General features: G+C 43.8%; 5 protein-coding genes across 8 annotated transcripts; 1 reads left to right on the top strand and 4 right to left on the bottom strand.

The window, feature by feature from the left end:
* Positions 1 to 10,696: 10,696 nt before the first annotated feature.
* adam9 (ADAM metallopeptidase domain 9) lies at positions 10,697 to 72,817 on the bottom strand. Of its 4 annotated transcripts, XM_061729645.1 has the most exons (26): positions 72,504 to 72,817; positions 72,392 to 72,473; positions 62,456 to 62,556; positions 46,361 to 46,419; positions 44,143 to 44,221; positions 42,169 to 42,245; positions 40,966 to 41,167; positions 38,406 to 38,471; positions 38,206 to 38,277; positions 34,840 to 35,009; positions 34,149 to 34,230; positions 32,727 to 32,860; positions 32,479 to 32,647; positions 30,108 to 30,200; positions 29,909 to 30,013; positions 28,648 to 28,738; positions 28,429 to 28,534; positions 25,606 to 25,789; positions 25,434 to 25,511; positions 23,546 to 23,651; positions 22,243 to 22,390; positions 20,734 to 20,836; positions 18,165 to 18,203; positions 16,905 to 16,934; positions 13,856 to 13,914; positions 10,698 to 13,757 (listed from the first exon to the last, which is right to left on the bottom strand). In XM_061729645.1, the coding sequence occupies exons 2-26, from the start codon at positions 72,471 to 72,473 to the stop codon at positions 13,688 to 13,690; spliced, it is 2,505 nt and encodes an 834-aa protein (XP_061585629.1). In that variant the 5' UTR covers positions 72,504 to 72,817; the 3' UTR covers positions 10,698 to 13,687. The 4 variants fall into 4 exon arrangements, with proteins under 4 accessions (XP_061585632.1, XP_061585629.1, XP_061585630.1 ...); XM_061729648.1 differs by having other exon boundaries at positions 10,697 to 13,757; positions 72,392 to 72,587; XM_061729646.1 differs by lacking the exon at positions 18,165 to 18,203 and having other exon boundaries at positions 72,392 to 72,817.
* A 6,351-nt stretch (positions 72,818 to 79,168) lies between these two features.
* Positions 79,169 to 87,691, bottom strand: ercc6l (excision repair cross-complementation group 6-like). The gene is made up of 5 exons (XM_061729649.1): positions 87,511 to 87,691; positions 85,289 to 85,333; positions 82,210 to 84,355; positions 81,455 to 81,646; positions 79,169 to 80,920 (listed from the first exon to the last, which is right to left on the bottom strand). The coding sequence occupies exons 1-5, from the start codon at positions 87,561 to 87,563 to the stop codon at positions 79,295 to 79,297; spliced, it is 4,062 nt and encodes a 1,353-aa protein (XP_061585633.1). The 5' UTR covers positions 87,564 to 87,691; the 3' UTR covers positions 79,169 to 79,294.
* A 25,221-nt stretch (positions 87,692 to 112,912) lies between these two features.
* On the bottom strand, positions 112,913 to 118,178 carry sdhaf1 (succinate dehydrogenase complex assembly factor 1). Its single transcript, XM_061730163.1, has 2 exons — positions 118,031 to 118,178; positions 112,913 to 113,691 (listed from the first exon to the last, which is right to left on the bottom strand). The coding sequence occupies exon 2, from the start codon at positions 113,488 to 113,490 to the stop codon at positions 113,194 to 113,196; it is 297 nt and encodes a 98-aa protein (XP_061586147.1). The 5' UTR covers positions 113,491 to 113,691; positions 118,031 to 118,178; the 3' UTR covers positions 112,913 to 113,193.
* A 1,005-nt stretch (positions 118,179 to 119,183) lies between these two features.
* Positions 119,184 to 125,358, top strand: nudt18 (nudix (nucleoside diphosphate linked moiety X)-type motif 18). The gene is made up of 6 exons (XM_061730164.1): positions 119,184 to 119,361; positions 120,131 to 120,241; positions 120,342 to 120,444; positions 121,974 to 122,097; positions 123,619 to 123,740; positions 124,690 to 125,358. The coding sequence occupies exons 1-6, from the start codon at positions 119,188 to 119,190 to the stop codon at positions 125,070 to 125,072; spliced, it is 1,017 nt and encodes a 338-aa protein (XP_061586148.1). The 5' UTR covers positions 119,184 to 119,187; the 3' UTR covers positions 125,073 to 125,358.
* Positions 125,359 to 128,521: 3,163 nt separating this feature from the next.
* Positions 128,522 to 138,114, bottom strand: LOC133451199 (protein FAM240B). The gene is made up of 3 exons (XM_061730165.1): positions 137,963 to 138,114; positions 136,197 to 136,318; positions 128,522 to 128,712 (listed from the first exon to the last, which is right to left on the bottom strand). Exons 2-3 carry the CDS (start codon positions 136,316 to 136,318, stop codon positions 128,613 to 128,615), a joined length of 222 nt encoding a protein of 73 aa, XP_061586149.1. The 5' UTR covers positions 137,963 to 138,114; the 3' UTR covers positions 128,522 to 128,612.
* Positions 138,115 to 144,179: the final 6,065 nt, after the last annotated feature.

Genomic DNA, 144,179 nt, shown 5'->3' on the forward strand with positions numbered 1-144,179 from the left:
TTCTTTGATTGGAAATGTTTTCTTTGATAGAAGTGAAGTTTTTTCTTGTTTGAAGCAACTTTTTCGATTGAAGTAGTGTTTTTTTGTGTTTGGGCCATATAATGGGTAGGACATTTGTGTCTTCATCATTTAATCAAAAAAGAAGTTGCTTAAAAAAATATATATATATTTTCAATAAAAAAAATCACTTCAATAAAAAAAACTTTTTCAGTCAAAGAAAAAAGTTTTTGAATGCAAAAAAATATTTGAGACCCTAAAAATTGCATTTGAACACTTTTTTTATATTGAAAATATTTTTTTGATTGAAGTAATTTTTTTTTTGATTGAATAATTAAGAAACAAATCTACCTCCATATATAGTCATCTGTGGATAAAAGCGTCTGCTAAATGTAATTTAATTATTAATGTTATTGTTATTATTACATTTTTTTCTATTGCCAACAATCATTTTATCTTAAAAAAAATACTAATAGAAATTTGATTTGGACCTACAATAGCAAATATTTTGTTACACACTAAGTAAGTTCTTCATTATACAGGACCACAGCTTGTACATGAAAAATGAATCCCACTCCGTGTGCATACCAGAAGCACAGAGGAGTGGAAGATGATTTTGTTGATTTCCTATTACTTTTTAAGTGCACTCTTCTTGTGTTGCCTTTCTGTTGTGATTTTTTGTGTTCACAGATCGTTTTTGACCCGTGTCTGAAATCTGCCAAGAAAATAAAAAACCTCACAATGATGATTTGTCATCAAATTTTTTCTTTACCATTTGTGGCTTACTTTTCCAAGAAAACATTGGTGCTGTAGTATCTATTGTTGTCAAATGTATTTGATGTCATTCAAAAGGTCTGAACAGTGCAGCTCAGAAACCAACAGCGGCGTGGCTGCCAGATCCATACACCCTAACAAGGACAGCCCCGCTATCAGCATCCTGGTGTCATTCCATATTTTTCAGTGAAATTTGCAGAAGCTATGGCCCTTGTACCCCCGGAGCCTGTCGCTCTTTATTGTGTGTCTTCCACCCTCTGTCTACGCAAGTTTTTGTCTTTCCACTTTCAAAATAAAGGCCTCTAACGCCACAAAATAATTTAAAAAAATGTGACCCAGAATTTATCGTAAATCTCATCATTTTCACATGCTGCCAACACTTTGGACACACTCAGATCACCTGAGATGTCCCGTTGCCACATTACATGTCGGTACTTGTCCGTCTTCAATAGGATGTGAGTGGCTGTCTATAAATGAATGGTTGTTTTGGGGAACCTTTGTGTGTCAGATTGAAGTAATAAATCATATTGCCTAATGAATAAAACTTAAATCTGCAGTTTTTAACCACCACATGAGGATAAGTCTCTCCCAGAAGGCCACTGGGAAACATTTTTCCCAGGAGTAACTGATCAGCCCTTCCAGGGACATGGAGACTGTGCATCCCTGTGGACTGTTTGCTTTTCTGATCATGTAGATGATGATTACTGTGCTGATAACATTCACTACTGGCATCCTGGATGGTGTGAAAAACTACCATGATGCAATGAGTTTACAATTTCAATTCACAATTTGTTTGGAGCTCAGCCAGATTGCCCATCAGATTGTTGGTCCCCTCTGGCCAACAGACTCTTTGATTTGGAGGTCACATGTTGGGGTCTCTATGTGTGTGTCCCAGTCCAGCACTGAATCACTGATAATCTACAAAAACCTCCTCCTCACAATTCATTAACTGGATTAAGGAAATGTCTACAACTTTACCTATGGAAAAGATTACTTACATTATAAAGGGCAAACTATCATTATTTCAAAAACATTTGGGGTCCTTTTATTGAATATATGGAGAGGATAGTGATCCTCTGCAGTGTTCTAAAATAATTTCCTTTCTTTTGATACTTGATTTCTTTATTCTGTGTGAATTGTACATTGGAGTTTGTATTTCTGAACTATGCACAACGGTGAAATAATTTGGGCTAACCCTTGAAAAATAGAGAAACCTTTGTTGTTTTGATTGTTGTTACTTTCTTGTTTTGTTTAGGGTTTTATTTATTTATTCTTTCTTTTTTTTCTCTTTCCTCATCTCATATAAAACTAAACTGAGTGTTGCTTTATGATATCTCATAAATACGGAAATGTGATCCGAATGCTGGACAATAATTCAGCTGCCCTTGATGTTTCCTTTTATGTAAGAGCACTCTTATTCTTGTGTATCATTGGAAGGATTTTGAAAACCAAATAAAAATAATGTTGGAAAAAACCTCCTCCTCACCTACAAAGCCCTTCACCACCAGCTCCCACTGACCTCTGTGACCTCCTACATGAATACACTCCCTCCCGCACCCTCCGCTCAACCTCGGCTGGACTTTCAACATTCCCACGTCACTCAAAACTCAAAACCCACCTGTTCAAACTCGCTCACTCTAACTGGACACTGTGCACTACACCAGGGGTTCTTAACCTTTCTGACCTTGAGGCCCAATTTTTTCAGTACAGAGTGGCCCGGGGCCCATTAAATATTAACACTGTATAGCAGGGGTCTTCAACTAAAACTTTAAGAGGTCCATTTAGAGAAAATTTACTCAAGCGAAGGTCCAGAACATCATAATATAGATCAGGCCGCCCTTGTAAACTGAGTGACCGTGCAAGTAGGAGACTAGTGAGAGAAGCAACCAAGACCCCTATGACTACTCTGAAGGAGTTACAAGCTTCAGCTGCAGAGACGGGTGAGACTGTGCATATAGCAACTGCTGCCCGGGTTCTTCACCGGTCAAAGCTTTATGGGAGAGTGGCAATGAGAAAGCCACTGTTGAAGAAAACTCATATTAGATCTCGACTAGAGTTTGCCAAAAAGCACGTGGATGACTCCATGGTCAAGTGGAAGAAGATTCTTTGGTCTGATGAGACCAAAATTGAGCTTTTTGGCCATCAGACAAGACGTTATGTTTGGCGAAAACCAAACACTGCACATCACCAAAAACACACCATCCCCACTGTGAAGCATGGTGGTGGTAGCATTATGCTGTGGGGATGTTTCTCAGCAGCCGGACCTGGAAGGCTTGTAAAGATTGAGGGCAGAATGAATGCTGCAAAATACACCGAAATCCTGGGGGACAATCTTATTCAGTCTGCAAGAGAACTACGGCTTGGGAGAAGATTTATTTTCCAGCAAGACAATGATCCAAAGCATACTGCAAAAGCTACACAGGAATGGTTAAAAAAGAACCAGGTTAATGTTCTGGAGTGGCCAAGTCAAAGCCCAGACCTCAATCCTATAGAGAATTTGTGGCTGGACTTGAAAAGGGCTGTTCATGCCCGATACCCGCGCAACCTGACAGAGGTTGAGCAGTTTTGCAAGGAAGAATGGAGCAAAGTTGCTGTGGGCAGATATACAAGACTGATTGAGACTTATCCACACAGACTCACTGCTGTGATTGCAGCCAAAGGTGCATCTACAAAATACTGACTTGAAGGGGGTGAATAATTATGCAAACAATTATATTTCTTTATATATTTTTATTTCATTGACTAACTTTGTAGAAATCTGTTTTCACTTTGACATTGAAGAGTTTTTTCCAATACATTTTTGTGTTAAAAAAGCCACATTTTATTGACCAGGATTGATTTATGAAAGCACTAAAAGGGTAAAACATCCAAGGGGGTGAATACTTATGATAGGCACTGTAAATATATATATATATATATATATATATATACACACACATACACATATATATGTGTGTGTGTGTGTGTGTGTGTGTGTGTGTGTGTGTATATATTCAAGTAGCCTCACAGTTGTATCAACATCTGCATCTGACTGTTTAAACAAAGTACATTTGAAAAATATTTGCCACTTAACATGTGTAACTTGAATTACACATGTTTTTTTTTCTCTTATTAGGTTAAAGAAGGACTGCAATTAAAAAAAATACATTTTATTTTATTTTTCAAAAGCTCAAAAGCTTATTTTATTTCTCTACCAGCAGTTTGAATTTCCCCTTTTCTTTTTTAATTGTCTCAACACATTTTTATACTAAATGAATATAAACACATCTTAACAATTTAACAGTTTTGCAGTTTTTCTTTCTTCCCCTCTTATAATCTTATGCCCCCACTTTCTGTCGTTCAGTGAGAGAACTGAGCTCTAACTTCTCCTGTCAGGACTTTAAATCTGGGCTGGATGGTGTCAGGTTCTCATATGCATGTGGAGGTGCTCATTGATGAGCCTGGAACGATATTTAGTTTTAATTATGTTCATTGTGGAGAGAGCTGCCTCACAGCTGTATGTGGACCCAAACATGTTTTAAGATGGTCAGCTTATTTTCTGTGACTTCAGTTCAGACTTGAGTGGATATGTTTGATAAAAAACTTTGTTTTGTTTCAGTGGCGTTTCACTTTCGCACTTTGAACGCCACGGTCTCTGAACGTATGAGACACTGGTTTTGTCCCAGTGGGAAGACTGAACCAGGATGAATCTGTCCATTCAGGGTTGAACTTCCCTTTCCACCTGTTACGCTTCTCATTACAGAGAGCCTACGCAGTAGGATCCCTGATCCTGGCGGATCTAAACCTACTCTGTGCAAAATAAATGATTTTTTCTGTAAATACACACCATTTCTCTTACTATTACACGTACAGCTAGCTGAGTGTATTCTTCTCCTCATTTGGTTGGGAGTTGTTATGCAGTCCCGCGGCCCACACGTACAAAACTGAAATGTTTTTGCGGCCCTCTAGGTGGCGCCCGCGGCCCAACGTTGGGCCGCGGCCCTATGGTTAAGAATCACTGCACTACACTACACCAGTTTGTTTGATTTATTGGTCTATGTACTTTTTTATGCTGTCTGCTGCTGCTTTTTTGTATTCATTGTATTTTAACTTATAAAATGTGTGTTTCCTACTGTATCTCCTGTAAGGTGACATTGGGTGACCTGAAAGGCGCCTCTAAATAAAATGAATTATTATTAAAAAGCTGTAGAAATCTTTCTAGACCTTTCCCCAGACTGGTGCCCGGATGGTGAGAACAATGGACAATATACTTACAAACAAATGAAGACAAGACCAACAGGACACTGAGGGCAAAGTATATTCTACCCACTCCCTCCCTCCCACTCACTCTGTCATATCAGATGGTTACCAAGGAAACCAGCCTTTAGGTGCTGCATCATCTGATTGTAATCATTTTCGTTATGACATCAATAACTTGATGGGACTGTGGAAAACTCTAGAAGGCCATCTCAGGCCAATTTGTCTAGTCACCATCAAGTATGGCACATACCAAGAAGATGCTTCGTCCCTACTGGTGTTCCTCATAGGCCCCAACCCTCTCAGCCAGATCACCACATAGTATGTTTCCATGGTGATTAACCAAAAACAAGGGTTTACTGCTTATTTTGAGTTTACTTCGTCAGGTAAGGGATAAAACCTGCTTTCTGAAATACCCAACTGAACTTGCAGCTCAAGTATATCCAGTACTGGAGTTGAGGGGGGATGAGGGGGGATGAGGGGGGATGGCATCCCCCCCCTGAAATAAAAATCAAAATCATCCCCCCTGTAAAACTGCCATCCCCCCTTTCCATCCCTTATGTCATTTCATCAATGAATATGGTTTTACTGCTATTTCAACATTTAGAGTCATCACCAGAAAAATTTGACAATTTTCACCTGTTTCAAGTAAATTTTCACTTGAAATAAGTAGAAAAATTGCCATTGGGACAAGATTTATCTTCTCATTACAAGCAAAAAAATCCTCTGAATGTCCGTTCAGACTTCAATCAGGTTCTCTCCCCCTCCCAAACGGGGAAGGCTGCACCGGTGAGTCTTGTCACAGTTTTGCCAATTTATCAGTCCATTGACTTGTACCATTTATCTGGTTAGTGCAGCAGTAGCGGCGCCCACACGTTTACGGTAGGTATTGTGAAAAAGATGTCTCGTTCTTCCTGTCTTCTCTCGTTCTACAGAGGGTATGCACGTGACTCAAGTTGCTGCGGTTACGCCCACTGAGTGGCAAGATGAGTGGCAGCTTTATTGAATTGAATTGACTACAAAGACACAGGGCAGCTGCCTCTGACCGTCTCTGTACTTCTGCATCAACATCCTCAAAGCAGATATTGCTTTTATGGGATGGAGCCACACTCCTGCTCAGCAAAGCTCATTTCTGTCCCTAGTCCAGCTTCAGGTCTTTCCTATAACCTAATCGTATGGCTCATCCACTTTATTCCTCTGTAACGGCTACAACCCTGGACGTCTCCCTCCTTCTTATAGATCAGAGTCCTCTCCTCCGTTCCTCAGGCAAAGATCTCTTTGAATGTTCTAGTCAGAGGTCTTCTGCCACCTCTCCTGAGTTTGAGTTTATTTTATTTATAACAGGGACAATACATATTAATGAACATATACATGTAAATATGCAAGATTATAGCCAACGGCTAATTTTCATCTTTAGTCCCTTCGGCAGGTTAATGTCAACAACATAAAATAATAAAATCAATAAAACAACAGTAACGACAAGTAGAATAGTTAGCTTCCTAGACACCTCATACCTCCACAGGGCAGTCATCAGGACCTTTCCACTCTCCACCCTGTTCTCTGCCGTCCTCACACCATCTTTGCTCATTTCTGCTGCCTCCTGGTCCACAACGGTGACCTCTTCTACTCTATGTTTTCTTTCATTTTCCTCATTCTGCAACTCTTCAAACAATTCTTTCTGACTTTTCATCAGATTTCTGGCACGTGTCAACATATTTCCATCTCTGTCCTTAATTAGCCAAGGCGGCTGCATGTCTTCCCATCTCCATCTCTCTAGCTCTCCTTCCTGTCCAACCAACGGTACAACCATCGTACACCCGTTATCTGGCTTCTACCTTCGCCTGACGCTGCATCTGCCTGTCCTGCCGTCTACTGTCTCCAGTCCTCTCACTTCTTCCTAGCCAACCTTTTTCTCTGCACACACTGGACGTCCTCACTCCACCAGCAAGTCTCTTTGGGACCTTCTCCGACCCGTCTCCCCGATCACATCAGCTGTAGTTGTCCAGTCATCTGGAACCACCTCCACCAGCATGTCTCAACTCCTCTCTGAAAAACCCACAACACTCCATCTTTTTCAGCTTCCACCACTTCATCCTCTGCTCTACCTTTGTCCTCTTCATCTTCCTCTCCACCAGTCATCTTACACACCACCATCCTTCCATATCAGACTACTCTCAGGTTGCATCAGCTACACAATATGTACTCCACCTTCACTTTCTATACTTGCAAACTGCAAATTCTTCAGTGTGTCTACCCTGGACACCAAACCTGGCTATCAATTCCTCATTACCTCTGTTTTTTTTCCAAACTTTATTCAACAGAATTCTGTAGGGTATACAAAGGGCATATGAAACAAAACAATAAATTATCTACAGTTATTCAACATTTGGGGGGTGGTTTGAGAGAAAAATAAAGATACATTTACTGACAAGCTATGGGAAGTGTATTAATAAAAATTAACAAAGACATCGTTTCATATAAGCTTTTGACAATATCATTTTTTTCCCACACATCAGTTTAAGAGACGCAAAGTACAGTTTATATTCATTTTTCAAATGTACAATGGAGGGTTTGGTGTTATTCCATTTGCATTTATGTATGTGATATTTACCTAGTAAAATGACTATGTTAATCATGTTTAATATATTTCTTGGGAGATTATCCATATAAATTAGGATTTGATAGGAGTCAAAAGGGTTGTCAATCCCAATGTTTAACCAGCTGTAGGTTCCTGCCAGAATTGGAACGAGATTGGGCAAGAGTAGAACAAATGCTCTACCGTTTCCGGCTCTTCTAGGCAAAACCCACCGGTTTCTACAACAAAGTTAAATCTTTTGCGCAGAAATTCAGCAGCTGGGTATACATTGTTCAAAATCTTAAATTGCATCTCTTTTATTTTTGGGGCTATTGGCCATTCGATAAATTTACAAAATGTATTAGTTATTTTTTCAGTTCCAATTTTTAATTTGGCTGGCGAGTTAAAAATCAAAAAATAGTTTGCATTTTAGAACTTTTCCAATAATCTTATCACATTTCTGGTCACTAATGTCATATTGTATAGCTATAGCACATAACGCTGCCAGAGGTCATTTTTCACTGCCAAAAACAAAGACTAACTATAGTAAGAGAACGGTGATGTACAGAGCTATGTATGAATGGAACTTAGTTCCCAAACACTTTGAGCAAACTACTAGCATAAAATAATTCAAATTATTAGCAAAGAAACATCTCTTAAATAAATACATATAAAACTTATTTAATTATTATTAAATGGTTATTGGTTTATTAAAAATGGTCATGGGTTCAAGTGACGATAGGTGATGATAACTTAAACGCATTGTCGATGACTATACATTGTTTGAATTGGTTGATGCTATTTAAAGAAGGTATGATTTTGTAATGTAATGCATTATATCTAAATGTCTAACAGAATGACTGTAACCTTAATGTGAGTGTCAAAAGGAGCACTGGTCTTATCTGACAGAAATCTACAATATATTTTGTAGTAGAATTTCCTTTTTTTTTTTACTGTTTTCTTTTCTTTTTCTCTACTACCTCTTTAGGTTTGCTTTTGATTTTTGTCATGTACTGTATATTATGTATCGGACCCCAGAAAGAATAGCTGCAGTTTTGCTGCAGCTAATGGGGATCCAAATAAAACTATAAACTAATGTGTATTTCATCAAGTTTTAGTTTCCTCATCACCTCTGTAGCCCTCCCCCAGATGCCCATGGATGTCTGCACTAGTCCCCACCCCTCCATCTCTGGGAGTGGCGCCATCAGTTCATCCACCTCGCTGGGACCGGCTCAAACAGACGCTGGCCTGTGACTCTGATCCTGCACTGAAGCTGGTCACGGCTCACAAAATAAAAATAAAGTGATGTTCAGGTTTTTAAACTCAGAATAACTTGACACACATGGGACGGTTATATTTCGGTGCATCTTTATTAATTCTGCAAACCAACACAATCACAATCAGTTCCAATAACTTTATTAAATTATTGTGTGAAGCCAGACCACGTCCAGGTTTGGTTTTTGTAGCAAGCAGCACCTGAACGCAGCATCATTTGGGGCTCTGCATCTTTACTGTTGCTATGGTAACCTGAAAATGTCTAGTGGAGCACAACAGAAGCCTCACACGTCCTTGTTTTCAGCTCCAAAGGGCCAGAGATCAGGACCGAAGGGTTTCTTCCGTTTCCTGGATTCTCTCAAGAGACATCATTAAATGTTTGAAACGATTAACCTCAGTCCGGAGGAACACATGTCCACGTGACACACAATGAGTACACAAGAAAACAAAACCACGTATATAATACCACAGACACAATTACATCTGAAAAAACAAAACCAAACCATCCTATGTAATATTGTTTAATGAAATATAAAAGGTGATGAGATTCTGTCATGGGGATGCCACCAGTCCCTCATCCAGCCCACACTTTGACACAGTTTCCTTCTTTCTTGTTTGGCCTGAGTCGAGTCTCTCAGGTTGCAAAGAAATTTCTAAATATCTTTTGAGTCTATTTGTAAAACATCTGTTCTTAGTGCTGAAAAAAGCTCATGTGCGGTCTGGATTACTGCAATACAAGAGTGAAAGTATTTGTCCTGCTGATTACACGACAACTTGTTTAAATTACAATTCTGATTGGTTTTAAATGCATATTATGGGATTGGGCAAAGTATAGGGACTTGAAGTTACTTTTCCCCTGAGAAGCCAAACTCTGGGCTAAATCATCTAACCGTGTGGTAAATCCATCTGTAGTTTTCCACAGTGTTCCTAAAGTACAATCTCATTCCATCAGGGCCACAATCATCACCTGAGACCTGCCTGATGTTGCTTTTTAATCTCATACTTGGACTCAAACCAACATTTATTCTTAATTGTGGAAGCAGGTAGGAGTAACAGAACACAGATGAACCAGTTAAAAGAGGTTGACCAGTTTATCTTGTGAAGAAGCCCTAAATAGCACATACGTTTCTCTGAGGACCTGAAGCGAAAAAACAAAACAAAAATACAGGCACGTAAGAGATTTCTGCAGTTATGATCACAGAGAAAAACAAACGTACAGAGTATGTCATTTAACAATCAATAAAGCACCATAAAGCCCAAAACATTTAAAATTTGATGGGAAAACCACCCGATACCAGGTATCAACGCTGAATTAAATAAAAAAAAAAAAAATGGATTATCGGGTTAAAATCTCAGACCAAAAGAAAATTATGGAGCAAATTCATTGTGATTGTTTTAGCCAGTATTTCTAGACGTTTTTAATGTGTTTGGAACACCATTGTTGGTGCTCGCAGCCCCCCAAATGCTTCAGTAGAATGTGGAGTTCATCATGGCTCAACACTAAGACCTCTACTTTTTCATGGACTGCTCAATCTCCGTCTGAAATAAAAACAAACCAACCACAAGATGAGGTTGGACCCATGGAGCTTTGGATTAACCTATGAAAGGTTGTAATCGCAGGACCATCTTTTGTAAAACCACATTGTGATTAAGGAGCATCGTTGAGGTTGATGGGAGGGGGTGTGTTGATCTATTAAAGATCTAAGATCTAAGATCTAAGATCTAAAAAAAACAACTAGTATTGATGTGATTGTAACATTTGCATTGATTTGAAAAAAAATAATTAAATTTGAACCTCAAAAATCATACGTTTGTGACCCCCCCGAAAAAAAAGCAAAGAAGGAAAAAAAGGGTAACTCAATAAACTTGCTGAAAAAGCCAAAAAAACAAACATGCAGAATGGTAAGACATTCTAAACACAGATTTGTGCCGGATCACACTCGTACAGTAAGTGTTGGTTTGAGTGTCAGCATGAGGCTCGTTACCGGTCCTGGTTTTATCAGATATCAGCGTGAGAGGACACGACCTGATGCCTCAGCCGCTCCCAGATCCAAGTTCTTCTCTGAAGCGTCCTCGGGACCAAACACCGGTTATGGTTTTGGCATGAAAACCATCCAAATGGCACAAAGTTAGCCCTAAAAGTGGAGTGCCCGTGTTGACGCCGACTGTGTGCAAAAACATCCAAAAGAGCAGATTTAAAACAGCATTAACACAACACAGTGCAGATCCAGGTTCGTTGGTTGCAGTGCAGGTCACCGGGGAAACGCGGGGTTTCCCGGGCGGGTACGTGATCCCTGGTGGGACTACGGGTTCTTGCTGGGAGGTTGATCAGTGAAATCGTTTGCAGAGAGATGCAGCAGTGCTGACGTGTGCAGGAGACACTTCCCCCGAAGGAGAACCTGGACGACACGTCCACATCCTACGATGCTGTTGCATACTTCAGTTTTACAATTCCTGGAAGAAGACAACGCGGTCCGGGCCGGCCGGGCGCTGCAGACCAGACGCCCGGCCCACGGCGCTGCGTTACATTCCTATGACAGTGCTTGTGTGGAGATGTGGGGAGTGCAACAGGCAGCACCGGTGCTTCTGATACAAGAGCTGGGCATGTGCAAGCCCCGCCCCTCACTGCTCACCAGCCAATCACAGCCATTATTAAACTGTATTAAACTGTATATTTAACTCCCGTCTCTTCAACACCCTGTAATTATGTCAGACTGACAAAGGCTGACGACTACAAGGAGGGACACGTCTGGAAAAATAGCCAAGAATCGGCGTCTTAGTGGCGTCCATGGGTTAGTGGGCGGGTTTTCAAGCATCCTCTGATTGGTGGAAACCCCTGCAGGAACATGCACTGCCTGGAGATCATGAGCTAAGAACGGAACTGCCCTGTTTTACATAATAAAGGTCCTGGAGTCTCGCTAAGTGTCCACAAGCTATGCACGTTGAGGCATCGCAACCTTGTCTCTTTTTAACTCTATAAATGGGCTCTGATAAAACTTTGTTTAGTCTACGGTTAAATGCAAGATGGAAGTCACTTGTAACGCTGGAGATAGATCAGAACAAACAGGAAAGTGGAACGTTTCGGAGCGTTGCTGTGCTCCAGAGAATATTCCCACGTCTACCTGGAGAATCCTGATTTTGTGTCTTAATTAAAATGTGGTGTTTGGCTGGTGGTGGAGGACGACGGGTCCTGCTGAAAAGAGCCAAGAGTCGAGTGGGTTTCACCCCGAGACAAATCTCAGGGCTTCTGAGTTCTGTACAGTAGATGCTCACAGAATGCAATATTACTTGGGATTCCTACAATCTCCAGAACCTTCACATTTCAGTTCCCGAACCTCTGGAATAATCTTCCAGTCTTGGTCCGAGAGGCGGACACACTCTCTGCCTTTAAGAGTCGGCTTAAAACCTTCCTTTATGAAAAATCCTATGCTTAGAGTCAGCTAGCCTGATGTTACTGTGTTTTTGGATGTTTAGCTGTTCTTCTGTTTCTCCGATGCTGATGTTTTTATACATTATTTCATGATGTGTTACATCTGATCACTTTTATCTCTGTTAAGTCATGAGATGACCTTTGTTGTGATTTGACGCTATACAAATAAATTGAATTGTATTGACCGGCTGCTCTTAGTCCACTAGCGTCACGGCTATCAGCTGCTGATGCAGCAGATGCTGATGGTGTGTGTGTAGTTACACTCGTTTGCCAGGGCTTTGCGTGTGCGTGTGTTTAGTTTCCGTTACTTTAAGACCAAAAGGTTGCGTGAGTGCTTGTGTGTACTGTATTTGTGGAGATGCAGTTACAGCGAACCACATTATCATACTGCAAAGCCTTTGCGTTTAAACTAAAGTGCTTGCTCCGTGGTGCTCTCTCTCTCGGCTGTGCACGCTTTGCTTTCTTTGCACGTTATACTGGCCGTCGGCTGGTGAATAAAGTCACATGCACTGCTATCTGACGGTCTGAACCCACCACGTATTAACTACAGTGTTGGACCACACTGGAACTGCCACCAAGAGTGGAAATAAAGCAGGACGTACAGTCGTACGACAGCACTACCTGCTGACCACACACCACCTTTGGCACTTTTCCACTAGTACCGACTCAGCCCGACTCGCCTCCACTCGGTCTAGTGGAAAAGTGCCGCTTGATTACTTCACACCGGCTGATGGAGATGATTGTCTTCTGCTCAGAAACGTCTGTTCTCCTTGAGTTGCACGTTTCCTGCCACAGAGGAGCTCTGACCCACGGGGCAATGGCTACAGAAGAGGCTTCCAGAAACCGACCAACCAGAAGAAAGTGGCTTTTTTGTGGGCGGATCTTAAAGAGACGGGAGCTAAAACGGACTTAAGGCTGCAACAAGGGCCAGCATGAGATTTATAACACGTTAATCACATAATGTTAGTTTCAAACTAAAAGTACACAGTAGAGCAAGAAAGGGACGGACTAGTCCCTTCTCTGTATCTGTAGTTTATCTAGCTCTTGTTTCATGAATCAGCCCTCCTTGTACGGTTAAGAGCAGCGTTACCGAGGAAACGGTCCATTAAAGTTCATCTGCAGGTGAATTGTGGAGGATAATTGGGTAAAAGGGCGGCGGTTCTGAGACCTGACGGGCTGGCTGGGTAACAGAACCTGACAGAGCTGACTTTAGTCTCCGGAGCGGCGGCTTCAGTTGAGTCCAGTCTGACCAGAGTCAGATGTGCCGGTCCGGTCCACGGCCTCCAAATCCATCGCGGCTGTTGCTAGGTAACCAGCTGTCATGGGGCAGCCTCCCAGGTGGAGGAGGAAGATGATGGGGGTGTGATCCAGGTGCAGTCTGAACCCCCTCCCCCGGGTGTTTAAAGTGGTGGCGGGGGGGCGGGTCGTAGAGGCACCAGAGGCTGCGACGCAGGAGACGGTTTGGGTTTTCTGAGGAAGACAGAAACAGGTTAGCAGCGGTTCACTCCTCCTCCGGGCCGGAGCAGCAGGCGTCATGTGACCTGTGGTGTACAGGCGGGTGTTCTCACAGAGGAGGGGGAGGCGGCCGCGGGGCGTAGGAGGACGCTGTCCTGTTGGTCTCCACCACCTGAACACAGAGGCACAAGGAATTGTTGGCTGTAAAAAACTTATTTTTCTAAACCAGGGGTCGGCAACCTGCGGCTCCGGAGCCGCTTGCGGCTCTTCATCCTCATCGTAGCGGCTCCCTTTGGCCTTGAAAAAACCCCCAAACCTAAATAAATGATATTTCTGAATTCATTTTTAGTCATATTATTAGTTTATTTTGTTGGGCTGTTATCTTGGAGTTGGAGTTGATGCCATCGAATTTTAAAATAACTATTTTTAATTTCTATATTTATTTTTAAAGCTGCTAAGCTGCAGCAAAATGTTTTATTTATATTAAAATGGGGTATTTTTTGTTTTACTTTTACACAAATACAGGACTGTCTCAGAAAATTAGAATATTGTGATAAAGTTCTTTATTTTCTGTAATGCAATTAAAAAAACAAAAATGTCATACATTCTGGATTCATTACAAATCAACTGAAATATTGCAAGCCTTTTATTATTTTAATATTGCTGATTATGGTTTACAGTTTAAGATTAAGATTCCCAGAATATTCTAATTTTTTGAGATAGGATATTTGAGTTTCCTTAAGCTGTAAACCATGATCAGCAATATTTAAATAATAAAAGGCTTGCAATATTTCAGTTGATTTCTAATGAATCCAGAATGTATGACATTCTTGTTTTTGTAATTGCATTACAGAAAATCACAATATTCAAATTTTCTGAGACAGTCCTGTATAGGCCTACAGTTCAGTTTAATTTATTTCAAAGTACGCCTACAAATGCACACTCCACTTTTGTTATATTTAGGGGTTGTAACAGCTAAAATAAATAAAGATGAAAACTTTTCAAATCTCTGTTATTTCTTGCGGCTCCCACAAAAAATATTTTTTGTAGACGTGGATGCAAAATGGCTTTTTTGATAATAAAGGTTGCAGACCCCTGTTCTAAACAATCATATCAATTAGAAGAGAAATATTTTATCTTAGTTCATTTTTAGTTGCAAGTAGCCAAGTCCAAGTAGCAACGTTGCTGGAACCCGAACCCTGACACGGGGGCACCACGAGAAAAACAATACACTGAAAAAAAAACTCAAAATCTTACCAGGAATATTTGTCTTATTTCTAGTTAAAATGTCTAATTTTTAGTCCAAAAAAATCTCATTATACTTAAAACAAGAGTCATTACCAGTAAAATAACTTATTTGACAATTTTCACCTGTTTCAAGTAAATTTTCACTTGAAATAAGTAGAAAATCTACCGGTGGGACAAGATTTATCTTCTCGTTACAAGCAAATAAATCTTGTTCCACTGGCAGATTTTTCTACTTATTTCAAGTGAAAATCTACTTGAAACAGGTGAAAATTGTTGTTTTTTCCAATGATGAGTCTTGTTTTAACTAAACATTTTTGACTAAAAATGAGATATTTTAACTAGAAATAAGACAAATATTCTTGTTAAGATTTTGAGTTTTTGCAGTGTACTCAATTAAGGCATTTTTCCTACAAGCCAAGGGTGGTGTTATCAATCAGGGCTCCAGCTTCTGCTCCAGTCCTGCTCATCCCGGTTTGGGCCGTTGGGAGAGCAGTGGAAGCAGAGAGGCCCCAGAGGTCCTCACGTTACCCGGAGTCTGCATGCCTGAAGGATCTCAGGAACCTTGTTGTCGGGGGCAACAACCCTGGCAGGGCGTGCCGAGGCAGATTGGTCCTGTAGGACGGGAAAGTGTGGAGCTCGACCGGCCAAGGGACCCGGGGGCCCAACCTGGGGCCCCACCCGGGAGCAAAAAGTAAGTGGAATATGGTGCAGTGATGCAAATGAAAATCTACATCACTTACACTGCAAAAACTCAATATCTTAAGAATATTTGTCTTATTTCTAATTAAAATGTCTCATTTTTAGTAAAAAAAGAAATCTCATTACACTTAAAACAAGACTCATCACTGGAAAAAACAACAATTTTCACCTGTTTCAAGTAGATTTTCACTTAAAATAAGTAGAAAAATCTGCCAGTGGAACAAGATATTTTTGCTTGTAATAAGAAGATAAATCTTGTTCCACTGGCAGATTTTTCTACTTATTTCAAGTGAAAATGTACCTGAAACAGGTGAAAATTGTCAAATAACAAGTTATTTTTCTGGCAATGACTCTTGTTTTAAGTGTAATGACATTTTTTGACTAAAAATGAGACATTTTAACTAGAAATAAGACAAATATTCCTGGTAAGATTTTGAGTTTTTGCAGTGTATAAATTAGTTAGCCTAATTTACAGCTGTACTGTATTTAATGGCCTGGCGATCACATAAAAATAGAGTAGAAGCTTATCTAGTAAAGTTCTCTTTCTTGTTTTTCAACTAAAAGACCTGCTGGTTAAAGGGGATATGCATGCTCGCATAAACTCGCCAGTAACTCAACAAACCTGTCTGTTTGGAGCCTGAAAATGTCCCATCAGACGAGCCGGTCAGACCTGCAGGACTGTGTGACATCACAGATCCATCAGACTGTAAACACCGGATTTAAAAGGAACTGTCGTACTTCATCTTTATTCATTTAGTTATTTATGTTTTTGCTTTTTTTTAATGAATGCTTCTCAAGAAAATGAAATGACTTTTGTGGAAAAAATAAAAAAAATAAGATGAATAATTTTTTTTAACTGAGCACTTTTTCCACCTAGTTTTTGGTGGTTTGGTCTTGCTTTAGTTCTTTTTAAGTCTTCTACGTTTGACGCGTGTCTGTGTCTCATGTCTGGTGTCATACTGTGGTCATTGTGCATCACTCGTCCTGTTTCTTTCCCATTTACACGTCTCTTTGGAGATGTTTCATTATACTTTGGATTCAGAGCCCCAAACATAATTCAGATTTGCTCAAGCAGAGTTTAGTCCGAACACGTCTGCGGTCCAATCAGAGCTCGGTACATTGGGAGGTGGAGGATTCACCGAGCGTACAGCCTTAGGTCGGCAGCATCGGAGCAGGATCAGAACACTAGAGTTTGAGTAGTACGTAGTATTTTACCTTGGGTGGAGGCAGCAGCTGAGCGTGATGCTTCACATGCAGAGAGAACACATGCTGTTAGTTCATTTTAATGAGTTGAAATGAGACTTTACAGGGTCAGCAACAGCAGGAGACACAAATGCAGGAACAGAACTGTGAACATCCGGACTTCAAGTAGCATTTCCTCAAATGAAGTCTGGGATGTGATTAAATGTCAGGTGTACAGATGTGATCAATCAGGTGACCAGACGTGGGTGTTACAGGCAGTACTCGAGTTGTAAAAAAATAAATCAGGGGGGGATGGTGGATTTTATCATATGGGGACAGATAATTTGTGCTGATTACAAATATAATATATTAGAAATAATAGCACTGACCAAAACAGCTGCAGAAATACTGCAGGAATGACATAGCAGCAGTTAAATGCAGCCTTCTGTAAGCTTTAAATATCCACTGGGCTTACATCAAATACATCAAAACACAACAATAAAAAACACTTTTCTGAACTTATCAATATGACTCTGTCCTTCACAGGATAAGTCAAATGGATCACTGCAAAAACTCAAAATATTAACTACAAAATAACTAAACTAAAACTAAAACTACAAAATATTATTTCTAGTTAAAATGTCTCATTTTAGTAAAAAAATCTCATTACACTTAAAACAAGACATCACTGGAAAAAAACAACAATTTTCACCTGTTTTAAGTAGATTTTCACTTGAAATAAGTAGAAAAATCTGCCAGTGGAACAAGATTTTTTTGCTTGTAATAAGAAGATAAATCTTGTCCCACTGGCAGATTTTTCTACTTATTTCAAGTGAAAATTTACTTGAAACAGGTGAAAATGGTCAAATAAGTTATTTTTCTGGTGTTATTTTTCTGGTGATGACTCTAAATGTTGAAATAGCAGTAAAACCACATTCATTGATGAAATGACATAAGGGATGGAAAGGAGGGATGGCAGTTTTACAGGGGGATGATTTGGACCGTTTTTATTTCAGGGGGGGATGCCGTCCCCCCTCATCCCCCTCATCCCCCTCAACTCCAGTACTGGTTACAGGTAAATGAAGACATCTCCCTTCATCTGAGGAAATGCAGCACCGGTGCAGCTGCTTGATTCCCCGGTGAGACCCGTGGTTGGTGATCTAGCAGCTAATGAACTATTCTGGGATGGTAGAATCACGTACTGATCAGCCGACTGCTTCAGACTTGGAGATAAACTACAGGGTGCAGCAGGATGAGCAGGGGGAAGCTAACCTACTGCAGAGCCACTCTCACCGGGAGAACGTCGTCGTCAGCGGTGTCGTCGTCGGCCTCCTGCTGCAGCATCACAGGCAGGTTTCACATGTTAACAGCGGTTCCTGTTTACGGGCTCGTCTCAGAGCCTTCAGAACCGCGAGGACTGAAACCGTGTTTCAGCCAGAGTCTGCTCTGCTCCACGGCCGGATAAAACGCTGGTCTGTGACGCGAGCGTACGTGACTAACACGGGAGCAGCCACTGCCGCAGGACCTGACCGCACTAACCGGGACCTGACTGGGGCACATTTCTGCAGAAAGGAAGCGATTAGCCCCCTTAAAAAAGGGCTATACAGTAATGCCTCGTTCTTCGCGGTGGTTACATTCCAAAAAGAACCCGTGATAGGTGAAATCCGCCAAGTAGCAACCATTTTTTTTTCTTTTTTACAATTATTATACAAGGCTTCACATTGGGGAGATCAGCCCCACCACAACCCGAGATTTGATTTGAACGGGAGAAAATAAAAAATGATTATGTAAAGAAATACAATAAGTACAGTAGGACAAATAGTGACTGGCGCGTATTTCACTGCTCTTCATTCACTGCTGCTGCATCCTGACTTGTCTGTACACTGCAAAAACTCAAAATCTTACCAGGAATATTTGTCCTATTTCTAGTTAGAATGTCTAAAAAAATCTTATTATACTTAAAACAAGAGTCATTACCAGAAAAATAACTTGTTATTTGACAATTTTCACATGTTTCAAGTAAATTCTCACTTGTCCCCCAGTGGGACAAGATTTATCTTCTCATTACAAGCATAAAATCTTGTTCCACTGGCAGATTTTTCTACTTATTTTAAGTGAAAATCTACTTGAAACAGGTGAAAACTGTTGTTTTTTCCAGTGATGAGTCTTGTTTTAAGTGTAATGAGATTTTTTTGACTAAAAATGAGACATTTCAACTAGAAATAAGACAAATATTCTTGTTAAAGGGAACCCTGCATATTAAGACATGTAGTCCCTAATTAGCCACAATTGTTCTCTTATACTAAAATATGTTGTTAGAAACACATAAAATAATCTAATTGCTTTAAAAATCTACAATGTTTATTACATATTTTGACCTGCGGGAGGCGCCATGTTTTACCTGCGCAATGTATTCTGGGGGCGATGACGTACGACGGTGGCTCTGGGAAGATAAGCCCCATTAGTTTAACTGGGACAGGTATCTAAAACATAGATGAGCAGCATCTCCCGGCCGTGGAGGCTGACGAGGGAGCCCATAAGACGTCTCGGTTCAGGCAAACTGGATCAAAGTTCTGTGATGCACGGGAGATCTGCAAAAATGATCAATGTTGTGCGCATCTTACCAGTGCATTAGGCTCCTGCGTAGACGGCGTAGCCTACGGCGTAGACGGCGTAGGCTACGCCGTGGCCTGCGTAGGCTACGCCGTAGCCTGCGTAGCCGGGGCTCTACAGCCCGCAGCGCTCCGCCACCCGCTCGCCGCTCTCCGCTCTCGCTGCCGCCGCCGGGATGGAGACGCCGGTGGGCAATATGCACGTTTGAGTGGGCATAGCCCCCCCCTCTCCCTCCTAAAACCGGCCTCGGTGCTGGGTGATGACAGACCCGACGCTGAGGGGCCTGGCCCGGGACTTTGACGAAACGGGAGGCGCAGACTTCGCTTCAAATAGGCAAGAACATCTTTATTTAATTAAATGACGCCAGATCTGGCTGGGGTTTTTATTGTAGCATCGGTTATCTGCTAGTTGAAACGTGTGGTCTGTTAGTCTATCTGAGTTTTATGGTGTTTTTATAGTTCATGCTGTATGGGGCTGCACTTTTTTTTAATTTTATTTTACTTTTTTGTAGGTGCGCCGTCACCTTAATGTTCAGCTGTGTTTTCATCTGTGTTTCTGATGCGCCGTCACCTGTTTAGTTGTGTTTTCATCTGTTTCTGGGTGTCAGAACAGTGGACGGGGGCCAGCAGGAGCCACCGTGTGACGTACTACCCAGAACGTAAAAAACAATGGCGACCTACATGTTAAATTATATTTTCAAATTTTATAAAAACGAAGACATCAACAAGGTTTTTTATATCACATTGTTATAATTGATACCAACATTTATCTTTTAAGACCTACATGTCTTAATATGCAGGGTTCCCTTTAAGATTTTGCAGTGTAGCGTCTTTTTCTCCTAAAGCCGCGGTGCAGGTGTGTTTTTTCCAGAGAAGAACATAGTCATGGGTCGTTGTTGTCGCTCTTTTTTCTTCTGGGCAAAAAGATTGTTTTAAACCGACACCATGGATTATATCTGAGACTGTAATGAACGATTCATCAAAGGTTCCGTTCTTCAGCTGCTGCTGAAGCTCATTGGCCGTTCTCAGCTTGTTGCTAAGAGACCAACGTTATTGACACAGGAAGTGAAGAAGTGGGGAGACTGTTTAGCCAATCAGAATGCAGAACACGATGCACAATGTAAATCTGTGAAGCAGCGAGACGTGAAAGGTGAACCGCATTATAGCCAGGGATTACTGTATTCCTAAACCGTACGGGAAGACGGAACACAGGAGAGTTGTAAACTCCTGACAGAAACACACAAACTCACCCCGTCTCTAACGATGCCATTGGCGTTGTCCCGGGTAACGGCCGGCGGCTGCGCTCGGGGGGGCGGTCCGCGGCTGGGATTGGATGAAGCCGCCCCATCCGCCCTGAAAACATTCAGGAGACACCGAGCAAGTGAGTGGAGAGAAGAACAAATGTGTGAGAAACGTCCCTGAAATAAAAGATTGAGATGTTCTGCATGGGCTGATCAGAAGATCCTGCAATATGGAGCATCATCAGACAACAGAACCGGTCTAATCTGGACACCTGGACCACTGATCCCTCCGACCACGCTGAATCAAGAACCTTGTTCCGTCAACAGCTGATAGGACCACATGGGTTACCATGGAAACCTCTATCAACAATGCAGAGACACAGTCGCTAACGACACTGAAAAGGTGGGCCGAGTCGGGCCGGGTCGGACCGCCATACGGTGGAGGTTCCAGATCGGGGGTCGGCAACCCGTGGCTCTTTAGCGCCGCCCTAGTGGCTCCTGGAGCTTTTTCAAAAATGTTTGACTTTTTTTCCTTTTTTTCTTCTTTTTTTTCCCTCTTTTTTTCTCTTTTTTTCTTCTTTTTCCTTTTTTTTCTCTTTTTCCTTTCCTTTTTAATCTCGACATTTCAACTTTATTCTTGAAATTTTGACTTTTTTCTTGAGATTGTACCTCAACATTAATCTCAACATTTCAACTTTTTTCTCGAAATTTAGACTTTTTTCTCAACATTTCTTTTTACTTTTTTTTTTCTCGAAGTGCAGAATGAAAAAAAAAATCTTCCCCCAGTTATACCTACCGTATTTTCCGCACTATAAGGCGCAGCTAAAAGCCTTTAATTTTCTCAAAAACCGGCAGTGCGCCTTATAATGCAGTGCACCTTATATATGATCATTACGGTCATTTCTGTTACTGTAGTCAGGGGGATTGTGGGTAATGTAGTCAGGGGGATTGTGGGCAACGTAGTTGGTGTCGCCGAAGTAACGGCGCTAAAAACGTCAGGAATCGTCACAGACGTTCAAGACAACAGCAGTGACGCTGACTCGCATAATGGAGACTTTGACGAGACGGAGCAAAGCTGGTTTTTATTTTGTTAATAAAGTTTGACATACAGTACTTTTCTTCTTGTTCTTTTTTTTGCATTTGCTGTAGGATTTTGTAGCATTTCCTGTAGCGCAGCTCCATCGGGTAGATACGTAACTCAACCCCAGCCACTATAGTACGGTATTTTACCATATATTTAGTGCGCCTTATAGTGCGGAATATACAGTAATATAGATACATGCAGCATGTGTTGCCTTCATTCTAAGGCTGATACAAGACCTTTCTTTTTTTGCGGCTCCAGACATATTTGTTTTTTGTGTTTTTGGTCCAATATGGCTCTTTCAACATTTTTGGTTGCCGACCCCTGTTCCAGATGAATCAGTGTTACAGGTCTGTTGTCATGGATACCAGGTTTGTACTCCAGACCAACGCGTTAAAGGATGACCGATGCCCATGTCTTGGGCGGCGTTTACTCACTGGTATCCCTGCGACCTCTTCCTGCGGCTCAGCCCGAGCCGCCGCAGCAGCTCGTTCCTGCGCAGGAACACGAACGTGCCCAGAGCCAGCAGAGGAAGAATGAAGAAGAAGAAGACGAGCAGGCCGTCCCGGAGAGACGTGTCCTTATCTGGGGAGGACAGAGAGGCTGAGTCAGTACCCGTCACACTGCTGGGAGGTCTCAGGGGCGACCGGCCGTGGCTACCGGCCACCAGCCGTGGCTACTAGGGCTGTAACGATACACTAATCTCACAATACGGTACGATACACGATATTGAGGTCACGATAACGATACGATATTATAGCAGTATTTTTTTAACAACCTTGAATGAGGAACATATGACTGGAAAAAATTGTCTTTTATTTGAAAGACACAAAATACAAATTGTTACAGTTTGTAATGTTTTATAACTGTTTAAGTTTTAAAGAGAAAGCCAGGCCAACCATTTTCCACAAACTGAACTAAAAGTAAATGTCAGGTTTGCATTATGCATCTTCAGTTTCATACAAGTACAAATATTTTGCCACAAACTGAATAGTTTCTCTCATGTATGATTTGACTTTTTTCTTTTCCAGAAATTTAACAACTAAAATTAAATAAATAAAGTAAATAAATACATACAATTTTACATCATAAAAAGATTGATTCATGCTCACCTTATAAGTGTAAGAGGAGATTTATTTTTGTTAAGGAGGTTATTTTGGTAATTCAGGGTTGATTATTTTATAAATATATTCTTTATATTCTGATGTAAATCAGGGACTATAATGACACTAGTCAGTTTATCTGTAGTGATTAGTCTGTTTTAGATTGGGCGGAGTGATACGCCACAGTACGGCACTAGGTGCTGTGTTGATGTTCTAAAATCCTACACTGTTGAGGGACATTAAAGTACACTGGAACTCAGCAGAAGTTGTCCCCGTGTTTATCCTACTCACGACCCGACAAAGGTTTAATTTAATAAGGTAAGGCTTAACTCTACACCAGCCTTACATAAGTAAAAGTTCAGAGCTCAAAACCCCCCAAGAGTCCCGTGATCGGGACCAAAACGGTACTAGTTTCTTCTGAGCGGAGGAAGATTTTGGTCCGCGGGTCGAGGTCGTCACGTGATCCCTCTGCACCAATAGGATGTTACTAGTCAACACAATAGATTAATATTAATAATCCAATATCGCGCTACAGTTTGTCACCTCCACGACACGTATCGTGACGTTTTTGTATCACAAAATTTCGTGGCACGATATATTGTTACACCCCTAGTGGCGACCAGCCGTGGCTACCTACCATTCCAGGTGGGCCCGCTGTCCGTGCTGCCTCCGTAACCCGACAGCTCGCAGAAAGGCGGGGCCCATCCGTAGTCACAGTGACAGTTCCTGTTGTTGTTGCAGACCTGGGAGACAGGGACGGCAGACGTGTGGACAGGAGACACAGCTGACAGACTTAAACTTAAACTTTATTTATTTGTATAGCACCAAATCATACAATATAAAATGCAACACATGGTGCTTTACATGCAGAATAAAATAACAATAAAAAAAACACAATTTAAAACATTCCATACGACCCCGCCCCCCACCCCCCACGCGTACACACACACTCACTCACACTCATATACATGTGCACACACTCACACGCCCACACGCCCACACGCCACACACACACACACACACACACACACACACACACACACACACACACACACACACACACACACACACACACACACACACACACACACACACACACACACACACACACACACACACACACACACACACACAGTAAGTGGACTGGTGACATGGCTTAGCTTAACGATCCAGGTGAGGAAAACACTACCTATGGGTGGCCGTCCACACCGAGAGGCTCCACCGACCACGACCACAAGGAGCATCGCCACAGAGACCCCCCCAACCCGGACAGACCGGGGCAGACCCCACACAGAAGGTGGAGTCCCACCCCCAGCTACCCAGGCCTGAGGGACCCCCATGACGAAACCCCCATGGGCGGAGCAGACACACCTCCCAGTGTGGACGACCCCCCTGAGGAAACACTGGAGCTAAAAACTAAAAGATTAAAAGAAAGTAATAAATGCCTAAAAGTGTAAAATTTTAGAGAAATCTATATAAAACTTAAGATGAATAATAAATAACATAAAGTAAAAAGTCACTAAAATGTATTAAAGTTTTAAAGATAATAAAAGAGCTAAAGAAGTAGACACAATACATAGCTAAAAAGACTATGTAAATGAGATCAGATAAAAGCCAAGCTAAAAAGGTGTGTCTTGAGCCTCCTTTTAAAAATATCAACGTTCTCTGCGGCCCTGAGGTTCTCTGGCAGGCTGTTCCATAAATAAAGGCCATAATGGCTGAATGCAGCCTCACCGTGGGTTTTGGTCGCGGTTCGGGGAATGGTTAGAAGGCCGGTGCCAGAGGACCTCAGGGTCCGTGAGGGTTGATACGGTAAAAGCAGATCAGATAAATAAGATGGCCCAAGACCGTTAAGACACTTAAAAACCAGTAAAAGAACCTTAAAATCAATCCTGAAACGGACGGGGAGCCAATGCAGCGATTTTAAAACAGGTGTAATGTGCTCCCGCCCTCTGGTCCTCGTCAGCACGCGAGCGGCTGAGTTCTGTAATAGCTGTAGGTTATTAATACTCTTTTTAGGAAGACCAGAGAGCAGGGCATTACAATAATCTAAACGACATGAGATAAAAGCATGCATCAGCACCTCCGTGCTGGCCTGAGAGAGAAACGGGCGGACTCTGGCTATGTTCTTAAGATGGTAAAAACCTATTTTCGTAATATTCTTTATGTGTGGAATAAAAGTGAGCTCAGAGTCAAAAATAACACCCAGGTTCTTTACACATTGCGAAGGTTTAAAATCTTGTAGTTTTGGTAAAAGTTTCTCTCTCTGGCCTTCAGGACCAATAACTAAAACCTCTGTTTTGTCCTGGTTGAGCTGTAGGAAATTATCTGCCATCCATGACTTAATATCTAAAATACAGTTAAAAAGGGCATCAAGTGGCCCTGTGTCATCAGGAGACACGGCGATGTACAGCTGTGTGTCGTCAGCGTAACTGTGGAAGCTGATGCCGTGTATCCTGATGACGTCCCCCAAGGGAAGTCATCAGACGGGCTGCCGTGATGCCGCACCGGCGGACGAGACTCACCCCGTGTCCGTGGCAACTCTCAGCCTTGCAGTCGTAGTTCAGGACGTCACTGCTGCGACATTCGAAGTTCATGCACACCTGAACACCACAGAAGAGGAGACATCATCATCATCATCATCATCATCCCCCTTCTTCCTGCTCCCCCTCCTCTCTTTCCCACCCCCTTCCTCACCTTGTCATCCCCACACTTGGTCCCCTCGTTCACCATGCCGGGGTCTGGGACGTCTGAGCCCAGGTTGAAGTCCACGGCGTAGCATTTGTCTCCGCTGATCGGCGAGATGATGATGGACGGCTCGATGCCGAAGACCGTCACCGACTGGATGTTGGAGCACTGCAGCTTCCCGCAGAGAGCGTTTCTATGGAGACAGAGAGGGTCAGCGTTCTGATGACGGGTTGATGCCGTCCCTAGATCCAGCAGGAGACGCGCTGCTCCGCATTTACTTTTACAAACTCAACCCGTCACCTCTGGAAGAGTTTCTGATCGCATGCATTCAATAGAGGGGGGGAGGCCGGGGCCACGGTGGCCCCAGAACTCTGATGGCTCCATGTGAGAACTGGCCCCGTCAGCCACCAGGGACAGGGCTTAGGCTGCCCACCAACACGTAGCGGGTCAAGGAAGTAAAATAGACTTTATTGATCTGCAAACGTGAAAAGGACAGCAGCAACCGAGGCGACCGCCCGCCTTGTGGGAATAGAAACGTCTGTGATGACGTCAAGCAAACACCCGGATATTCCTGTGCGTAATATAGAGGGAATGCACATGACGTCACAGATGCAACTTTACAGCGGGTTACGCTCACTGAGTGTCAGAAAGACTGAGTGTCAGAAAGACTGAGTGTCAGCGTAAACTTTCAGTTTGAGCAACTGGAAAACATCTAAAATGGGAAAGAGCTGTTGTGCGATCGACTGTACTCATAGATTTAGCAAGAAATCAGAGTTATCGTTTTACAGACTGCCGAAAAATAAGCTTAAGAGAGACAAATGGATCGCTGCATTTCACAGAAACAACTGGATTCCAGGCACCGAAACGTGGATTTGTGGTTCCCATTTTGTATCAGGTAATGTTGAATTTTTGGGTAGCTAACGTTAAACGGTCAAATCATAAAGTTCAGTGTCCTCATCACTTTAATTTCTACAACAAATCCTGTGTTGAAGTCGGACCAAGCTCAAGACTTTTGCAAGCCTTCAAGCTTTGCGGACTGCATTCTTCCACCTCCGCAACATCTCCACACTCCGTCCAGCACTGTCCCAATCCAGCACAGAAATCCTGGTCCACTCATTCATCACATCCCGTATCGATTACTGTAATGCTCTCCTCACTGGCCTCCCAACCAAACTCATCGACAAACTGCAACTCATACAGAACTCGGCCGCCCGGATCATCACCCGCACCAAGTCATCTGACCACATCACCCCCGTTCTTATCCAACTCCACTGGCTCCCAGTCCAATACCGCATCACCTATAAAAACCTCCTCCTCACCCACAAAGCCCTTCACAACCTAGCCCCCACCTACCTCTGTGACCTACTGAAAGAATACACCCCCTCCCGTACCCTCCGCTCAACCTCTGCTGGACTCCTTTACACTCCCACCTCACACCTTAGCACCATGGGTGCCCGAGCTTTCAGTTGCTCGGCACCCAGACTCTGGAACTCCCTCCCCCCACACATAAAACAAATAGACTCCATCACCACATTCAAAACGCAACTCAAAACCCACCTGTTCAAACTTGCCCATTCACTATAACCGGACATCATGCACTACTTCCCACCAGTTTGTTTGTCTACTGTTATATTATTTGTATTATTGCTTTTATGGATGTTTTATTGTATTTTAATTGTAGTTCTTGTTTTTATTATGTAAGGTGACCTTGGGTGACGTGAAAGGCGCCTCCAAATAAAATGAATTATTATTATTATTATTATTATTATTATTATTTCCCCGGCGTAAAAATTAAGTACATATAAATATCAGGAAACTGGATTTGTGGCCAAATATTAATGTCCATGGACCACTGGTTCTTGGTAACTGCACCAAATATTAATGTCCATGGACCACTGGTTCTTGGTAACTGCACCAAATATTAATGTCCATGGACCACTGGTTCTTGGTAACTGTACCAAATATTAATGTCCATGGACCACTGGTTCTTGGTAACTGTACGGGTCACTGTCAAGTCCAACTGACTTTAATTTAAGCCCATAATCGGCTGTTATCCCGTCTTCTCCACAGTTTCTCCTACTAGTTGCAGCTGTGGTCGAGACGGGTCGAGTAGATACTTTTCTGTAACTATTCTGCCGAGGTTCTAAGCGGCTGAGTCAGCTGTATCTGACATCATCACACTACAGGCCACCGATTGGTCGGGGGGTTGGAGTCAGACGTCTGAGTCAGGAGGAGGAAATCAGAGAAAGAGACTCTGACGGATTCTGGTTCATTTTATTCAACCAGCAACGTCAGCAAAAGTCTGTTTCATGATCCAACTCTGAGGTGCAGATGTTCATAAACCTGGTGCTGAGGAGAGAACTAAAAAGGGATCTAGACGGGCGATAAGGAACGACCAGATCTACCAGGAGTTCTGTCTCTTCATAGCTGCTCACGGCTCCAGCTGACTTTTCAGCAGCACAGAGACAAAAATAAAAAGCGTCGCCGCTTGAAGCTTCTCTCACTCTCACTTTTTAACTCGATATCAAACACAAGTCACAGATCCAGCAGCACATCTATCATCTCCTCCAGGTTCTACATCTTTAGTGTTGTTGTCTTCTTAGTTTAGATACACAATCAAATACGTCACAGCAGCTTCACTCCAACCTCCTACTTCTGATCTGGGTATTGAAAAGAAACGAGGGCAAGGCGGGTGGAGCCGGGCTGAGTAGGTACTAGTGGAAAAGCGCCCAAAAGTGTGTGTGTGTGTGTGTGTGTGTGTGTGTGTGTGTGTGTGTGTGTGTGTGTGTGTGTGTGTGTGTGTGTGTGTGTGTGTGTGTGTGTGTGTGTTACCTGCTCTCACACTTCCTGTAGTTGTGGTTGGCGTAGCCACAGTTACCGAAGCGATCTCCTTTGCTGTTGACGTCTAAGAAGCAGTTGAGAGGAGCCGCCTTGGCCTCTGAAAAGCAGGAACAGAAGTGAAGGAATGATGGAAGAGGAGGAGCTGGACTGTGGTGGGAGCAGGACTGTGGTGGGAGCAGGACTGTGGTGGGAGCAGGCGGAGGGACGTACTGGATCCGAACAGGGCCTGGCACTGGCCGTCGCGGTGCTGGCACTTCCCGTTGTAGCAGAAGGCCTGCTGGTTCCTGCACGGCTGCCCGTTCTGAAACGCCACAGCACGGTTCATCAGTGACGGTGAATCTTCCCTCATCTTAATTACTGCAACGTTGTTTGGGCTTCCACACATTCAACATATAATAATAAATTACTGATAATTCAAAAAAGGTTTCTCAGAATGATATCACATGCAAACAGATATGAGCCATCTACTCCCCTTTTCATTAAATATTCATTATTATCCGTCAATAAAATTAACATTTTTCAAACATGTTTATTTATGTTCAAAATTAAAAATTATCTACAAGATCTTCCTTCTTCTTTTCATTATTTCTTTGGTGTTAATTCCGATATTCATTCTTATGCCACAAGGCACAAAGATGATTTTAATTTAGCGTTTTGTAGAACATGTAAACATCAATCTTTCCCCACTTGTGGAATTCACTCAATAAATCTCTTAAATCATCACCATTCTTGCAAATATTCAAAAAACATTTAAAGAACTTTCTTATTGTTTCATCTTTGTAGTGTTTATTATTTAATCTGAGTTACATTTTCTTTTGTGTTTTTTGTTTTTTTACTCCCCCTTGTGTAGCTTTTGTTGTGTTTTTTATTCATATATGGAAAGGATTCTATACAGGACTGTCTCAGAAAATTAGAATATTGTGATAAAGTCCTTTATTTCCTGTAATGCAAAAATGTCACACATTCTGGATTCATTACAAATCAACTGAAATATTGCAAGCCTTTTATTATTTTAATATTGCTGATCATGGTTTACAGCTTAAGAAAACTCAAATATCCTATCTCAAAAAATTTGAATATTCTGGGAATCTTAATCTTAAACTGTAAACCATAATCAGCAATATTAAAATAATAAAAGGCTTGCAATATTTCAGTTGATTTGTAATGAATCCAGAATGTATGACATTTTTTTTTTTTTTTTTTTTTTTTTTTTAAATTGCATTACAGAAAATAAAGAACTTTATCACAATATTCTAATTTTCTGAGACAGTCCTGTATAAGCCACCAGGCTTCTTTCTTCATTGCATGTTATTTCAATGTTTTTACATTTATTGTTCAATTTGTCTTATATTGCTAAATAAATAAACTAAACTAAACTAAAGCTGAAGCCTCCAGACCCGGGGTCCGGGTCCAGACGGGGCCGGGGTCCAGACCCGGGGTCCGGGGTCCAGACGGGGGCCGGGGGTCTCACCTGGACGAAGACGTCGCTCTGGCAGAAGGACGAGGAGCCGTTACAGTACTCTGGTAGATCGCACTCGTCGCTGCTGGAGCGGCACACCGTTCCTCCCGGCAGGTACTACACACACGGAGACACCGGGAACCGCTTTACTTAGCAGCTCTTTTCCCTGGACGGGGTCAAGTGTGAGCCGGTACAGAAGGTTCAGGTTTACCTGACAGTTGTAGCAGCACTCTCCGCTCGCACACTGAGCTCCAGACTTCAGCTTGCAGGTCCGGTACTCACAGCACGGGTCCTGTTCACACTCCTGAACACACAAGCACACGAGGTTGTGGTTTCCTGCCAACATCACACCTCAACTCTTCTCTCGTTGGCTCAGCAAACATCTCAGCACACGTCCTGGAGGACCTTTCTGACGTCCAGTACAACCTCAGTGAACATCACTAGGCTCGTGTTGAAAAGATCGATTTTCCGATTCTAAATCGATTCTCATATACATTTTTTTGTTTATGCCCAAAAAAGGAATGTTTTGTTGGACATGAGCATAATTGGTGCCATGTTTTTGCTTTTAAATATGTTTAAAAGTATGAAAATATATAAAGTTTTCAGTTATAATTGCATAAATTGTCTATATTTCTATATAGTGTCTTGGGGTTACATTTGCATAAAATGCTAATAACCAAATTCTCATAAATGGGAAAAAGTAAAACAGATTTCATCCGTCTCTGTTTCCTCCCTGGATCTGTTTGATAATTCTGACCCACACGATGTTTCTGAAAGCAGTTCTATGAGCATTCTGGGAGCTGATTGGTCCTTACAGCATCATTAGCTGCAATACTTGCTGTTGAATCTCAATATAATACTAGTATTAATATGTTGCAGAACTACAGTCATAATTCATGCAATAGCTGAAAAAACATTTTTAATAACACTAACCCAAATCAATATCGAATCGAATTAAAGCGTGATAATCGGTTCTGAATCTTAAGAATCGGAATCGATCCTTGACATTTGAATCGATCCCCAGCCCTAAACATCAATGCATTGTTTTACACTCTGCAACTATATGTTGCTCCCAAAACAAGAGATAATCATGTGGTCAATACTAAGTACCCCCATTATTCAACTGCTTGTAGATCCCCCAACAGAAGCAATAGCTTCAGTTAGCGGGTCTCACGGGTAGCTGGAGGTCCCAGAACTCATCGCCTTTAAAATCAGTGCTTGAATGGGAAAGAACACGCCTGGCCAAGAGGTTCAGATTACCGACGTCTTGCCAGAACAACAGGTTTCTCCAGGTAAGACTTAACAACAACCTGCTGAAAACTTTCGTGAATGTTTTCTGCTCGTCAAAAGTCTCTCTCACCGTAGAAAGTTGAACTACATTTAGAAACAGCGTTATAACCTTTTCCTGATTGATATGCTGCAAAATGTGCTCCTTTAAAAGATCCCTGCTGATGTTGTTCCCTCTTGGCATTGTGTTAACGTACACCTGAATTCTAAAGACCAGCAAACTGACCAAACATCTGCTTCTATAGAGGTCAGCTTGGTAACCATATACATGATTATGGGATGGGCCCTGTAGCACCCTATAATGTAATCATTTCCTGAAAATGTAATAACCCCTGAAAATGTAATAAAGTTTGCACTTAACTCAATCGAAAATGTAATAAAACACAATAATGTAATAAATTCACCAATAATGTAATAAAATATCCTGACAGATATTGTAATAACATTTTTACCGATAATGTAATACCTTATTACGTTATTGGGAATTTATTACATTTTCAGGTGGGTCTTTTTTTTTTTTTTTTCCAAAACTGATAATGTAATACTTGACAAATAATGTAATATATATGTTCATTTTCAGTCCAGAGTTCTACATTTTGTGTTTTAAGTATCTAAGAATGTTATATACGCTGGATTTGAAACAACTTAATGACTATTGGGTTAAATTGCAGAGTTTGAATACCCTGTAATAAATTCCCAATAACGTAATAAGGTATTACATTATTGGTAAAAATCTTATTACAATATCAGTCAGGATATTTTATTACATTATTGGGGAAGTTATTACATTATTGGGTTTTATTACATTTTCGATTGAGTTAAGTGCAAATTGTATTACATTTTCAGGCGTTATTACATTTTCAAGAAATTATTACATTACAGGACTGTCTCAGAAAATTAGAATATTGTGATAAAGCTCTTTATTTTCTGTAATGCAAAAATGTCATACATTCTGGATTCATTACAAATCAACTGAAATATTGCAAGCCTTTTATTATTTTAATATTGCTGATCATGGCTTACAGCTTAAGAAAACTCAAATATCCTATCTCAAAAAAATTGAATATTCTGAGAATCTTAATCTTAAACTGTAAGCCATAATCAGCAATATTCAAATAATAAAAGGCTTGCAATATTTCAGTTGATTTGTAATGAATCCAGAATGTATGACATTTTTGTTTTTTTAATTGCATTACAGAAAATAAAGAACTTTATCACAATATTGTAATTTTCAGGGACAGTCCTGTATAGGGTGCTACAGGCCCTATCACAGCTGGAAGAGTGAAGCAGCTGACCTTCTCCGATCCACAGTCGCACTCCTCGCCGACGTCCACCAGGCCGTTCCCGCAGTAGGGGGCGCTGTAGGCCTCGTCGGGCCGGGGCACGTTCAGGAGACACGAGCCTCCCACCAGCAGCATCTTCTCGAAGTCGTCGGCGCTGCAGCTGCTGAAGTTTTTGGAGCCTCTGCAGAGGGAGAGGAGCGGTTAGACGTGAGCGGCGTGGGGTCCTGGCGTGGACCTGGGGCGGTGGACGGGGCTCTCACGTGGCTCCGGAGTTCATGATGCAGGCCGAGCCGGGGCAGCTGCACTGGCGTCCGTCGTCGTGGTTCATCCCCAGGTTGTGACCCAGCTCGTGAGCCACAATGGAGGCAAACGAGTTGACCCTGTTGTTGGAGAACTGAGAGGAGAAGAGCAGAACGTTTCTGAACGAGGTCTCACGACCAGTCAAGTTTAGTTATTCATCTGATACTTGGGTGTACGGAAGACTATTAGGGCCAGGCAGGAGAAAAATAAAAATAATATTTTAGAGGAGGAAGATTTTTTTTTTTCATTATGCACTTCGAAATCGAAATGTCGAGATTAATGTTGAAATACAATTTCAAGAATAAAGTCGAAATTTCGAGAATAAAATTGAAATACAATTTGGTGAATAAAGTGTAAATGTCTCCTCTGGCCCATCAAATCCAGTTAGAGTGACTGACAGCTCTGCAGCAGCAGCCGTAAATAACTAACTAACTTACATCCTTGGAGTGGAACGTTAAGGGGACATTTATGAAGTTATGCAACTGCATGTGTGATATGTGTTTCAAATCATCAATCAAAACTTCATTCACAAAATGTTGACTTTTTTCCTCAACATTTTGACTTTTTATCTCAAAATTTTGACTTTTTTCTCGAATTGCATAATGAAAAAAAAAAATTCCCCTAAAATATTTGTTTCCTGCCTGGCCCTAATACTCTTCTGTAAAGTGTTTATGACCAATGATCCGTCCTGTTGGACACATGCAGGTGCTCATCTACGCCAGCAGGTGGCAGAGTTGGGTTAAAACTCAACTTGAAATCTCCAGCTCAGAACGACGTAAGAGTATTAGGGCCAGGCATAAAATAAAAATAATATTTTTAGAGGAGGAAAATATTTTTTAATTATGCACTTTGAGAAAAAAGTCAAAATGTCGAGAAAAAAGTCGAGATTAATGTTGAGATACAATTTCGAGAAAAAAAGTCGAAATGTCGAGAAAAAAGTCAAAATTTCGTGAATAAAGTTGAAATGTTGAGAAAAAAGGTGAAATTTCGACTTTATTCTTGAAATTGCATTTCAACATTATTCTCGACATTTCAACTTTCGAAGTGCACAATAAAAAAAAAATCTTCCCCTCTCAAATATTTTTTCTCCTGCATGGCCCTAATGCTCTTCCATACAGAACAAGCTGGGACGATATGCAACACTCTCTCTGAAACTCTCCAATATTCTCTACAGAGGGCAGGATGGGACTGAAGACAAGTCAGGACTGAAGACAGGTCAGTTCGGTACCCAGGTCCTCCCGGTTGTGTCCAGAACATGACATGATCTGTTTAAAACGCCTGATCTTTCTTCCACCTCTTGATTTGTATTTGAAATTAAGCTGAAAACAGAAGCGTCCTGGTTGGTGCTGTGTGACGGGTGGCGGGGCGGCGGGGCAGCGTACCGCGTTGATCCCTCCTCCGTGGCTCCTGGAGCAGACGGTGGACACATAGGCCATTCCTGCCGTCGACCCGAAGCTCTTCTTCCTGCAGGGACCCCAGGATCACGTGTTACCAAGGGTTACCGGTCTTTGTACGTTTATAGAATAGCGTACCGTACCGTATAGAAACGCAATTCTCCTCAGTTGTGTGAAATAAGACCTGGAAACAGGCATTGTGGCATGGAATTGTCAAATTGGTTTAATCACCGTACGAATTGTTACAGATTACTTTTGTAATACTGTATTTGACCCGGTCTTTGTACGTTTTCACCGTATAGAAACGTAATTCTTGCCATTTTAAGAATGAGATGTACCTGCTGGATCTACTGCCCTTACTTTTTAACAACTTGTGCTTTTTATTATTTTACCTCTTTTCTTATCATTTTATTTCATTGTATTTGTTATTTACTGTTTAATTGTGTCTTGCCGCTTTTAATGTTGATGTAAAGCACTTTGAACTACCTTGTGTTGAATTGTGTTGTACAAATAAACTTGCCTTGCCACACAACCTCCAGAAATGTCATGAACTCATCATAAACTCTTGTGGACACTAAATGTGTGTTGTTATTTTTCTGGGTCTGCCCTACACTCCCTCATCGATGGGCGTGAACATGTTCTCCATGAGCAGCGTGTGATGTTCTGAGCGGGTACTGACAGGATGAGCTGTGCCGAGTCGTGGCGGCGGCGGGGGACCAGGCTCTTCTCCCTCCACTGAGTGAAGCGACTCAGCACTTCTCCAGCTCCTCCCTCGGTGCTGATCAGGTTCTGCTGGGTCCAGATCTCCAGACCGACCAGGACCACCCGAATGTTCAGCTGCACGTAGATCTGCATCGACAGGGACACAAACACACTGGAGCTTCAGCGCATCTCGCCATCGTCATAGCAACCAGGTCACTTTAAAACAAGAGTCTGCGGCAGCAACAAAAACTTCCTGTCTTTTAAACTTCACCACATTTGTTCATGAGCTGGAAGCTCTGCAAGCCTCCTGGAATCCGACCAATCAGAAAACACCTGGGGCCGGATTCACAAAACATTCTTAAGAAAAAAAATCTTCTTAAGTGTCATTTTTTTTCTTAAGTTCAGTCTTAAGAAGAAAAAAGAGAAGAAGTCATATTCTCCAAAAATGATCTTAAGTATTTTCTCAACTTTCTTCTTAAGTTTCTTCTTAAGAAAAAACTTAAGAATAAATGGTATTCTTGAAATAAAAGTTCTCAAATTTGTTCTTGACTTTTTTCTTAACTTTAAGACAACCTTGACCTGTCTTAAAATTTCTTCTGTGAAAAGGTAACACTCTAATATCACCTTTTTCAACACATTTGCACAAACAAAGACCCGCAATATTTTGGAGCGATGTATCGGTGTAGTGAAGAAACTGAATATAATGAAATGAATAATAATAATATAAATATAATATAATATAATTCTGGGATACTTGGCTGCTACTGCTGTGTGAACGGTCTGCTGAAGCGGCTACTGAATCGCTCATTTAGTATGCAGTATACAGTACATACTGATGCAGTATGTAGCATGTAGTACTTAGTATGCCATTTCGGATACAGCCATATTTTAAGAAGTTCTTAAGTAGGAAAAATAGGAAATTCGTAAGAAATGACAGTTCTTAAGACGGTTCTTAAGAAAATATTGAGGAATTGCACTTAAGAACTTTCTTATGAACTTCTTAATTTTAGATCTTAAGACATTTCTTAAGATCGTTCTTAAGAACATATTGGTGAATCCGGCCCCAGATCTCCAGGAGAAGCCTCTTTTTTCTCTCTTTGTTGTTCTGAAGTAATCCGGAGCTGCTGCAGTCATGCTGGCCGGGAAGATGCTCCAGGGTACCAGAGGCTGGAATTATGTAGCTCACGCTTTATTTAGTTGTAAGGGGCAGGCTGGTTCTGGTGGGGAGAACCCCAGAACCAGGTTCACCCTGGTTTCCTGGACCAGGGGTCTCATGTTCGAAACGTGCGTGGATTTCAACGTGAATCCGTGCGTGGAATTCTTGCATACGCTAAAAAAAAAATTCATATGTTCAAAACTGTGCGTACTTCCAAATCCACGCAGGTTTCTTTGAACATCTCAATCAGAGTGGAATTGAGCGCAAATGCGGTAGCACAACTCTCCTCCCCGTCTCCTTCCTCATGTATATATATTTGAATATGATAATGAAGAGAATTATCCATTAAAAACCGCTCATCCTAACAAGGAACTTGCAAAAACAAGTAAAACTAATTAAAAAAAACATTGGCTGTGAGCTGGAGACAGTCCTATCAAAAGTTGAGGCCTGGAAAAAATAATTTATTTGGAGGCATTTCTTCCGATTTAAGCTGCATTGCACTATGGGGATTGCAGTTCTTTGCTTTGTGCTTTGCGTTCCGTGAAGAGTTTTGATATTATGATCGTAAGGATTTGTGAATGTTTATGGGCAGCGTTAGTGCATCATTACACTCTGCTTTTCTTGTTTGTATTTTAAGAACCAACACCAGAACTAAAAAGCGACACTACGTAACTTTTCCACCTTAATATCATATTTCCAGAGTCATTGTGATGGTACATCAACTTCCAACAGGTTTAATGAACCTCTGTCATGGTCTGAGGGGTCTGTATCACCTTCACTGGCACTATGTAACTTTGAGGTGCATGGTAGGAACCCTGCCACACTAAAAAACTACAAATCTTTACGGCTTTGACTGCTTTACGGCATACGTCGCTTCCCCCTCCTTCCCGATTCGTAGTCGAGACGAAAATGGGCGGGGCTTGGAGCGCAGAGCTCAGGACGAGCTGGTAACCTGTTGCTGCGTTGTGGCTGCAGCAGCTCCACACAACAGACGTGGGGAAAAGATCAATAATGGTTTAACTTTTCACCGCTTTCCTGCTCGGAGGCAGAACCACGGAGGCCGGCCAATTATCTGAGATAACAAATTAAAAGAGTAAGAGAGTCGTCGGCTCGGTTGGATCGCGGCTGTAACGAGTCCGACCAAACATAACGTTCCTCAGTAAACAAACAAACACGCACACAGACGGGCCTCGGATCAAAACACGGGTTTATTAAACCACAAACAAACACTCACAGACCGGGGCCGGATCATTCAAATGGGTTTTATTCCCCACTTCTCCAGCTAAGCTGCCAAACACTCCTAAACAAGGTAGTAAGACGGTGGTTCTGCAGAACTGCGGCAGTAAATCCTTCTAAAGAGTGGCGCTCCGACGAGAAGCTCCATTCTTTAGGGATTTCATATGGATCCAGACCGTTAATAATCATTATTTTCTCCATATACCGCTCCCTGGCTTCCTTGTTTAAGGTATCCCGGTAAATTCCAGTTCCTTTCCAGCAGTTTAACATCTTTTTTTTTGCGTTCCGTCTGTTCACTTGGTGAAACAGAAAAGCGTCCCGTCTTCTATCAAAACAAATGCAGCGACGGGACAGGAGTTTTCCGGCAGTACGCGCTGGTGCTCATGGGAAACGTAGTGTTCTTTCTGGTAAAGCACTACTGCTTTTGTCCAAAAGATGCCGCCAAACTCAGAAAAGCTGAAAAGTTACGTTGTGCTGCTTTAAGTTGGTGGATGAAAAACGGCTTCTCGTTCCGCTTTATTGTCACGCGTATTATATACTGACGGATTAAGACCAATGTACACGTTTATTGAGTCTTACACACTGTGAATGACCGCGATCACCTCTATCATAAGTAGGTATAACAATATGAACAATATAAACTTATATTTAAAACGGGATTATCGAGGCGCAAACGTGAGAAATAAAGAGCAAAGTTGCTGTAACTCGGAGCTTTGCATCCGCAGGAGGAGAGACCGGTCTAGGTCCCGGTCCATCACCGGGTTCCATTGTTGAGCTTCTGCCTTTAGTTGTTTGTTCAGATCATGTGGTTGATTGTGAGATTGTTGCAGTTGCACTTGTGTGTAAGTTATTTGGTAATGTGGGGACTGTGTCTTTGATCTGGAGGCCAGAGCAGGATGACGAGCGCTGACGCTCCTCTGGTCACGTGTGTGTGGGCGGCCGTGTACTTACACCGTCTATCAGGTTGGCCAGAAGAACCATCTCCTCCCTCACCGCCGTGGCATTCCTGTTCATGTAGATGTACTGAAGAGAGAAGTGAACACATGATTACAGAGTGAATCAGCTTCCTCTCTGGGAGGAAGTGCTGGGTCAGCAGCAGGAGACGGCTCCGCCAGCACATCCAGGAATGTGTGTGTGTTTGTGGGTCTCACTCTGTCGTAGTCCACCACCAGCAGCAGCTCCACGTAGTGGGTCTTATGGAGCACGGCCCGCTTCACCTGCAAACACACCACCGTTAGTGAAGACCTGAAACACGGAAAACCACACCGAGTGGGGCGCTGCCCTGGAGACGGCTGTCAATACACACACTCACGCTGTAGATAAACAATACACACACTCACGCTGTAGATAAACAATACACACTCTCACGCTGTAGATAAACAATAAACACATTCACGCTGTAAATAAACACATTCACTCTGTAAATAAACAATAAACACATTCACGCTGTAAATAAACAATAAACACATTCACTCTATAAATAAACACATTCAGCTGTAAATAAACAATACACACATTCACATTGTAAATAAACACATTCACGCTTTTAAATAAACAATTTCACGCTGTAAATAAACATTCACTCTGTAAATAAACATTCACGCTGTAAATAAACACATTCACTCTGTAAATAAACACATTCATGCTGTAAATAAACAATGTCAAGCTGCAAATAAACACATTTTCGCTGTAAATAAAAACACATTCATGCTGTAAATAAACCCATTACCTCTTAAATAAACAAAATAATACTCATAGTCTGTTATTGCTATATAAGCTGATATTTACTTGCAAATGTAAGTTTTATCAATAATGATGTAGATACTTTATATCAATTTCCTTCCAAATCAATTTCCCTACGCGGATTAATAAAGTATTTTGAATTGAACTGAAATAATGATAATATAATAATATATAATGATAATAATTCCTTCTCAGACTTGTGTGAGTAAAGAAATGTCCCCTCAGCATTTATCAGACTGGATGATTATCTTTAGATTTTTCCATTAATCAGTTCTAGTGGAACAAATAGGATCATCACTTCCGTGTACAATGCGTCTCCATGGTGAATCTGTATAGTCCAAGTCTGGACCAAGTCAGGACACCGGTCCTGAAACAGTATACTCAAAAAGTATACTTAAGTTCAGCACACTTTTGAGTAAATATCAGTCGTGTGCATTAATTGGGACGTACTACTCAGAGCCACACGGCACTTCCTGCCGTTGGGAGGGGTTGTTACCATGGTAACAACTCCTGTCACAGCAGCAGTAGCAGCACCACCGCTCTTACCTGTTTATCCTGGCCCAAACAAGATGACATTTTATATTATTATTATTATTATATACGAATATTATAATCTTAATATTCAATTCAATTCATATTTATTTCGAGCAATACAACATAACATAATTGACCTGCGTGCAACAGAAAATTAAACAAATACCTTTATCAGGTTTATCAGGTGCAGATTTAAAATACAAATTAACTCGTCAACACTCGAAAGGGAGTGGGAAGAAGAAAATGTATTTAATCCCACCCCTGTTTCTCATTAACAACTTGAGAGATTTTTTTTAAGGCTTCCTCCTGTCTCAACATTTGAACCAAAACAATGAACAAAAGACCTATATCAAATTATAATAAAAATTATTCTACAGTTCACCTCACCTAAATTTACACACATTGTGGTCATGAAATGCAGATGCATTTCATGACCACAATACGCGCAAATCCATATTATATAATAATATTATGATACTTAATATTACACTTATGATGTATCTGCATAGCACTTAGCAACCAAACATTGCTGCATTGCATTGTGGGAAGTTTCTGCTTAGCTAGTGTCTGGAATGAGTATGGATAGTACATACTATTGAGTACGTACTAATGTTTCGGACGCACTAAAAAATCTCACATACTGTTTTTGCTACTCATTAGGGTGGAAGTAGGGAATTTCAGACGGAGCTTGTGTGTGTGTGTGTGTGTGTGTGTGTGTGTGTGTGTGTGTGTGTGTGTGTGTGTGTGTGTGTGTGTGTGTGTGTGTGTGTGTGTGGACCATGGATGTATTATAGAACTGGATGGGACACTGAAAATGGCCGCCCATTCATTTCAATGCATTTTGCTCAGCCAGCGCATACGACGAAAAAGTTCCTGACTTCCGGGTTTACTTCCACGTTATCTGGCCCATAGAGCATGCGCAGTTGAGTCACCTCCCATGATGCTCTGGGGCCTCCCATCATGCCCCGGGGCAATGCCGCGAGTATTAATATAATATGTATTAATATAATATATTAATTCATGTATATTATTACATGTATATTATTGCATATATTATTAATGTATTAATATAATATAATTACATAATATGTATTAATATAAACATCCGTGGAATGCACGGACACGGCTGTGACGTCAGCCGTGACGTCACGCCCAGAAAGAGACTTTTCTTTGACTTTTCTGGCCGTTATAAAACATTTTTGACGGATATAAAGTCCATAACTTAAAAATATAGAATACAAAGATTAGTAATTGCCGGTGATTACAGCTGGAGGTTCCTGTGAACAGTTTTAGAGGCTTCTCTTTTACTATTGCGGTCTATGGGAAAAAAGCTTTCTGGGCCCATGGGATTTTTTGTTGCAGTACCGCGGCTGGCCACTGGAAAAAAACGGCGTGCCTTCTGAGCGCGAGATTCGGGGGCTGGTGTGGACTCACCCTGCTGTGCTGTCGGTACAGGCTCTCCTCAGGTCTGTACTGAGCATGCTCCGTGGCCTCTGTGTGCTCATGCTCGTGGTGAGGGGTTTCACAGCCGAGGGGCTGTGATGTCACATCCTGCAGGCGGTACACCAGGTGCTGGTCGGGGGCGGAGTCTAACGGTTCGATCCCGTAGCTGTCGTCAGCGAGATGCACCACTCCTCTGAGGAAACAGAGTCAGACCCAGGACGTCAGTGACGGACAGACCGAACAGACCGGAGAAGCCGACCTGAGAGCTCACAGAACCACAACCCAAACCGGCACAAGAACCCTCACGTTTGGAACGTCAACAGTAGTGTGATCAACGTTAAAATGAAAACATGGATCGCTGGATTACGAAAGTCAGACCCATCAAAGTGACCCGGTTGAGGTTCAGAGGTTTTTCTTGCTTCTCACTCAATTATTTGCCCTCACAGAGAAAAATAAAGATACCTAACTAAACTAATGTTAGGATTTTATGAAATTGTTAAAAGTATGAGGGTTTTTAAACAGAAGATTGTACACTGATGGTTGCTCTCAGTGCAGAACCACCTCCTGTTTTCATGATTAGACTGATTATCTGAGTTCTTCTTTAGGGGAGGACGGTGAAGAGGAACGGATGGTTAAGATTGATGGTTCCCCTCCTGTTTTTCTCTGGGTTTTGGTTGTCGTAGATCTTTGCTGGGTTGGCATGTCAGATTAGAGATAAACAGAAAATATATGGCTGAAAGTGTGACATGTTTAAGTTTCTTTCACTGCATTCGGCCTCCCAGATAATATTCAACAGATAAGGTTCTGCTCCTATAACGTACAAAACACCTCCCTTTTCAGTATAAATAGGACTGGATTGATGACCACAGTGGGCATTTCTCTCCTACATCTGTGGTTTGAGAAAAGTTTAAAACCTCCAGCTGGAAAACATTGTGCATGATATAATAAAAGCTTGAATTAACTCTGATTCGGTTCCCTGGTTTTCTTATGGTGCACCAGACATGAGGATCTTTCATTAATATAATATCATACAATATAATGATAATATTAATTGTATCATTTTACTCGACAGAGCCTTTGAAACTCAAGCAAACCCAGATTGAACCCTGGAGGAGACTCCGACTCCCATGATGCACTGGGCTCTGTTCTCACTGCGTGCTGGAGTGGCTGTGAAGCGTGAAGTGTGCGTGTTACCTGAGGCCGCCGCAGATGCTCATGGCCACAGACGAGCCCTCCACGCCTTGGACGAAGCCCTGGTACTGGCAGTGGTTCTGGAAGACAGAGGAGGGTGAGGTGACACCAGCAGGGGGCGCTGCAGACGCCAGACCAGCAGAACAACCAGCTACAGACCCAGGGAGCTGATCAGCTGATCACCGAGCTTTACAAACACTTCCTGTGTGTGTGTGTGTGTGTGTGTGTGTGTGTGTGTGTGTGTGTGTGTGTGTGTGATCAGAGAAACATAATCATTCCCCAACATCTCTCTTCCTCAGAGTTCATGCTTGGTTTGTTTCTGCTGGACACACAAAGACATCACTGACATCAAATCATCATCAGATCAATAAGTGTCAGCCTTCTGATCATTCCCAGGGCCCGGCTTGTGACCAAAGGTGTTCCAGCTTTTGCAGTGCGGGCCCCCAAACTTTGGAACTCTTTACCTGCTGAGATCAGGTCGGCTAAATCCCCCACTGCTTTTTAGAAAAGCTTTCATTGTGGTGTGAATATTGTTATTAATTTTAGACTTGGTTATTGCTGTCCTGTGTTCTTATCCACTATGCACTGTATTTTTATCTTGATGCATTTTATTGTGAACTTGTTCATTCTGCAGATCACTAACTGGAACTTGAACTGTTCAGATTATGTGAGTTTCAGCTTCGGTGTTTAGGTCCAATTATTATGGAATACATTTCACCAGCATTTAAAATACTGGACGAGACTTCACACTACATTACCCACAATGCAGCGCACACACTAGCATAACAACGGGCACCAGCTCCATGGCAATGGTGGCCCGAGCCCGGTGCATCTTTACATGACCAGTGAAGAGAGAGACGTTGCAGACGCAGCATCAGCGAGACGTCAGATGATGATCCTTATCATTATCTGTGGGAATTTTACACATCGTCTCCCAAAGAGTCCGACGGTAAAAATCTAACCTTTCTGTGCAAATTATGTCCACCTGCGCTGAATAAACTAGTCCTAGCGTCGGCCTCGTCAACTTCAAATTAGAAACGTCATGTGAAGTTAAAGCATCCGTCCAGTGTGAGAAAATATCTGCAAGTCCTTGACAATCAAACAAAATCATCAGGAAAGAGCAAGAAGACCCAACAGCCCCAAACCACCCCAGTCACTGCTGCTCCTTCAGGGGGAGGATTTACCTGCAACAGGTAGAAACACTGATAATGGACTACATTGTTGGAGATTTACTCCGAGTAAAGTTGAAAAGCCACTAGAACAATACATGATTGTATACAGTGAACAGTTTTAGGATAGGGGGGCGTTTCATTCGTACTTCTCACCTAAAAATATTGAAATGAACTGAATTTGAACTAGTTCAAAGTGAAAATGGTGAACTATGAACGCAAACTATTCATTTTTAAACTATGTGAACTGAACTTTGAACTAGTTCATGAGAAGTCTGAACCTGCACAAGACTGGCTAAGACACTGAGAAAGTGTGGATCATCGGGAGGAGGCAATGTCACCTGCAAGGGTTTCAAACTGCAACCCAGAGGGAGGGACGCTGCAGGGACGCTGCAGGGACGAGCCTCCTAAATCACTCCTCACATATGGGATCGGCCCTGAGCTCAGAGAACGAACCGGGGCAAAGACCGCAGCAGGTCACGAGACAGGAAACAGTGAACGCATTAAATCTCCGGGAACTCCCATCGTGCCTCAGCGGCTGGGAAAGGTCTTCTTTCAACAACCCCGAAGGCCCGAGTGAAGCAGCGGCCTCTCCGAGCCGCCGGCATCACGTGTCCCATTCAGACGTCTCTCTAGCTTTTATGGCCCAAACAATCATTTCCTGTGCTTCTGCAGCCACTTCCATGAGGGCTGTGGAAGTGATGTGGAAGTGATAAAACGTCTCACTACGCTCAGCAAAGCTTAGCCACAAAGCTGCTGGTGGCCCGGGTGGCCAGAGAGGTCACATGGTGCGGAGACGGCGTGTTACCTGCACAGGCGGTCTGGATGTGATCCTGGATCCATTCTGACTGTAGGTGAAGACGGAGAAGTCTGCAGGCAGCAGCAGCCTGGAGACAACAGCACAACCGTGTATTTATATAGCGTCTATTACAACAGAAGTTGTATCTAGGATCTTTCCAGAGACCAGAACATAAACCCCCCCCCAAAAAATTATTACATAAACAATGGCAGATTAAAAACTCCCCTAGTGGGAGAAAAACCTTAAGCCAAACAGTGGTAAGTAAAAACAACAGCAGGACTGTTTCAACAACAGCAAAATCGTGTCAACAACAGCAGGACTACGGTGGCTGACAAAGGCCAAACGCACTGCAACGGCTTAATGAGTCTCAGTTAAGGAAAACGGCTTCAAGTACAGAAACGATTCAAATTCACAAACTCAAAACGAGGTACAAAAAGAGGAACGTGGTGCAAATGAAAAAACAAACACAAATGCAGCATCATCAAATGCGCTGCAAATAGAGAAACGATGCAAAGCCCAAAGATGTTTTCTTGTTTTATATTGTTTTGTGCTTTGCATCGTTTCTCTATTTGCAGCGCGTTTGATGATGCTGCATTTGTCTTTGTTTTTTGCAGCACGTTTTTTCATTTGCACCACATGGAGCTGTGGACACCCCCGAGGACACCTACGTAGACAACCCCGTGGTCCCCCCGTAGATTACCCCAAAGACACCTCCCGAGCACACCACCGTAGACACCCCCGAGGATAACCCTGTAGACCAGTGGTCCCCAACCTTTTCTGAACCGCGGACCGATTTAATGTCTGACAATATTTTTAACGTTATTTAAAGCCAGGCTTTTATTTAATTTGTGATATTTAGTGCTTTTATTTTGAAGGCGTCTCGCCGAGACCTCGTCAACATCCGGCGCTTTCAACGGTAAAAGTTTAACGGCAGTAGAAAGTGTGTCTGCAAGACTAAACGAGTGTCAGGAATGCTAAAGTGGAGCCTAACTGACACAAAAAGCACCTGCTGATGAGGATTTGTGCAAATTTTATGCCGTATTTATGTCCAGCTTAAGTTTGGTTGCTCATGTATCGTGTTAACGGTAGCTTTATTGCCGACCGAGCGAGCAGCTTCGTCGGTCTGTATTTAAGTTAAATGAAAGTTATATGAATGTAGTAAGACTAACTCTATTTTATTTTATTCGTTTATAGCTCTTACGGTGTGTTTGCAGTGTATTTACATCCAAGGAATAAAAACATTGTAAACCATCAGTTTGAGAGTCATCCATCATCAGTCGGGGCTACAGAAATTATTTTTTCCTTCTGTGCGGCCCGGTACCAAATAACCCACGGCCCGGTACCGGGCCGCGGCCCAGAGATAGGAGAACACTGCTGTAGACAACCCCATGGACACTCCTGTTGACCTCCCCGAGGACAACTCCCTAGACACCCTCATAGACACGTCTGTGGACACCCCCATGGACACCCCTGTGGACACCCCTGTGGATGGTTGTGGTCAGACTGCGTTCACACCCTCAACCTGAAGTGAACCCCGAGGTGCTCCAACAGCGTATGTGAACGCGTCTCCATGAGAGCAGATACTGAGCAGTAAGTACTAGACAATCTGAGGATCTCCATTCTTCATTCAGTCGTACCAATAGCAGTCAGTTCTCCATCAAAGACAGAGGTTCCTCACTCTGGAATTCTCATATACTTATTGCTAAATCTTCACTGCCTATTAGTAGTTTTAAACAGAGATTGAAGACCAGCCTTATGGATCAAGCGTATAGAAGTGCTTCCACTTAATGTGGACTCACTTCTGCACGTGCACACGCACACGCACGCGCACACGCACACGCACACACACACACACACACACACACACACACACACACACACACACACACACACACACACACACACACACACACACACACACACACACACACACACGTGCATGCTCACACGCAAGCACACACACTCATCCAACCGAGAAATTGTTTGGAAATATCCATCTTATTTGAACGCTGTTTTTGTACTTGCTGATTTTATAATGTAATGTATTATCCTGGTGAGAACTTTGAATAAGCCCATTTAGGGCTTCCTTTCTCACCTGCACATATTTTCATGTTTTTATATTCATTCTAACTTTTGTACCGTTTTTATGTTGTGCAAATAAACAAATCAAATCAAATCAAAATCAAATAAGTAAGCGTACAGTAGGCGGCGGATTCACAGAACTTACTGGTTTCTCTGCAGATGGAGGACGTGATCCTTCCCCGCCAAGCTGAGGATGTAAGACACCTGCAGACACAAGGTTACAGTCAGCTTCATTCAGCAGCATCCACCGACATTTCCACGCATCTCTGGGGGCCGAGCTCCATTAACGGTGGTCAGAGACACAAAGGTTGCTATGACAACGCCGTGAAGAGGCAACTCGTGACCAGCTGTGTAAACAGCCCGCAGTGTGAGACCTGCACTAGAACATCCCACTCAAACAGCTGCAGATCTGATGCAGCAGTTGGAGGACAGGTGGGCGTAGAGGTGTTACAGTAGGGGCATCTCTGAGGAGTCTTCTTGGACGGAGACACAGCTCTTTGGTTCCACTTTTATGGGACCACAGAGACCGTCTAGTGTCCTGCATGCTTTTGGACTCCTGTGTTAGGGGGCTGTGCTGGGCGCCACACCCACACCTTCACACCGCCCAAAGTTGGAGTTATTGCGAATGGCCATCAACCCAATGCAAACTTGTTATTCCAGCTGTTATCTACAGACGTTAGGCCAATGTACAAGGTAATTCTGCTGCATCCTGCTGAAGAACATCTGGAGGGAACCCCTCTACTACTTCTAGCTGGGTTTCCTCCAGCAGAGGATGTAGGGGCCTTTTTATCGCCGTCGGTTGTCTCAATTACCAGGAACGCCCCTGCAATGAGAATTTCTGGGACCTTCAGTTGGAGCAAAACAAGTCCTTGTCGTGGGTTTGGTACTTCAGTGTGGGCTACAACTGATGGGTGGGGGGTGATGCTGACTCAGTGCCGACTGTAGTCAAGGGGTGTCATTGTTCAGTACGGTGGCCGACAAGGGCCAAACGCACTGCAACGGCCTAATGCGTCTCAGTTAAGGAAAATGGCTTCAAGTACAGAAACGATTCAAATTCACAAACTCAAAACGAGGTACAAAAAGAGGAACGTGGTGCAAATGAAAAAACGTGCTGCAAAAAACAAAGACAAATGCAGCATCATCAAACGCTGCAAATAGAGAAACGATGCAAAGCACAAAATGATATAAAACAAGAAACCATCTTCAAAAGGAAAACGCTTCATAACCGGTCACTACAACCGGAAGTGCTCCAAACCTGCAGGGGGCGCTGCTGACTGAACCACAGTGTTTACATCCATGGTTTAAACATACAGCGGGAACGGTAATGTGATTTTTATCTGACTATATTTATATACAATGTTTATATCACTGTACAACGCTACATTGTATCGTCTGGTGTAAAATATAATAAAGAAACGTCTCGTAATGTGCAGCGTTGTACGAATTTGAATCGTTTCTGTACTTGAAGCCGTTTTCCTTAACTGAGACGCATTAGGCCGTTGCAGTGCGTTTGGCCCTTGTCGGCCACCGTAGTTCAGCCCTCTAAACCTTTTTTTCCCTTGTTCACTGGCATCTCTTGCTTTTGATTCATTAGCAGTTGGCAAACAGGAAAAGTGGCTCATTACCACCACCATGTGGTATGGGGGGGTAGTTCGACAAGTCAGTGGATCCTAGCGGGTCCATCACGGTAACAGACGTGATAGAGGTCAGCGTCTATTCCTCCTGTGACTTACTGATGTAATGAACTGGTAAACTTTGGTAAACTATTCCAACTGTAAAGAATTCTTAATTCTCTTGGAATGACAGAGACTGGTTGCACTGTGACGACCAAAGGCAAAGCAAGTTTATTTGTATAACACAATTCAACACAAGGTAATTCAAAGTGCTTTACATCAACATTAAAAGCGGCAAGACACAATTAAACAGTAAATAACAAATACAATGATAAGAAAAAAGGTAAAATAATAAAAAGCACAAGTTGTTAAAAAGTAAGGGCAGTAGATACAGCAGGTACATCTCATTCTTACAATGGCAGGAATTAAGTTTCTTTACGGTCAAAACGCACAAAGACCGGGTCAAATACAGTATTACAAAAGTAATGTGTAACAATTCGATCCACTGATCAGTCCTGCTGAGGAAAGAGACGCGCTGACGTGAGACGAGAGCAAGGACTGAACTTTGTTGCAGTGACTCTTTCTGTTCAAGTTTCCAGCAGGACACTTCCATGCTGCAGTGACATCATGCAGTTCGGTCTCTGCAGGGACTCCGGCATCAGCCCAACCACAGATCCTCTTCACCAGCTGGTGGAACAGGACGCCAGGCCAGAGTGGTGAGGGGGGGGGGCGTCCTCCGAGTCTGCATCGGAGAATCCTCCAGCAGGAAAATGCTGCCGTTTCCTGATCACTGCTGACCTCTGATCCACATTAAACGCTGCCCTTCATCTCCTCGGAGCCTCCTCCCATCCGGGACTCCCACCCTCTCACTTCTGAAACAACTATCTTCAAAAGGCTCATCAGACATATCTCTGCACAAGACTAGTTTCAGCAGAACGGAGGTTACTGATTGCCCCTGATTGACCTCGGTGAGGGGGCATGGCGCTGAAAGACCAGAACATCACCGTTACGTCAATCACAGTATGTCCAATGGTGCTTTTCCACTAGTACCTACTCAGCTCTACTCATCTCATCTCAGCTGGACTCAACTCGGCCTGGTTTCTTTTCCACAACAATTCAGCACCCAGATCAGAAGTAGGAGGTTGGAGAAGCTGCTGTGACGTATTTGATTGTGTGATCTAGACGAAGAAGACAACAACACTAAAGATGTAGAACCTGGAGGAGATGATAGATGTGCTGCTGGGTCTGTGGCTTGTGTTTGATATCAAGTTAAAAAATGAGCGCGGCTCTCCTGGATACAGCCGTGTGGGATCCTTCCACCTGTCCACGGCCCTCCTCCTGCTCCACACCGAACCGCGAACCACCCTGGTCTGAAGTGGTGGTTCGCGGCCGCAAGAAGCACTCAGGCGGGGCCGCCTCTCCTCCTCCGCCGCTGAGCCTCTCCAACCGCTACACGGCTTTGTCGCCGGATGAAAATCCGGTCCATCCGGCTGATGTCCCGCAACCTGCGGTTTCAGCTCTACACCCGACGACAGCGCCGGCCGACACCACAGCCCCTCCACCGTCAGCTGGCGACACCCAGGAGCCCCAGCGATGCTCAACCTCATCCCGGCCGACGACCTCCTCCTCTGCCCGGCGGGAAATCCTGAGGGAGGCGGTGCTCCGGCGCTCCGGGGGCCCTCCTCGTCCTCGTCCGGAGCCGGCAGGAAATCCCCGTTCCTCGTCTGATGCCGCGGCCACAGCCTCACCACCTCACCCGTCTACCCGGGCACCCAGCGGGGACCCTGCATCCTCCAACCGTGAGTCCCCACAACCTTCTTCTCCTCGCCCCCTCTTCTCCCCAACCGCACTGATCGTGGGAGACTCAATATCCCGGAACATTAGGTTCTTCAACGCAGCCACGCATTGCTTCCCTGGAGCCACAGTCCCGGTGATTCTAGGGAAACTCCCCGCTCTGCTACAGTCTGCTCCATCCACCATTGCTCGCGTCATTGTCCATGTGGGATCCAATGATTGCTCCAAACCGCGCTCTGAGCTTTTAAAAAATGATTTTAATGAGCTGTTCACCTTCCTTAAAAACTGTGGGAAGTCCATTTTTATCAGCGGCCCGCTTCCAACGCTGTCCCGCGGAGCAATGCGCTTCAGCAGGCTGCTCTATCTGAACTCTTGGCTTCAGAACACCTGCAGGGCTCTTAACATTGGTTTTATCGACAATTTTAATCTTTTCTGGAATCGTCCCTCCTTTTACAGACCCGACGGACTTCACCCAAATAGGCTGGGGGGCCGCGTGCTGGCTGCAAACATTCAGCACGCGGTTCTGTCGGCTCCACGGGAGTGACTATTTTCTGGCCACACCCACACTCCCAGCTCTGGCCCGGAGTCTTCCTCTTCACCTGTGGAGCCAGCCGCTCACAGCACTGCCCCCCTCTCCAGCTTCCCCCACAGGTCACAGTCATCATTGCCACCCCCACCAGATAATTCTTCCATAAAACCAGCTACATCTGGCGCCACCCACACACCAGATCCTCAACCAATTCATCCCCTGGTCACCACCCGTTTTCCCCGTCAGATCCACAGACCCACTGGTTTTAACAGAGACAATCTTGTTTTTATCAACCCGGTACGTTGTGGTCGTGAGCGCACGTCCAACACAGACATTAACTTGGCTGTGTTGAACGTGCGCTCTCTTTTAAACAAAACCTTTATTCTAAATGATCTTATTGTGCATCATAAACTTGATGGTATTCTTTTAACAGAGACATGGCTTGGCACGGACGCTGCATTTTCCCTCATCCAGGCTTCTCCACCAAATTTTAATTTTTTATTTACTACACGGGGTGTTAGAAAGGGAGGCGGCACAGCTTCAATTTTTAAAAACATATTAGCTACAAAGGAGGTCCCTTTTAACAACTACTCCTCATTTGAACACCTTGCCTTTGTTTTTAGCAGTCCTCCTATTCTTTGTTTAACTGTTTATAGACCACCCCATCACTCCACTGTTTTTATCAGTGAATTTTCAGAGCTTTTATCAATCATACATACCACTTACAACAGAATTTTAATAACTGGTGATTTTAATCTACACATTGACAATACCTCCGACCCACTGTCGAGAGAATTTTTAAACCTTTTAAACTGCATGGATTTTACCCAACATGTCACACAGCCGACTCACAACAGAGGACACACCCTGGACCTAGTCATAACCTATGGCCTGTCCACCGGTGTGTCCTCTGTTGTCGATCTGGCTGTGTCTGACCATTACTGCGTGTTTTTTAACATCACCAGTCTTAATCATCAGGAAGCCTCGATGAGAACGGTGAGGAAACGCTACCTAACTCCTGAAGTGGCTGCAAATTTTATTGAGATTTTACAGAGCACTCCTGCTGATGTTTTACCTGCATCATGTGATTTTATTGTTGATAATTTTAACAGGAAACTAGAATCCACTCTGAACTCAGTTGCTCCACTTTTAACAAAAACCATAAAAACTAAGCCTACACCCCCATGGAGAACTGAGGAAGTCAAAAAATCAAAAAGAAAATGCAGGAGTGCTGAGAGAAGGTGGAGAAAAAGCAAACTTACAATACATTATCAGATATTTCGTGATCAACTCAAATCCTACAATAAAACCGTCAAACAAGCAAGAATTGCCCATTTCTCAAAACTCATTACAGACAATAAAAACAATTCTAAATTTCTTTTCTCCACCTTCGATCTTTTAACAAATGTACATTTTAAGAATTCCTCACAACCACCAACAGACAATCTTTGTGAGGATTTTGCAGACCACTTCAGAAGTAAAATTGACAACATTAGGTCCAGTCTTTTACCACATCAAAATGTCATTTTTAACACATCTGGACAGTTGCTTTTACCCGAGGAAACACTGGAGAGTTTTGCCCTGGTTGATGCGAGGACACTTGGTCGAGTTTTCTCCCAGGTAAACCCAACAACCTGCCTTTTAGATCCCATTCCCACATCACTTTTAAAGACATTTTATGAATTCTTTGAGGAACATATTTTAAATATAGTAAATTACTCTCTTCAGACGGGTGTCTTCCCTGCCGCCTTTAAAATGGCGGTGGTGAAGCCCCTTCTGAAGAAGAGTAATTTAGATCACAGCATTTTTAATAACTACAGACCTGTATCCAACTTACCCTTTTTAAGTAAGATTTTAGAAAAGCTGGTTTTTAACCAAGTAAATTATTTTTTAATAAGAAACAATATTTCAGAGAAATTTCAGTCTGGCTTTAGGATGAACCACAGCACCGAGACAGCCCTTTTAAAGATTTTAAATGACATCAGGTGCAATTTAGATAACCGCAAACTGACAGTCTTGGTTCTACTGGATCTTAGTGCCGCCTTCGATACAGTAGACCATCACATTTTATTAAACAGACTGAAGCACCTGGTGGGCCTCTCTGGTACTGTTTTTAACTGGTTCCGCTCCTATCTCACAGATCGATCTTTCTTTGTAAGTTTGGATACATGTTCCTCCAGAATGCATGAAATTAAGTGTGGGGTCCCCCAAGGGTCAATTTTAGGTCCGCTTCTTTTTAACCTTTACATGCTTCCCTTGGGGGACGTCATCAGGAGACACGGCATCAGCTTCCACAGTTACGCTGACGACACACAGCTGTACATCGCCGTGTCTCCTGATGACACAGGGCCACTTGATGCCCTTTTTAACTGTATTTTAGATATTAAGTCATGGATGGCAGATAATTTCCTACAGCTCAACCAGGACAAAACAGAGGTTTTAGTTATTGGTCCTGAAGGCCGGAGAGAGAAACTTTTACCAAAACTACAAGATTTTAAACCTTCGCAACGTGTAAAGAACCTGGGTGTTATTTTTGACTCTGAGCTCACTTTTATTCCACACATAAAGAATATCACGAAAATAGGTTTTTACCATCTTAAGAACATAGCCAGAGTCCGCCCGTTTCTCTCTCAGGCCAGCACGGAGGTGCTGATGCTTTTATCTCTAGTCGTTTAGATTATTGTAATGCCCTGCTCTCTGGTCTTCCTAAAAAGAGTATTAAGAACTTACAGCTATTACAGAACTCAGCCGCTCGCGTGCTGACGAGGACCAGAGGGCGGGAGCACATTACACCTGTTTTAAAATCGCTGCATTGGCTCCCCGTCCGTTTCAGGATTGATTTTAAGGTTCTTTTACTGGTTTTTAAGTGTCTTAACGGTCTTGGGCCATCTTATTTATCTGATCTGCTTTTACTGTATCAACCCTCACGGACCCTGAGGTCCTCTGGTACCGGCCTTTTAACCATTCCCCGAACCGCGACCAAAACCCACGGTGAGGCTGCATTCAGCCATTATGGCCCCTCTTTATGGAACAGCCTGCCAGAGAACCTCAGGGCCGCAGAGAATGTTGATATTTTTAAAAGGAGGCTCAAGACACACCTTTTTAGTTTGGCTTTTATCTGATCTCATTTACCTATTGTTTTTAGCTATGTATTGTGTGTACTTCTTTAGCTCTTTTATCATCTCTAAAACTTTAATCCATTTTAGTGACTTTTTACTTTATGTTATTTATTATTCATCTTAAGTTTTATATATATTTCTCTAAAATTTTACACTTTTAGGCATTTTTTACTTTCTTTTAATCTTTTAGTTTTTAGCTCCAGTGTTTCCTCAGGGGGGTCGTTCACACTGGGAGGTGTGCCTGCTCCGCCCATGGGGGTGTCGTCATGGGGATCCCTCAGGCCTGGGTAGCTGGGGGGGGGCTCCACCTTCTGTGTGGGGTCTGCCCCGGTCTGTCCGGGTTGGGGGGGTCTCTGTGGGGATGCTTCTGGTGGTCGTGGTCGGTGATGCCTCTCGGTGTGGACGGCCACCCATAGGTAGTGTTTTCCTCACCTGGATCGTTAGTGCTAAGCCATGTCACCAGTCCACTTATTGTGTGTGTGTGTGTGTGGGTGTGGGCGTGTGAGTGTGTGCACATGTGTATGAGTGTGAGTGAGTGTGTGTGTACGCGTGGGGGGTGGGGTCGTATGGAATGTTTTAAATTGTGTTTTTTATTGTTATTTTATTCTGCATGTAAAGCACCATGTGTTGCATTTTATATTGTATGATTTGGCGCTATACAAATAAATAAAGTTTAAGTTTAAGTTTGAGAGTGAGAGAAGCTTCAAGCAGCTACGCTTTTTATTTTTGTTTGTTTGTCTCTGTGCTGCTGAAAAGTCAGCTGGAGCCGTGAGCAGCTATGAAGAGACAGAGCTCCTGGTAGATCTGGTCGTTCCTTATCGCCGTTTAATTCTTTTTTAATTCTCTCCTCATCACCAGGTTTATGAACATTTGCACCTCAGAGTTGGATCAGAAACAGACTTTTTGCGCTGACGGAGCGATTCAGGAGATCCTTCGTCCCCACAGCAATAAGACTGTTTAACTCCTCCTGAACTCAGTCACACACTCACCTCTGCAACAACTGGACTATATTTTATTTTGCACTTTATATGCTATTTTTTTTTAACCTTTTATTTCATGTTTATTTTAATATGAATGTGCTTTTATTGTCTGAGTGGAAGTGTGGTTGTTTTTTATGTTTTGATGAGCTGCTGGACAGTTGAATTTCCCTTTGGGGATGAATAAAGTTCTATCTATCTATCTATCTATCTATCTATCTATCTATCTATTGCCTGTTGAATAAAATGAACCAGAATCTGTCAGAGTCTCTTTCTCTGATTTCCTCCTCCTGACTCAGACGTCTGACTCCAACCCCCCGACCAATCGGTGGCCTGTAGTGTGATGATGTCAGATACAGCCGACTCAGCCACTTAGAACCTCGGCAGAATAGTTACAGAAAAGTATCTACTCGGTACGTTAGACCCCTAGTGGAAAAGTGCGAGTGGAGTCGGGCTGAGTAGGTTCTAGTGGAAAAGCGCCACAAGAAGGCCTGCTTCAAGTGATAACACGTGTGATTCTTCAGGGCCGCTGGTCCCCATCCCACATCCCTGCTGCACACTTGGAAGACTGTGCTTGTCTTGGTAGAGGAAGAAAAAAAAAGAAGGAAGCAACATCAAAACAATAAAATGATAAAGACCAGATGTCCACCAGAGAAGTCGTCACCAACCAGTGAATGACACTCATCCTTGAGGAGAGAGGCACAAGCAGAACCAGAGAAACATACTGTTCTCGTCACTCTTTGTCCATGTGATCAGTCATGTGACTAACATGACACGCAAGAGCATCAAATATGTCTTAAGAACAAAGATCTGAACGTCTGAAGAATGTCAGGTTCAAACAACCTAGAACAGCCAAAACATAGTACAAAGGAGAGAAAGACAAGAGGTTACTTTGTACTTGCAAGGAGAACGGACAGAGATGCTACGTTCAGTTATATCTCCTACCGCTCTGAAGCCACTCCGCTACAACTGTTCACGTTTACATAACTCCTTAACTTCAACTTGATATATGTTTCTCCTCCTTAACCTTGAAACAGCACGGTGTATCTTCAACCGGGGGAGCAGTCCTTGTTCTTCACAGATAGCTCTTTGATGACTTCATCTGCAGTCACGCTATCTGACTTCTCCTATCTGACTTCTATCTGTCTATCTATCTGACTTCTCCTATCTGCATAACAAACTCTGCAGATTTGAGTTGTACATACACACCAAACAAGCTTAGTTTATATGTAAAGGCAGTACTTGAGTTGTAAAAAGAAATAAAATCAGGGGGGATGGTGGATTTTATCATATGGGGACAGATAATTTGTGCTGATTACAAATAATATAATATATTACAAATAATAGCAGTGACCAAAACACCTGCAGAAATACTGTAGGAATGACATAGCAGCAGTTAAATGCAGCCTTCTGTAAGCTTTAAATATCCACTGGGCTTACATCAAATACATCAAAACACAACAATAAAAAACACTTTTTTCTTTGGAGGCGGAGCCAACATATCTGGAGGAAAGTTCCAGAACTCCAAGGTCACCTGAGCGCCCGGCTCACCTGGCAGCGTTCCTGTGTGCGGGCTGCAGCTATCAGCAGGTGTGTAGCTAACAGCTGCTGTGTGTGGGTGTGTAGCTGCTCGTCCGTCCTCTAACGCAGTGAGACGTCCGTCCATCCGTCAGTCCTGTCCGTTCCAGGCCCGACCCGCTGTTTTCTGGTTCTGATAATCAGCCTGTTGTCGGTTTGTTTTGAGGGCGGAAACAGTTCGGACTTTAAGAACCAGAACACAGGGTTGCCTCTGTGGTGGCGTCAACATCCCTGCGTGTTACCACGGAGACAGAAGGCTGGGGGGCATAAGTCCGTCTGTGTTTTATTCCAAGTGTCCGAGTCCAGCCGTCGGGCACGGACGGGTCTTCCATCGGATCAATGAGGCCACAGGCAGCTGAGACGTTGGACTGACCAACCACGCCAAATCTGGCGCTGCCAGAGACGTGCAGATGCAGGAAACGCATTTCCATGACACTTTTCAGATAAGCACAAGCAGTCTTAAAAAAAAAGCATCTTGTGAAAACGTAAAAATTGGTCTTTGCGATATTTGGCAGTTTTTTTAGAATTAGAGGTGTTACCATGACAGGTTTTTCTGTGCAATATTTAGATTTTGCGCAAATCTCTAATGGAAACGCAGCTCGTGTAAGCCGTGTTTTCCTGCGGGACGTTGCGTCTAATGGCGCTTTTCCACGAGTCCCTACTCAGCCCGACTCGACTTTGCGCTTTCCCACTAGGGGTCTAACGTGCCGAGTAGATACTTTTCTGTATCTATTCTGCCGAGGTTCTAATGGCGCTTTCGCATTAGTACCGCCTTAGTACCGCTCGCCTCGTCACGGCTCTTCCCGTTTGTCCCCGTGTGTTTTCGCACTGCCAGATGAGAAGTGGGCGGGTTGGGGTGAAGCTGCTGTGACGTACTCGATTGCGCAACCGCTTTGTTCATGTCGGCGCTGATCAGAAATCAGCTGGAGCCGCGAGCGGCTGAGAGTAAAACAGCCCGTCTACATCCCTTTTTTAATTCTCTCGTCAGCCACCAGGTTTATGAACATCTGCACCTCAGAGTTGGATCACCAAACAGACGTTTGCGCTTTATAATAAAATCGCCGCGAGCCGCGGGTCGCTCTGACTCCCGCTTCCTGATTCAAACGTCTGCCGGCCCCGCCCCCCGACCAATCAGAGGCAAGGAGGGTGATGACGGCCCCGCCCCCCCGACCAATCAGTGGCGAGGAGGGTGGTGACGTCAGAAATAGTCCCTGCTCAGCCCCGTATAGAACCTCGCTGAAATGGTTACAGAAAAAAGTATCGACTTGGTGCGGCTCTACCCGTCTCAGCCCTAGTGCGAAAGCGCAAAACGGGTAGAACCGAGCTGAGGTGGTACTAATGCAAAAGCGCCATAAGCGGTCGGCTGTATCTGACATCATCACACTACAGGCCACTGATTGGTCGGGGGGTTGGAGTCAGACGTCTGAGTCAGGAGGAGGAAATCAGAGAAAGAGAGACTCTAACGGCTTTTTGTTCATTTTACTCGACCAGCAACGGCAGCGCTTTGGTGATCCAACTCTGAGGTGCAGATGTTCATAAACCTGGTGGCTGAGGAGAAAAATTAAAAAGGGATCTAGACGGGTGATAAGGAACGACAAGATCCACCAGGTGCTCTGTCACTTCATAGCTACTCACGGCTCCAGCTGACTTTCAGCAGCGCCGAGACAAACAAACAAAAAAAAAAAACAGCGTTGCTGCTTGAAGCTTCTTTCACTCTCATTTTTTTACTTGATATGGAACACAAGCCACAGATCCAGCAGCTCATCTATCATCTCCTCCAGGTTCTACATCTTTAGTGTTGTTGTCTTCTTAGTTTAGATACACAATCAAATACGTCACAGCAGCTTCACTCCAACCTCCTACTTCTGCTCCAGGTGCTGAATTGTAGTGGAAAAGAAACCAGGCTGAGATGAGTAGAGCTGAGTAGGTACTAGTGGAAAAGTGCCATAAATCGGTTCTGGGCATTGCTCCCTCTACCAACCCCAGGAGTTCCTGCATTGAGCTCAAGTCTCCTTCTTAACCTGAGGAGTGAGCAGGCCGCTTCTTTTCACCAGGGTGGGGCTTCTCCGGCCGGACGTAGCGCGTGGAAGGATCACATTATTCCGGCAGACACATCCAGCATTTACCTGGGAACCAGGACCTCCCAGTTTGAGTTCATGGTCTCAGTCAGGAAATGCTGGACTTTCAACATTATGGGCTCTAGTTCACCGATCCAAGCAGGACAATATTGTCAACACTGAACCAGTGTTTTGTGAAGATGACAGGGACAATCCAAAACTTCACCAGTCCATCGTTTAATGTCAGGAGCGAGTGACTCCCCATGATCAACTACTGCAGACCAGTCTGGTTCCCAGAACAACTAACGCTAAGCCAACAACAGCACTCTCTATTACCTCAAATTAATGTATACCCCTGAAGCGGGACACTGCCGGCTGCTACGTGTTCTTGTCAAACATAAATGCTTGTCAGACATAAACAGTTCACTGGAACTGCAGAGCATAAAGTTTGTAAGAAAAAAGACACCAACTGGGAGAATCAAAAAAGAAAAAGGTCAAAGTCATGGTTGACTGGTGACTGAACGTGTTGCAGCATGCACACACCGTCGCTGGAATCACAAGCATTTGGCAGCAACATCTGCTACATTGGCTTACGGCAGGGGTCTTCAACTAGATTAGGCAGGGGGCCACATCTGCAAAAAGACTGTATGGAGAGGGCAGCACTGGAAAATTTGAGGGTTTTCAAAATGTATTTTGCACTCAAAAGATGAAGATTTATGTATATATAATACATTTGTGCTCAGGAATGAGCAGGAGAATATCTGTCTAGTTTACATAATAATTATGTATTAATTGTCTCCAGATTTAGTCATTGTGAATGTTAAATATAATATTCAGATAAAGAAATATTATTTTAAATGCAAGTTCATTTTGAAACCATGCATTGTGCAAAACTTAATGAAGTTGATATTGACCTACTTTTAATAAAACACGCCATAATGACAAAGCACCGCTTTCCACCAAGATTTCCTTATTTGAATATTATATTAAGCATTGCGCACAAGTATTTCAGTCCATAGTAGCCAGTTTGATTTTATAAATAAGCAACCAAAATATTAACCATAAGCCCCTTTATTTATGACACATCTGTGCATTATATCAGCAAAACAAAACAATCACATGAAATTATAGGAGGTTTAGAAGTTCATCTGAAATGCAGTGTCCTCATTTAGAGATTCAAATGAAAAAAATGTCCGACCAATCCTAGAAGCCTAATGATGTAAACAAGTCCTCTATAAACGGAGGTTAATAACAAATAATGTGACAAACATTATCACTGTGAAACACTGGCAAAAAATCTGAAGTAGTAAAAAACATCTCCAACAGAGATTAACAAGTACAAACACTGTCCAATGAATCATTAACCAACTGGAAAGGCTACCAAGCATCTGAAACTTTTATTCATTAACAAAATGCGATATGTAAACCATGTTAGTTTCGCTTGCCGGCCGGAAGTGACGTCCGATCGATCGGGACAACACTACTTTCCCCCCTTTTTTGAAATATGACCAGGGGCCACATAAAATCTCCTGGCGGGCCGCAAGTGGCCCGCGGGCCGGCAGTTGAATATCCCTAGCTTACGGGAATTCTTGTTTTTCTACAACTGGGACTTTTCTGATATAATCCCCAACCTCGTGGGGACTGGTGAGTGACCCTTGTGGGGACCGGTGACCCTCGTGGGGACCGGTGACCCTCGTGGGGACCGGTGACCCTCGTGGTGACACTTGTGGGGACCGATGACCCTCGTGGGGACCGGTGACCCTCGTGGTGACACTTGTGGGGACCGATGACCCTCGTGGGGACCGGTGACCCTTGTGGGGACTTGTGGGGACCGGTGACACTTGTGGGGACCGGTGACCCTCGTGGGGACCGGTGACCCTTGTGGGGACCGGTGACCCTTGTGGGGACTTGTGGGGACCGGTGACACTTGTGGGGACCGGTGACCCTCGTGGGGACCGGTGACCCTCGTGGGGACCGGTGACCCTTGTGGGGACCGGTGAGTGACCCTTGTGGGGACCGGTGACCCTTGTGGGGACTTGTGGGGACCGGTGACACTCGTGGGGACCGGTGACCCTCGTGGGGACCGGTGACCCTCGTGGGGACCGGTGACCCTCGTGGGGACCGGTGATCCTTGTGGGGGCCGGTGACACTTGTGGGGACCGGTGACCCTTGTGGGGACTTGTGGGGACCGGTGACCCTTGTGGGGACCGGTGAGTGATCCTTGTGGGGACCGGTGAGTGACCCTTGTGGGGACCGTTACCCTTGTGGGGACCGGTGACCCTCGTGGGGACCGGTGACCCTTGTGGGGACCAGTGACCCTTGTGGGGACCGGTGACCCTTGTGGGGACCAAAGCCGGGTCCTGAAGAGGCAGAGTGCCGTTACTGGGGCCCTGGTTAGAGCTAAGGTGTGAACTAGAGGGCTGCATTGGGATTGGGTTCCGCCGGGTCATGCGAGATCCAACGCAAATCTGGCGGGAGCGGGCGGCTAAAAGAAACACTGAGGGAAATAAAGAGTTCACTGGAACAGCAGAGCATAAAGTTTGTAAGAAAAAAACACCAACTTGGAGAATCAAAAAAGAAAAAGGTCAAAGTCATGGTTGACTGGTGACTGAACGTGTTGCAGCATGCACACACCGTCGCTGGAATCACAAGCATTTGGCAGCAACATCTGCTACATTGGCTTACGGCAGGGGTCTTCAACTAGATTAGGCAGGGGGCCACATCTGCAAAAAGACTGTATGGAGAGGGCAGCACTGGAAAATTTGGGGGTTTTCAAAATGTATTTTGCACTCAAAGACGAAGATTTATGTATATATAATACATTTTTGCTCAGGAATGAGCAGAAGAATATATCTGTCTAGTTTACATAATAATTATGTATTTATTGTCTCCAGATTTAGTCATTGTGAGTGTTAAATATAATTTTCAGATAAAGAAATATTATTTTAAATGCAAGTTCATTTTGAAACCACGCATTGTGCAAACTTAATGAAGTTGATATTGACTTACTTTTAATAAAACACGCCATAATGACAAAGCACCACTTTCCACCAGACGAGGGATTGGAACCTCAGTCAGTCAGCAACATTCTCTTCCTCCACAGCAGCAGGAGCGGGAATAAGAAAACAGTCCCGCGCAGGGCTCTAGTGTGAACTGAAATTAAGTTTGGTGTGTGGTTTGTGTTAACAGTAAAAAAGAAAGTAAAACGTCTGGGTGCACAAAACCCACAGCACCAACACCATCATGAACTCAGTCAAAAACAGAAATGAGTCAGTCTGCAGGGGTGGAATCTGTGAACTGTCAGAATGGAAAATAACCTGTAACCTTCCACTCATCACCACAAAACAAGTAGTTGACCATCGTCGTCCAAATGAAGGAGGAAGGACATGTTCCCTTACACGTCAGAGGAGACACAGTGGAGAGAGTAAGCTTCACGTTTCTGGGCACAGTGCTAACAACTGTTCTGATAAGGCCGGCTTTGAAGGAGTTAAGGCCCTGACACACCAAGCCGACTGTCGGCCATCGGGCCGTCGGTGAGCGTCGGTGCGTCTGTCAGGCTAGTTTCCCCGGTGTGTCCCGCACGTCGCCACAGGTCGGCCAACCGTCGGCAGCTTTTCAGCCGATTCGACATGTTGAATCGGCGTCGGCCGTCAGTCAAACAGCTCACTCTGATATTGGCTGTTCAGGTAGCGTGGAACTGAACAGGGAAAAGCCGAGCAAAATTTTTGAAATGGTTGGTTTCATTCATCTCCAGCTCTCGACACAGGTTCGGGTAAGCTCCTTGAGCCTGTCGCTGTTGTATCCATGATTTCACCCATGTAGTGCGGTTTCTTCTTATTTTTCGCCCCCGCCTCCTATTTTCTTCTTCCACAAGGTGAAGGCCGAGGGCTGACAACGCCAGTGCCAATTCTTTATTCTTACGCATTGTGGTAGCGAGAGTGGTGTGGAAATGTGGTGTGAATATGAAGCCTATTTGTTTTGTTTACGGCTTCCCAGAGCTTCCGGTTTTCCCTTGTTTTTGAATGAATACAGACTACCGCTGGGTGTCGTCTTTGCGGTGTGTCCAAGTGCTTCTTTTGAGCCCGACCCAGCCCGACACAGGCGACGCGAGGCGACACAGCAGTCGGCCGACAGCGGGCAACATCGGGTTGGTGTGTCCTCGGCTTTATACTTCTTTACAAGTCTGAGAACGGCTGTTACCAAGGTGCCATCGCTGCTCTGGAGAAAGTGTCGTCACCCACGACATACCGGGCCGGTCCACAGATGCTCTGCAGCTCACAGGAAGTTGCTCCAGAGTCTCAATAAATCCGCTACAGTGTGAGCCATCGACCACTGACTGACTCTGACTTGTGTTTCCATGGCAACGGCAGCTGACTGACAGTGGGAGGATTGCTCAGCATCTGCTGCCAGCTGATAATTGTGGAGCATTGAGACGGGAAACAATCTGCACTTGCTTTCATGTTCCAAATCGCTCTCTGTTCTCAGTTACGCTAACCACAAAAGGTTTCACATCTCAGTTTCAGTTGCAGTCGAGCTCCTGCGGTTGAAAAAAGAGGAAGTAAAAGCATCGTACCTGGCTAGGCGGCCTTCTGTCTGCATCTCTCCTCAGCCTGCCTCCTAAAGGCCGAGGGACGGTCAGCTGGTGCGAGGAGAGGTCCTTGGTCTGCTGGGAGTCTGCAGGAGGAAACAAACAGGTTCAAACCAGCTTCATCTTTGACCTTGATCAATAAAATGATAAACTCCCATCAGACTAGTGGTGCCAAGTGAAAAAGCATGTCTGAGTTTCTCTTCATATGTGGTTTGAATCTCTTTTGAGTCTGAACGTACGTGTCAAAGTGCAAGTAGGAGCCGGCTCGAGGTGTTTAATTTTGAAAACAGACCAGATCCGACTTCATTCCATCTCCATCTGCCGCGTGAACATTGACTCCTTTTCCATGCATCAATAACCCTTTTAAAACCCGAATATTGGCAATAACCCGAATTTGCACGGCCATGAAAACACCAATAACCCCTTTGAATAACCCGAACTTGCTCATATTCCGGTTTTTAAAAACCTGAATATGACCTCTGGGTTCCTCCTTTTAAAACCTGAATATTGGGTCATGTAAACACCAAACGGAATATCACCATCAAACGGAACAGGAATCTGTTTTCTGCTCATGCTCTGTTCACAAGGAATCCTGGTCTTTTGAGTCCAGGAAGTTCTTCTAAACACGGAGAAACCAAGACCAGGAGGAGACTAATCACTTCATAAATGTAATGAAGGATATGAACATTTCTGCATTTGTAGACGGTAGAAAGTACCGGGATAGAAGATTTACAAGAAGTTGCGCAAAGCAGCATTTGTTTTGAATTTGGATACAGGAAGAAGAAGCAGAAATGACGGGAATTGCGTCATGATGTTCTCCGTGTGTCGCTGGTTTGATCCAGATATCCTGAATGATTAATTACCATGTAAACGGAATATTCCCAATGTTTCAGTAACTGGAATATTAGCAATAACCTGAATTTTGACTGCATGTAAACGTAGTCAATGATGCCACGACTCAGGTGTGTATCTTTAGCAGAGCAGAGCGGGCACTTGGCTCCTGGCGGGACCGCTATGGTTGACTAGAGGGGCCACGGTTCGCAGTGGCAAAGACTGAGCAGCCGGACCAAGGCACCTTCACACCCGGGCAACACGCAGGAATTACACTCATTCAGACCTGCCTCCAATCTCTGATTGGTCAAATATGGCAGAGAAGGCACGTGTAAAACTCTTCCACCATGCAATTACAATAAAACTACCAACACGTACAGGTGGAACCAAAGGTTTACATCCAGCAGAGCTACAGAAGATAAAGCAACAGTTTTTTTGCTCCATGAACATCTGAATCTGGGACCCTCACACATCTGGAACCGGTTCTCGGTGAATGAACCAGACTTGTTAAGGTCAACCATTCCTTTCCTGATTACTATAGTTCCATATTTCATGTATAGTTTTAAAATCTCAGCCTTAAAAACAAACATTTGACTCTTAAAATCAGTGGCTCCATCAGTGAGACCCGCCCCTGAAATGCAGATGAGCCAGCGGCTATTGTGTAACAGTTGCACAGGGACATCTTTAGCTTTCATCTCAATAGAAAAACATTTTATTTTGGTCCCTGGTTGTTTTCACTGGCATTTCATCAGCCTTGTTCCTGTACATCGTCTATAGTGCTAGTAGCTAATGCTATCGAACCTTCACACATAACTGAGCATAGATGTAGGGCTAGGTAGCTAATTCTGCATGACTTCAGATTTCCGATCGACGTCACTGTTGAATCAGAGTTGAGGTGGGGCGATGAAATCGTTGTATTCCTGCAACTGGCATTTTAGTTGTCTAGTCAAAAATAGGGTTGACCAGTTCCTATGGAGCTAAAAGTGTCTCAAAATGTACAAATGCACAGGACTGTTTACAAATGCACGGGATGATTTGGTTGCAGATCATTCCGTGTTTAAAAAAAGACATTTGTGGGTTGAGGCAAGTCAGGGGAGTCTCAAAAATCTACACACAAATGCAGCGAAGTCCACAGACCACAAGCCGTTTATAATTCAGGTTATATTTGTGTGCATCAGAAATACATTTGTGAACACACAAATGTGTGCACCTGTGAATATTGAGACTGTTTTAGCCCCATAAATTTCAGATTATTTTTATTTTAGGACCTTGAAGGGAAAAAGAAGGTATTTTTCAAAACTGTTTATGAATTTGTAGCTAAAACAGTAAATTAGCTAAACTTGGGTGCTTTAAAATAATCCATTAGTCTTTATCCAGACTGTTTATCCAGTGACAGAAACATCCTGCAGTAAAGTGTGTTTCTGTTTGAGTCAAATCAGTGGAAAGTTTTCTTCCTCAATCTGTGAACATCACATCCTGTAAAAGTTTGTGCTTTCCTTTCTTTCCTCCTGAAAACTCAATCATTTGAGCCAGAAGCATCCGTCAAACCTCTATCATATACGCCTATAAAGAGTTCATTTCTGGAGGGGGAGCAGGGATCAACTTAATATCTAAATGAATACTCTTTTCCGTGTTTATAATAACAGTAGTTTCCCTCCAAGCCACGTTTCAGCCTGGCTTGTTTCCGTTTTCACACCGTTGCCATAAAGAGCAGCTGGATTGTCCCTGAGCAGTTCCAGCTTGCTGCGAATCACGGGTTTACTGACATTGACTGTCGTTTTTTACGACAACAAAGCGTGAATATTGTGAAGGCAGGTTCTGAACGGTCAAAAGAGGAGAGGGAAAACTAAAGAGGGATCTCCAGGCAGACATAAACACATGGGCACATTGTCTATCTGTTCACACAACAGCAGGCAGCATGGGCACCAAGCACACATGCGTGGGTGTGTTTGTCTGTAACCGTGGCAACAGCAAACCTCCCCTCTGTCCTGCTGAGCCACATGCAACTTAAGAGTCACATGACCTTAAGACGCCTTCGTTCTAAGCTACGTTTTTAATAACTTATTTAGTTTTAAATGGGGATCTCAGTCGCACTTTAATGACGTTATAATCTGCTGGTTAAAGTTTAATCTCATGGTTCCTGCTGATGACAACGTGCAGCTCAGAGTCCTCCGATAAAGTCGACTCCTGGCAGTTTACCTGCTGAGAGATCAATGAAATATTTATTATGGTCGGTGTTTGTGCGCGTTGGTACCACAGCTGTGACGCTGCTGGTTTGATTCCTCGTCAGATCCCTTTCACATTCAGGTCAGAGACCCACAAACACACGGAGTGGAAACAGAGACGATATAATTCTCCTGTGTGGATCTGCCAGGTAGATATACCTGGCAGATCCACCCAAAGCTGAGACTGAGCTGTACCGGAGAAGCAACGCCGAACACCACGTGGCTGGTGGATCCAAGAGCTGACAAAAACAATCAGAACCAGTCACCATCACAATGGCAGACATTAGGGGTGTAACGATACACTAATCTCACGATATGGTACGATACATGATATTGAGGTCACGATAACGATACGATATGATATTATAGCAGTATTTTTTTAACAACCTTGCATGAGGAACATATGACTGGAAAAAATTGTCTTTTATTTGAAAGACACAAAATACAAAACAATACTGTGCGTTTTCCCTATTGTTACAGTTTGTAATGCTTTATAACTGTTTAAGTTTTAAAGAGAAAGCCAGGACAACCATTTTCCACAAACTGAACTAAAAGTAAATGTCAGGTTTGCATTATGATCTTCAGTTTCATACAAGTACAAATATTTTGCCACAAACTGAATAGTTTCTCTCATGTATGATTTGACTTTTTCTTTTCCAGAAATTTAACAACTAAAATTAAATAAATAAATAAAAGTAAATAAATACATATAATTTTACTTTTACTTTTTTTTCATAAAAAAGATTGATTCATGCTCACCTTATAAGTGTAAGAGCAGATTTATTTTTGTTAAGAAGGTTATTTTGGTAATTCAGGGTTGATTATTTTATAAATCTATTCTTTATATTCTGATGTAAATCAGGGACTATAATGACACTAGTCAGTTTATCTGTAGTGATTAGTCTGTTTTAGATTGGGCGGAGTGATACGCCACAGTACGGCACTAGGTGCTGTGTTGATGTTCTAAAATCCTACACTGTTGAGGGACATTAAAGTACACTGAAACTCAGCAGAAGTTGTCCCGTGTTTATCCTACTCACCAGCCCAAAAAGGTTTAATTTAATAAGGTAAGGCCTAACTCTACACCAGCTCAAACCCTGCAAGAGTCCCGTGATCAGGACCAAAACGGTACTAGTTTCTTCTAAGAGGAGGAAGATTTTGGTCCACGGGTCGAGGTGCGGTCGGATGCGTGTTACTAGTCAACACATTAATATTAATAACCCAATATCGCGATACAGTTTGTCACCTTCACGACATGTATCGTGACGTTTTTGTATCGCGAAATTTCGTGGCACGATATATATTGTTACAACCCTAAACGCTCCAGAAGAGACCCCTGCTGCAACAGAGACCAGGTCTACCACACCAGACAAGACGGTGGCATACAGTGAACACCACAACCAAGTAGCAGGAATAGTTCACCGAGTACGGGTTGGTAGTCCCAAAGTCAAGATGGGAGATGCCTACGGAAGTAATAGAGGGTATGCATTGACGTCACTTCCCCACTGGACCACGCCCCCGCACTGAGTGGCAAAAATGGCTGTAACTAGTAGGGGAAACTGTGGAGAAGACGGGATAACAGCCGATTATCGGCTTAAATTAAAGTCAGTTGGACTTGACAGTGAACCGTACAGTTACCCGAAGAACCAGTGGTCCATGGACATTAATATTTGGTACAGTTACCCCAAGAACCAGTGGTCCATTGACATTAAAATTTGGCCACGAATCGAGTTTCCTGATATTTATATGTACTTAATTGGTCGACAAGCTCCAGAAGAAAGCAGTAGTGATAAATGTAGCAATCTCAAGCCATGGCAACGTCAATAAAAAGGAGCCCGGGAAGAAGAAGGTGGAGAAATACCAAGGATCGGAGGAAGAGATGGAAAAGATGTGGAAGGTGAAGACAGCAGTGGTGCCACTGGTATCAGAGCACTCCAAGCTGAAAGAGTGTCTCCAGCCGATCCCGGGAACAACATTAAAGATCTCAGTTCAGAAGCATGGGGTCATAGGAACAGACCTATGGAGGACCAGAGCTGGAAGAGATCAACCGCCCTCACCTCTGAGGGGGGGGCACTGGTTAAGAAAAGGTTAAACATGACACGTCTGGGATGACTGAACTCATTGTTCAGCACTGCTAACTCCATCCAAAAGGTCCTGGGTAACCCGAAGAAAGTCCTAACCACTAAAGTTATGTTGGCCAGACTTCAGTAAAATGTGTTGACGGTACTGTCTCCAGTCCCAGGTTGCCTCAGTGGGACTCTCCAGAGGTTCCTGAGACAGACTGTACTCAAATATTATGTTTTCAGACGACGAGAGACCTCAGAGGGGTTTTACCAAAGACTTGAGAATCCCAATGGTCCAGAGAAATCTTATGGGAGCTCACCAACAAAGGTTTATCTTCTGCAGCTAATCCACAAGGATCTGTTTTACAAACATTTTCTCCTTTAAAATGGATTTATTCCCACTTTTTTCTGGTCCAACACAACCAGAACTCTTATGTTTTTCTAAATATTTTAACTCTCTGGCTCTGAACACTAACAGACTGCTGAGTCATTACATGAGCTGCAGTCCATCGCATCGCAACTTTTCTGAAGGGCTGTCCTACTTTCAGCTGAGCTCGGGTTCACACAGAGGCCACATCAGATCAGCTCTACATCCTGGATGTCGGGGCGGCTCATAAAACCCCGAAGCCACAGATCAACGGCAGCCTGAACCAGCAGTTCCACAGGATGAGAGACTTGAAATCTTTGGCCCTTGTCAGTCCGACAAAGTGCCGAAGTCTGGTTTAGTCCTGCTCTCTGCTGGAAAATCTGGGAAGATTATTCAGTCTGATAAAGATGTGAGGAATTCACTCCATATATTCATGTATTCATGACATGAAATCTCACGGTAGAAGACAAACCTTCACTATCTGATTCAAAACTTCCTCGGCCAATCATCCTATTTCGTGAAGAATAGTGAATTCTTAAAGGAGCTTGAGGCTCCTTTTAAGAAATGAGACTATGTAGCGCCACCCTTCGCCACGACGGCCGTTGGGGGTACTGCAGCCAACAGTGAAGCCGGCACGGGAGAACGGGGAGAACGTGTATGCAGCGTCATGTGACGTCACATCCGCAGCCCAGCGCGGGAAATTCTGGACCGAATTGCAGCACATTTGGCAGCACACAGCCTGTTCAAGGCAACGGACAGATACACTAGAGGAATCATTCTTTTGGGTTTGGAACGCTTCATCTGACATTATTACTATAAAACTTAAAATGTATACGGATTTTTTTCATAAATCCTGCCACAAACCGGCCTCAAGCTCCTTTAAGGAATCTTCACATGTCAAATATTTACATGTGCATTTAACCCCCCTGTGTTGACTGTTGACTGACTGTTCCCTGAAACAGAAGGAAGAGCCTGTGACCTGTGTGGAAAAATGCTGAAGGACGCTGAAGGACGGGGGGGCAGCTGGAACTGTTACACTACAACCCAGCAGAGCAACGTGGAGAACGCCAGATGAGCAGCGCCACATGTTCGGTCGGCCCCTTCTCCCCGACTACGCCGCCGTTGAGGTGGGAGTTACAGGGTCACACCGAAGACTGCGTGAGAGCGACTACAGAAGCTGCTGTTTCTGAATCAAGAGTCTGGCCCCGCCCCTAAAACCAAAGGCCTTAAACATGAATCCACAAATGTCACCCCCAGACCAAGAGACGTCCCATCTCATACTACCAGGAATCAGCCAAAGCTTCGGGGGGATGAACGCGTCCACATGAATGCGACGCCGCGCTAATGGAAGCACGCGTGTGTTCATTGCTCACATTCGAAGTTCACGCCGCTCACACCGACTCCCAACTGATGGGTGGAGGCTCAAACAAGTCCAGCTTTCAGAGGAACATGGAGGACGAGACTCGTAATGCAGGAAACAAGACTGGAGTGAATCATGATTCAGAGGAACAAGAAGTGCTGAGTCAGCTGAGTCAGCTGTGTGTGTGTGACCACTCTCCAAATGTTTCTTTCATTTCTTTTGTTAACAAACGTTATGCATGAATTTATTGTGGTTGTATATTATTGTAATGGGGATTCAACTGAACACACACACAGCTCCTTGTCAGCGTCACTCCAGGGGGGGCTCGGCTCTGAGCCACAAGCTAACGACGCTAAGCTGCTTACTGCACAACGTGCAGGAATAACACACGCTGAAAATATCAAGCCAGACCTGAATCCCAGACTGAGCACACTGACGTGCACCTGTGCTCTCACACACACACACACACACACACACACACACACACACACACACACACACACACACACACACACACACACACACACACACACACACACACACACACACACACACACACACACACACACACACACACACACACACACACAGCTCTGTCGTTGAGCACGGCGGCAGGAGGTTCATGGTTTGAGACTGAGGACAACACGTGTCCTCCATGAGTTCTGCCTGTGTGAGGGTTCTGCCCGTTTGAGCTTCAGCTCAAAGCCCTCACCAAGATTTAAGGTGGAATTTTAGTTAAAGGGGACCTATTATGAAAAACAGGTTTTTTCTTGCTTTAACATATATAAAGTGGTCTCCCCTCAGCCTGCCAACTCAGAAAAGGAGGAAAGCAACCAAATTCTGCAGTGTCTGTACAGCCGCCCAGATGATCCGTCCAGTGTGATGTAACTTTTACGAGCTGTTCAGATTTGCGCATATTCGTTACGTCACCAAAATGCAAATCACGCCGCGGTCTCCTCCGCTGCTGAAACCACGCCCACAACTAAATCCGCGGGCCGGAGCGTCCGCCATTGTTCAGAAGCGGTGGCTGTTTCAACGAGGGACAGTTAAAATGAGGTTTTGCATCGACACTTACCCTCATAAAAGGATCAGTTCCAACAGCACGGACCCGGCAACTGCACACGAGTCAGCGGTAAGTGACGTTATTTTTTTATGTTATTTATATTTGTCTACAAGTATGATCTTTGCATGGGCTAAGTATTTAGCTTAGCTCCGGAGCACCGGGGCTGCTCACCGGACCGGACCGGTGAGGAGCCCCGGTGTTCCCTAACGGAGTGTTAGGTAACACCGGAGCTCTATTAGTAATAATTTTTTTCTGTTTACAGTTTCAGATCTTCCAAGCACCTGAAGCTTCAACGACACCTTCAGAAGACGCACGGTCCTTCCTTGAGCCAGCAATAGTGCATACATGTTATTTATATACAACTTATGTTCTTTTATTTTTTTAACAATAAAGTTGCCATTTGTGAAAATTCAGTGTTGTGATTTCTTTACAGTTAACGTGATTCATTTGTCTTGTAACATAAGAAATGAAATGATGAGGAATCGGAGTAAATAACTGTGGTGTACCTGTTTAGAATTCAATTAAATCTTCCTGTGTGAATTAGTGTGAAGACGAGGTGACCCGTTCCCTCTTCAGGAACTAAAGGCTGATTTATGGTTCCGCGTTTCACCAACGCAGAGCCTACGGCGTAGGGTACGCGTCGATTTAACGCAGAACCGTAAATCAGGCTTTATGGAATTGATTTTGTCGCTGACGCTCGCATCGGACACGTTTTGTGTACGGAGCCGCTGCTCTTCAGCCGAGAGGCTTTGTCTCCTCCCCTGCTACACGTCATTCAGGCAGCCAATCAGCACAGAGCTTCATTATCATAGCCCCGCCCCCTCAGAATCCCTCATAGAGAATGAGGTTAGAAACAGTAAAACTAGAGACAGGGCCCAGAGGCTGAATTTCTGATTCATGTAGAAAAAACAAGCTTTTGATTGTTTTTAAGACATTCAAGGCCTGTTTAAAATATACATTAAATGCCATAATAGATCTCATTTAAATCTCTGTTCAAACTGCTGAAGAACTTTTAGGTTTGTTAGAGGAAGTTTGAGGCTCCTCCCCCATCAGCCCTCACCCTCTTTTTCCTTACTATTTCCCTCCTCCTCCTCCTCCTCGTTGCACTCTTCCTCCTCACCCTCTTCCTCCTTACTGTTTCCCTCCTCCTCCTCCTCCTCCTCCTCCTCCTCGCACTCTTCCTCCTCACCCTCTCTCCTCTTCTTCCTCCCTGTTCTCCCTCTCTTCTCTTCTCCTCAAATGCTATCAGTCCACTGAAGGAATGTATCATGTGTAATCAGAGCTTGAATGGTGTGAGTAGATGGGATTCTGTCTACCCGCTAGATTGTTGTCATTATTCTTTGGGTTCTAATGGCTTTCCCAGCTACTGCTATTTAACGAAACTTAGGCTCAGTAGATGTTATGTCACCGGTTAGAATTCGGGTTCAGGGTTTAGGTTAGGTTTAGGTTTAGGTTAGGTTTAGGTTTAGGTTAGGTTTAGGTTTAGGGTGAGGGTTAGGTTAAGGTTAGGTCTGAAATGTGTAGTTGAGCGTAGAATGGTGACAAAACATCTAGCATTTGAAGCCGCTCTCCTCTTCACCCCCTCTCCCCCTCACCCTCTCTCCTCTTCCTCTTCATCCTCTCTCCTCTTCCTCCTCTCTCCTCTTCCTCTTCATCCTCTCTCCTCTTCCTCCTCACCCTCTCTCCTCTTCCTCCTCACCCTCTCTCCTCTTCCTCTTCATCCTCTCTCCTCTTCCTCCTCTCTCCTCTTCCTCTTCATCCTCTCTCCTCTTCCTCCTCACCCTCTCTCCTCTTCCTCCTCACCCTCTCTCCTCTTCCTCCTCACCCTCTCTCCTCTTCCTCTTCACCCTCTCTCCTCTTCCTCCTCACCCTCTCTCCTCTTCCTCCTCACCCTCTCTCCTCTTCATCCTCACCCTCTTTCCTCTTCATCCTCACCCTCTCTCCTCTTCCCCCTCTTCCTCCTCACCCTCTCTGTTCTCCTCCTCACCCTCTCCCCCCCCTCTCTTCCTCACCTCTGCAGCAGGAGGTTCCACTCATCATCATCAGCAGCAGCAGACAGCAGACCTCCAGCAGATCCAGCCTCCTTCTCGCCATCTCCTCGTCCCTCCTGGTCCCTCCTGGTCCCTCCTGGTCCCTCCTCCCCCCGGGGTCCGGGGAGCTGTGTCCGGGGTCCGGGCAGCTGTGTCCGGGGTGTCCCTGCTCTCCTCGCTCCTGGCTCCTGGTATCTAGTTAGTGATCTCTCCTCCCAGCCCAGCCCTCGGAGCTTTTACTCCCAACGCCCAGCGGAGGTTTTCTTCCTGGGCCGAGCCATTCCTGCCATCCCCACCGTCCCGGCGGCAGCTCTGTGCCCCCCGAGGAGCCACTGGTGTTTGGAGACACGACCCGAACTCTTGGCGGAGCTTTCTGCTCGAGTAAAGTCCGTCTCTCTCCTTGGAGCTGACGCGTCAACGCTCCGTAAATACACGACACTTCCGGTCCAGCTTTCAACATAAGAGCAGCCAGAGACTCGTAATATCCGAAATGTCTGATCAGAATTAGGCTTTTTATCAGCCTAAATCTCATGTTATAACAACAACAACAACAACAACAACAACAACAACAATAATAATAATAATAATAATAATATAATAATAATAATACTCATTATTGTAATAATATAATAATTATTGTAATGATAATAATAATTATTGTAATGACAATAATAATAATTATAATAATAATTGTAATAATATAATAATTGTTGTAATAATAATAATAATAATTGTAATGATAATAATGAGTGTAATAATTGTAATGACAATAATAATTATTATAATAATTATAATTGTAATAATATAATAATGATTGTAATAATAATAATAATAATAATAATAATAATAATAATAATAATAATAATAATAATAATAATAATTGTATGTATGTATGTATGTATGTATGTATGTATGTATGTATGTATGTATGTATGTATGTATGTATGTATGTATGTATGTATGTATGTATGTATGTATGTATGTATGTATGTATGTATGTATGTATAAATACATACATACATACATACATATGTATGTATGTATGTATTTATTTATTTATTATTATTCTAATTGTTCTTTTTTCATTTACATTGAACAATCAGTTAGTTGAGAAATGTTTCATTATGTTGATAAAAATTCAGTAAAAAACTACAGTTTCACAGTTTCACAATGTCACTCAAAATAAATTATGATGGCCTTTGATGAACAGTTACAACAGCTGTGTCTGCTTAATTATTCAAATACTTGACACTTAAATTGCTTGAATATTTCTCTTTTCAACATGTGTTATTTGCTTTAAACAAACATGTTTGTGTCCACTCCACACTTTTCCTGCCGGTAGTTGAATCGGGATCCTCCTCATTCCTCACGAATGTTTCGGGTTGGTTCAAGTCAGAGCAGTGGAAAAACCCAGAACTTTTAATTTGAAGTCGCAATTGTTTGAGCAGAAGTCATTGGTTGTTTCTTTACACGTGACAAAGCTGATCCCAGCTGGAATAGCTGAGCTAAGAAGAGGCGAATGCGCAGGCGCTGTTTATTGTGCGGTGCAAGAACGAGAACCGAGCGCTCTCTTCCGGGAGGTGACGATACAGAATCAAACGAACCTCTTTCCCGGCGATCACTGATCGGGTATGACGTCATCGTTACGGGTGTACTGGTGTCTACGGTAATGTGGCCATTCTTTAACTCCCAGTAAACGTTGACTCAATAAAATGGTTTTGTTATTTTTTCAGGATACAAAAATTTAGTTATTTACCTGAGAAAAAAAAAATGTTTTAATTATCTTTTTAGTTTCATATTTTAATAGTTATTTTAAAATAAATGGAGATAGGTTATAATATTAATTAAGGTACAGCCATGTGGTTTATTTTTATGTTTTATCAAATTTTCTTCTCTGAGTTTGAATTAAAGATGTTTGACATTTAATGGAATGCTGTTAAATGAAAAGTTTGCTCTGAAATGAAATTTTCAAAATAACGAACCACACCATAATAAAAAAATCATCATCGTGAAGTTTTAGTTGTATATTTTCATTATAAATGCTACAGAGATGAAGACGTACTGTTCTTTGCTGCCACCCTGTTGTTACTTTCTGTAATGACAACAATAGATATATATATATATAAAGGCCTTTATATATATCTACGATGACAACTGCAGCAGATGTTGGCTTAACCACAAATTTCACAGCTGTAAAAGATTCCTGTAAAAGATTAAAGGCTGACGTCACACTTATGTTTTGGATTAATAAAATAAATAAACCATTATTCATCATCGTTTTTTTTTCAGATTCTGTTTCCTGAAGGCAGCAATGTTGGGCAAATAATTACATTTTGGAATTTGAAGTTAAATAAGATTATAAAACATGTTATTATCCAGATTTTAATTGTTTTAACATGTTGTTTTTCCACTTCCACATCCTTTCACTTGATCTGGGATGATTTAAGGATCTCTGGCCAGACTTTGTGGCGCCATCTTCTGGTTCGAGACCAGAAGGCCGTGTTTAGCTCATGTCAGATCAGAACAATCAGTTCTTCTAAAGATTATGAATGCATAGCAGACACTCACAGACATGTACACACTAAAAGAGAATTGCATCTTAACTTAATTAGTCTCTATTGGCTAAAAAGATGCATTGTCATCCCTAAGAGCCCTTATTGGCCTAGCTCAGCGTTACCTCCAAGACTTAACCGTATGTTCCTAACAGAGCTCTCCGTTCTCAGAGTGCAGGTTTACTCGTAGTTCCTAGAGTATCCAAATGTACATTTGGAGGATGGTCTTTTGCTATCTGGCACCGTTACTATGGAACCAACTTCCAATCTGGGTTAAGGAGGCTTTTTATAATATGTTGTTCTGCCCCTCCTGTAGTTGGCAGGCCAGAGCTTCCAGAGCTTCCAGAGCTTCATACTGACCTGCAGTCGGTCTGACCACCTCAGTGTCTGCAGCGTCTAACGATCATTAATACTAATATATTTTGTCCTGATCAAAGTTTTTTCCCTCTTAAACTCAAAGGGAATAGATACAATGAAAATAACTTTGGGACCAAAACTAGAGCCTTGAGGTACCCCACAAATGTGATGATCTGCGGAGGAGAAGATTCACCAGTTTGTACAGAAAAAGCCCCCTCTCCGTCTGAATGACTTAGGGCCAATCCCAATGTTCACCCTACTTTCTACCACTAGCCCTCACCCACTACCACTTCACCCTAAAAATGAAGCCACGTGGGTAGGGTCCTTGTAATGTTCCCTAGGGATTGGGACACCACTTGCTACGTCACTGCGTGGTTTACGTTCGGGTACGTAAGCGACTGCGTAGTTACGTTTGCACACACGTCACACCATATCAGGAAGCCCAGAGCTAAAAGCTGTTTTAATTTCAGCTTTAGCGCTGTAAATATGCCACTTTATTAAGTTTTTCATATTTTTTCAGGTGTAAAAGTAACCGTTAAGATCCCCAACCTGGGCTCAGTTTATCCAAATAACGCCTGTTAAGAAATTTGCTCCGATGTTTTTGGGGATGAGAAGAGCCACCGGCGATTTATGGTTCTGCGTTAAATCGACGTCGATTTAACGCGGAACCATAAATCAGCCTTTATTCTGGCGAGATCTGAAGATACAACGCAACAACGAGCAAGCGATTGATTATGTACATTCACTGAGTGAATATTATGAAAGTAAAATATATATTTCTCGTTAGAAATGTAATCAAAATCATGATTCAGTCTGCAAATGATGACGTAAAGCATTCTGGGAAATTTTCTCTAGCCCTCGGTCAGTGAGTCAGTATCTGAAATCCCTCGCTGTGAAGGGCTAGATTGATACACACTACCCTTCGTTATGTCCACTAGACCTAAATGCAAAGAGGAATTGGGACACCACTCGCCTCACGGGAACGTGCAAAATTTAGGGGTAGAGCTGAAAAGGATTGGGACTGGCCCTAACACTCCTTTTCTTGTTTCTGGTAAAGCTCAGAGGACCGTAGCACAAACCAAGAGGGATTAAGCTGGTTATGTCACTTACTCTGGCTGAATATAACCTGGATGAGACGAGGCTCACAAGGACTTCAGAGTTATAATCATGTGGCTGGAGACCGTCCCCGGAACCACCTTTGGTTGTGAGACCTTTGCCAGAGGCCCAAACCCAGCGACTAGCTGACCGGGCAAACACTGATGCTGCGAGCAGACATTCTTACTCAGCACGGCTGTGATTGACTCAGCTTTGCCCCGGACAAACCACTCATGGACCTCGGGTTCACTCACTACTGAAAGAAAATGTAATTCAACTATTCATGTTTGTGTCAATGTTGAGTTACTCCCAATTGTTTCTGTTTTTACTGTAAAAGTTTCTTAAAGAAACATTTAAAGCTTTGAAAGTTTATTTTTAGACTTCCATAACTTGTTAAGTGGTACACAGACTCTTGTAAATGTCATTTTAAACACCATTGAACCAGTCAGACATTGGTTTCTTTATGAAATGTTTCATTGTTGTTTATAACATCTGTTATCGTGTACAATTATTGTCACAGACAATCTTAACATTATTTCAGTGAAACACTGATATTTTTTTGCTGCTCTATATCCTCCATCTGCTTTTTAGTCATTTTATCCTCGTAAGTCATCTACATTTTTGACGCCCCGCCTCCGACCACACGGGACCAATCACAGCTGAGGAAACCCAGACCCAGATTTACATGCGCTGTGTATGAGAGCAGTCTCTCTGGCTTCACCCTGTCGTCCAAGAAGGCCGTGACCGAGGCCCCGGCAAGGGCGGGAGGAAGAGGAAGAGGAAGAAGACCAGGGGGGGCCACACACTTCACACCCCAACTATCCTGGGTACAAAACCACCATATGACAACCTGCCCTTTAACCTGGCAGTCCTGAATACACGTACTGTAAGTGTACAGTATAGGGGGAATGTGCATGACGTCATGGATGCGACTTCACAGCGGGTTACGCCCACTGAGTGGCAGAAAGACTGAGTGTCAGAAAGACTGAGTGTCAGAAAGACTGAGTGGCAGAAAGACTGAGTGTCAGAAAGACTGAGTGTCAGAACGACTGAGTGGCAGAAAGACTGAGTGTCAGAAAGACTGAGTGTCAGAACGACTGAGTGGCAGAAAGACTGAGTGTCAGAAAGACTGAGTGTCAGTGTAAACTTTCAGTTTGAGCAACTGGAAAACATCTAAAATGGGAAAGAGCTGTTGTGCGATCGACTGTACTCATAGATTTAGCAAGAAATCTGAGTTATCTTTTTACAAACTGCTGAAAAATAAGCTTAAGAGAGACAAATGGATCGCTGCAATTCACAGAAACAACTGGATTCCAGGCACCGTAACATGGATTTGCGGTTCCCATTTTGTATCAGGTAATGTTGGATTTTTGGGTAGCTAACGTTAAACGGTCAGATCATAAAGTTCTGTGTCCTCATCACTTTAATTTCTACAACAAATCCTGCCTTGAAGTCGGACCAAGCGTCAATACTTTTGTATGCCTTCAAGCTTTGCTTCGTGTATTTCCCCGGCGTAGAAATTAAGTACATATAAATATCAGGAAACTGGATTGGTGGCCAAATATTAATGTCCATGGACCACTGGTTCTTGGTAACTGTACCAAATATTAATGTCCATGGACCACTGGTTCTTGGTAACTGTACCAAATATTAATGTCCATGGACCACTGGTTCTTGGTAACTGTACGGGTCACTGTCAAGTCCAACTGACTTTAATTTAAGCCCATAATCAGTTGTTATCTCGTCTTCTCCACTAGTTGCAGCTGTTTTTGCTGATGTTTTACCACTCAGTGCGAGTAAGGGGGGGGTCCAGTGGGGAAGTGATGTCAATGCAAACACTCTATTGAGTCAAATAAGACAAAAATTCAACCTGATATATTTAATCAACCTCATCCTAAAATAAACAAATCCTTCAGGGGCGGATGAAGCTTGAACGTGGACACCAAGAGACGGCAGACGTGCATGGACATGGACGCAGGAGGAAATATACCAGCCAACAGCTGAACGTGTTCAAACGTCCTTTCTCTGAGGATCACGATCCTCATGACGTGTCTCCGTCGCCCCGGCAACACCCTTGTATACAGGACTGTCTCAGAAAATTAGAATATTGTGATTTTCTGTAATGCAATTACAAAAACAAAAATGTCATACATTCTGGATTCATTATAAATCAACTGAAATATTGCAAGCCTTTTATTATTTTAATATTGCTGATCATGGATTACAGCTTAAGAAAACTCAAATATCCTATCTCAAACAATTAGAATATTCTGGGAATCTTAAACCATAATTAGCAATATTAAAATAATAAAAGGCTTGCAATATTTCAGTTGATTTGTAATGAATCCAGAATGTATGACATTAGTTTTTTTTTTATTGCATTACAGAAAATAAAGAACTTTATCACAATAAATTTTCTGAGACAGTCCTTTATTATATATGTGGACTTCACAGAAACTCAGACCGCAGGTACCTTTAATCTGACTTTTATTTTATCAGGAAAACTTTCAGGAACATTTAAAAGTGCAAGTTTAAGAAGAAAAATCACCGTTCTGTCCGGAAACCATGAGGACACAGTCCCTGGACCTGTCTCCACAAACACAGACCGGCGCATCAACTAAAATGAACAGGATTTACATTTTTTTTCATTTATATTTATAAAACTGTGTGAATCCACGTCGGTCAAAAACCTTCAAGTAGAAACACGTGTTTCAAAAAAAAAAAAAAAAAAAAAAAAAAAAAAAAAAAAGTAGAAACACGTGTGTATGTTTATTCTAATCCTTTATGTTTTAGATCCGACCTCTCTGAAACATTATTGTGCAGGAAAGCAATGTAACGTCTACTCGGCGGTGGAGCAGGATCCCCCGTCAGCGTCTCCCCGTCAGCGTTTCTGCGTCAGCTTCCGGTACAGCTGGATGGTCATGGACTGGACCTCCGGGTCCCCGGGCCTGATGTCGATGGCCCTCACGAACAAGTCCAGGGCCTCCTCCAGCCGGGCCTGGTTGTAGCACTCCTTCCCTTTCCTGACCAGCGCGTCGTAGCTGTCTGCCGGCTCCTCTGCTGGCTCCATCGCCGGCTCCGCCGTGCACGGATCCAGCCGCTCCCCAGAGGCCAGCTCGGGCTCGCTGCTCCAGCCCTCCCCCTCTTTCTCCATACTCAAGTACTTGGAGCTCTCCTCCTCCGTGTCTCCTAGTGTCTCTCCTTCGGTTTCCTCCAGCTGATCCTCACTGTGAGCTGAAGAGATATCTCTCTTTTCTTCTTCTTCTTCCTCCTCCTCCTCTTCTTCTGTCCTATCTGAGCTCAACTCTAAAGCTTCCCTGTCCCTGCTGCCACTTTCACCGTTAGCATCCTCCACACGTGACTCTTCCTCATCAGGATTGTCCTCCTCAGATTGCCTCTCCTCTTCCTCCTCTTCCTCCTCTTCCTCCTCCTCAGCCTCTTCCTCAGCCTCTTCCTCAGCCTCTTCCTCCCCATCCTCCATGAAGGACTGGAGGAGGTGCGAGACCACAGCGGCACTTCCCCCCACGCTCTTCCTGGAAGTCCTGGGTGCTGATTTGGGCGCTGATATGGGCGTGGAGGCCTCACGCACGTGGAAGGACGGGTGCGTCTGCACCTCCTGCTCGTCCTGCTCTTCCTCTTCACTGTCGTAGATCACAGCGGCTTTTCTTTTTCTGCCAAACATGATGGAATCGTCTAGACCCGAGCAGCCGTTTGTGGTTTGTCGGCTCTGCGTCAGAGACTTGTTGATGTTGAAGCTTCCGTCTGTCAGCAGCTGGGACAGCAGCACCCGCTGCTCGTCCTCGGTCCTGGGGTTGTCCGAGGTGTCGTTGAGACTGTCCTCCAGCTGCAGGTTGAAGTTTCCCCCGAACGATTCCAGATCAGCTCTGGAGGCCTCCGCTTTCATGCTGGCGTCTGTCTGCTGCAGGACAGAACCCACCCCGGTCTGCGGTGTGGCCGGGTGCAGGGCCGAGTCCCGGTGCAGGGCCGAGTCCCGGTGCAGGGCCGAGTCCCGGTGCAGGGCCGAGTCCCGGTGCAGGGCCGAGTCCCAGGCCGGGGGCAGGTCCGAGTCAGAGTCTGGGGCCGAGTCTGGGTCCTGGGGCGGGTTCTGGGCCGAGTCCGGGTCCTGGTCAGAGCGTGGGGGGCTGGTGTGATGACCCGAGGGCGAGTCCCAGGCCGGGTGCAGGTCCGAGTCAGAGTCTGGGTCCGAGTCTGGGTCCTGGGGCGGGTCCCTGGCAGAGTCCGGGGCCGAGTTCCAGGCCGGGTCCTTGTCAGAGCGCGGGGGGCTGGTGTGATGACCCGGGGGTGAGTCTGGGTCCAAGTCTCTGGAGTGATGACCCGGGGGCGACGTAGACCCGTCCATCAGCTCCACCAGCGAGGCGTCTGCTGCGTCAGAGCCCGGGTCCTGGCCCGGGTCCTGGCCCGGGTCCTGGCCCGGGTCCCGGCCAGGAGGAGACACGTCCACCGTCAGGTCGATCACCTCCTCAGACGGGCTGGCCTCAGAACCGCCCTGCAAGGCAAGGCAAGTTTATTTATATAGCACATTTCACACGACGAGCATGGACTCAATGTGCTCAAATACATAAAAACTAAATAAATTACAGGATTACAATAACCGAAACAGAACAGACAAAAGGATGTCAAGAGAGAAACAACAATAATTCCATTAAAACAAAAGTGCTCTCACTCAGCCAATCATGTAGAGTTTAGTCAAACGCCTGTGCAAAAAGGTACGTTTTTAGTCTGCTTTTGAAAAGGGCCCTGTTGGAGCCAGAGGTGGGTAGTAACGAGTTACATTTACTCCGTTACATTTACTTGAGTAAGTTTTGGGAAATGTTGTACTTTTAGGAGTAGTTTTGAATCACTATACTTTTTACTTGAGTAGATTTGTGAAGAAGAAACTGTTACTCTTACTCCGCTACATTAGGCTACGTTGAGCTGTTACTTTTCTTTTATCCGCGTCAATTTCATGACATCACTGGGTGATTTTTTGGGAAAAAAAAGAAAAAAATCACCCAGGAGTTAACAAAGGGAGAATACGTACCAGATCGTCCTCAGAACCGGCCTGGTCCAGATCCAGGTCAACAGGTGAGCTGTAGGGGTAGCCGGCCTGCGGCTCTGCCGGGCTGGTCTGGGGACTCTTCCTCCTCCTCCTCCTCTCATCGGGGTCGGTGCTCAGCGAGGGTCTCAGCCAGGCCGGCTCTGTGCTGGTCGCCATGCTCTCCGCCAGCTGCATCTGCAGGAAACAACACTCAGTTACACGGGGCTCCCAGAATGCTGATACAATTACTTTCAGAAACATCATGTGGGTCAAAATTACCAAACAGATCCAGGGCAGCAAACAGAACAGTGACGGATGAAATCGCTTTTATTTTTTCGCACATTCCATTTAAATTTTTTCCATTTTGGTTTTTAATTTTTGAGAATTTGGTTTTTAGCATTTTATGCAAATGTAACCCATTGTATATAAAGTAATGAAATATAGACAATTTATGCAATTATAACCGAAAACTTTAATGTTTTCATACCTTTAAACATATTTAAAGGCAATAACATGGCACTAGTTATTCTCGTGTCCAACAAAACATTCCTTTTTTGGGCATAAACAAAAAAATACCAAAAGTTGTAATAATAATAATAAAAATAATAATAAAAAAAAAAGAAAAAAATCGATCTAGACATACAAATTGATTTTTAGGAATTAATATGAGAATCGATTTAGAATCGGAAAGTTGATCTTTTCAACACAGGCCTAGTGCATACATGGTTCATGTGATTGGAGTGTCACCGTTGACCCACCTGCAGCTCAGACTCGGCCTTCACCAGGTCCTGGGCCTTCTGGACCCGGCCCTCGATGTACTGGTGCTCCTGCTGGTCCTCCAGGGCCTCGTCCTGGTGGCTCTCCACGGAGAAGATCAGGTCGTGGTCCGAGATGCCGAAGATGCCCATGGCGTGGAGGTGAGCGATGTGCTCGTCCAGCTCCGTGTCGGTGCGGCGGTGCCGGGCGTGCAGAGCCTGCAGCTGCAGCTGCGTGGAGGAAGAGCGGGTGTCCTCCAGGACGAACAGCTCTTTAAGGTCCTGTCTGCTGAAGTACCGGAACGGGTTCTTCTTGTCCCCCGTGTTCTGTCTGATCAGAGAGTCTTTGAAAACCTGCCGCCTGTAGATCTTCTCCTCCACCGAGCCGCAGGTGATCAGCCTGTAGATGACCACGTTTTCCGTCTGGCCGATGCGGTACGCCCTGTCGACGGCTTGGGCGTCTGTCGCCGGGTTCCAGCTGGGGTCGTAGATGACCACCCTGTTGGCCGCGGTCAAGGTGATGCCGACCCCGCCCACCTGAGTGGTGAGGAGGAAGACGGTGTAGCGTTTGTCCGTCTGGAAGAGAGTGATGAGCCGTTCTCGCTCCGCGGTTTGAGTTATGGTGCCGTCCAGACGCAGCACTTTAAAGCCTCTGTTGCCGAGAATACGCTGGACCATGTCCAGCACCTTCCTGTAGTGAGCGAAGACGAGCGTGCGGTGGCCTTCTTCTCTGAGCCTTTCCAGAAGGGAGAGCAGGAAGCCAAGTTTTCCAGACTCTGAGATCAAGGTTTCGTCTGGAACGTTGGCGATGGAGCAGGAGTCGGTGTCCGCGGTGCCGTTCTCCGGGCCTCCCGCTGCGTGGTCCTCCAGGCCTCCCGCTGCGTGGTCCTCCAGGCCTCCCGCGGCGTGGTCCTCCAGGCCCAGCCTGGCCGTGGCCCCCGCTGAGAGCAGCCTGGGGTGGTCGCAGAGCTTCTTCAGGATGTTCAGCTCAGCCAGAGGGGATCTGGTGGTCATGAGAAGCTCCTTGATGTGGTCCAGGGCGATGAACTGCCTGTAAATGTCCTCCTGAATGGCGCTCAGGGAAATCCAGACAATCAGGTCGTTCTTCCGCGTCAGTTTGGGCATAATTGCTCCGGAGGTGACGCCATCTCTTTGGACTTCGTTGATCTTGCTGTTCGATTGTCTCAGCTTGGCGTTCAGCTTGTTCTTCTTCTCCACCTCCGCCTTCGTCCTCCGGAGGAAGTAGGGTTTGATGGTGGCCATGAGGGTTTCGGACATGCGCGAGCCGAGGGCCTTTTCCCCCGGGGTGGCGTCCTTCTCCCTGGCCCGGGTGATGGGGTTCTCGTACTCCGTTTTGAAAGTCTTGGCCGTTCCCAGGAGAGTGCTTTGGCAAGCGAAGTCAAAGAGGGTCCACATTTCCCTCAGGTTGTTTTGGACCGGAGTTCCCGTCAGGAGAATCCTGTTCCTTGAAGGAATGGCGTAGGCACTCTTGGCCGTCTTGGTGGACGTGTTCTTTATTTTGTGAGCTTCGTCCAGGATCATGTAGTCCCAGATGAACTCTCTCCCCTGGTACGAGGAGAGATGCTGCCAGTTGTTTATCAACATGTTATACGTGGTCATGACGACCCCCGACCGCCGCTGAACCCTCTCCAGACTCTGGGTCCTCTCCGCTTTCCTGGTGCCGTGAAACTCCTTGACTCTCATCCCCGGGGTCCACTTAGCAAACTCCTTGCTCCAGTTTGTGATCAGAGACATTGGCATGACCAGCAGTGTGTGTTTTATCAGCTCATTGTCATACATGCCCGACAGGAAGGATATAATCTGGATGGTTTTTCCCAGCCCCATGTCGTCGGCTAGAACCCCCCCTTTACGTCCATCTCGATAGAGACCGTAGAGGAAAGAAACTCCATCTCTCTGATAGTCGTACAGTTTGTTGTGGAGTTCTTTGTACAACATCATCCCGCTGCCGTTCACATTGACAAACTCGTCGTCTTCGTCCTCCAAATTGTTCTCAGCCAAGAGTTCTTCTATTTTCTTTATCCTGCTCTCGAGCTTGGGGGTCTGGTGGATGTTGTAAGCGAGTTTGAACAGCTCCAGCGCTTTCTGGATGTCCCCTTGTTTGGCAACATCTTTACCGTTGGAAATGAGTCTGGCAGGAAAACGGGGAGAGAACATCCGTCAGTTTTGTAACGAGTTGACTTGTAAATGACATAAATGAGAACAAAAGAAAAAAAAGAAAGATTTTCAGTTCCTCCTCCGAGATTAGCATATACTGTAAATTTAGTGTAAAGTCTAAGATGCGCCGACAGAGCTGGGCAGGTTGCAGGACCTCATCTCCAAGCTTTTTGGATGGTGTCATTTCTGATATGCTTATGATGATAAGTTGAGTTTTATGTGAACGGCAAAGGCACTTTTTATAGTGTTATTGACCTAGGAATGTGGGGGGAACCCGGGTTCATCGCTGCTTGCAGCTTTAATTTTATTTGTTATTTATTGTATTTCATTGTATTATTATTTTCTTTTTTAATTGACTTGTTACTGTTTAATTGTGTCTTGCTGCTTTTAATGTTGACTTAAAGCACTTTGAATTACCTTGTGTTGAATTGTGCTATACAAATAAACTTGCCTTGCCTTAAAAAAGGCTGAAGTTACTAAAGGGAAGTGTTTTGGATTTAATTAAAATGCACCTAATTGAGCATCAAGTCATTTAGTTTATGCCATTTTGATTTTTGCCATTTTGGTTCACCAATAAACTTATTTTTTTGTGTCGGCGTTCTGTGATATTCTATTCTACTATCTCTGATTCAAACTGCACAATCTTTTTATTCAATAAATTTGAGACTTGGAAATTAATTTTCCTTGATTTGGGTCGCGACTATTCATTAAGGAGGGTGGTGGGTCCTGAAGCCAGACCAGTGGAGAACCACTGCTCTAGAGGATTGGGGTGCTGAACATCTGGGGGGTCCTACCTTCCCAGCATCCACCGCATCCCGCTTGCTGGGAAAAGTCTGTAATCTTCGATCAAATGTTATGCCACTTAACAGAAACTTTAAAAAGAAAGGATGTGTTTCATGCTGAATACCTGTTGTACTTTTCCAGTTTATCCTCAGCATCTATGGACAAAGACCTGCGAAGACAAAGTGAAAGTTAGAAAGACAAAAAACAGTCAAACAACAAGTCTGGATTCAAACTCCAGACGTAGCAAACAGACAGGAAGCTTCATCTTAATTCGGACCGATCTTCCTCGTTATAAAACAATGTCGACACTGTATTTGTATCATTGGTGTGTTTATTCTTGTCCAGATGCCTTCGATTTAAGCTAGAAAAAGTATGGGAATCCCTCAATCGAATGTCTTTCTTTCTTAATGAGATCTAAGTCACAAAAACTCTGTTCTAATGTCAGGAACACAGCACATTATAATGTCTCCTTTATTTATTGAAGACGCATAAAGAGCGAACCCTGAGTAAATGATACCAATGACAGTGATTGATAAGCCGGGTGGTTACAGAGACAGCTGATGTGCTTGGGTTTGCAGGACCCCGGTTCAAGTCCCCGGGACGTCAACTGAGGTGAGCCACTTTGGGCCCCCGAGCAAGGCCCTTGCCCCTAACTGGCCCCTGGCGCCCACTGCTCCGAGTCCAACTAGTTATTTTCTATGTTCAAATAAAGTAGCTCACAGTACAGCTTGTGTTGCTGCACATCGGAAATTTTCCAAAGAGAACCACGGCGATCCACAACAGTACCTGACCGATGTTTAGTGGACTGATTGAAAAGCTGAGGAGACCAGACTCCCAGTACTCCAGTGGCTCAGCAAAGCTCAAAAATCATCCGTTATTGGCGCTTAAATGAGGATCAGATCCTCAATTATGGCAAACAAATGCAGAAAACCAGCTAACTTAAGGGGATTCACATACTCTTTCTTTGCCACTGTATGCTTGAGTTTGTCACAAACTCCCAGTTATATTTGAAATCAGAGTGATGCACATCAGGCTCCAGACCTGCTGTAAATCACATCCCATCAAAAATATAACTTGCTTGTTTGACTCAAAAGTGGAACTAATAAGAAACTTATAAAAAGTGATAAATGTGTTTATTCTATCGAGTCATACACACACACACTTATAATTATGTTTATTTATTTTATATTTTATTATCATTATTACTTTTTAATCTCATTTTGTTATTGAGGTTATCTTGCATTATTACTATTAAGGTTGTTTTATTTGACTGTTAAGCAGGGAATATCAGTATGGATCATATCGTTTCTGTACTTGTAAATGTATATGTCTGTTTGTTATGTGTGGACCCCAGGAAGAGTAGCTGATGTACTGCATCAGCTAATGGGGATCCTAATAAACTCATGAGTCATTGGTTGCTTTAAAACTAATTCATTTGATGGAACATTTACATAAATTAAGTGAAATATGACTTTAAATGTTAGTCTGAGCATAAAAATGTGACCATTAAAGTTGTGCAGCCTTTGTGTACAAATTATTATTATAATTTATAAACCACTTGACATTAACGAATTACCCATTTACTACTAAAGTACAGGACTGTCTCAGAAAATTAGAATATTGTAATTTTCTGTAATGCAATTACAAAAACAAAAATGTCATACATTCTGGATTCATTACAAATCAACTGAAATATTGCAAGCCTTTTATTATTTTAGTATTGCTGATCATGGTTTACAGCTTAGGAAAACTCAAATATCCTATCTCAAAAAAATTGAATATTCTGGGAATCTTAATCTTAAACTGTAAACCATGATCAGCAATATTAAAATAATAAAAGGCTTGCAATATTTCAGTTGATTTGTAATGAATTCAGAATGTATGACAGTTTTGTTTTTGTTTTTTAAATTGCATTACAGAAAATAAAGAACTTTATCACAATATTAAAATTTTCTGAGACAGTCCTGTAATACAATTATTATCTTCTCTATTAGCAAAAAATAAATAGAGACCACTACTAGAACTAATAACAACATAAAGTGAAGTAAACCGTTCAAAAAACTCCAGCTTTAATGGAGATGTAGGTGTTTTTCATCTCTGCTGGTGACTTAAACTGAAATAAAAAGTTTAGCTCTTTGTAACGTTGGAGTTTCCAGTCACAACAAATGTGTTTGACCCGATCCTCCAGCCTCACCACTAAAGCGTGAATTATGGTTCTGCGTTAAATCTACGCAGAGCCTACGGCGTACGGCGCGCATCGTCGAGAACCCTACGGCGTCGGAGTAACGCGGAACCATAAATCAGCCTAAACAGCGAGCTAGCGGCGGCTATCCGAGCTCCACTTACTTCTCCAGCCTCTCGGAAACCTCCGAAAACTCGCGGTCATCCCGGTAGTCCATCCTGGCATATGGAAATCTGAACTGATACAAGAAATGTATTTGTATTCTGTAACTGTACTCGTCTGCGAAACACGAAAATCCCCTACTGTACACTCGGAGACTTGTGAGGTTTGTTTTTAATTCCGGTTCTTCCGTCCCGCCACTTTCCTCTGACCAATCAGAGAGCACCAGTGACGTCACGTCCAATTGTACAATCAGAAACGAGAGACGTCAGCAAGGAGGCGGGACTAGCAGCAAATTCAGCCAATGAGCAGCAGGGAGGCGGTGTTCTGCCATTTTTTGTTGGTTTGCCAAAAAATGCTCCCTAATGGTTTTCTACCTTTGTAGAGCTACTTAGGCCTACTGTGTTTTACTCCCTAGCCCACTTCTTTTCCCCCAAGTGGTCCTTGTCTCTTGCCAGGCCTTCATTGTAAATAATAATGCGTTCTTAATGACCTGCCTGGTTAAATAAAGGCGAATGACTGAATGAATATCAAATAAAGCGATATAATTGTTGTTTTTTTCTCTTTATCGTATAATGTTCACAAAGTGTAATGCAATTCATGTCATGGGTAGTGTATTTTGAAGGATCAAATACTCAACATTCCATATTATCAATTTTACTTAGAAATCATGGGCAATCAAACTTTGAAAATCGACTGTGCGCCTGCGCAGAACCACAAAGTAGAATTTCTCGGCAGGTAGCAGAAATTGGCAGTACACCGGCACTAGTAGCAAATTCAACCAATGAGCCGAGGGCGAAAATGAATATGATGTAACTGTTTTCCACTGAAACGTTTTTGGTATTTTCCATGGAAATCCCCCTTTTAAAACAGAAACTGAATTTACGAAATAATCCTAAAGTCAGTGGTTGGTCTGTTTACAGTAACTCCTGGAGCATCCTGAAAACATCCGCTGCACTGAACCTCATGTTTGCTGCATTTACACCTGAATCCAGAGAAAACAGTTCTCAGCACTCAAAGAAACCGAAAATATACCGTTATGGGCTCTTTCTCTTCTGACATTTATTACTGATTGTAAACCTTACGTGATCATTCAGCCAGTTAATAGATTACTTAGACCAGTGCCAACCACATACTTTATCATTTTCTTATGGTACATTTATACCAGAAAGAATGGGAACTGAACCCACTTCTCATAACTTCAATTCAAACCTTTCCTCTGGAAATGTCTTCCTCCAGAAGATGTTGCATGTGACAGCAAGAACTACTTTAAAAACCTGGGATGATACGCATAACATAATACAAAGACAGCATGCATTTTTAAACTCAACTTTTCTAAAGTGTTTAAAAGGCCCTACAATAACAAATCGGTCAGTTAAAAGTCAATAATTCCCCCCTCATTCAGTTTATGATCTTGATTCTGTAACATCTAAATTAGATGTTACAGAATTGTTAGAGAAGACTGGAATCAGGACTGCTTCAACAGTTCACCCTCTTTGGGGTATTTAACCACGTTTCCAATGGAAATGCAAATTGAATTTGAACAATAAAGGAAATGTCTGTCATCTCAAAGTGTGCACAGATGGGTATCTTTTTTTTAAGACAAAATAAATGATCTACAGTTAAAAAAAAAAAGTACTCTTTCAATTCTGGGTCAGATACTTGTCTAATCTTTTCAGAAAAAGTCACGTAACATGCTTTATAAATGTAAAGGGTTGGAAAATGACCTAAATTAAAAACCTAAATTAAAAACAGAGTAAATGTTGACATCCCCCTTATTTTATTTTTTTTAAACAAAGCTACAACATAAACAGTCTACGTTTGATTTGAATGTTATGATTTTTTTGCGACACTAGGTGTCACTATAATGCCTGGTGCAGTGTGGAAGACCCAGCTCAGCCGCATCGGTCAGGTTACGTCATAATAAAAATGGCGACTGAGCTGAACAACTGAAAACGTGTGTTCTTCTTCACTGCTCCACAGGTATGTGAAAATTGGTGAAAACCACCCAATACTGTGTTGGCACATTCAGAAGGGGTTAATGAACCATCCAGCTGGATGGGTGTGACAAATAAAGGGTTAATTGATTTACTGTATGTATTAGTTTTTCTCCTTCACCTTGCTTGTTAAATCAAAAGGCAATGCCAGTTAATTGAAGGACATCCGGGGCTTAGACCAGACCCTTTAATATGGTTTTAGGGATCTTTTATTTATTTTTTGGTGTATTCAATGCCTTAGATACAGATACTACATGTTTATTACAGTAGTTTAAAACAAACACTATTTTATTTTTTGTTTCCCGATGCATAAACATGTACATTTCATTTTTCTCACAGTTTCTGTATGAATACGTCCAGTTCACGTTTCATGAATAGATATAATAAAAATGGCGACTGAGCTGAACAACTGAAAACGTGTGTTCTTCTTCACTGCTCCACAGTTATTCAGAATTGTGAAGCAAACTTGCTACTGGCCCAGGTTCCCCTAGATCTGAGGCCGGTAACATTTGGGGGCTCGTCCGCGATAGCACCAGCGGTCTGAAGACGCCACAACTGCAACTGTGAGACCCTGCTTCCAGAGCTTCAGGGAAGGTCTTCCAGAGCCAGAGCTTCAGGGAAGGTCATCCAGAGCCAGAGCTTCAGGGAAGGTCATCCAGAGAGCCAGGCTTCAGGGAATCCAGTAACGATGGCTTCATCAGAACGTCGGTTGCTGATCTGGAAACTACAGAAGAAATTGCCAGATTTGAGTTTCAAGCAACTACAGACTTTGGCTCGTGAACTCGATGACGGCCAAAAGGAAATGGTGGAGACATTGAGTGAACCTGAACTGTTTGATATGATTGTGGACTACATCAGGAGTGAGAAGCTCAAGAACCTTGAAGATGAAGGTATGTCGAGTCTGCTGCTTCTCCAGGATATGATTAATGACTTGACTGCTGAAGACGGAGAAGCTGAGGACGAGGAAGATGTCGATCCCCAGCGTGATACCTCTTCACCCATACTTCATAGAACACTGACCAAGTCCATCACTCCAGCCAGAGACTCGGTGAAAGGTGGCAGAGTCAGCACATCCTCGGGTCTTTCGGATCAGGTGGTAAGACTTACTGATGTTGCAAGTTTGTTACCTCGCAGGGAGTTTAAGATACATGGTGGTCAACTTTCTGATGCTGGGTCTGAAATCTCTTTCATCAGTATCTGTAAACAAATTGACGAAGGTCTTAAGGAAGGTTTCAGTGAGTCAGAGGTTATCAGGACAGTGATAAAAGTAACCAAACCAGGTAACTTCAGAGAAATGTTAACCAACAAAGATGACCTCACAGTAGATGAGTTGAAACGGTTTCTTAGGTCTCACATCCGAGAGAAAAGTAGCACAGAACTCTTTCACGAGTTGGGTAATGCTAAGCAGCAGGATAAAGAGTCACCACAGCAGTTCATGTATAGGATTATGGGCCTTAAACAGCGTGTTCTTTCAGCCTCACAACAAAGTGATACTGAATTCAGTTATGACAAAAAATTGGTACAAGGTACATTTCTTCACACACTGTATCAAGGGTTAAACGAAAAAAACAGCTACATAAGGAGTGATCTCAAACCTCACCTCAGAGACATAAAGGTGACGGATGACTTTCTTTTGGAGCAAATTACTTAGTCAGATGGTGAGGAGACAGACCGACTCAAACGCCTTGGTGCTGTAACAAAATCCAAATCAGTGACTGTTAGCTCAGCTCAGCAGGGTGACAACAGACCAGTTGACCAAGCAAAGCTGACTGAAGTTAACCGCGACATACAGGCTAATCAGGCTGCTATCATGGAACTGACGGCGCAAGTGACTACATTGACAAAACACTTGAGTAAACTGACCACGAAGGCAGACAATGAAACACCTAGAGAATTTCACCCGCCCAAGATAAATGCTCAGGTTGGGAGAACTGAGACCAAAGGCCGTTGTCCTCAATGTGTGCAACAGGGAAATATGTCATGTTCTCATTGTTTCCGCTGTGGCCAAATAGGACACCGGGCTGTCGGATGTTTGAAGAGACAGTGGTCGGGAAACGGACTGCAGTCACTGGACAGGGGCAGCCAGTGACTGAAGTAATTGCACCGTCCCCTGTGAAAGTCAACTCACACCAAACAGAAGACCCTGTGGCAGCCAAGGTTCAGCCTACAACAACAAAAAAACGTGTGGCACAACTCATAGGCAAAAGGTGCATGGTTCCATGTGCTATCAATGGGGTCCCAGTGCAGATGCTTCTTGATTCAGGAGCTCAGGTAACAATAGTGGGTAGGGACTGGGTAGAAAATGAGTTACCTAATGTCAGGATCCAGCCCCTTGAAACTTTGCTCACTGACCGACCTTTAGAGGTCGCTGCAGCTAACGGCACCGATGTACCATTTGATGGCTGGATAGATGTAACCCTAGAGATAGTGAGCGTGAACCATGGAGCTGTAGCAGTGCAGGTTCCCACATTAGTGGGGCAAAATTGTGTTAGTTTTCCACTGTTGGGGTCAAATGTTATCGCAGAGATAATTAAGGGGAATGAGCAGACAGATAACATCGATATCAGCTCACTGTTAAAAGAAGCTTTAAACGTTAGTGAAGTTACAGCTAGAGCTTTAGTATCTACACTTAGCGCCACAGTAGCAGATGAGGAAGCTCCTCAGTATGACATCAGGGTGGGAAAGAAAGGGCTCACCATCCCAGCAGGCCAAATAGGTGAGGTAAAGTGCAGAGTTAGAGCCTGGCCAGGAGGGGGGACAATGTTGTATGTACCAGCTGAAAGCAACAACTGTCAAGAAGGCTTAGAACTGTTCCCTGCACTCGTGGACGTCCCTGGCGGTTCTTCCAAAGTTGTCAAGATCCCCATACAGAATGTGACCAAACATGACATTTTTCTCTCAGCCAGAACAGCACTTGGCACCCTCCAGGAAGTTGTTGATGTCATATCCGTCACTTGTCCTCTGGGAAAGGACGCACCAGATAAACAGATCACAAAAGCTGAGGCCTGTACTGCTCAATTAAACCCACAAAAGCAAAGTCTACAGACAAATGACAGACAAACTCTTACAACAAATGAAAAATGGCACCCACCTGTTGATCTGTCACACCTAGAGGAAAAGGAACAGGAAAAGGTTAGACAGATGTTGTATGAGGAGTCAGACATATTTGCCAAAGAAGAAGGTGACATTGGTTGCATTGAAACTCTGAAACTGAAAATCAGCCTTAAGGATGACATACCTGTACAAAAGTGTTATAATGCCATCCCAAAGCCTTTGTACAGGGAGGTTAAAGACTATATACAGAATCTGCTGAATCGAGGGTGGGTAAAGAAGTCCAAATCGCCATACTCGTCCCCTGTGGTCATCGTGCGAAAAAAAGACGGCAGTATACGTCTGTGTGTCGATTTCAGAGAGCTGAATCGGAAAACCATCCATGACCGGCACCCCTTGCCACGTATCCAACACCTGCTGGATAATCTCGGAGGCTACACATGGTTTTCAATACTGGACCAGGGGAGTGCGTACCATCAGGGCTTCGTGGAAGAGAGTTCACGACACGTCACTGCATTCAACACTCCGTGGGGCCTGTATGAATGGGTACGGCTCCCATTCGGGCTCACAAATGCTCCTGCAGCATTCCAACGATGCATGGAGGGAGTTTTGGAAGGGTTGAGGGACGAATGTTGTTCACCCTACTTAGATGATGTGTTGTGCTACTCAACAACATTTGACGGTCACATACAAGCGCTACAGCAAGTCTTTAGTCGGATGAGGCAACATGGTATCAAACTGCGCCCAAATAAGTGTGAACTTTTTAAACGGCAGGTGCGATACATAGGCCGGGTAGTGTCAAGTGAAGGAGTACAAATAGACCCCAAGGACTTAGAGGCAGTAGTACAGCTGAAAGAGAGAGAGCCTAAAACAGTCGGGGAGGTTAGAGCTTTGTTAGGGTTCCTAAGCTACTACCGTTCTTTTATCCAGGACTTTGCTAGACTAGCCAGACCTCTTTTTGAGCTAGTACAGTGTCAAGAGGAGAACAGTCAAACTGTTCCGTCTAAGGCTCCCAAGGGCAGAGGCCGGAAGTCAAACAGTGGCCAACTGTCATCTAAAACACCTGTTCAGTGGACCTCTAAGCACAGTGCCATTGTCTCCAGGTTTGTAGCCATGTTAACCAGTTCTCCTATACTAGGTTACCCTGACTGTGAGTTGCCATTCATCTTGCACACAGATGCGTCTAATGAAGGCCTTGGTGCCGTGCTTTACCAACAGCAGGAAGGTAGACTACGTGTTCTAGGATACGGCTCCAGAGCACTCACGTCAGCAGAAAAAAACTATCACTTACACTCAGGAAAATTGGAGTTTCTTGCGCTGAAGTGGGCCATCTGTGAAAAATTTAGGGACTATCTTTATTACGCACCTACTTTCACAGTATATACTGACAATAATCCACTAACATATATACTGAGCACAGCAAAACTAAATGCAGTAGGCCACAGGTGGGTAGGTGAGTTAGCTGATTTCCACTTCGATATTAAGTATAGGCCAGGCAAGATGAACGCTGATGCAGACACACTGTCGCGCTATCCAATCAAGTTCCCTGAGCACATCAGTGAGTACACAGAAACGGTGCCCAACGAGGTAGTGGCAGCTATGTGGCAAGGAGGCAAAATGGGTGAGAAAGAGGAGGTGCCATGGGCCGCTGCATTGGTTCTTGCCTTGTCACCAGATGACACACCGCCAAGTACCATACCTGTTTTCACACCAGAGGACATCCGAACTGCACAAAAAGATGACTCTTCCATCGGTGAGGTCATCACACTGAAAAAGAGAGGATGGATCCCAAACGACAAAGACAAGAGACAAATGACACGTGAAACAAGGAGACTAGTACACGAATGGAACAAGCTGAAATTGGACAAAGGAATTCTGTACAGGCATGCTAACCAGAGGAAACAGCTAGTTCTCCCTACTAAACTGAGGCAAACAGTGATTAAGAATCTGCACGATGATATGGGACATGTTGGTGCTGACAAAGTGATCCACCTGGCAAGAGAGAGATTTTTTTGGCCTTACATGCAGAAACACATAGAGGATCATGTGATCCGTAAGTGTGCTTGTATTAAGCAGAAGCGGCCTTGTGTCCCGAACAAAGCACCCATGGGCTCTATATCTTCCACTGCTCCGTTCGAGTTTGTCTCTGTTGATTACCTTCATCTCGAGCGAAGCAAAGGAGGTTATGAGTACATTCTTGTTCTGGTTGACCATTTCACCCGCTTCGCTCAGGCCTATCCCACCAAGAACAAGTCAGGAAAGACAGCGGCAGAGAAAATATTTCAGGATTTCATCCCACGGTTTGGTTACCCTGAAAAGTTACATCATGATCAGGGCCGGGAATTTGAAAATGCACTGTTTCAGAGACTTCAACAGTTGGCTGGCATATCTCATTCCCGAACCACTCCATACCATCCCCAGGGGAATCCTGTTGAGAGAATGAATAGAACATTGCTCCAGATGCTTAGGACACTGCAGGAAGAGAAAAAGTCAGATTGGAAGGCGCATTTACCTCACATTGTCCATGCATATAATTGCACTACTCATGAAGCAACAGGATACTCACCATTCTTCCTACTGTATGGAAGAGCCCCGCGCTTGCCAATCGACTTACTATTTGATCTGAAACCTGAACAAGAAACCTCTGATAGACAACTTTTTGCACAAAGATGGGCAAGTAGGATGCGGGAGGCCTACAAAATCGCCACTGAAAACAGTCAAAAATCATCAGCAAAAGGTAAAAAACAATATGATAAAGGTGTCAGAGGTGCAACACTCCAACCAGGCGACCGAGTGCTTGTGCGGAACCTCTCTGAAAGAGGTGGCCCCGGCAAACTCCGTGCTTACTGGGAGGAGAGAGTCCACCGTGTCATGGAAAGAGTCGGTGAAGGGCCTGTGTATAAGGTGCAAGCTGAGGGTGGAAACAAAACCATCCGGGTACTCCATCGAAACCTTCTGTTGCCTGTAAACGCCTTACCTTTAGAAGTGACTGGAATTGAATCAGTAATAGGGAGACAGACAAAACAGAGAACGAACAACATGGAGATCTCAGAGCAGGAGTCTGAGTCGGATGAAGAGGAGGGCTCATATAGTCTCCGACCCATACCAGTGTATAGGATGAGGCCTATCAACTCTTGTGGCACACGTTCAGAGCCACAGCACCTGTTGAATCCCTCTGCTCATGTGTTTCATCCGGTGAAAAATGTAACAGCTGCCAGAGAGCCAGTTACAGAGCAGGAAGTAGTTCACAGGTCGGAACCACAACAAGTGACGACGGATTTACAAAGTGTGGATGATGCAGAAACGCATCAGGAGACAACTGATGATGTCCAAATAGATCACTGGGAAGAAGAGTTGGAACCTGAACCAGAGGTTCAGGGTGCACAAAATGTCAGGAGGTCTTCACGTGCATCACGACCCAAGGAAATGCTGACTTACAGCAGTTTAGGTCAACCTTCATTTCAGCCTTGGACGTCTGGAGTCAACTCTGTGTGCCAGTGTGTGCCTTACCTCATGTCATGTACTGGAATGCCAAATGTAGTTTTCCCAAACACTACCTATGTGCCAAGGCCACTAGTCTGGACTTACTAGACAGACTGAGTACCATAAGTGAGTCATTCTGGCCAAGACCTTGAAAAGACTCCTGAAACAGTAATGACTTCTTCTGAGTCGAACTCGTGACTGAAATGACTTTTATGATGGTTTTAGATGTCAGGAGACATCTTTAAAAGTAGGGGAGAGTGTAAAGGGTTGGAAAATGACCTAAATTAAAAACCTAAATTAAAAACAGAGTAAATGTTGACATCCCCCTTATTTTATTTTTTTTAAACAAAGCTACAACATAAACAGTCTACGTTTAATTTGAATGTTATGATTTTTTTGCGACACTAGGTGTCACTATAATGCCTGGTGCAGTGTGGAAGACCCAGCTCAGCCGCATCGGTCAGGTTACGTCATAATAAAAATGGCGACTGAGCTGAACAACTGAAAACGTGTGTTCTTCTTCACTGCTCCACAGGTATGTGAAAATTGGTGAAAACCACCCAATACTGTGTTGGCACATTCAGAAGGGGTTAATGAACCATCCAGCTGGATGGGTGTGACAAATAAAGGGTTAATTGATTTACTGTATGTATTAGTTTTTCTCCTTCACCTTGCTTGTTAAATCAAAAGGCAATGCCAGTTAATTGAAGGACATCCGGGGCTTAGACCAGACCCTTTAATATGGTTTTAGGGATCTTTTATTTATTTTTTGGTGTATTCAATGCCTTAGATACAGATACTACATGTTTATTACAGTAGTTTAAAACAAACACTATTTTATTTTTTGTTTCCCGATGCATAAACATGTACATTTCATTTTTCTCACAGTTTCTGTATGAATACGTCCAGTTCACGTTTCATGAATAGATATAATAAAAATGGCGACTGAGCTGAACAACTGAAAACGTGTGTTCTTCTTCACTGCTCCACAGTTATTCAGAATTGTGAAGCAAACTTGCTACTGGCCCAGGTTCCCCTAGATCTGAGGCCGGTAACATAAACAATACACACAAAATACAGAAACTGAAATTTAATAGCATTTGTTTTTTGAAAACAGTATTTTTTTTAGATGTGGTAGGAATACCTTTAACCAGTACTGGAGTTGGGGATGAGGGGGGATGGCATCCCCCCTGAAATAAAAACGGTCCAAATCATCCCCCCAGTAAAACTGCCATCCCCCCTTTCCATCCCTTATGTCATTTCATCAATGAATGTGGTTTTACTGATATTTCAACATTTAGAGTCATCACCAGAAAAATAACTTATTTGACAATTTTCACCTGTTTCAAGTAAATTTTCAATTGAAATAAGTAGGAAAATCTGCCAGTGGGACAAGATTTATCTTCTCATTACAAGCAAAAAAATCTTGTTCCACTGGCAGATTTTTCTACTTATTTCAAGTGAAAATCTACTTGAAACAGGTAAAAAAAAAATTTTACTAAAAAATTTTTTTTACTAAAATGAGACATTTTAACTAGAAATAAGACAAATATTCTTGTTAAGATTTTGAGTTTTTGCAGTGATCCATTTTACTTATCCTGTGAAGGACAGAGTCATATTGATAAGTTCAGAAAACTGTTTTTTATTGTTGTGTTTTGATGTATTTGATGTAAGCCCAGTGGATATTTAAAGCTTACAGAAGGCTGCATTTAACTGCTGCTATGTCATTCTTGCAGTATTTCTGCAGGTGTTTTGGTCACTGCTATTATTTGTAATACATTATATTATTTGTAATCAGCACAAATTATCTGTCCCCATATGATCAAATCCACCATCCCCCCTGATTTTTTTTTTTTTTTTTTTTTTTTTTTTACAACTCGAGTACTGCCTTTAACCAATCAATGACTTAACAAGCATTTAAACCTGAAAGACGTAACATGATGAAACAGGCCTGGATGACGAGCAAACAAAACCTCAATGTTTTAATGAAAGACGTGTTCAAGACTTACAAAGAAGAAAAAGGTGTAGGCAGGTAGAAAAGTCACTACAAGTCATGTCATTGAGCAGCTTTCCAAGAATTTCAAGACCACTGTTCCTTCCTTTGGATAACTGTCTTACAGACCATCTACATTTAAACTTTCAGTTAAACCAATAAATCACACATCAATAAACAAATGTATGCATTCAGTAAAAGAATTATCTTCAGAGTAGAAAACAAAAATTCAAATATATATTTATACATGTTAATTTTTCAAAAAAGGACATATTGTGTGGGTTGTGTGGCCTGGAGCTGCTCCCAGGTGACTTCAGAGTATCGGAGCCGTCTCCAGTGCATGGACTCGAGCAGCAAACACCAGGACGTTCTTCTCCACCGCGTCGTTGAGCTGCGCCTGCGAGGCCCGAGGGTTCTGTCGGACGAACTCTGCGATGCTCAGGATGCACTCCCTCTGAGGAGACACGGCACAACAGGAGTCAGAACCCAGACACCAGCGCAGAGTCAGTTTACGGTTGAAAACTGGAGGACATTTCCTCATCAAATGTATCAAGTCACCTTCGGGATTTCTTAAACTTTAAATTCAGTCTGTGAACTTGATGTAATGACCTTGACACCAAACAAAACCCTAGGGATCCTGTTCACATACAGGACTGTCTCAGAACATTTGAATATTGTGATAAAGTTCTTTATTTTCTGTAATGTCAATGTCAAAAATGTCATACATTCTGGATTCATTACAAATCAACTGAAATATTGCAAGCCTTTTATTTTTTTTTAATATTGCTGATTATGGTTTACAGTTTAAGATTAAGATTCCCAGAATATTCTAATTTTTTAGAATATTCTGGCCCAACAACCAGTCACCCCTGTACCTGATTTAGAACCACCAATTCACCCAACACACACGGTCTTGTACTGTGGGAGGAAATTCAAGGAGAAAACCTCCATGACGTTTGTTCTCCACGGAGAGAACAAACTAATGGCGCTCTTCCACCAGGGGTCTAATGTGCCGAGTAGATACTTTTTCTGTCACTATTCTGCCGAGGTTCTAAGCAGCTGAGTTGGCTGTATCTGACATCATCACAATACAGGCCACCGATTGGTCGGGGGGTTGGAGTCAGACGTCTGAGTCAGGATGTGACATCAGAGAAAGAGAGACTCTGGTTCATTTTATTGAACAGGCAAAGGCAGCAAAAGTCTGTTTCATGATCCAACTCTGAGGTGCAGATGTTCATAAACCTGGTGCTGAGGAGAGAATTAAAAAGGGATCCAGACGGGCGATAAGGAACGACCAGATCCACCAGGAGATCTGTCACTTCATAGCTGCTCACGGCTCCAGCTGACTTTTCAGCAGCACAGAGACAAACTAACAAAAAAAAAAAGTGTCGCTGCTGGAAGATTCTCTCACTCTCATTTTTTAACTTGATATCAAACACAAGCCACAGACCCAGCAGCACATCTATCATCTCCTCCAGGTTCTACATCTTTAGTGTTGTTGTCTTCTTCATTTAGATACACAATCAAATACGTCACAGCAGCTTCACTCCAACCTCCTACTTCTGTTCCAGGTGCTGAATTGTAGCGTCGCTTAACGGTTACTTTTACGCCTGAAAAAATATTAAAACTTAATAAAGTGGCATATTAACAGCTACAGCTGAAATTAAAACAGCTTTTATCTCTGGGCTTCCTGATATGGTGTGACGTATGTGCAAACGTAACTAACGCAAGTGGTGTCCCAATCCCTAGGGAACATTACAAGGCCCTACCTATTTTTAGGGTGAAGTGGTAGTGAGGAAGGGCTAGTCGTAGAAGGTAGGGTGAACATTGGGATTGGCCCTTAGTCATCCCTCTAGTGCACCAGTTAGCCGTTGTGTCTGTGTCTCTCATTTCTCTGTTCTTCATTCTCTCTGTCTGTTTTCTCTTTTCCTGCTCTGCCCAGCTGGTCTCCAGCAGGACCCCTCTTATGATCCAGGTCCTGGTCCAGGTTTGTACCCCCTTATGATCCAGGTCCTGGTCCAGGTTTCTTCCTCCTAAAGGGGAGTTTTTCTTGCCACTGTTTGGTTTAAGGTTTTTCTCCCACTAGGGGAGTTTTTACCTGCCATTGTTTATGTAATAATTGCTCAGCGGTTTATGTTCTGGATCTCTGGAAACATCCTAGAGACAACATCTGTTGTAATAGACGCTATATAAATAAAATTGAATTGAATTGTTTAGCTGAACAGAGTGTGTGGATGCTAAAAACAAAAGGAACAGGTGATTGTGTCAGCAGAGGGATGGGCTTCATCTCCGGGGTGATGATGCTCCTCGCTTGTACCTTGTAAACGTCCACTTTGTCTTGTCCAGTGAATCGATTCAGCAGCTCTCTGCCGACCTGGACACCCGTCACTGCTGTTAGGATCCCTCTGTCCTCATCTGTCTGGGAGGACAGCCAGCGCAGCAGCGCCATCTGCAGGAGACACACATGGATCACTCCAGGGAGTCAGGGGGGGGGACTCACAAAACTCTAGCGACCTCAGTAACTTTCAGTAGCATTCTTAGGGGAGGAGGGATGAAGGGAGAGAGGGATAATAACAAGTATTTATATTAATTGTTTATACACCAATATTGGATACATTTTCAAGAGATGTTTTTTTTCTGGCAATTCGAAACATAAATATTACACAAAAATTGCAATGGAAACGTCTTGTGTTTCTCTCTGTCTAATGATTCATTTATTATTTCATCTACAGGCCAGCTCTTTCACCAGTCACATTTGTTTTCTGCAGGACCTGGCTCAGTTGCTCTCTGTCACACGGCTGCAAAATGCTCTGAGAGGTTTCTGCAAAATCACGTTCACATTTCAGGGGGACATCAGCCCTTTTTTTTTTATTATTACGTTTATTGAACAGGGACAAATGTATCAAACATTATTTAATAAAAAATACAAAACAGATGTCATACATACAGGTTTCTAGCCAGAGCTAAATTTGCAACCCCTGTCCCTGGTTAGGCCTTTACTTAAAATTGGAAAGCAGAGTTAAAACAGTACAAAACCATTAAAATACAAAACATGCAAAACAGAATAAACAGAATAAAGACAATACAAAGACAAGAAGCAAAAATACAAACCAGATAAGGACAGAAAACTAAAATAATACAGTGGTACAGTATGTTAAAGTCAATGTTCACAAGCTTGTTTCAGTTTCAGCCATTGTTTTACTTGTGTGCTAAAAACCTTGAGCTCTGTCAGTATTTTGATTTCAGGATCAGTGTATTCCATCATTTGGTACCTATTACCGAGATGGATGACTGTCCAAATGTTGTTCTGCGTTTTGCTATCCTACAATTACTGCTTGTTGCAGCCCTAGTTCTAATTCCACTGTTTTGTTTGTTTACCAATTGGCAGGGTATTTCTGGGGCAAAGGTTATTCACACATTTGAAAATACGTTTTAAAAATGAGAAGCCTACAAAACTGTCAAAACTTAATAGATTGTACAACCGAAAGCACCGAAAGCATGCTACATTAGTACTAGAGGCCAAGAGTGCACTAAGCTTCTCTCTGGGGCATCTATCAGCCTGACAGCATGTAGTGGAGCTTGGTTTGCCTTCATGCAGCTTGTAAAACCCTCAGCAGCAACTTCACCTCCTCATCCATAAACGCAGAAGGTCAAGAAAATCTTACAGAAGTTTGTACTGAACAGGAAAAACATTAGGCAAGTTTTGGGATGCTGTGGTCAGTACTGGAGTTGAGGGGGGGGGGGCATCCCCCCCTGAAATAAAAAACGGTCCAAATCATCCCCCCTGTAAAACTGCCATCCCCTCTTTCCATCCCTTATGTCATTTCATCAATGAATGTGGTTTTACTGCTATTTCAACATTTAGAGTCATCACCAGAAAAATAACTTATTAGACAATTTTCACCTGTTTCAAGTAGATTTTCACTTGAAATAAGTAGGAAAATTTGCCAGTGGGACAAGATTTATCTTCTCATTACAAGCAAAAAAATCTTGTTCCATTGGCAGATTTTTCTACTTATTCTAAGTGAAAATTTACTTGAAACAGGTGGAAATTGTTGTTTTTTCCAGTGATGAGTCTTGTTTTAAGTGTAATGAGATTTTTTTTACTAAAATGAGACATTTTAACTAGAAATAAGACAAATATTCTTGTTCAGATTTTGAGTTTTTGCAGTGATCCATTTTACTTATCCTGTGAAGGACAGAGTCATATTGATAAGTTCAGAAAAGTGTTTTTTATTGTTGTGTTTTGATGTATTTGATGTAAGCCCAGTGGATATTTAAAGCTTACAGAAGGCTGCATTTAACTGCTGCTATGTCATTCCTGCAGTATTTCTGCAGGTGTTTTGGTCACTGCTATTATTTGTAATATATTATATTATTTGTAATCAGCACAAATTATCTGTCCCCATATGATAAAATCCACCATCCCCCCTGATTTTTTATTACAACTAGAGTACTGGCTGTGATGCCACGTGAACATTACATCCATGTTAAATCAAACAGTACATTTAGTTGAAGGATGATTGAGTCAATGTTTAGTTACATTTTTTCCTGTTTGTTTAAAATCACTGTGTTTACTGCTTAGGTTCTGGTATTATTGGAAGTTTTTTATCTTTAACTTTGACTACAATCAAAATAACAGTTTCTTCGGATCAGGAAAAACCACCAGAGAAGATTTCCAACACAAAAGTGATTCGTTTATGCTAATAATAAGCGTTTTACCTGCTGAAACAGCTGCGCGGTGGTCATTTCCTCTCCTGAGCCGAACATGCCTGAAAACCGGACCAAAAGAGACAAAAGTGTACGGTTGTTACTAAAACTAACACCCTACAGGTGCTGTTGAAGTTAAAAGTCGGATATTAAATGATGCACCTTCCGAAAATGAGAAATCTTCCCCTGAGACTTCCTGTTTACACGAGCTTCTTCTTCTTCTTCTTCTGCTCGTTACGCGGTCGGAGTCTCGCCAGCGCCGCCTGCTGTTTACACGAGCTTCTTCTTCTAAAGCCTCAATTATGGTTCTGCGTTAAATGGACCATGGATGTATTATATAACTGGATACCGGATCGAAAATGGCCGCCCATTCATTTCAATGGAGTTTGCTCCATGGATGTATTATATAACTGGATACCGGATCGAAAATGGCCGCCCATTCATTTCAATGGAGTTTGCTCACCCAGCGCATCCGCCGAAAAAATTTCTGACTTCCTGGTTTACTTCCTGGTACACGGGCCCATAGAGCATGCGCAGTTGAGTCACCTCCCATGATGCTCTGGGGCCTCCCATCATGCCCCGGGGCAATGTGAACGAGCGCTGCGCGCTCTGGACAAGCGCTGCGCGCTCATGAGTCCTTCAGACCGGTAATGATAGATGTACACAATGAAATTAGGGATTTATAGGGCAAATCAACCGATGCTGTTCTCAAAGTCATGGTTATAGACTATACATGGTTCATTTGTGTGTTTTTTTTAATTAAAGATAAAACGAGTCATTTTTATTTAAGATGAGACACCCCAGGTTAATAGGCTAAAATAGGGTAAAAATGTAAATAGCAGGTATCACCATGAAACTTCCCAAGTTTATTACTTACATTAAGACAAATATTTTTTGTATTACAAGTTTTGTCAAGTATTATGTTTAAATATGTCAAATATTATGTTTAAATGTGGTTAATTTACTGCGTTACACAGAGGCTACGCCGTAGGCTCCGCGGCTCCGCGCACCCTACGGCGTAGGAGCCGCGGAGCCGCGGACTGCCCACTGCCCACTGCCCTGCGGGCACTGCCCGGCTTCGCAGTGCCCGCGGAGCTGCGGAGGTGCAGCTTCCCCGGGAGCACTGTCATAAAATAAGCTGAGGATTAAGGGTTAAGATGATGTTAAACACATGACATCTAAAACTCCACGGCACCGTCGCAACAACTACGACACATCTCTCTCCCTGCACGTTTGCTCAAACCTGATGGAGGTCAGTTTTATTGTGAGGTGGGGATCTCACGCCACAAGCTCATTTTGTTAATATTGACCCTCATTTAGTCCCGTGCAGGGCGCTGCCTCCAAATGAAAGAGCAACAGAAGAATACATATTTGAAGTGCGTTAGGTGTGTGTGTGCAGGAGGATCTCAGTGGAAACACCCACACCTGCGCCTCCGCGGAGCCGCAGATGATCTACAGGATCATTAGAATGCTTATGAATGTGGTCGAAAACGCAGATCTTCGGTTATGTGTGGATGCAAATGTTTTTATAAACGGAGGGGGGGAAATATTCGTTTTTAAAAATACCCGGCTACGTGTGGACAGGGTCTTAGACTTGTGTTATTCCTGCCTGATATCTTATTTTCACAAACCATACACCGTTGGCTACAACGGAAATGTTTAAGTACAAGAATGACAAACCATTATTATTCTTGCTATTAAACATTTCTGTTTGGTGCAAATTGGCAATGCAATGTGTTTCTGAGTGATTATTCCGCCGAACGGCTTAGTTTCAGCCATCCTCGTTCCCGAGACACACACGACCGCGCTTTGCGAGTCCACGGCACAGCCGTGACGTCACGCCCAGAAAGAGACTTTTCTTTGACTTTTCTGGCCGTTATAAAACATTTTTGACGGATATAAAGTCCATGACTTAAAAATATAGAATACAAAGATTAGTAATTGGTGGTGATTACAGCTGGAGGTTTCCTGTGAACAGTTTTAGAGGCTTCTCTTTTACTATTGCGGTCTATGGGAAAAAAGCTTTCTGGGCCCCATGGGATTTTTTGTTGCAGTACCGCGGCTGGCCACTGGAAAAAATCGGCGTGCCTGCTGAGCGCGAGACTGGGGGCCTGGTTTGCTCACCCAGCGCATCCGCCGAAAAAATTTCTGACTTCCTGGTTTACTTCCTGGTACACGGGCCCATAGAGCATGCGCAGTTGAGTCACCTCCCATGATGCTCTGGGGCCTCCCATCATGCCCCGGGGCAATGTGAACGAGCGCTGCGCGCTCTGGACAAGCGCTGCGCGCTCATGAGTCCTTCAGACCGGTAATGATAGATGTACACAATGAAATTAGGGATTTATAGGGCAAATCAACCGATGCTGTTCTCAAAGTCATGGTTATAGACTATACATGGTTCATTTGTGTGTTTTTTTTAATTAAAGATAAAACGAGTCATTTTTATTTAAGATGAGACACCCCAGGTTAATAGGCTAAAATAGGGTAAAAATGTAAATAGCAGGTATCACCATGAAACTTCCCAAGTTTATTACTTACATTAAGACAAATATTTTTTGTATTACAAGTTTTGTCAAGTATTATGTTTAAATATGTCAAATATTATGTTTAAATATGTCAAATATTATGTTTAAATGTGGTTAATTTACTGCGTTACACAGAGGCTACGCCGTAGGCTCCGCGGCTCCGCTGACCCTACGGCGTAGGAGCCGCGGAGCCGCGGACTGCCCACTGCCCACTGCCCTGCGGGCACTGCCCGGCTTCGCAGTGCCCGCGGAGCTGCGGAGGTGCAGCTTCCCCGGGAGCACTGTCATAAAATAAGCTGAGGATTAAGGGTTAAGATGATGTTAAACACATGACATCTAAAACTCCACGGCACCGTCGCAACAACTACGACACATCTCTCTCCCTGCACGTTTGCTCAAACCTGATGGAGGTCAGTTTTATTGTGAGGTGGGGATCTCACGCCACAAGCTCATTTTGTTAATATTGACCCTCATTTAGTCCCGTGCAGGGCGCTGCCTCCAAATGAAAGAGCAACAGAAGAATACATATTTGAAGTGCGTTAGGTGTGTGTGTGCAGGAGGATCTCAGTGGAAACACCCACACCTGCGCCTCCGCGGAGCCGCGGATGATCTACAGGATCATTAGAATGCTTATGAATGTGGTCGAAAACGCAGATCTTCGGTTATGTGTGGATGCAAATGTTTTTATAAACGGAGGGGGGGAAATATTCGTTTTTAAAAATACCCGGCTACGTGTGGACAGGGTCTTAGACTTGTGTTATTCCTGCCTGATATCTTATTTTCACAAACCATACACCGTTGGCTACAACGGAAATGTTTAAGTGCAAGAATGACAAACCATTATTATTCTTGCTATTAAACATTTCTGTTTGGTGCAAATTGGCAATGCAATGTGTTTCTGAGTGATTATTCCGCCGAACGGCTTAGTTTCAGCCATCCTCGTTCCCGAGACACACACGACCGCGCTTTGCGAGTGCACGGCACAGCCGTGACGTCACGCCCAGAAAGAGACTTTTCTTTGACTTTTCTGGCCGTTATAAAACATTTTTGACGGATATAAAGTCCATGACTTAAAAATATAGAATACAAAGATTAGTAATTGGTGGTGATTACAGCTGGAGGTGTCCTGTGAACAGTTTTAGAGGCTTCTCTTTTACTATTGCGGTCTATGGGAAAAAAGCTTTCTGGGCCCCATGGGATTTTTTGTTGCAGTACCGCGGCTGGCCACTGGAAAAAATCGGCGTGCCTGCTGAGCGCGAGACTGGGGGCCTGAAATGGACGCAGAAGCGCACCGTACGGTGTGCGTCGCCTGTAACCTACGGCGTCAAGTCATGTAAAGTTTTTCTTCAACGCTTCAAAAAAGACATAGGGCCTGATTTACTAAGATCCTAAATAAAGAGTACTAAATTGCGTGTGCACTGAAAAAGTTCGCACGTGCTGTTGTGTGTTTTGCGGGTGATCAACTAAGAATGCGTGCGCAATTGATAACAGGTGCAAACCTCAGTATTTAAATGAGGTGTTGCGTGTCTTACGGTTTGCGCCATGGAGAGTCTGGATGGAAAGCAGGATAGATTAGTGGAAGAGGCAAATAAACACATTCATGAACTACAGCAAAGAAATTTAAACATTACCAAAAGAAACGCAATATGGGAGAAAATCTGCGATAGAATAAATGCAGTTGGTAAGACAAAAAGAACGGCAGATGAGGTTAAAAGAAGGTGGCAAGATATAAGGCGAAGAACTAAAGAAAAAGTGGCCTTTATTAAAACTTGTGCAACCATTTTTAAAATAGCATGCAGCAGAATAAAGACTCTCTCTGCTATTCTTTGATTTTGGGCGATGTCGCCTCCTTGCCACAATAACAGCAGCCATCGGAGCGTAATGCTGGGCAGATTAGCACCTTCCTTTCGAACGTATTAAATACAGACACAATCACAATCCCCGCAATTACTTTCAGGCTTGGTAAATCTCATTGCGTGTGGTAAATGGACCAATTTGCATTTTCCCCTCCCAGTATTTAGCGATTTCTGGCGGGTACGCCCCATATTGATTATTCGTCAGGGCAAAAGTACTAAATGAACAGAGTGTGCTATTTTGCTCATTTGAGAGGTGCAGTCGTCTTTGCACGCTGTTAGTAGATCAGCTTGCACATTGGTTTGCGGGTGATGTCAAGTTTGCACACGTTTTTACGCACGCAAACCTTTAGTAAATCAGGCCCATAGTCTGTCTGTTGTTTCTGTGAAGGATCAATGAAGATGTTTTTCATTTATTCTGGAGTTGCTCTTTCACTACAAAATTATGGAACAATATCTGTAATTTGATTTGCGTTTGTGTTGAACCATATTTCTCCCTTTGCTTTGGACATGTATTGTTTGGCTTCATTGACTATCCATCTGTTAAAAAAAAACAAACAATTTTATATCTTTAATCTTATTATACTGTTGGGAAAATTGTTTATCCACAAATACCGTTACATTAATATTTAATATCCTGTTACAGAAAAGAGCGTTAAGGATCATTAATAGATCCGACTATTACAAACCAACAAATAATCTTTTTATTAAATATAATACCGGTACCTTAAAATTCCATGATATAGTAGAGCAGAAAACTGTTTTATTTGCCTTTAAAGCCCAACAGAAACTGCTTCCAAACTGCATTCAGGACCTGTTCCAGATAAAAGAAACCGCTCTGACCTGAGGGGGAAACTCATGTTTGAGATGACGACAGCAAGAACTAATATTAAAAAGAGATGGACATCAGTTAAGGCTAGAGAAATTTGGAATAGTTGTAATAACAACCTAAAAATGTGTCGTTCTATCCTCAAGTTTAAGAAATTGTTTAAAGAAAATACTGTAAATAAATATAAAACACTTTAATTATAAAGTATACTATCAAAAACATTCTAGAATGTGAAATGTCAATTTTATATTTTGTCTTACTTATTTTTGTCTTCTTTATGTATTGTTTGTTTCCACCGAGTAAAAGATAATGTCTCATATTTTTGCTGATCATAAGAAAAAAGGGAAGGCACTATAAACTACGGCTTCAGCTACACCTTTTCGGCAAAAGAAATGTTTTTTTTCTTTCCTTTTCATCTTGTTCTGCAAAAAGTGTGTACAAGCCGAAAAAAATAAAGATTAATTAATCAAAAGCCTCTTTTTTGCATTTTTGAAAATGAGGTCAAACATTATATGAGAAGCATTAGGGTTAGGGCTAGGTAGGGATGGGCGGTATGGACTAAAAAAATGTATCACGATAATTTCTGGAATTTATCCCGATAACGATAAAAATGACGATAAAAAAAAATACCAATTCAACTCCATCTTTGTAACTATAAATCTATCTCGCTCTCAGATCCGCCATGTTTGTTACACAAAAACGTCATCAACAGGAATTTTTCTTTCTTTCTGGCTCATTTCCTTCCTTCCTTCCTTCCTTTTTCCCTTCCTCTTTTCTCCCTTCCTTCACCCCTTTCCTTGTTTTCTCCCTTTCTTCCTTCCTTCCTTCAGGTTCTGCATGGATTTAACACGCGAGATGACAAATTCTTATCGTGAGGAATTTTTTGGACGGTTTATCGTGAACGGTAAAATATCGCCCATTCCTAGGGCTAGGGCTAGTCTCTCCACCAATGCAAAGGCTATCAAGGTTTGTGTTCTCTCAGATGTCAAATATATGACATTTGCAGGGACTGAAACTATTTGAATTGTATTTCTTATTTTGTTTTGAATGAGTAGTTAAAAATGTGTCTACGAGACAGTTAATACAAAACAATGTGCAAACATGAAGCTGAGCCAGCTCATTGTTTCAGGGCTCCATATCCTTGATTATCATTCTGTTCAGCAGGAAAAAGATTCACACGTATGTCTTTAAATACTCATACTACCTATTTTACAGAATCAGAAAAATGTTTACATAAAGTTGTGTGAAAAAGTGTTTGCCCCCTTCCTGATTTCTTATTTTCAGGCATCACTTTTTCCACACAGGGCCATGTAGGTTTGGATTTTTTCCCCCTTAATAATAAAAACCTTCATTTAAAAACTGCATTTTGTGGTATTACTTGTGTTATCTTTGTCTAATATTTAAATTTGTTTGATGATCGGAATCACAAAAAAACAAAAAAATAAGAAATCAGGAAGGGGGCAAACACTTTTTCACACAACTGTACATTTGGAAAAAGAGACATATCTGTTTCTGTGTAAATCATACTAATTCTCAAATTCATTCAGAGTATCTGAGGCTCCAGAGCTTTGAATAGAGGACTACAGACAAAACTTTCTTTAATCATATTTTTATTAAACTCACAATAAAATCATATTAAAATAAACATCAAACTAAAGAGACCAACCAGAAGCTTCAATGATGTCACCTAACTGACAGGATCTTAGTGTGAAAACAAAAATGTTAAAGATTTTCACGCAAGAGATTTGGACTGAAGGAGCGTTGAGACTGGGCGAGTCCGAGTCGAGAGCCGACCCTCCAACTTCCTCAGGAGTTTTCCTGCCAGAGACAGAACAGCAACATTAGCTGGTATCAGAAGCCGGGGTTAATCCCTCCAAACCACGCGCTACTTTCCACCCGGGGCTTTACCGCTCACCTGTGGCTGAACTCACACAACAAGCCTTCAGGCTGCAGTGTTTTCCAAGGTGCACAAACACGTGTGTAAAACATCTGCAGCACATGCTGATGTCGGGGAAATGTCTCTAAATGTCACTCTTCTACTTCCAATGTCATGGTTCACATTTGCAGTTCAGTCTAGTATTTAAGGGGTCCAGTATTTAAGGGTCTCGTTGGGGGCGGAGCCGGAGACCTCAAGTCCTGTTCAGGGTTGGAGGATTTTCATGGCTTCTTTTCTGCTTCCCATTAGGAGTCGCCACAGTGATCGCTGGTTACACAGATCCTGGAACTGACAAACAAACACCAGCTAGCCACCATCCAACCATCATCCAACCACCATCCATCCTCTGCCCACCATCCAACCATCATCCATCCATCCATCGGGGCGGCAGTAGCTCAGGTGGTAGAGCACGTCGTCCAATGATCGGAAAGTTGGCGGTTCAAATCCCGCTCCGTCCCAGTTGCTGTCGTAGTGTCCTTGGGCAAGACACCATACCCACCTTGCCCCGTGTGAATGTTGGTGGTGGTCGGAGGGGCTGTTTGGCGCGATATGGCAGCCACGCTTTCCGTCAGTCTGCCCCAGGGCAGCTGTGGCTACAAACGTAGCTACCACCACCGGTGAGAATGTGTATGAATGAATAATGATCTCTGTAGAGTTCTGGGTGCCTAGAAGGGCGCTATATAAAACCAAGCCATTATTTTTATCCATATATCCATCCACCCATCATCCATTCTCCACCGCGTCATTCAATTTTTCAATTAAATTTTATTTATATAGCGTCTAATACAACAGAGTTGTCTCTAGACGCTTTCCAGAGACCCATACCCAGAACATGACCCCCGAGCAGTTATTACATAAACAATGGCAGGTAAAAACTCCCCTAGTGGGAGAAAAACCTTAAGCCAAACAGTGGCAAGGAAAAACTCCCCTTTAGGAGGGAAGAAACCTTGAGCAGGACCAGGCTCATAAGGGGGGACCCTCCTGCCGAGGGCCAGACTGGTGGGTCAGGGACGGCAACAGCACAGCAGGCAGGTGGAAGCAGCAACGGGATGACCAGGGGTGGGGACCGCAGGCCAGCACGCAGCTCCCGAAGCTCCGGCCCAATCAGCAAGTCCCAGGTTGGGGTGCAGGGTCAGGGAAAGACTTGTGCTCCGTAATGCAAGCTACAAGCCACCCACGACCACCTGCAGAGAGAGAAAAGGGAGGAGAAGGGGGGCCAGCAACGGGATGACCAGGGGTGGGGACCGCAGGCCAGCACGCAGCTCCCGAAGCTCCGGCCCAATCGGCAAGTCCCAGGTTGGGGTGCAGGGTCAGGGAAAGACTTGTGCTCCGTAATGCAAGCTACAAGCCACCCACGACCACCTGCAGAGAGAGAAAAGGGAGGAGAAGGGGGGCCAGCAACGGGATGACCAGGGGTGGGGACCGCAGGCCAGCATGCAGCTCCCGAAGCTCCGGCCCAATCAGCAAGTCCCAGGTTGGGGTGCAGGGTCAGGGAAAGACTTGTGCTCTGTAATGCAAGCTACAAGCCACCCACGACCACCTGCAGGTTCCGGTGTCCGGCAAAGGATGCTGCAACATGGACAAAAGAGAGAAAAGGGAGGAGAAGGGGGGGCCAGCACAAGAAACTACAGGAGCGACTCTGACACACTAAAGTTTACACTACCTAGAGATTTACCAACACCAGCTAGAGGTTTACTAAACACTAACTATAGGCTTTACTAAACAGAAATGTTTTAAGTTTAGTTTTAAAGGTGGAGGTGGTGTCAGCCTCCTTAACCCAGATTGGAAGTTGGTTCCATAGTAATGGTGCCTGATAGCAGAACGCCCGCCCTCCAAATCTACATTTAGATACTCTAGGAACTACGAGTAAACCTGCACTCTGAGAACGGAGAGCTCTGACAGGAACATAAGGCACTATCAGGTCTTGCAAATAATGCGGAGCTAAGCCGTTTTGGGCTTTATACGCAAGTAATAAAATTTTAAATTGGATTCTGAATTTTACGGGTAACCAATGGAGCGACGCTAACACGGGAGAGACGTGGTCTCTCCTGCTAATTCCTGTCAGTACTCGTGCTGCTGCATTTTGGATCAGCTGGAGCCTATTCAGCAAATTACTTGGACATTCTGCTAACAACACATTACAGTAATCTAGTCTAGAAGATACAAACGCATGAACTAGTTTTTCTGCATCACTCTGCGAGAGGATTTCCCTAATCTTTGCAATATTACGGAGATGTAAAAAGGCTATTTTACAAACCTGATTGACATATGGTTTAAACGACAAATCCTGATCGAAAATAACACCAAGGTTTCTCACAGTTGCACTGGAAGCCATCGCAACACCATCTAATCTCTTCCTAAGATGCTCTGGACCAAGAATGATAACCTCTGTTTTATCTGAATTTAGAAGCAGGAAATTTCTGGACATCCAGTCCTTGATGTCCCTAAGACATGCCTGAAGTTTAACTAACGGTTCTATTTCATCCGGCTTCATAGACAAGTAGAGCTGCGTATCATCAGCATAACAATGAAAGTGTATGCCGTGATTCTGGATTATACTTCCCAACGGCTGCATGTATAAACTGAACAAGATTGGCCCTAGCACTGAACCCTGCGGAACACCATAACAGACCCTTGACTGTTCTGAAGAAACCTCATGTACATGAACAAACTGGAACCTGTCAGATAGGTATGATTTAAACCAACATAGAGCTGTCCCTTTAATCCCAACAACATGCTCTAACCTGTGCAGTAAAATGCCATGATCTATAGTGTCAAAAGCAGCACTGAGGTCCAGTAGAACCAGTATGGAAACTAATCCCTTATCTGAGGCCATAAGGAGGTCATTCGTGAGTCGAACCAGTGCTGTCTCTGTGCTATGATGCATTCTGAACCCTGACTGAAAGACTTCAAACAGATCATTCTTATACAAATAGTCACATAACTGGCTTGAAACTGCCTTTTCCAGAATTGACATTCTGGAAAAGGCAGGGTTCTGTTCGACAGAACCCTCGAGTCATTGAACTCGAGGGTTCTGTCAGACCAACTCTACGATGCTCAAGATGCTCTTGATCATCGTAGAGTTCATCGCACTTGCCCCCTCTGGCCGGAATAACGTGATCTAATGCCCCTGCATTCATCTGCACGGCCCTAATGCCCCCGTGAGCTAGGAATAACCCTCTTAAATCATGGGGATGTATTTTCCACAAACACACGTGCTTCATCTGTCACTTTTTTAGCCAGTTTATTGTTTGCTTTGTTATTTTATTCCACGTGACAAAGCGACTGCCGCCACATCTTCGGCAGCGCTGTCAGCGCGTCTCTGAGGTGTTGGATGCGTCTCTGGGGGCCTCCTGGTTCCAGCCAGGGCCCTTGGGTTTGGAGAAGGAGCCCAGCTGCTTGGTGTTGACGTCCCTCAGCTGCTCCAGCTGCCTCTGGCCGCGCCGGTACAGATACTCGATGTGCATCACATCCGTCTTCTTGATGCCGGCGTTCTCCCTGAACTCGTCCCGGATTCGGGGGATGAAGCCGGGCTTGTCTCGGCCGGCGCGCAGGAAGTGGCGGTACAGAGCCAGGACCTGCTTCTGCAGCTTGCTGTGCCGCGACATCGCACGCAGGCGATCTGGGCGCCGAACAGAGGAGGATCTGATCACCGCGGCTCTGCAGGCCGCTACAAACGCATGGCTGCAGAAAACCTGCCTCCGATGTGCACGTCAAAGTCAGGGGAAGATCTCTGCCCTCTGGCGCCTGATCCGCCCTGAAGGGGGTGCTGCAGCTTCACCTGATACGTCTGAGGTCTTCAACGGGATCTGCACGAGAAATCAGAGAGTTCAGATTAGGGCTGTCAGTTTAGCATGTTAATTAGATTAATTAATTACACTCCTAATTAACGCGTTATGAAAATTAACACAATTAATTATGAGTGGCAAAATGCGCGAGCATTTTATATTTGTCCCATTGAGGGACCCGTAGGCCAGTCAAACTAACAAAGCAGGTGACAGACCTGGACGCTTAAGGGAAGCGACTCAGCAAATCTTTGCTGGGGCCTTTGAACAGCAAGTTTATGTATAAAAAGAAAGACATAAGTAAATTAAAGTAAAAACGGTCCTTGCGTGCTAAAAATAGGCAATTCGGAAAAAAAACGTGAGGAGAATTTCAAATGATCCTGGCGGCGCTGAACGGGAGATGCTCCGTCGCCGGCGTCTCAGCCTGGACCTGGCAACATCCAGGAGACGCCAGCCGGGTTTCATGGACACAAACCGGACCCTGCTTGTCCTGAAATGGACGTCTTTTTACTTTCCCGTCACGAAACGAGCTGAAAGTGAAAATGGATCCATCGATCACAAGCTGTAATACAAGCATGGATGTCTGAAGGGCCTGCAGAGGAAGGTGAGACATCACTGAGGACAAGTCACTGAACCAAAGCTGGTGGACCAATCTGAAGCCAGACAATGAATGACACAAATGGCGCTTTTCCACTAGTACCTACTCACCTACTCGGTTTTGCGCTTTCCCACCAGGGGTCTAACGTGCCGAGTAGATACTTTTCTGTAACTATTCTGCCGAGGTTCTAAGCGGCTGAGTCGGCTGTATCTGACATCACCACACTACAGACCACCGATTGGTCGGGGGGTTGGAGTCAGACGTCTGAGTCAGGAGGAGGAAATCAGAGAAAGAGACTCTGACGGATTCTTGTTCATTTTATTCAACCAGCAATGGCAGCACAAAAGTCTGTTTCTGATCCAACTCTGAGGGTCAGATGTTCATAAACCTGGTGCTGAGGAGAGAATTAAAAAGGGATCTAGACGGTGATAAGGAACGACCAGATCTACCAGGAGCTCTGTCTCTTCATAGCTGCTCACGGCTCCAGCTGACTTTTCAGCAGCGCAGAGACAAATAAAAAAAAAAGCGTCGCTACTTGAAGCTTCTTTCACTCTCATTTTTTAAACTTGATATCGAACACAAGCCACAGACCCAGCAGCACATCTATCATCTCCTCCAGGTTCTACATCTTTAGTGTCATCTTCGTTTAGATACACAATCAAATACGTCACAGCAGCTTCACTCCAACCTCCTACTTCTGATCTGGGTATTGAAAAGAAACGAGGGCAAGGCGGGTGGAGTGGAGACGAGGCGAGTCGGGGTGAGTACAGTAGGTACTAGTGTAAAAGCGCCAAAAGTTTCCCGCAGCGTCAGGAAGAGTCGAAATTAAAGAAAGGACATTTTGTAATTTAGTTTTCTTTAGTTCTTTGGGTCCCCCTGTGGGCGTGGAGGTTCAGCTGTGTTTGTGATGCTGTCCGACCTGAACACCACACCAAGCAAACACTTTTTGTTGCTTACGCAAGACGTTAAAGGATTCAGAGCAGTGGAACCGAATATAGTTCAATTAACAATAGTTAAAATACAATTTCCCAAATAAACACAGATCACTGGAAGCTATTTCTGATCCAAATGAGCCCACTTCAGCACAAGTTCTTCAAAACAGCAAAGAAGAGTGAAAGAGCCCCGTGTTCGTTTGTCTGGTGCACTATAAGAAAACCAGTGAACAGAATCAAAGCTATTACAAGCTTTATTATAACATGCACAATGTTTTCCAGCCGGAGGAACACTTTTCTCAAACCACAGAGGTAGGAGAGAAATGCACACCGTGGTCATGGATCCAGTCGTATTTATACTGAAAAGGGAGGTGTTCTTTGTACGTGAACCCCATCTGCCAAACATGTCAGACTGTGGCAGGGTGGAGGTGCAGCAGCCACTCAGGTGATGGGTCACAGGTGTGTCCCATCAACCTCTCCACCCTGCCTGCCTTTATAAGGCGTGGCTGCACAGCAGCAAGGGGCTGTGAAGGAGCTGAAGCACGTGTCTTGGGTGTGATTGCAAATAAAGGAGTTCTGCACTGAAACCCCGTGTCCTCTCTGTCCTGTCGGTCGGACCCCCGTAGCACTCGCCCTACTACACTGGCGCCCAACGTGGGGCCCGACAGGATGGAGGAGGGAGGCACCGGTCCTGGGGACCGGCCCGACGCCGAGGGCGACCCTCCCGACCGGTCCCGCTGGTCGGCCCGACGCCGAGGGCGACCTCCCGACCGGTCCTGGGGGCCGGCCCGACGGACCTCCCGACCGGTCTTGGCGGCCGGCCGAACCGGGAAGGCCGGAGGCGCAGACTGCGGTTCCGGGCTTCCTCTCCCGCTCCGAGGGGGAGGGGGGGGGGCTGAGGTTGGTGATGGGGGTGTGTGGCAGGGTGGAGGTGCAGCAGCCACTCAGGTGATGGGACACACCTGTGACCCATCAACCTCTCCACCCTGCCTGCCTTTATAAGGCGTGGCTGCACAGCAGCAAGGGGCTGTGAAGGAGCTGAAGCACGTGTCTTGGGTGTGATTGCAAATAAAGGAGTTCTGCACTGAAACCCCGCGTCCTCTCTGTCCTGTCGGTCGGGCCCCCGTAGCACTCGCCCTGCTGCACAGACCTATGTCCCTGTTTATTGCTTCCTACTTGAGATGTTGAAAACAGTAATGTATAGAGCAGTCACACACTGGAACCATCTCCCCCCATGTATAGTTGCAATAAACAAGGTGTCAAGTTTTAAAAGGAAACTGAAGCAGCTGTGATTCAGAAGGAAGTCTTGATCGGTCCTAGGTATATATTGTGATTATTGTGCAAATTATAAGTACCGTATATTATTTAAATTTAATAGTAAATATATTCTAAATCACTGTAGGCTATGAGTGTATATATATATAGTAGTATGAGTATATTATAATGTATGAGTATATTATGATATGTAGTATATTTATACTACTATGAATAGGTATATTATAAAGTCGTTGCAAAATATTTTGCTCAAAAGTGGATACAGATCTGGTGATAGTAGCAAATATTGTTACTTAAGATGTGGATGGTTGGTTACTTAATCTTTTATTTTTGTTTCAATTTATTATTTCAGGAATTCTAGTGAATGTTTTTCACCCTTTTTTGAGTTGTATTATTGTATTATTAATCTTTTGTATGTCTATGTGTGGACCCCAGGAAGAATAGTCTTCCCATGGTGAAGACTAATGGGGATCCTTTTAAATAAACAAATAAACAAATGTCAACCCAGATAATGGAGACCCATCAGTGTTAAAACATATGTTTCTCTTCATTGTCTTCACCTAAAGAAACTCTATTTACCAGCCTAGTCATAAAACAGGAGGTGACCCTGCAAATAGAGAAGAACCACCAGTGTAGAAAACCCTTCAAACCTTTAAACAATTTCATAAAATCCTAACAAGAGCCAACCTTTCAGGTTACAAGGTCAAACCCTGGGTGCTGTTTGTGCTGCAGCAGTGGATGTGCTGCTGCCAGGTCCCCACACAGCTGCTGACAGGGTCTCCACTCGTCCCTTAAAATACGGAATTGTTACGCAATTGTGAATTAAAAGTTGCGTTCCGTATTGAACCAATACGGACATATATTATGCTCTTATTTATTGATGTCATAATATACAGGTGAAGGTCGGAAAATGTGAATATATTGCAAAACTTCATTCGTAGAAAATTCAACTAAAGGTGAAACAAAATTATTATTTCCCACTACATTCAAAGTGAGATATTTCAAGCCTTTATTTGTTATAATTTTGGTGATTATGGCTCACAGCTTATGAAAACCCAAAATAGAATGAATGAAATCAATAAACAATTCAATCATCAAAATTATAACAAATAAAGGTTTAACACATCTTGCTTTGCATGTAATGAGACTATGTAATATAGTATTACTTTCACCTTTAAGTTGAATTATTGAAATAAATTAACTTTTACACCATATTCTTCACCTCTATGTATATTCTACATCTTGGCTGATGTGGACATACATAACATAGGAGGCTTCAGTTGCTAGTATGGTTGGCTGTCTGTACAGTCAAGTTCAATGTTATTAAAGCACTTTAAACTTTAAATCAAAGCATTTTGTTTTTTAATATAAAATAAACACATTTCTAGGCAGTTTTTGGGGATGCTGAAATCGGGGGGTCCCTTATTTCTATTTCTGAAAGGTGGCAACCCTAGCTGCTGATGGTCCAGGAGGAACCAGGAGGAACCAGCAAGGCGGCTGTGCATCAGCTGCAGGATCAACAGGTCAACAGGAAAGAGGGCCAGACGGGGAAACTCACCTGTTTGGACTCCGCTCCACAAACTGCTCATCTCAGTACGACTACTTGAACCTGTTAATATGTGAGCACAAGCCCGTCAGACCTCCCTGTGTTAGCTGTTCCCTCGTGGAATCAGCTGTGACCTTAATACGTAACGACACGGAGGAGACCACGTGACTTCTGGCTCCGGACTTCAGAATAAAACACCAATTCAGACCATCATTTTTTTAAATTATTATCTAAATACATATGTATCTATATTAAATTAATTAAACATTTTTTAAAGTTCGTGATTACTATGTTTCCTTATTTCATCAAAATATAGGCATTAAAAGTTTTCGGTGAGATTTTAACCTTCATACCGGAAACAGAATCATTACGCGCTTCCGGTTTGGCTTCCTGGTGTATCAAAACAGTGTCAAAACAAGACCAAAGACGGGGACCAGTACGGACCAGTACGGACCGAGAACGGGACCAGGATAAAGGTCGCGGCAGAGCTGAACACCGACAGGTTCGTCCTTTTCTTGGTAGCTTGTGGTTATTATTACTGGACGTTTGATTGAGGCGGAACCAGCTGACCGGTGTTCTGTCAATCCTTGCTACCTGCCGAGAAATGCTACTTTGTGGTTCTGCGCATGCGCACAGTCGATTTTCAAAGTTTGATTGACACGCCCATCATTTCTTGCACCATGTAAAATGGATAATATGGGATTTTGAATATTTGATCCTTCAAAATACACGACCCATGACATGAATTGCATTACACTTTGTGAACATTATACAATAAAGAGGAAAAAAAATACAATTCTATCGCTTTATTTCATATTCATTCAGTCATTGGCCTTTATTTAACCAGGCAGGTCATTAAGAACACATTCTTACATTCATACAATGACGGCCTGGCAAGCATCTACTGTAGATTCAGTTCTTTACAGATTAGTGAGCCCCCATCCATCTTTCTTCCCGAGAGAGCCTTCGTCTCCGAGGTGGTCTCGTTTCATCCCTGTTCGTGTCGCTGACCTCTTGGCAGTTAACAGAACCAGTTTCCACATGTTCCTCCAGGTTTCTTTTTAGGACTACTGACTTTTCCAGGAACATGTTTTGCCTTTTTTTTTTTTTTAGATGTTCTCAGAGTTTCTGTGAGTGAGGAGAGGGCTTGCTTTTGCCTTCATGCAGACATGGAGGTGACGGCGGTGGAGCAGCAGCAGCAGGTGGAGGAGGAGGTGGAGCGGCTGCTGAGTGGCCAGGGGTCAGAGGTCAGCAGGGTTGACGTGGGCCTGGAGCAGAGCAAACCCGCCACCCTGAGGAAGAACGTCACGTACATCGTCTGTGCTGTCATCTTCAATGATCAGGTGAGTTAGCAGAGAGGCAGATGACCAGTCCACCAAGGGATTACAGATGATGACACTTTGTTTTGGTCTCTTCTTTGCTTCCAAATAGTGTAAACACATTCAGAAATACAGCATATTGAACTGAATTTCATTCACCCCTAAACAGACAGATGGATTTATTACATCAAATTATTACATCTTTATTAATCCACAAAATCCAAAGAATGCAAATCAAACAGTACATTTAAAAGAATAATAAAAACCAGTATGATGAAGAAATATCATAATTATCAAGTTAGGTGGGTTTTCTTTTTTTTTCTGTCTCTTTTTAGCACTCTTGTCATATTTTTTTTTCCTTTGAATAGAAAAAGAATACGACTATCTGTGTTTGACGACAGCTATTTTGTATTATTTTATAACTTTGTTGTAGTTTTTTTTTTTTAATTATGTTGATTCGAAAGTGTTCTTTTTTAAATTGCATAATTTGTCTTTTTTTTTATTACATTAATTGAAATTTGATTTCTTAGGAAAAAGGGACGGATAAAATAAACTTAAGTCTTCTTTCTGTTTCCTTTCATTCAAGGAAAGAGATTTGTTGTAATTATATTGAACTGTTTTGTTTTTCTTTTAATGAATGAAATAAAGAATAATAATTGTAAAACAATCCGTTTTTGTAAATACCCGGCTATGTGGAAACGTGGCCTCAGAAAGACTGCAGCTGTAGTATTTTTTGAATCTGGTGTCCATCTTCCACGCTGCTGAGACTTAAGCTGGTGTTGTGTTCGTATAGGAGGAGGTACTGATGGTCCAGGAGGCGAAGCCGGACTGTTACCGGCAGTGGTACCTTCCTGCAGGCAGGGTGGAGGTGGGGGAGAGTCTGGAGGAGGCGCTGAGGAGGGAGGTGAGACACTCACACAGGACAGCTGCTGCCGTGGCCTAGTTCACCATCACACACGTACACACGTACATGTACACGGAGCTGCAGGTGTGTTTGTTGGCAGGTGAAAGAGGAGGCGGGGTTTGACTGTGAGCCAATCACCATGCTGCTGATCCAGGAGCAGGGACCGCAGTGGATCCGCTTCATCTTCCTGGCAAAGACCACAGGTCAGAGGTCACACTCAGGTGTCACAGAGCTCACCTTTGGACGTGCAGCCCCTAAACGAGATGTTTCCACATCCATAAGAAAAAGTAACCATTTATCCCCAAAATAATAAGAAAAAGAAACCATTTATCCCCAAAATAACAAGAAAAAGAAACCATTTATCCCCAAAATAATAAGAAAAAGTAACCTTTTATCCCCAAAATAATAAGAAAAAGTTACCATTTATCCCCAAAATAATAAGAAAAAGTACCAATGTATCCCCCAAATAATAGGAAAAAGTAACCATTTATCCCCAAAATAATAAGAAATGGTACCAATTTATCCCCAAAATAAAAAAAAGTAACCATTTATCCCCCAAATGATAAGAAAAAGTAACCATTTGTTCCCAAAATAATAAGAAAAAGTAACCATTTGTTCCCAAAATAATAAGAAAAGGTACCAATTTATTCCCCAAATAATAAGAAAAAGTACCAATTTATCCCCAAAATCAAAAGAAAAAGTAACCATTTATCCCCAAAATAATAAGAAAAAGTAACAATTTATCCCCAAAATAATAAGAAAAAGTACCAATTTATCCCCAAAATAATAAGAAAAGGTACCAATTTATCCTCCAAAATAATAAGAAAAAGTAACCATTTATCCCCAAAATAATAAGAAAAAGTAACCATTTGTTCCCAAAATAATAAGAAAAGGTACCAATTTATTCCCCAAATAATAAGAAAAAGTACCAATTTATCCCCAAAATCAAAAGAAAAAGTAACCATTTATCCCCAAAATAATAAGAAAAAGTAACAATTTATCCCCAAAATAATAAGAAAAAGTACCAATTTATCCCCAAAATAATAAGAAAAGGTACCAATTTATCCTCCAAAATAATAAGAAAAAGTAACCATTTATCCCCAAAATAATAAGAAAAAGTAGCCATTTATCCCCAAAACAACAAGAAAAAGTACCAATTTATCCCCAAAATAATAAGAAAAGGTACCAATTTATCCTCCAAAATAATAAGAAAAAGTAACCATTTATCCCCAAAATAATAAGAAAAAGTAGCCATTTGTCCCCAAAATAATAAGAAAAAGTAACCATTTATCCCCAAAATAATAAGAAAAAGTAGCCATTTGTCCCCAAAATAATAAGAAAAAGTAGCCATTTGTCCCCAAAACAATAAGAAAAAGTAACCATTTATCCTCAAAATAAGAAAAAGTAGCAATTTAAACTTATATGTATGATATTTAAACCTTTTGTGTTAAAAGCTGAAGAAGGATCTAGAAAAAGGACCCTAACATAAGACTGGGGGTTCCATCTCTGTCTGTAGGAAACAACATCCTCCTGAAACATGTCCATTGTGATCTTTCCAACGTTCCTGTAGATGGAGGCGGGTTGCAGGTGGTGCAGCCCCTGCAGGCGGTGCAGCCGCTGCAGGCGGTGCAGCCGCTGCAGGCGGTGCAGCCGCTGCAGGCGGTGCACCTGTTGCAGGTGACCACGTTGCACATGAGCAGCTTCAGTGAAATGTTGTGTGTGCTTCCGTCAGGTGGGAGTTTAAAGAGTCTGGCGGCAGCAGACCAGGAGTCTCTTCAGGCCGCCTGGTGGGACAGACAGTCCCCCCTCCCTCTCAGGGGACGAGACATACTCCGCCTCATCGACTATGGACTCAAGTACGACGTCAGGCTTGTTTGGTGGATGGTCTGCACTGCTGCAGCTGCTCAGCCCCGCACGGACCCCGCTATCTGATCAGTGGAGGCTGTTCACCTCCTGCTGTCCTCTGTTGATCTCCCGGGTTAAAACCAGACACTTTTCCACTAGTACCTACTCAGTCCGACTCGACTCACCTCCTCTCGGTTTGGTTCTTTCCCACTAGGGGACTAACGTGCAGAGTAGATACTTTTTCTGTAACTATTCTGCCGAGGTTTTAAGCGGCTGAGTCGGCTGTATCTGACATCATCACACTACATGCTAGGGGTGTAACAATACATTAATCTCACGATAACGATACGATATTATAGCAGTATTTTTTTAACAACCTTGCATGAGGAACATATGACTAGAAAAAAGTGTCTTTTATTTGAAAGACACAAAATACAAAACAATACTGTGCGTTTGCCCTATTGTTCCAGTTTGTAATGCTTTATAACTGTTTAAGTTTTAAAGAGAAAGCCAGGCCAACCATTTTCCACAAACTGAACTAAAAGTAAATGTCAGGTTTGCATTATGCATCATCAGTTTCATACAAGTACAAATATTTTGCCACAAACTGAATAGTTTCTCTCATGTATGATTTGACTTTTTTCTTTTCCAGAAATTTAACAACTAAAATTAAATAAATAAATAAAAGTAAATAAGTAAACTATGAAAAGTCCCAAACTCCAAAGTCAACATGACTGTTATTTATCTTGTGCCAGAGCTCAGAGCTTCACCTGCTCCAGCCTGAGGCCGTAAGGTGAACCCGTTATCGTTTCATTCTCCCACCTTTGGGGACGACACAATCTTTACATCATAAAACAGATTGATTCATGCTCACCTTAGAAGTAAAAGTTCAGAGCTCAAAACCCCCCAAGAGTCCTGTGATCGGGACCAAAACGGTACTAGTTTCTTCTGAGCGGGGTCAGATTTTGGTCCGCGGGTCGAGGTCGTCACGTGATCCCGCTGCACCAATAGGATGTTACCAGTAAACACAATAGATTAATATTAATAACCCAATATCGCGCTACAGTTTCACCTCCACGACACGTATTGTGGCGTTTTTGTATCGCAAAACTTCGTGGCACGATATATTGTTACACCGTACTACAGGCCACCGATTGGTCGGGGGGTTTGGCCCAATCGCACAATAGACTAGTAGCAGCTTGGCTCCAACACGCCTACTTCTGATCTGGGTGTTGAAAAGAAACGAGGGCAAAGCGAGTCGAGTCGGGCTGAGTAGGTACTAGTGGAAAAGCGCCAATGGAGTCACTATAGGCTCCGTATTCTTCTCCTTTTCAACCACCTATTTTGATCTCAGCTATCTGTAGAGGAGCTTTCTTTGACTCTGAAAAGTGCTATACAAATAAAGTTTGATTTGATTTGAAAAAACAAAAAGCTCAATATTGTGCAGCGCCCCCACTAAAAAGAGGACAGTGATTGTTGACCAGCATGAAGCTGAGTTCAGGGTCTTGACTGTGCCCCTGTGCTGCATTCAGGTACCGCAGGGATCCCGGGCATCCCGTCACGCTGCCTGTAGACCTGAGCTGCCGTCACGTGGTGCAGAGGCTGGTGCTGCTGTTCACCGTCCAGGACCAGGTCTGGATCCTGCTGCTCCGAGGTGAGACCTGCTGCACGCTGGAACCAGACCCAGACCTATTCCCCCCCATCCATCCATCCATCCATCCATCCATCCATCCATCCATCCATCCATCCATCCATCCATCCATCCATCCATCCATCCATCCATCCATCCATCCATCCATCCATCCATCCATCCATCCATCCATCCATCCATCCATCCATCCATCCATCCATCCATCCACACTGCAAAAACTCAAAATCTTACCAGGAATATTTGTCTTATTTCTTGTTAAAATGTCTAATTTTTAGTCAAAAAATCTCATTACACTGAAAACAAGAGTCATTACCAGAAAAATAACTTATTTGACAATTTTCACCTGTTTCAAGTGAATTTTCACTTGAAATAAGTAGAAAAATCTGCCAGTGGGACAAGATTTATCTTCTTATTACAAGCAAAAAAATCTTGTTCCACTGGCAGATTTTTCTACTTATTTTAAGTGAAAATCTACTTGAAACAGGTGAAAATTGTTGTTTTTTCCAGTGATGAGTCTTGTTTTAAGTGTAATGAGATTTATTTTTACTAAACATGACTTTTTAACTAGAAATAAGACAAATATTCTTGTTAAGATTGTGAGTTTTTGCAGTGATCCATGTTACTTATCCTGTGAAGGACAGAGTCATATTGATAAGTTCAGAAAAGTGTTTTTTATTGTTGTGTTTTGATGTATTTGATGTAAGCCCAGTGGATATTTCAAGCTTACAGAAGGCTGCATTTAACTGCTGCTATGTCATTCCTGCAGTATTTCTGCAGCTGTTTTGGTCACTGCTATTATTTGTAATATATTATATTATTTGTAATCAGCACAAATTATCTGTCCCCATATGATAAAATCCACCACCCCCCTGATTTGTTTTTACAACTCGAGTACTGGGTACGACTGTACTGTATTCAAGCCTCCGTGTCCTGATCTCCACGTGTCCTGCAGCTCCAGCGCTCCACCTCCCCACGGTGGCAGCGCTGAAGACCCACGCCGTGACGTGGTCGGCCAACATGGTGGTGCAGGAAGCGCTGCCCTCGTCCTACTACGACCACGACGTCAACACGCTGGGGGTGTTCAGCCTGCAGCACAACGGCCGGCAGCACGGCAAGACGGACGGCGTGTGCTTCAACACGCTGGTGGCCCTGGTGCCCGACCACGTGCAGCGCGACGAGGACGGGCTCAAGGTGGAGGTGCCGTCCACGGGGCAGCCTCCGCCCACGGAGAACACGCGATACGTCTGGCACAAGGTGCAAAAAGCAGCACTTAGAGAGACACTGTTGGAGAAAAGCAGGAACACCTCCCTGCTCCCACTCCACAGCTTGTACTGAGCACCTACGGGAACTTCCTGTCCACCTCACAGCCCACGCTTTTATTGTGAAAAGAACTTTTATTAGACTGATGGTGCAATAAAACAAAAACCACTGACGTAGGCTGCCAGCGAGGACGCTGCCTGCACCCGAACCATCATATTCCCCAGATTAGATCAAGTTAAGCCCTTTTCCCCAGCAGTAAGGCACCGAGTCTTTACCATGGTGTGGTGTCAAAAGTCATGTGATTTTCTGCTGCAGCCAGAAGTTTCCATCTGTATTAACCCTGTGCTGTCTTCAGGTCAAGGAAGGAAGGAAGGGAAGAAGGGAGGGAGGAAGGAAGGAAGGAAGGAAGGAAGGAAGGAAGGAAGGAAGGAAGGAAGGAAGGAAGGAAGGAAGGAAGGAAGGAAGGAAGGAAGGAAGGAAGGAAGGGAGAAAAGAAGGAAGGAAGGAATGGAGAAAAGAAGGAAGGAAGGAAAAAAGGAAGGAAGGGAGAAAAGAAGGAAGGAAGTAAGGAAGGGAGAAAAGAAGGGAGAAAAGAAGGAAGGAAGGAAGGAAGGAAGGAAGGAAAGAAGGGAGGAAAGAAGGAAGGAAGGAAAGAAGAAAGGAAGGGAGAAAAGAAGGAAGGAAGGAAGGAATGGAGAAAAGAAGGAAGGAAGGAATGGAGAAAAGAAGGAAGGAAGGAAGGAAAAAAGGAAGGAAGGGAGAAAAGAAGGAAGGAAGTAAGGAAGGGGGAAAAGAAGGAAGGAAGGGAGGAAGGAAGGAAGGAAGGAAGGAAGGAAGGAAGGAAGGAAGGAAGGAAGGAAGGAAGGAAGGAAGGGAGGAAGGGAGGAAGGAAGGGAGGAAAAAAGGAAGGAAGGGAGGAAAGAAGGAAGGAAGGGAGAAAAGAAGGAAGGAAGGGAGGAAAAAAGGAAGGAAGGGAAGAAGGAAGGGAGGAAGGAAGGGAAAAAAAGAAGGAAGGAAGGAAGGGAGGAAGGAAGGGAAAAAAAGAAGGAAGGAAGGGAGGAAAGAGGAAGGGTAAAGGAAGGAGAGAGCAGGAGGAAAGAAGGAACAGGAGAATTAGGTTATTTTGACCCAAAGACAGTACCAGGGTTAAAAAGAGGAGCTTTGTTTTTGGATGTGGGACAGTAAAGCTGAGTAACCCTAAGCTGCACCAGGTTAACGTGAGCTGGAGAGGGACTGTCTGTCTGGAGAACAGAACCACCCACCTGTGGAGTCTGGGCTAGCCTCGCGGTGCAACACTGCTGCATCTCACTAAACTAATGACATCACGTGCATAAAAGCATTGTGTTGATGTAGTGAAGCAACACCACAAGGCGTCAGCCGAAGAAAGGAAATCTTGGGCATGAATGTAACTTCTTTTATACTAGTACCTACTCAGCGCGACTCAACTCGCCACACCTCGTCTCGCCTCCACTCACCTTGCCCTCGTTGCCCACCCAGATCAGAAGTAGCAGGTTGGAGTGAAGCTGCTGTGATGTATTTGATTGTGTATCTAAACAGAGAAGACAACAGCACTAAAGATGTAGAACCTGGAGGAGATGATAGATGTGCTGCTGGGTCTGTGGTTTGTGTTTGATACCAAGTTAAAACATGAGAGTGAGAGAAGATTCAAGTGGCGACGCTGAAAAGTCAACTGGAGCCGTGAGCAGCTATGAAGAGACAGATCTCCTGGTAGATCTGGTCGTTCCTTATCACCCGTCTAGATCCCTTTTTAATTCTCTCCTCAGCACCAGGTTTATGAACATCTGCACCTCAGAGTTGGATCATGAAACAGACTTTTGTTGCCGTTGCTGGTTGAATAAAATGAACAATAAGCTGCTGTCAGAGACTCTTTCACTGATTTCCACCTCCTGACTCAGACGTCTGACTCCAACCCCCCGACCAATCGGTGGCCTGTAATGTGATGACATCACAGCCCGACTCAGCAGCTTAGAACCTATGCAGAATAGTTACAGAAAAGTATCTACTCGGCACGTTAGACCCCTGGTGGAAAAGCGTAAACCCGGGGCGAGGTGAGTTGAGTCGTGCTGAGTAGGTACTAGTGGAAAAACGCCACAAGTGTCTTCAGGTCCACAAAGTGAAGGTGTTTATGCCACTGAAGAGACCCAGGATGAAGACGACAAGAACAAAGGCCAATGTGTCTGTTTCTAAACTGTATGTAAACATCTGGTTGCAGCTGTCGCAAATGAAATAACAAATGTAACAGAGCAGTCTGAAGTGCAGAGATGTCACGGATGATCCCCAGTACGTCAAAATGACTCCGGCCACCATCTGAGCTTCTCTGTAGGTCTCATGCATCATGAACAGGACTCCGTCTTTAGGGGGCTTTTAGTCTCTTTTCATATGCAATTTGCAGCCAATCACAGATTTTATTCTGCCCTCTGACTGAGTCCTCCTCCTGAGCCACACCTGCAGTTCCTCACGTTCCCCAGCAGGTGTCACCACTTTGACTTCAGACATCTGCCGCACAACTGCTTCAGTCAGCTTCTCTCCAGCCGTCACCATGACTTCCGGCTGCTAATGTGATTAATGCAATAGAGGGAATGTGCTTGATGTCACAGATGGGAATTAACAGCAGGTTACGCCCACTGAGTGTCAGAAAGACTGAGTGTCAGAAAGACTGAGTGTCAGAAAGACTGAATGGCAGCGTAAACTTTCAGTTTGAGCAACTGGAAAACATCTAAAATGGGAAAGAGCTGTTGTGCGATCGACTGTACTCATAGATTTAACAAGAAATCTGAGTTATCGTTTTACAAACTGCCAAAAAATAAGCCTAAGAGAGACAAATGGATCGCTGCAATTCACAGAAACAACTGGATTCCAGACATTTGTGGTTCCCATTTTGTATCAGGTAATGTTGGATTTTTGGGTAGCTAACGTTAAACGGTTAAATCATAAAGTTCGGTGTTAGAAATTAAGTACATATAAATATCAGGAATCTGGATTGGTGGCCAAATATTAATGTCCATGGAAAACTGGTTCTTGGTAACTGTACCAAATATTAATGTCCATGGACCACTGGTTCTTGGTAACTGTACCAAATATTAATGTCCATGGACCACTGGTTCTTGGTAACTGTACGGGTCACTGTCAAGTCCAACTGACTTTAATTTAAGCCGATAATCAGCTGTTACTCCGTCTTCTCCACTAGTTGCAGCTGTCTTTGCTGATGTTTTGCCACTCAGTGCAGTAAGGGGGCTGGTCCAGTGGGGAAGTGACGTCAATGCATACCCTCTATAGAAAACTGACCCCTGACACGAGGGACCAGCAGTGTGACTTCACTTTTTGCTAAAACAGGAGTTTGAACCTGCACGATCTGAGCGTTTTGCAGGAAATACAGACACTGAGCTGGTTAGCGTGTGCAGTGGCGACGCAGAGATCCAGGGACCCTGCTGTGTTTCTCACACATGTCTGTTGTGATTTACCAAATAAAACAGGACACTAAAACTGCAGAAACATGGCTCCCATGTTTTTGCCACATGGCATTTTTATTACTCTTGAAAAAAAAACAAAAAGATGAATCTGGCTTGTTTGCGCCCGCTGCTCGGCTCATGTCCGCTAAGACTTCCCCTTCTTCACCTTCTTGATCAGGTTTTCGTTGAGGCTCTTCAGGTTCTTGTTGCGGCTGTCGAGGCGGACCAGCCACTCCCCCCGCAGCCTGAAAACACACACACCAGGACTGAGTTGGCCTGTGCTACGAATGCTAGAGGAGGAGCAGCAGGGAACGGCAGACCTCTGAGTCAGCAGGACAGCATGTTACAGCAGGGTTGTTGAAAGTGTGAAAGAGCAAGATTTTGAGTCCTAAACAGTTGAACTTCACCATGTAAAGATGGGGATGAATTTGACCTACAGGGTCATATGAAATCAGTCTTCTGCAGATGCACATGTCAGGTTTGGTCCAACTACATAACCCAAAGACTAGTTCAATGTGAGTAAAATAAGATAAAAACCCAGAGAAGCAGTCAATGTCCTATGGAAGAGTATTAGGGCCAGGCAGGAGAAAAATAGAAATAATATTTTAGAGGAAGATTTTTTTTCATTGTGCACTTCGAGAAAAAAGTTGAAATGTCGAGAAAAAAGCCGAAATGTCGAGATTAATGTTGAAGTACAATTTCAGGAATAAAGTTGAAATGTTGAGAAAACAGAAAATTTCCACTTTATTCACGAAATTTCCACTTTATTCATGAAATTGTATTTCAACATTATTCTCGACATTTTGACTTTTTTCTCGACATTTGGACTTTTTTCTCGAAGTGCACAATAAAAAAAAAATCTTCCCCACTTAAATATTTTTTCTCCTGCATGGCCCTAATGCTCTTCCGTAATGTCCAAGACAAGTCTGGTGAAAGGTGAAGAAAATGTGATCAACGGGAAGTACAAGGAGCAGAGAGAGAAACCCCAAGGAGGCATTTTGAGACGTTGAGTTGAGTCAGCCTGGTTTGCAGTTTTCCCGTGTGTTTTAATGTGAAGGCGACTGCAGTTTGGGACCGATGTTCTGTCATCCAGGTCGGGGTAACGCCTCTGAAAGAAACAGGAAACCTTCAAGTGCGGTCCAGTCGGGGCAGCGGCGGTGAGCTCATGCCAAGTGCTTCATGTCTGCAGCAGATCTGGTGTCCTGGCGACAGCTGGGCTGTTATCACAGTCAGATGAGTCTTCACTTTATCTGCCCACCAATCCCAGACACACCAACGCTCACGGCGTCCAGCTCTGCACCGTCTACTGCAATTTATGTGTAGCTGCAACTTTTCAAGGCACTTTTTCATAGGCCTGTGTTGAAAAGATTGATTTTCCGATTCTAAATCGATTCTCATATTAATTCCTAAAAATCGATTCATATGTCTAAAGATCGATTTTTTTAATTAATATTACATTACAACTTTTTTTTTTTTTTGTTTAAGCCCAAAAAAGGATTTTTTTTTTTTTGTTTTGTTGGACATGAGAATAACTGGTGCCATTTTTTTGCCTTTAAATATGTTTAAAGATATGAAAACAATAAAGTTTTCAGTTATAATTGCATAAATTGTCTATATTTCTTTTCTTTATAGGCCTATACTGTCTTGGGGTTACATTAGCATGAAATGCTAAAAAAAAAAAAAAAAAAAAAAAAAAAAACAACCAAATTCTCATAAATGGGAAAAAATGAAACCGATATCATCCGGCCGTACCTCTATTTGCTGCCCTGGATCTGTTTGGTAATTCTGACTCATACGATGTTTCTGTTTGCAGTTCTATCAGCATTCTGGGAGCTGATTGGTCCTTACAGCATCATTAGCTGCAATACTTGCTGTTGAATCTCAATATAATACTAGTATTCATATGTTGCAGAACTACAGTCATATAATTCAGGCAACAGCTGAAAAAACATTTTTAGGATGCTTTCACACCTGTCCCGTTTGGAGCATTTGTTCCGAAACAGGGAGCGTTTCCCCCTAAAGATCGGTTCCTTTGGTATATGTGAACACAGCAGTTGCGCTGGGATGCGGCACAAAACAAGCGAGCCGAGATCCTAGGAGAGCTGGTCTCGGCCCGATTCCATTCCAGACCTGGAGCAGGGCGTTTTTTTTATTTGGACTGAGAACATAATGGACACAGCAACTCCATTCATTGTGTATGTGCTACCGGCACAAGGAGAAGAGTCGGCGCAGACATATATCCAGTGCCTGATACGAAAACCTGCTGCAATCAGATGGTGGCTTACCAACCTTTGCACACAGATGTAAAACTTTGTTCCACTTGACTAAACAGCCTCCCGATGATACAGAAAACCATGAAGGATCGTTTGAATGACACTTTCACTTTTTTATAGGGCGACCTTTGTCACTGCCCTGAAAAGCAGATCATATACCAAATGCTTGCTTGTGGACGTCTGCGTTTCCAGCAGGTCAGATCTGCGTCGAAAGTGCAACGTAACCAGGTCTGACCTGCTCACATTTCCATCTGGATTTTACAACAGTTTTAAAGGTGCTTGTCTGACACAAAGCCGACATGTTCAGCCTCCTGCAGCAGAGCGTCTCAACATCTTTGTATAGCACATAATTGGATATAGTTAGTCTCTCATACATAGACATACTTCCTGAAGCCTGCATAAGCACGATGAATGTATGAAAATAACCTCTAAATCCAGCCTGTGTGTTTCCATGTTTTCTGCCAGCTTCTAACACTCACGGCTGCCAGACTGCACATCTCGTCTCTCAGCAACACATTTTTCCAGGCTCTGGTCAGATCACACGTATCGCCCACAATTAGTGGGGACTAGAGTCGGGGTTAACGACGACCACGGTGGAGGGCCGTGGAGCTTGGGGTCATTGGTAATAGATAGTCGGGGGATTAGGAGGTACACGGTATTGATAGGAGGGGGATTAGGGTACAGGGTAATGGATAGCAGGGGATTTGGTGTGGCAGGCTGCGGGGTTAGTGTGAGGTAAAGGGTGTTAGGAGAGGAGAGGGCTGGAGTTAGAAGGGATGCGGTTAATCGCTGGTGTAACACCATGAGGTGAAGGCTTCATTAGGGAATGTTCTGTATGACAGCGACCTGAGATCTAACTGTTATGCAGAGGACGAGCTGCCTGTTTTCAAATATTAACACAAGACAGACCAAGCAAGGACGAGAAAGCACAGGTTCCACCGTGGCTGTTAGATGCTAGGTTTTTTAAACATGTGGCAATTCATCATGAAGTACACCAAACCATTCATCATGGAGTTAATCTCCCTTCGGGAAGTTTTTTTTTTTTTGCAACATGGTGCTGTGCCGTACGAAGAAAAGAAGGTTCCAAAACCACTCTTCAGAAAAGCTATGGATGATATCGCAGTCCGTCTGTCTAGACCGGGGGTCGGCAACCCGCGGCGCTAGAGCCGCATGCGGCTCTTTAGCGCCGCCCTAGTGGCTCCTGGAGCTTTTTCAAAAATGTTTGACCTTTTTTTTCCTTTTTTTCTTCTTTTTTTCTCTTTATTTTCTTTTTTCTCCTTTTTTTCTTCTTTTTTTCTTCTTCTTTTCCTTTTTTTTCTCTTTTTTACTTCCCTTTTCTTTCCTTTTTAATCTTGACATTTCAAAATTTTGACTTTTTTCTCGACATTTCCACTTTTTTCTCAACATTTCCACTTTTTTCTCGACATTTCCACTTTTTTCTCAACATTTCCACTTTTTTCTCGAGTTTGTAGTTCAACATTAATCTCAACATTTCCACTTTTTCTAGACATTTCAACTTTTTTCTCAACATTTTGACTATTTCCTCGACATTTCGACTTTTTTCTCGACATTTCGCCTTTCGCCATTTGTCTTCATTCTAAGGCTTATACAAGATTTTTCATTTTTTGCGGCTCCAAAACATTAATTCAATTCTTTTTTTGCACTTTTATAGCCATCAATTAGTGCTTGATTGGTAGTTGCAAGAAATTAATTGTCAGTGCTAAAAATCAGGCAAAAGATGGATTTTATTCTGCATGATGTGTTTTTTTTCATGAGGGTATGAGAAATTGTAGCATCGGAGAAGGTTTCCAATTAAAAGTCTGACATAAAGATGAAGTGGATCAATTATCTCGGGCTCCCAGAACCTTTTCTGTGAACAGCGGCGTATTTGTCCATCGTGTGAGAGGACGAGATCAGTTCAGGCTGCAGTCCATCTGAGGAATCTGATCATTAGTGATCGTCATTTCTGAGACCTTTAACATTCAGACTGTTAGTAAGGGTCGAGTGTGTGTGTGTGTGTGTGTGTGTGTGTGTGTGTCCTGGTATGCTCTGCAACCTGCTGAGAGACGAGGACGTTTGTAATCACAGTCTGTTTTTAGATGCGTCTATTTGTCCGCTCACATGTCCACCACAAATGAAACCGCATTCATCTTGGATGTGGTAAGGGACCGGGATGGATCAGGGGTCAGGAAAGAACTCTCCGTGTGGTGTCGAGCTGGCAGGACGGGCTGTCCAGAAATCTGGTGTTTATCTATCTGCCGCCCTCCAAACAGCTGGTGGTTATAGAGGACGAGTTGCAGCAATTATAAAAACAAGGCGAGAACATTTTAGACATTAAAAACATTTGTAGCATTGTTTCAGGGAATTCAAAGATGCTCAGACACAGTATCTGCAGCTCTTATGTCAGATTACTTTAATGTTGGTACTGGCACTCCAGTAAATTCGTTTTCAATTAAATTTCTATTCCCATAAATCCGTGCAGTGCTGTTAAGAGCTTTACGGTATCTGCCGCTGTCATTGTTGCCACAACAGAGAAGCTAAGATGGAAATCCCAGATGCATGCAGCACCATTTCAGTTTGAACGTGAACAAGTTAATATGATTTGATGAAGAAAAGTTCGGAAATGGATAACAAAAAGGTGGAGATGCACGTGACGCCTAAAAAAACCATGGGCGCGAGGGACATTGACGAGTGATTAGCTTAATCCCCAACGTTCAATCACGGCAACGTGATTGAACGTAAAGGGAACCCAGTGACAGTCTCTGAGAAGGAGAATCCTCTTTCTCTGCATAAAAATAGCAACTGAACTAACAATATTAAATAAACATGACTAGATATTTAATCATCTATAGTACATAGGGCTGGGCGATTTTGGACAAAAATAAAATCCCGATTTTTCTCTCTGAAAACCAGATTTTCGATTTCGATTTCGATTTTTTTGGTAAAACTACAAAAGACTATGGAATAAATTGTTTAAAATATTTTATCTTTATTTTTAAAGAAAAATAGCAAACAAATTTCCCTATTGGGAATGAAGTGCAATTGAAAGATACTGTAAATCCTCCTTGAGTTTAGTAAAGTGACAACATTTACAATTTTCTTGACCAAAGATGACTAGACGAGCTCTGTCTGTAATGCAGCTGGCTGCAAAAAAGGAAAATCGATTTTCTGATGATCCTTTTTTAACATCGATTTTGATTAATAAATCCGATTTAGATTTAAAATCGATTAATCGTACAGCCCTAATAGTACATAATAAATGGGTCTTGGTGTGTTGAGGACGATGCTAAAAACCAGCATTGAATGGCTGTGACTGCATTAAAAACCCACCTGATTCTGGGATGAACATCACTGCATAAGCACACAGTTTTCCCTGCCATCCACAAATATCGGTGTAAGCTTTACCCTGACAAGAAGCCATGTGTTAACAAGATCCAGAAATCCTGTGCTCCCTTCTCGGCCAAAGACCATTTGAGGTGATGTGGAAAACTGTGAGACTACATACCGCATCCCAGGGCCGGATTTAGTGAGGCCCACTAAGGTGGGCAGACTGAAATGTAGGGTGGGCGATGAAAACATTTTGGGGGGTCAAACCCCCGAAATGCATAGAAAACTATGCTATCATCATATCAGTTCATCTATCTTCTCCTTCTTTGACCAACAGTATGCCAACCCAATTTCCCTTCTTGACACTCCCCTCTGCATTTACCCGGGCTTGAGACCGGCTAATAGGACACTGGCTTGTGCCCTGTTGAGGCTGCATTTATTTTAGTTTTTTGCTTTTTCTTTTTTTTTTTATCAATCAATCGTACCCTACGGCGTAGGCTCTGCGTGGATTTAAAAGCTCCCGCGGCACTGGCAGGCTGGTGGCTCCAGAGCCTGCACGGCACCGCAGCACCGCCACCCGCACCAGCGCTCTCCGCCCTCGCCGGGATGGAGAGAGGCGTCTCAGAGGCTTTTGCTTATAGGCTTAAAGAAGCGATGCATGTCGGCGAATTGGCAATGTCGCTCTCTTTCTTGATACCAGCAGAGTGGGCAGACGGGAGCACCGAGGCAGTGATTATAAACTTTATTTTCTTTTAGACAAAAAAACATTGAAACGTATTTTGTCATTTTCTGTGTTTGAGCATGTAGAACTCCTGATTGGTGGATCTGTTGCTGGAGGCGTGGTTATGTGTAGGGGGTTTTCGACACGGCTCATTCATCCTCAGTGTGTGCTGTCTGCTGTTCTGAACTTCTCTGCTCATTTTGCTGGGACGTCGGTTCCTCCGCCGAGACACAACTTTTGCGGTATGCGTTCATTGTTGTCTAAAAATGATGCGCAGTGCCCACCCAATCAGAAACGGTACAGATATTCTGTGATATTTTTTTTATATATATAAAAAAATAAAATGATAAAAAAATAAAGGATCCCCATAACTTTGATTGGGTGTGCAGGACACACGTTTGGGTGGACACAGCCCACCCTTGCCCCCCCTAAAACCGGCCTCGCCGCATCAACTTTACAAGCAAGGCCTCACAGTAGAGAGCCCACCTGCTGAAAATGCCCTCCTGCAGTCCAGACTTGTCATAATCTACAGGAAACTTTTGCTACTGCATGAAGCAAACTATGATAGAGAAGATCTGGGACTGCTGAGCAGCTTCAGTCCTGTAACAGACAAGACAGGGACAACTCTCCCATCAGAGAGCTCCATTAACTGGTGGAGAGTTGAGGAAAGCTAAAAAAACACCTTTCTGGAACGTTCCACCTCCCAAAGTCCTCTGAGATGGAGAAGTGTGCTGTAGTGAGCATCCACATGTATTTATTAATTTATGATTTATTATGGGAGATCAAAGATATGGGGGTATATTACTGTCTTTAATCAAGAACATGTTTGATGTGAAAACATTAATCTGTGTTTTTGCTTCCAGGTTCTATGCTGCTCTCTCTCAAAACACAGAAAGTCCCTGCTTGTGTGCAGAAACGACATTTTTGTCCTCAGAACGGCCGTTCTGCTTTCAAATCCACTGCTGCATTCAATTATGTTGCTGTCCTGGATCGTCCCGGTGAAGAATCTCGCTAGTGGTAGAAAGTAGGGGTGTATTGGGATTGGCCCTTAGTGTCCTCAGTTCCTAAACGCTTAATGAGGGTTAAAGGGCAAGAAGATGTAGCACCGTGGTAATCTGTCCCGGGCTTATTGAAACTTGCTATAGACGTCAAATTAAAAACGTGTGAATATTTTCAAAAAATACTTAATACTTAGTTTTTGATTAAGTAAAAATTGTAAACTTAAATTAAATAAAGGTCAAAACTGATTTGAAAATCATATGTTTTGGTTTTATTGATGTTTTGCACTAGGTCCCACAATATATATATATATATATATATATATATATATATATATATATATATATATATATATATATATATATATATATATGTGTGTGTGTGTGTGTGTGTGTGTGACTTTACTAACTTTTCAAGCGCGCTCTTGTTCATCCTCTTCTCCTCATTCTCAACATCTTGACACTCGGTGTTGATCCTGTCCTCCCAGAGTGACTTGATCTGCAGCCGATCGTGTACCAGAGCCACGTTCATCTGCAACACAGATAACCCCACAGAGACACTCTCTTATCATGTAAATCAGCCTCCAGGGAGCAGCAAAGGGAACAGCCACGCACAGTGTCTGCCCGGCTTAACAGAGTCTTTGCATACTCTGCTCTGATGCCACCACCAGCACACTAGTGGTCTCTCAGTCCTTATCCTCAAGTAACACTGCCCTGCACGTTTCTGGCATTTTCTTTCAGCAGTCACATAAACAGATCGTGTCATTTGCTTGGCACCAAGGTCTGCAAATCTGTCGATGACCCCCTATTTTGAGCGAGGTATGTGGAGCAGGGAAACATCTAAAGTATGCAGGTTCTGCCTCGGAAAGAAGGAATGATGGAAACTTTTTATTTTCTGATTAGATTCAGTCCAATGGCATTTGTGACATCCAAAAGCTCTTATCTGCAAAATAATCTAGAAAATGGGGTGTCGGTCATGAGATGCACATGTGTAACCGGGCTGTGTCCAAAGCCTCCACTTTTAGCCATGCCAGAGTCCAGAGTACTGGTCCAGAGTGCTGGTACTCAGGCGAGCCAACCCAACCACACGTTAGTGTAGCTGTGGATGCTCCATGTTGCATGGCAGCGTTATCCAAAACTACTGTAAATGTAACAACATAATAATGCGTTTGATGATGCGTACGTAGCAGCAAACATGCTAAGCACGTTCTGTAACGACCAAATATGTTTAATATCATATATTTCAAATCATCTGTGAATGATATATTGTAATTTTCTAATTAGATCTCTGCAGATCCTTGTAATCAAGTTTCCAAAAATAAATTCATCTGGCGACTATTTATGTACATGAAATTCATGGTGTGAGCCAAACTGTGCACAGCTGCAGTGATGGACAGCTGTCTCATCAAATATTTGCTTTGTTGGGTCGGGGTCTGTATTTTAGTCGTTCTTGACAAAAGAAAAAATATTAATAAAATAATCATAATAAATATTAGATGTGTTTCCTTATCATTTTCAGAATTATTTTATTATTTGTCTTTTTCCTTTCTTATTTTCTTGGAAGCATATGCTGGCATGTGTTCTCATATGTACATGCAATTTTTTATTTGTTTATTTTTTATTTCCTATTTTGTTGATTTTATTTGTTTTCTTTTGTTTTTGCTTTTTCTTAAATTATAAAGCAGGTATTCTTTGCACAAATTTGTATTACTTGATGCACAAACATGTTGTAATGAAGAAATAATGTTAATAAAAAAAAATATAAAGAAAATAAAAATAAAATAATAATAATAATAATAATAATAATAATAATAATAATAATAATAATAATAATAATAATAATAATAATAATAATAATAATAATCGAATTGGTAAAGCATCAGAGTTGTTTTGGAGACTGGAGCCAACCACTGCACCAGATAAAGGTCACCATTAAACCAGCACTAAAATAGCAGTAAACCATCAATAAACCAGCACTACACCAGCATTAAACCAGCACTTAACAAGCACTAAACTTGCACTTAACTAGCATTAACCAGCACTAAACTAACATTAAATCAACACTAAACCAGCACTAAACTAGCACTAGCAATACTCAAATATAAGAAAGTAGACTTATTATATGTTGTACTTTAATGTTTTTCTGTCTGAAGTCACAGAAAGAGAAAAGACAAACCTTCAGCGTCAGCTGATCGTCCAACAGCCTTCCAGTGTGACGACACTTTGACTGAGATTGTGAGTGTGATGTTCAGCCACCGCACCTCCCACCCCTCACATGCACCCAGAGATGGATGTTTCACAAGTGAGCGCTGAGGCACACACTAAATCTTATCATGTGCTACACAAACATCGTCCTAGTGTGAAACTGGAGTCATGTTGATGAACAGCAGGGGATGAAGAGATTTACTGGTCAGTGAAGTTTATAATTAGTTTCAAAATCTGCCTGCAGGCAACTTCTGTTTTAGACATAATCACGTAGGTCCAAGTTTTAGTTCAAACCCACAGATATTCAGGGTGATAAGGAACAATGGACCGATGGAAGAACAGTAGACAACTCAGTTTCATTTGATTGATACTGTATTATAGCATCTACATGTGTATATCTGTGTGGTTGTTTGTCTCTAGAGTTGACCCTGGCGTGTACTGGCGACCCGTCCGGAGGGTACCGGCCTCTCATCTGAGCCGGGACCGGCTCCAGCAGACCCTGTGTAGGATCAAGTGGGCTTAGAAAATGGAAGAATGTATGGTCATTTTTGGAAAAAGTAGATTCATCCACTTGGCTCCTTTAGGATTTTAATTAACATTTCACTAGCAAGGACCACGCCATCAACAGGATACGTTTAAATGATTTATTGATACGAAGATGATGACGATGACGATGACGATGACGATGACGATGGTGATGATAATGGCGATGGCGATGACGATGATCTATGGATCGGTCGATGCGTTGTGGGGAAGCTGGTAGGGAATCCGCCGCAGCGCCCGGGCAACGACGAACCCCCAAAACCGTGGATTATTTAAGGAGATGAGATTGAGCGGATCTGAGGTCGCTAAAATCTGAGCGAATGTAGCGATGATAGTTGGGAGGACCATCGGCCCATGAGCTGTATTAGGTGCTCTGGGATGTGTAGCAGGAGGCTGAAGTGGCGGCTCCGATCCTAAGGAGTGACCGGAGTAGTGCGTTGGGGAGATGCCAGATAAAGAGAGTATATGACGGAAGCGATGGTGAAACCAGAAACTGGTGACGACTGTCCTGACTCGGACGCAAGGATCTGTCGAAGATGTGCTCTGTGTTTTCCAGGAAGACAAGTAGTTGGCCAGGGTCTCGAAGTATTCAGGGGTGATGATGGCGATGAATGATGATGGCGATGATGATGGCGATGATGATGGCGATGATGATGGCGATGATGATGGCGATGACGAAGGCGATAACGATGACGATGCCAATGATGATGGCGGCGAAGAAGATGGCAATGATGATGGCGATGAATGATGATGGCGATGATGATGGCGATGATGATGGCGATGACGATGATGATGATGGCGATGATGACGGCGATGATGATGGCGATGACGAAGGCGATGACGATGACGAAGGTGAAGACGATGGCGATAACGATGCCAATGATGATGGCGATGAAGATGATGGCAATGACGATGATGATCTATGGTTCGATCGATACGTTGTGGTATTCGTTTGCACGCTCTGAGGGCCATCCTGCTGCGAACCATCTGCCATCGTAAAAAGCCCCCAAAACCGATTGAAGGAGCAGCATCAGTGTATGATTGATGTCGTGGGGGTGAGCCAGTTGGTCATCATGAAGAAAGTGATCCCCTTCCAGGTGGCAAGGAGGTTGAGCCACAACGAAGCTCGGCACGGCTCGAGTTGTCTGGGAAAATGGGAGACAAGAGAGATGGAACAGCGGAAGCGATCGACGGCAAGTGGGAGATGAAGGCCCGCCCTTGGGGAATAATGCGCATGGCAAAATTGAGGTGGCCCAGGAGGGAGAGGAGTTGGCGTTTGGTGCAGCCTGGGGCTAAGAGGAATTAAGAAGACCGATAAATAAGAAGACCGATTCGGTTGAGCTTTTCGGTTGGAAGAGAAGCCTGAAACAGATCCGTATCGAGAGTGATACCGAGGAATTCGAGGGAGGTGGAGGGGCCCACCGTTTTCTCAGCGGACAATGGAACCCCGAGTTCGGAGAAAACGGAAGTCAGGGTGACCAGGCCAGAAGCGGGTGGCGATGAGAGAGGGGTAACGATGAAGAATCATTCAAGAGATGGACGAGGAAGGAATGCCGTGGTTGTTGGTGAGGATCCAGCAGAGGGCCTCTGAAGGTGTCGAAAAGTTAGGGGCTGCTCTTGCAGCCGAAGGTGAGCCTGACTGCAAGTAGTATGCACCTCGCCAGCAGACGCTGAAGTACACCAGCCCGGAAGCGGGTGGTGATGAGAGAGGGTGCCAGAAACCCTGGCCGGATCTAGCGGCTGTAGTTGATGGAGGTGGGCTGAGGGGGGGCAGTGGCATCCCGGTGCCAGTAACCCCGGCTGAAGTTAGCTGTTGTAGGTGCTGGAGGTGGATTAGGTGCTGGAGGTGGGCTGAGGGGGGCAGTGACATCCCGGTGCCAGAAACCCCGGCCGGATCTAGCTACTGTAGTTGGGGGAGGTGGGCTGGGGGGGGCAGTGACATCCCGGTGCCAGAAACCCCAGCCGGATCTAGCTGCTGTAGTTGGTGGAGGTGGGCTGAGGGGGGCAGTGGCATCCCGGTGCCAGAAACCCCAGCCGGATCTAGCTGCTGTAGTTGGTGGAGGTGGGCTGGGGGGGGCAGTGGCATCCCGGTGCCAGAAACCCCAGCCGGATCTAGCTGCTGTAGTGGCATTCCGGTGCCAGAAACCCCAGCCGGATATAGCTGCTGTAGTGGCATCCCGGTGCCAGAAACCCCAGCCGGATATAGCTGCTGTAGTGGCATCCCGGTGCCAGGGACCTTGGGGAGGGAGGGAGGAGATTGCTGGTGTGGGTGGAAATCCGACCTGCGACGACAGCTATGGGCTGATCCGGATTGTCCGCGTCCTCTTCCCTCCGATGGCAGAGGTGGGCTGGAAAGGCTGGAAGATGGTGAGCTGCTGTGATGCCGGATATTCAGAAGGGATGAACCTGGTGGAATGTGGACGACTGAAGAGACGGAAGTTTCTGGGCGGCTGTCGGGCTCGGGAGAGCGGTATTTTTTGGGCACGGCGGCGGCTGAGGAGTTTGCCTCCTCCGAAACATGGCGGGGTGTGTTAGCATCCCGGTGCTAGTAACACCGCTGAGTTAGCTGTTGTAGGTGCCGCGAGTGGGCTGGGGGGGGTGCTAGTGGCCCCGGCTGAGTTAGCTGTTGTAGGTGCTGGGGGTGGGCTGGGGGGGACTAGCAACCTGGTGCTAGTTATCCCGGCCCCGAAGTTAGCTGTTGTAGGTTTGTTTGCGCAGGTTTGGCCGGAACCGGAGAAGTGCGGGAAGCGAAAGCGTTGGGATGACTGGGCGGCGGGACCAGCCGCGGACAGGGCGAAACGAGCAGCTGCCCGCGGGGCCGGAACGAGTCGAGGAAGAAAACCGGGCCGAAATGCGGTGGGAGGGAGGCCAGGCACTGGCCGGAACTGGGGAAGGTCGGGAAGCGAAAGCGTTGGGATGACGGACGGCGGGATTAGCTGTGGACGGGGTGAAATGAGTAGTTGCCTGCGGGGCCGGGACGGGTTGAGGAAGGAAACTGGGTTGAAATGCGGTGGGAGGGATGCCGGGTACCGACATCATGATGCCGGTGGCCCCCAACCGAGGTAACCTGTTGGGACTGATGGAGCTGGGAAGCAGACGATCCTGGCAATCCGGTGCCAAGAGCCCCTTCTAGCGCTGGCGGTTGAGGCTGCTGAATGAGCATAGCGGGGGTTTCTAGCATCCCGGTGCTAGTAACCCCGGCTGAGTTCGCTGTTGTAGGTGCCGTGGGTGGACTGGGGGGTTAGCATCCCGGTGCTAGCAACCCCGGCCGGATCGTTGCTGTACTTGCTGGAGGTGGGAGCTAGCAACCCGGTGCTAGCAACCCCGGCCGAAGTTAGCTGTTGTAGTTGCTGGAGGTGGGCAGTGTAGTATGGAATCGTTTATGTTTCCACACGGACGGCTTAAGGTAAAAGACCGCTCATGTGCAGTTGAGGTTCCTGCAATGAGGCAACGTTGTTCGGAGATTATGTTTAACGAGAATGTTAATAAAAGACCTTGTGAGTAAAGGTAATGCTCAACGTCCGGTTTGTACGATCGCTTCTCTTTTACTATTGCGGTCTACGGGAAAAGCTTTCGGGGCCCCATGGGATGAGGGATGGGATTTTTTTTTTTTTTTTTTGCGCGCAGTACCGCGGCTGGCCACTGGAAAATCGTCTGAGTGCGATCCCTGGGGGTCGACGTCACGGCGCGCCATCGGAGTTGGCGTGATGACGTCATCCGGAAGAGCGCAGGTGTCGGCGGGGCTGATGGCATGGCAGGCTGGCATGAGATGGTTGAGAAGTTTTTTCTTTTTTGTCCATGCGGTGAAAAGGGGCTCCTCCACCAGGCGGTGGCCCTATGGAGGGTGGCGACGGTCCAGCCCGAAACACCTGCAGAAGGCGGGCCGTCGGGGCCCCCGCCGGGCGTGGCGAGACCGCCGATGACCGAGGCGGGCCAGGAGACAGGGAGGACGCCATGGCGGGCTGCCGCAATACCGGATGTTAAGGAGAGATGGACCGGACGGGATGGATCACTCACCGGGTTGGTGGACCGGGATAACCGCGGGCTCCGCGCGTGGCTGAGAGAGAGAGGAAAAAAGGGTTTTGAGATACACGTGCGCAGCGGAATAAACCGCCGCCAGAGCGGCAGCTGACGGCGCAACGGGTTGACAGCGAGGAGACACGGGAGAGGAGTCGGGGACCCGCGGCCTCGGGATCTCGATCGGCTGGTGTTTGCTGGTGATCTCCTGCAAGCAGATCGTTGTCCGATGGTGATCGACACGAGATCCATGCCGGCCGTCGGACCCCGCCGGAGCGTGGCAACGCCGGGACCGGTGGATTGCGCACCTGCGGCGCTTCCGGCATGGCACGGCTGAAAGTTTTTTCTCCTCCGGATCTTGATCAGCTGATGTTTGCTGATGATCCCCTGCAAACAAGTCTCATCCGATGGCGATAAAGACACGAGATCCATGCCTGAATGGGTGAGTAACGATCTGAGATACGAGCGTGTAGTAGTGTTGTCGTGCTTGCGGTTCTGGTTCGGAGAACGAGAGCGAACGTGCTGCAGAGACGAGAGCGAGTGCATAGAACGAGAGCGAAGAGGAACTGAGGGTTAGGCTGGTATTTGAAGGTTTGCCGGAAGAGGCGTGGTGCCGGAGGAGGCGTGGTTGAGGCGTGGTCCTGCTCCCGAAATTCGCTTGTTAAGCTCCAATTAATCCCCCGAGTTGAGCTTTGAGTTTAATCTTATGGATCTATTCTGTTATTTTCTTCCCACTTTGCTTTGAGGTTAAATTCAGTTAAATTCCATGTTATTTATATATTCTATTACAAATTCATCTATTACACATAGATGCATCATCCCGCTGCTGCTTCCACATTACTGGGTCTCTGGAAAGCGTCTAGAGATAACATCTGTTGTATTAGACGCTATATAAATAAAATTGAATTGAATTTAATTACACTACAAATAGTCTCCACGTGGTTCCCAGAGACCAGAACATGACCCACCATCAATTATTACATCTACAACTGCAGGTCAAAACTCCCTTTTAGGAGGAAGAAACCTGGACCAGGACCTGGATCATAAGGGGGTAGAAACTCCTGCTGAAGACCAGCCGGGTAGAGGAAGAAAAGAGAGAGAGGAGAGAGAGGATGAAGCTATGACTACTTGCCGTAACAGACTCGAGTTTACACTAACTAGAGGTTTACTAACACTAACTAGAGGTTTACTAACACTAACTAGAGGTTTACTAACACTAACTAGAGGTTGGTGAAACTTCTCATGAAAATAAAATAAATCAAATCAAATCAAAATTTCCATCCTCCTGTGAGTGTTCCCACCTATCAGGCCCTGCCAGTACCTGTGGTCCTGTGCCCTCTCTCTCTCGTTGCCTGTTCATGTGTGCCGTTTCCCAGTGTTGCACATAAATGTAAACACTTGATGCAGTGCACCAGAGTTAGCCTTAGGCTAATTTGCATCTGCAGTCCCTTACCCCCTTTTCTCCTCACCCTGCAGACTATCTGCTGAGGCGTGCCAGTGTTCCCCCCCAGCAGCACCAACACATGACAGTTAACAGTTATCATGCCTGAAGTGACTGGAGTCTATAGAAATGTCAATCATCCAAATCAGCCAAGGGGTTCCTGAAATATTGCCCCAAGCAGCTGATC

Source organism: Cololabis saira, chromosome 9 (genome assembly GCF_033807715.1).
Source record: "Cololabis saira isolate AMF1-May2022 chromosome 9, fColSai1.1, whole genome shotgun sequence".
Lineage (NCBI taxonomy): Eukaryota > Metazoa > Chordata > Actinopteri > Beloniformes > Belonidae > Cololabis > Cololabis saira.

Bases quoted from the DNA above. Each gene is read 5' to 3' on its own strand.
- adam9 (XM_061729648.1), bottom strand. From the start codon at position 72,473: ATGGCGAGAAGGAGGCTGGATCTGCTGGAGGTCTGCTGTCTGCTGCTG. The intron at 22,391-23,545 runs GTAGGTAGCCAC...TGTCCTCCCCAG, and splicing joins CAGCGGGCCCACCTGGAATG to ATAAGGACACGTCTCTCCGG. The intron at 20,837-22,242 runs GTGAGTAAACGC...GAATGTTTTCAG, and splicing joins AAGAGGTCGCAGGGATACCA to GGCGGATGGGGCGGCTTCAT.
- ercc6l (XM_061729649.1), bottom strand. From the start codon at position 87,563: ATGGACTACCGGGATGACCGCGAGTTTTCGGAGGTTTCCGAGAGGCTG. The intron at 81,647-82,209 runs GTGGGTCAACGG...TGTTTCCTGCAG, and splicing joins AGGCCGAGTCTGAGCTGCAG to ATGCAGCTGGCGGAGAGCAT. The intron at 80,921-81,454 runs GTACGTATTCTC...CTTGCCTTGCAG, and splicing joins CCGGTTCTGAGGACGATCTG to GGCGGTTCTGAGGCCAGCCC.
- sdhaf1 (XM_061730163.1), bottom strand. From the start codon at position 113,490: ATGTCGCGGCACAGCAAGCTGCAGAAGCAGGTCCTGGCTCTGTACCGC.
- nudt18 (XM_061730164.1), top strand. From the start codon at position 119,188: ATGGAGGTGACGGCGGTGGAGCAGCAGCAGCAGGTGGAGGAGGAGGTG. The intron at 120,242-120,341 runs GTGAGACACTCA...GTTTGTTGGCAG, and splicing joins AGGAGGCGCTGAGGAGGGAG to GTGAAAGAGGAGGCGGGGTT. The intron at 120,445-121,973 runs GTCAGAGGTCAC...TGCTTCCGTCAG, and splicing joins CTTCCTGGCAAAGACCACAG to GTGGGAGTTTAAAGAGTCTG.
- LOC133451199 (XM_061730165.1), bottom strand. From the start codon at position 136,318: ATGAACGTGGCTCTGGTACACGATCGGCTGCAGATCAAGTCACTCTGG. The intron at 128,713-136,196 runs GTTAGTAAAGTC...GTGTGTTTTCAG, and splicing joins AACAAGAGCGCGCTTGAAAA to GCTGCGGGGGGAGTGGCTGG.